Source organism: Lagopus leucura, unplaced genomic scaffold (genome assembly GCF_019238085.1).
Source record: "Lagopus leucura isolate 7727_CA_CO unplaced genomic scaffold, USGS_WTPT01 Super-Scaffold_100015, whole genome shotgun sequence".
Lineage (NCBI taxonomy): Eukaryota > Metazoa > Chordata > Aves > Galliformes > Phasianidae > Lagopus > Lagopus leucura.
Window position 1 is genome coordinate 8,588,298 of NW_024962269.1, and position 144,179 is coordinate 8,732,476.

Here is a 144,179-nt window from a genome sequence, read left to right on the forward strand (position 1 = left end):
GCAGCTGGTGGATTGCAGGGGAAGGAAGCTGTCACTGGCCAGGCAGAAAATGTGGCTAGTTACTTTTTCTCACTTCCTGATTCCCAATGAAGAAGAACTTGGCTCCTTAGGCAGCCACTCCTTTCCTCTCTGGGGAATGAAGGGAAGCTGGAAGGGAGAGACTGAAGCTGCTGATCCTACCACCACACTTGGTCTGAAACATTATCACTTAAGTTTTCTGGTGTACTCCAAAAGATCAGCGCACCGCCCTGAGCAGCACAAGAACTGCTTCCAGCTGGCTCTCATGAGAACTCCTGAAAAGCACATTTCTTCACACATTCCACATCTCCACTGCCTCCAGATCATGTTTCTTGCAGCGGCCTGCAAGGCTGCCCCTTCCTACTTACATCTTGTCATGTGGCAGCCACATGTTGATTGTTTCCCTGCTAGCCATGCCAAAGCTAATATCCTGCTCACCTATTTGTTTCTCAGAGATCTCCAGCCTGTGCTCCCTGCTTGTGACATGTTCTTCTTATGCTGCTTCTCAAGAACCACAACCTCAGTCTTTTGAATTCCTTTCCGCAAACTCCATCCTGCTCGGACACTCAGGACGACTGATTAAGTTTACCACATTTCTAATGAGGGAGGGTTAGTGTAGTGTAGTGTAAAGAGCCTGAAACTGGAATGGCATATAGGATGAGAAGAAAAGTTCATGGGTAAGAATGCTTAATGACAATTAAGATTCTAGCTTGTAATTGAGATGACTTTGCCCAGCATATCAGCAATCCCTTTGTTGTATAATGTATCCCTTTCCCCATGGTCTGACTTTGTTTTCCTCAACGCTGCCCTCTTCAAAGAAGGCACAGTTTTCTTCTTCTGAGTTTGGAAAGTTATGTGTTTATAAATAATAAATAGAATAATAATAAATCAGGGCTACTGCACTTGCTAGCAAACAGCCAATATGCACTAGGTCTCTTTGAAGTCAAAGGGGCTGTTTTTGCTGCTCTTTATGCCACTTTCTCTACTTTGGATACCATGAAGTTGCTCCTGTTTCGTATACTGAGAAATGACTTGCTAAAATGTAAAATTTCAGTAAGCTACAAACACAATAGAAATACTACTAAAAGATAAATACAAATCCTAACAGAATTACGGAGAAAATATTATCAGATAAGAAATTCACCTGTTTCTTGAGAAGTGACACTATCTCTAATTGCAACATAATGACTTGGTAAGGAAATGGCATGCTTCTGTAAACTTGTTTGTTTTCTTCTTTAGCTTTCACTTTTGTTTATGTGGATGCTATCTTATTGAACAGAAATACCAGTTCAAACCTCACCACTGCTACAGTGTTTCAGAATAAACAGAAAAATGATACCCATCTTCACTGAGTAGCAGCAAGGGGCTTAGTATATTGCTGGAAGACAAGCATAAAATATTTAGACTGGTTAGTATTAAGAAAGTCAAAGAGAATATTATGAGATGAAGCAGCCAAACAGAATTGGCAATGATAGTCTTATAATGGAAAGGTATTTATAGAGTGTTGTTCCCATTGGACAGGATGCTGCTGTCTTACTCAGGCAAATCCCCCACTGAAAATTTCAAAGGGCATATTGCCTGCCTAGAGATGAGAAGGGACTTGGGGAGCGAAAACGATACAAAAAACTTCTGTCCATTCAAGGCATGCCTGGTAATAATGCCATATTAAATGATTGTATTACATGGTGGTGCAACTACAGTTCTCTGACTTCTGGGCTCTGTGTGCTTGCCATACGGAGCAGAGCTGGCTCTACAAATGTTAAAGTCAGTCTCCGTTGCCATGTCTGTGCCCACAGAGAAGAAAAAGCTCAAACGTTGACTTTTTGATATCCAGTGATCGACAGAGAATTTCTGAAGCATGGCTAGCACTGGAAGGGCAAGAACTGGTACATCTGGTTAGGCATCAGAGTCCTTTAGTTTAAATGTGATGCCCTGACTGCCCCAGTTTAAACAGAGAGCTTAGGTCTCTGAAGGTCTAGCTCTGGACTTAAGTGACATTTTGGATCCTGATAACAGGAGAAAATCCACTGTGCTATACATTGCTGGGTCTCAGGCAGCAATGGTATGAAATGGCAGTGGGCTGTAATGTGTTTTCCCATGCAATATTCTCCTCTGCCAACTGCCAGACTTCCAGAATAGCTTTTACTTCCCACTGGTAGCTTAAGGAGCTCACCGTACATTTGACTACGGCATCCAGCATAGAAGAATTCAAATATAAAGAGATTACCTGGGTAACAGTAATGTCCATCTAACATTAACAAGAAATGGGAAGAATCGAGATTTAGGGCAGTAATACGAACCAGTAACAGCAAGTTACTCTATAATTGAAAACCATGAGCTTTTTTTTATGTCTAGTACTGGCTGTAGACTTGGTGCAAATTGCTTCAACAGTGGGATTCTCAGTGAACAGGCAAAAGATATTTCCATTTTGTGTTCAGTTCACAAAGTTAATAAAGTGACAGAAGTGACAGTTGGTACACAAATTAAAGTGAGGATTTCACTCCTCAGTAAATATGTTGTTTAGAGTAATAATCATTTAATAATAACTGGCTTTGTAACAAAGGCCACTAGGCCAAATGCTCTTGGTGTGACTTTGCTGGCAGCGATTCAAGGAACGATTCAGCCAGGGTGTACCCAGTCCTCTGTGGCAAAAGGCAACAAAAAGAGGCATACTCACACAAGCTTACCGAGTGTAGAACTGTTCTGCTCATTTACAAGCTATTAATGAAAAACTAGAGAACTACATTTCTATTAAACATTACTCAATCCATATAAAGAGATAAATAAATGTACAATGGCATTCAGAGAAATGTAAACAGATAATGCTGGTATAAACCTTCAGACATCAAGAGTGTTACATACACATTCCTTGATGCCACTGCATATGAACTCATTCTATCTCTGACACACACACATGATAATGAAGCTATTGGTTCCTACTGATCCTGAGAATCCCCGAAGGGCTGGGCAGAGGTCCAAAGAGCTGTATCATAGCAGGTCATTCTGCCACATATTTGTCTTTTTGACACTAACATTTGCCAGGAAATCCATCATTGTCCATGCAGCACCAACATGTGATATGGTAATAATAATGTTTATGTGCAGTCTCTGTCAGAGTTTTGCAAAGAAGGAAGTATTAGAGGGAACATAGGTAGTGCTGCACCCTCTTTTTTTTTTTTTTTTAACTCCCTTGCTTTTTTGGCCAAAGCTATGACACCCTTTGATCCACAGTGCCTTTCTTCTGACAGCAACCACTCTGAATACTTTCTTCCTTTTATTTTTTTCTTACTGAAGTGTCCCACAAGCTCCTTTATTTGAAGGTTGTACTTCAAGCACCTAAACATAAGGCTTAGGAAGCCTAAATGCTTGTCTCCAGATTCATGGGATGTAGTCCATTGCCAGTCACTTCAAAGGCAGCTGCCCCACTACAGAGCATGCTCAGCTCCAATCTGCCACTGAACGGGCAGGAGTAGGGAGCTGCTGCTCCAGTAAGGAGCAGAAGCCAGGTCAGGATATGTACAGTTGTTATTACTGTAATCGATTGCAATGCGGGTTATGCTATGATGCTCCTGGGGCCTGGAGCTTTATTGCAGCTATCTGTATACTGACTGAATCACTCTGATGTCCTACAAAAAAACTCCAAAACATAAATGGCTGAACAAAATTAATGTAGTAGAGACACCTCTATAATGACAAAATTCTACAGACAAACTCTTACCTGAAAGTACTAAAGATGATGTGTCTTGATGTTGTTGCCATACATCTGAATATGCCTATGCAGCATCAGAGCTGAATCTCCTCTGAATTCAGTGGCGTTTTCCCTTTCTGGGCTAACAGCTCTGCTGGGGATGGATTTGCTTTCAAAATGCTAATTTATTCCATCTTTAAAGCTGATTCATCCCAAGGCTGGGATTTTGTTTTTTGGTTAGTCGGAATTCTTCAACTAGGAGGAAGCGGCAATACGGTGACAAAGCTAGTTTCACTTCTAAACTGTTAAACCTATAGAAACCAGTTCCATATAATTGCATACGTATATAGGTGCTCCTGACACGTGGCTCCAGCTATTTAGATAGAATGCTTTTTTATCTACGTTTTGGTTTTGACTAAAGACAGGGAGGCCCAGTCGGGGGCTCCTGCACCATATGAAAGGATTCCGCAAGGCTGCTTTAGTGTGAAAGTAAAACCAGATGACACCACAGAAAAAGGGCCACTTGCTTGCCAAAACTGCCACAATTTCAAAATTAATCTACACATGTTTTTTTTTTTTTTTTTTTTTTTTTGTCATTATTTATAACATAAAAATGCTTTTAAATTGGCCTTTATAGCAGGCTTTCCAAACAACTTTTTTCTTCCCATTGGATTTCTAATCATATAATTTCTAATATGAAAGGAAAATAATGTATTTCTCTAAAATTAGCTTGTTTTCAGAAATACAGTAGGTTTCCTACTTTCCTTACAATGCAGACACTGTGCACGACAGGTACAAACACTAATCAAAACAACCCACGTTCTAAAGCATTCCACAGGTTACATTTCCCTTTTAGCTGTAACCTCGATTTTTTAATCAAATTTGAGTGCAAGTAACCTTTTGTCCAGTGCTTGATCCTCTGTAAAATAATTGAGTCAAAAAGCAGCTTCGTACATGCTGTCCTGGGCTGGCCATGTATTTCTTTATGAACATTACTTGTGCTCCTTGTTTTTATCTAAAATTGTTAAAGTTATTTCCAGTTTGCATCACTAGAGATTTTAGAATGTTGGATGTTTTAGAATGTATGATGACCCAGAAGCCAAGCACTCAAAATACACCTTACTTGAATTCACATTTCTCCTTCTACACTAAAATGGCCATCAGAGTGCTTAGATGGTGCAGATTGCTCACAGGGAAACCCAATGCAAAGCCAAGTTCATAGGCAGTGTTTGGATATACTTTGGGGGAATGTATTTCTGTTTACTCTGCAGGCCTACCACCCAGGTCAGCAGAGCCTAATCTGTGACCAGTGCCTAGCAAAAGCTATGCACGTACAGGTTATGTACATACATTACAGTCTGCACCTGGAGAAGCGAGCAGCGAATTTCACAATGTTAGTTTCATTTATGATTAGCAGTAAATAACATAATGTGTACTTGAGTAATATATTTCTCATGGCATGTCAGGGAGGCTAATCTGAATAGATATGGCTATATATTTAAAGTCATACATTCTGTATATTTTAACTATTCCAAGACCATTAATTCTATTTACCACAAAAACAATGCTTTTGTTGTAGACCAAAAAAGAGTCACACAATTTGTCAGGGAGAAGTTACCAGAGGATTCTCTGCCTCTTAAACATCACTAAAACGGGGAGGTCAGTGAGTCCTTTCCATAAGAAAGACATAATGGCTGCAAGGCTGATGGTTTCTTCAAAAAATTCTAGTGTCAAGCAGCCCAAGAATTCTTAAGACATATCTAGGATACATTGTGAAAAGTGTTCAGTTAGAGGAAAAGAGACAGGCCCAAATAAGATTATGTGGAACACAAAAATTCCCTGGGAAAGAATTTTGAACAAGCAGTTGCATATAAAGGCTGGGCTTTGGGGCTGGGTGCGGGATGAAAAAGCTTCAGGCCAAGATCATCTGATTTCTTCTTTAATCAGGGAGTCTGTGACTACGTATTCTGTCAAATAAAGAGATGTGTGAACTAAACTTGTCTTCACATCCAAGTGCGCAGCACTGGCTAACGGGGTCAACAGAAGCAACAACGTGTTTGTATGAAAATTAACTGGAAGAAACACCAGCAGACGGAGCCATAAAATGCTGCAAAACCAGGAGTTCTGAATTGCTCTTTAGTCTGAGGGTAAACCAAGGAAGTTTTGGCAAATTCTTCTAGGGAAAAAGGGAATTCCACCAGGAAGCTTATACTAAAAGTTAATAACTCATCTCCTTCAAGAAGTCTGTCGGCCTGTCAATCACAGAAACCTTTACTACCATTCCTTGTACACATGGCCACCAGCTATATTCTGCTGAACTGTAAGCAAAGAAGACTGTGGTTATGAATGGTTAGGGAAACAGCATTAAAGGGATGCCATCCAGAGGGACCTGGACATGCTTGAGAAGTGAACCCACACAAACTGAATGAGGTTCATCTAAGCCTCCTTTAAGGTATTGCTGGGGCAATGCTGGGTATGCGTGCAGACTGGGAAAAGACTTCCAGAGAACAGCTCTGCAGAGAAGGACTGGGGGTCCTGGTGGATGGAAAGCTGGACAAGAGCCAGCAGCATGTGCCTGCAGCACAGCAGGCCAACAGCGTCCCAGGCTGCATCAACTGGTGCTGGAGCACCTCTACTATGAAGAGAGGCTGAGGGAGTTGGGCTTGTTCAGCGTGGAGGACAGAAGGCTCCTGGGGAGAGCTCACTGCAGAATTCCAGTATTTGAAGAGGTCCTTTGAGCAGGAGGGGGACCAACTGCTGGAGGTTTTTTTATTTTATTATTATTATTTTTTAATTTTTTAAATTTTTTTTCATTTTATTGTCAAGAAACAAACTTGGGACTCAAAAGCACTGCCACTATTAATAAAGTAGAATATTAGTGAGGAAGATTCTGCAAGACATACTGGCATAAGGATGGTGGCTTCAACATTTCACTGGTCATTTGTTGACGTAGTTAATGACTCTGAAGCTATTTAGCACATGGCGGGTGATGCTAAGCATGGTATACTTGCCAGAACAGCTTGTTCAGCTGGGCTCTTCTCCCTGGGTGCCCTGCCTTAGCCAAACACATTCCCTGCACATTGACCCATGCCATGGACATGCTGCTGCTTGACAAGACATTGCTGGGTCAGATGGATTGCTTTTGCCCAGAGGCATTCTGAAAGTGCTGCCATTGTTGTATTGGTGCACAGATACAAGTTAGATCTTCTATTTTATTTTAAACAAGCCATTCAGCTAACACAGAAAAGACAAGAGGGAAAAGCCAGATGGAGAACATTTATGCTACCATTAATGGAGCCCTTCCCCGACCTCTGACCTTCCTCACTAGGAGGGTTTTCCACGTTTTGCTCTAATTATTAAGAGATCTGTATTTCCCTGAAGTACTGAACAGTTTCCAGCAGAGGTCTCTGCCTACTAATAATTAAAGTTTGGCTGGACTGCTTACACACAGCAGGGGTCAAAAATTGCTCTAAATCACTGTTAGGCTTTGTCCCTTTACAGGATTGAGAAACAAAACTGAGGCCTCATGCATGTGAGAGCCCACCTTCAAATCATCATCTATTTCACAGAGTGGTAATGCCTATCTGTTACATAGATGGAGATTCTCAAGAAAGCTATTCTTATGTAAGATATTTGAAATAGGTCTGCTGAGGCTTGCACAGCAGATGTAGCCTATCTATCATAACCAACGTGTTTCAAAGATTTAAGAATTAAGAGACAGAGTACATCAGAGAATTATTAAACTGTAAACATCACACTTCTTCTGGATGCAAAACAGACGAATTCAAGGGAAGAAAAGCTTTTTTTTCCTCAGAGTTATCCTGTGATCCCTAACTTGAGATCTGACTACAATCAAGAGCAACTGCTCCAAGAGATATTTAGCTTTTAGGCTATAATCTCTTTGCTTCTCATCTGTCTCTAACACAAACTTACTTTCTGGTTATGAGAAAATGATTTATTTTTATGCCTACATTTCCCTGTCTTTAATTTTATTTACTAATCTACTTCACTGAGTGGGATGCACACATAGAACACAAGGGATGAAAAATAAGGATTAAACTTTTCCACCTCTAGGTCTGTTCTCTAATTGCTCTGTGCAGGATCCTAATTTACCAAGAAACTTTAAGAAGTCCCAAACAGAGGCTCTTTTGAAGCTCAAACAGTATCACTGGGGTGGGGCAAGTTCCCATCCCTCACCTCAGGAAAGAACTTAACCCTGATCTGTGCCAAGCCATTTGCTGGTATGTACATTGTGCTATGGCAGAGAAGAGTGTGATGCGAGTGTCTCGAGGCAGAATCATCATGCTTCCCTAAGCTAGCAGTGCAATTGCAATCCTTTCCTGCATGTTAACATGACAATAATTGTGTTACAGCAACAAGACACAGCTAATGGTTGTTCACCTTGAAACCTTCTGTTCTGGTGTTGTCTTTGAACTATGTTAAAGATGTTTCTTTCCTTCATGTCCAGCTTTCCAAAAATCATGGTTCCATATTTCAGACTGAAATAAGGCCAGTGGCCAGTCCAGCACATCTATGGCATCACCAGCAGCTTTTGTAAAGAGAAGACCACTGGGCAAATGTTACTGGAGCATTCCCAAGGTCTGACCCTACCAATCTCACTAGGTTTTGTAGGGAACACACAAGGAACTACAAGCCAATTTCTTAGTAAATATCACTCATACTGCAAAATCTAGCATTGCTGCATGACAGCTCTAGATATGTATGCACATAATCTCTAACATTCACTTTGTTCCCACAAAACATATGTGCCCAGCACAAACTGGGACATTCCAGACAGTACTGGAAGCTTCACAGATAGCACTGAGAGCAACACCAAAACAAATTCAGCCCTAAAACGCAGCACTGGGGAACCTTTCCCACTATCCTGCACTTAGCTGAAAAACTGTATTGTGGTCTGATGAGAGGCAGACCTGATCCGCTCTCTAGATATCAGGGTTCAGTTAGTGCTATGCAGTTAAATGCTTTCATCCTACAAAGCTGCAAGTCTGGATGGCGTTGTATACAAAATTTCTACCTTTTCAGGTAATTGCTGAAACACTGAATATCTTAAGAAATCTTATAGCTGACTCTGGAAAAGGCTGCAATGGATGCCTGGGAACAGGACAAAGATACAATTTGGAATCATAACAATAACAAAGATTACTTCTGAAGAAACTGTTTTCCCCCTTCTCTAAAGGCAATTACAGCAGGGTTCTCTTTATCCTAAGAGTGACAAAGACTGTTTCATTCACATGTCTGACTCTTTGCACCTACCATACAAGTACCACTGTGATGTGGACCAGTAACTACAATGGTCAATCACATCCCTCCTTCTTACTGCTTTATTTTCCCCTTAATTTTCCTTAAGCATTCTACATTGTTCCAAAACGTTTCCATGAGACTACAACTGTTTAGAAAGTTTATACCAGGAAGAAATTAAGTGTATGGCAAGGTAAACCAACTTAGGGTACCAGGAATGGACCATCAGTTCAGTAGAAGTTGATGAATAATACAACCAATAGAGAAGGTTTGCGGATCTTCTTTCTTGGCATGTGTTCCTTGTAGAAAAATTCTAGTGGAACTGCTCAGAACCATCTTACTGCACATATTCCCCAACATCTTTCCTTCTACTTAATATATACTATATCAAAACATTCAAAGGTGTCCTATTGAGAGAGCTCATTTTGGCCTGGGGGGGGAAGGGGGGGAAAGGAACTTCTTTCCCCCTACATGTAGACTTCAACAGAGATGTGCATTTATTATGTGAGAGCAGAATCTAGGAATAAGAGCAGACAGAAGGAAAAGCGTATGGATTGCACAGGATTTTCACTTTTAAACTTGGAATGTGATCCAGATTTTAACACAGAATAGAGAAACAACAGAAAAAAAAGTGTCCAAAGATAGAAAAACACTGCTCAACAACTTAGAGAAAGGAACAAATCATGAAATTACAGTTCTTCAGTCACAGAGCCGTGAACATAAGCATCTTAGCAGTGTTTCGAAACTTGCTAGAGAACTCATAGGTTCATCATAATCACATCAAGAGTTCATCATAACCATGCCATAACTCGGCTGTTTTACAAAAGCAAGTGCTACTAATTCAGTTACCTGCAGGTGTGAATTCAAGGCTTTCAACAGATTAGACAATATCACTCCAATTTCTCCATGTCATTTCCATGCATAAGAAAATTCCACACCAAGTGTTAATTCATCAAAATATGCTTCTGCTGTTTGAAGTTAGCACTTTGAAATGAGTCACCTTTGCATGGCAAAAGGCCTAATAAGTTACACAAGAAAGCTATGATTTAATCATCTTTCCTTATATTACAGTCCACATATCAAGGACCTCTATTATAAAGAGGCTTTTACAACATTATGCTTGATTTTCACATTGAGAACAAACATTCACAACATTTGGAAGTATATGTATTATGTTATGGGGTGAATGGACAGAAGAATATGATGTTGAATAGCTAAGCACTTCCAGACTACACTTACTATCATTCACTAGTGGCTTTAATTTCTCTATACTTGGGTCCTTTTTCCTCACTTTTCTAATTCCAACTTAGCAATAGGTTCTATAAAAGCTGACAGGACTGAGGAAAAAAGAAGTATTTTTTTCTTACATTTCAACCAAACCCTATCTCTGCAATTTTGCTGTGGAGGAAAGAAGCCACATCAGTGCTGGGTTGGAAAAGCAGGATGAAAACATCAATCATTCTTCTATGAAAAAAAAAAAAAAAAGAACAACACCAAAAAGCACACTCAAACCAACTGTAATATTCTGAACAAGCCATGCAGTTTGCAATGAAAATAATGCTGGTTGCATGCTGTTGGATGTCTCAGGGCACTGGTCTTTAAGACATAAGAAGGCTACACACGAAGCCTTGCACTAGGTTGGATACAGGAATCAAGCACCTGGATCCAGGATCTTGGAATATCCTGCTGCTTCTATAAGGCATACACCTGTCCAAATATCCAACTTCCCCTTGTTATCCCTTCCATACACTAACCCTCTTCTGCTAATGTGGCAGTGAATAATTATTTCAGGCATGTAGAAAAATAATTAATAAAGCACTGAAATTCTACTTGTGCCCCAGCCTCAGCCCCATGACTTTAAAGAGGCTGCAAAGTTAAAACACTGGGGAGCTTTCTCTCTCCACTGTATGCTTTACTTTAAAGTATTTTCTGTACACAGAATTAAACATTTTTATCTTCATTTGAAATGCCCCAAGACTTTCCTTTGATGTTAAGTCAGGGAAGAGGTACACTCCTTGCCATTCACAGGCTTCATGTGATTTTGGATATTTTAAAAGACTACTATTTTTTTTTTACTTGCATCCATGCTTCAGTTTCTTTTCAGAAAGCAGAAATACATTTGAGAGAGAACTACAGTTTACTATAAAGCTAGAATCTGCAAATACAAAAGGAGAAACGGGAAATCTGAATAATATTCTCAAAAGCATCACTGCTTCATGAGGTAAATTTCAAGAGCAGCACGTTCAGTAGGGTATACTTCTGGTCTGCTCTGCTAAGCCACGTTCTGCAGAGATTTCTAGGACAGACTGCACTCACTTTCATTTGTGGGAATCTTCACAGTATTTATATCAGACAGCACAAAAGTTGTCGATGTAATTTCATGATGGTGGTCTTCAACAGTGACACAACATGTAACTTAAGTGATGAAAAAGATTGCTTTTCAAGGAAGCTCTGTCATGCTTTTATAGAAGGGTACACAGACTTCTTGACTTTGGAGTGCACGTCTGAATGCAAATATGCATGCTTGATTTCCCCCAAGCGTTGTATTACTGACCTGGAAATTATTCTCCTTTCCCTGTTTGACTGTCATTTTTGTCTGGGTTATATGCATCTCTGAAACCAGACGCGCACACTTGATACACTTCCATGACTTAAAATTATCATGTATATTTATTATCTCAAAGTTGTACAGTTTGAAGTAGTGACAGTTGGTTTTAGCTGCTTGTTTCATGATTGAGATCTGTTACAACGACCAACAAACTTCCTGAGACAAAATACAAAGTATTGTAAGGAATCTACATTATCTCAGGCATTGCTATGGACCTCTTGAAATAAGGGGAGAAAATTCAGATTTTAGTTTTCTAAAGCATTTACGTGTAGATTTTACAGAGGCATCATCCATCATGTGAGGGAATCAGAATCACCCCCAGCTGTTAGCAAGGACAGGGCTGAACCGGCCTGTTCTGATTCCATCCAGAAGAGAGCAGCACTACATACCCACTGAGCATCTTCTCACAAAACAATCTTAGAGAATGACCAAAACCAATCACCTATTCTCTTCAGCAACAGGCTGACATGTAAAACAGAGTAAATGCTAGTTTAATGACAAATTCATTTCTTTCAGTCACATAGAAGGTAATAGAAAGGGGATGGGAGCAGACATCAAATGTTGGTTGTTGCATTTTAGCTCTAAGACAGTAATTTACTTTCTATTGCCATTTTGCTTAAAAAAGAAAAAAAAGAAAAGACTAGTGATGTAGGAAATGATTACTTATGAGACTGATTTTTTTTTTTTTAATAAGAAATTAAGGCAGGGGGGAGAATGATATCATCCGAAAACCTTTGCAATAACTTTCCATAGGGATGCAAAACAGATTTTGTAGACCTGAGTTCTTGCATAGCCTGCAACATCACAACATGCACCCAAGACTTTAATAAGTCAGTTACATTCACAATTTTCTGGACTGAGACACATCTGCATCAAAATGCTGAAGATCAAACTTAGTTTGAGTACTGGCTGGAGTTTTCAGATCTCCTGAGCTCCAGATCAGCTCATATACCTGCAGACAGACCTTCCACCCCTCCTTGCTGTGAAGAACGCATTTCCAGAGCACAAACCATGCTCATATGGCATTTGCTCAATGGCACTGCCATGGGAACAGAGTGGGCTTTCCTCCTTTCCACCATATATTGCATGGTCAGAGCAAGGAGAAAACCCACATCTCCTTACTATAAAGAGTGTTGCAAAGATATAGATGAGAAACAGACACCATTTTCCAGCTGTCCTCCTACAAGAATTTCCTTCTACCATGACAGAATGCACTCAAGAAGGAAAGCCTCATATAGCATTCTCTGTGAATAGTGATAACACAGAGAGGTACGCAAATGGAACATCATCATTATTTTCTCTTGCACTCCTTTAGTCTGTGGAACAACCACTGTGACTGTTTTCCAAATTATAGGCCTTACTCTCATTCCCAGCTGCTGCTCTTTGTTCTTGTTTGTGCAAGATAAGGCTGAGAAAAAGCAAAAGGAGCCTGGAGATTTTTGTCAAACTGCAGGAGCGAGAGAAACCTGGGTGCCTCTCCTATGCCTGGAAAGGAAGGAGATGGAGAAATAGCTGAGGGGTAAGGATGGGCACAGCTTGAATCCTCTGTAGACAAAGGGTAAGGATATGCTCCTTTGCTAAAGCAGTGAAAACTGAATGCTGGGAAAGCAAGCTAACTAAATTTCACTCAAATGAGTTTTTCCATTATATTCCCATCAAGGCAGAGAGACTCAGTCAACAGGACTCTGGTGAAGGACAGAATCTCTGCACAGTTACTTTCTGAAGAAAGAAGTCCTCGTTCTGTAGATATTACTAACAAGAATGTTACTAGTCCGCATATGGCAGTAGTAAGTAAGTTGTTACTTTGGAGAATGCTTTATTCAAGCTGTTCACAGCCCGAGAAGCCTGCATATACCTCTCACTTGCACATGGCCTCTGTGCTCAGGAATCCAACGTAAGGTTTATATCATCCCACACAGAGGTGCAGATGTCGGCTTCCCAGGGCAGCAATAACATGTCTCCTCTCTGGTAAGTTATGTTGTTTTGCCAGTGATTCCTCTGAAGTCACTCTGGTGGCTCCCAGTGCTTCCACATCTCTACACGCCCTACACTCACACAGCTTGTTCTCTTTCAGAATTTTTGGCTGGACATATTTGAATGCGATAAGATATATCTGTCCAGATTTTGAACTTCCCAAAACTGGCAGAGCTCACTCAGAGTTAAGTGTTTTGCATCTACACAAGATCTGTTTCATGCTATTTTACCAGCAAAGGTAATGCTTCTCATAGATTTGCTGTTACATTGGTCACGTAGAAATGCAGCTCCAATACATTACAGTGGAGATAGGGGTGTAGAAATTAGTGGAACTTCTTTAGTCTATTCAAGTGTTATATTTTGAGCTACTTCAATAAGCTAATAATCACAAACCAGTACAAGCAGCTAAGAGGAGCCTACATACAAACATAACTTACAGCCCTTGTTGAGATGTGACTCTGGTATTATATGCCCCAGTCTACCGACTTCTTTGAAATTATTCCCAGCTCCTATTACCATAAATGAGACTGGAATTGGTTTTAACATGAATATGCAGTCTTAATGCATATACAATTATACAATGTATTCATGTATGTGAATAATTTACCTGTGCACAGAGTACTGACAAATACTGTCATTCTTATAAATTACCAGATTCAGATAAGACAAATATTTTTCCATGAAAGAGCTTGCATAATTACTATAATTAAAAATAATAATTTTGAAATTGAAAGCTCTTAAATCTTTTTGTCTGCTTAGCTTTACTATAGCATAGGTTTCTCATTACAGGCCTTAAAAATAATATTACTTGGAACTCATGGTTTATTTATTAATATATTGTTTTAAAGTTAGGAAGCCAATACTGACCCACTGCATTTTATCACTGTAACTGAATGGATGTTAGGACCAGCTGCTCCTGAATCTTTCATGGATAGAAAGAGGAGGTAAAAACCACCTAGAATGGTTCAGTTGATCCCTGACAATCACCTTTCTGGTAGCTGGGTTTATGGCTTTAGGTCTGAACAAGAAGGGCATGTTGGACTTCTGGACTTGAGGGAAATGCTACTCTGTGGTAAGAGATGTGCAGTGAATGACTAGGAAGTGTGTTTCACTTAAATTTGTAAAATTTAGAAGGCTGGTAAGGATAGGAACTAACAACAATGGTAATAAGAAAGCACATTACAGAAATCCCTACATTAAATGATCAGAAACCATACAAGAACATTGCAGAGATGTAAGATTTAAAAGACTGAAGCAAAGAATCAGCTCATGCTTGAGAAGACACATCTGAATTGGCAGCTAGGACTCACGGTCAGCTTTACCAGTCTTAAGACAGCAGCTACAGAAATACGAAACAAATGGCCGCAAGTGCTTCTGCGAAACTTAACTGGAGCAGAATGAGACCTGGCTTACCAGAGGGAGATTGCCACTTTGTGACACTTCCTTTTCTTATACCAGTTTATGGAACACAGGTGAAAACAGAAGGGTGCTCATGGGGAACCCAGCTTACAGGGCTACAACTTAACAGCGTGATGTTTCAACAGTACATTTGCAAGTTAGCAACTATGTGCAATCCGAGGAGCACCAAAAGGCACAGGGGCCAGGGGGTAGAGGACTGAAGGAAATTAAAAGCCAGTCTACCATCAGAAACGTGCTTCCTGAGGTTATGTGGAAACATCACTAGCCAGCAAACTCTTCAGAAAAGTTTTCCAAGTAATTCAAAGCTGAATTGATCACTCTGTACATACTTAATCTAACTTAAAGTCTTACCTTTTTATATATATTCTTGCCCTTCGCACCCCTTAAATCAGGGGAAGCGGCAGTAAATGCTGCTCTGAGCAAACCCTGCAGCCTGGCTCTCTGCAAGAACTCTTTGATCCAGCCCTCCTCCTCTCATTGCATTGTTGTCTCTTTCCCAATTCAGATTCAGACCCTCACTTCTGTTTTGAAAAAGCTGCTCACTTGCATGCTGAATGGAATCCTTATGTCCCATACCTTCAACTCCAAAAGGAACTTTAGTTTAGCTGCATTGCTTTAACTTCTGCTTGCTGATTTATCAGAAGCTGTTTGTGAACCCTTTTCAAGGATGACCTGGCATCAAATTTAAAAAGCCCTGGACTAAGTCCAGGTATTTCAGTTGTGTTTAGGCTTTCTCATTCAATGCAGGGCATCAGAAAGACATTTTCAGAACTTGTTTCTCCACTTCACTGGTTTTACAGCGTATAACGTTACTAAAGATTCACCAGAAACAACCTCTGGTTTTGCCACAGTTCTTTTCAAAGCACTTAGAAAACTGGAGGTATTAAAACCAGATCCCTTCTACTCTGTTAAAAACAGATTTCTGTAAATACTCCTGTAGGCACTATGACACTCATTCTTCCAGAGCTATAGAGACTTGCAACCAACAACTACAAAATACCTGCATTCTGAGAAATCGGGTGCTCAAAAGTACGGAGTGGCTACTCTGCAGCGTGCATCTCCGCCTTCTCCTTTCGAGTCAGAAAAAGATGACATGCTCTAGTTTTTGAGGCTCTTGTTTTCTACAAGGAAAAAAAGAAGATACAAATAAAACAAAAAGGAGCAACATACAGGCACAGTAATGGTGAGCACATCCTGGCCCACTCCAAACCTCATATTAAGATTTGATCCTCCAACTGCATGTACTCACAGCATCACAGTTGAAAACAACTCGATTTGAGCCTCAGTCAGTGGAAGTTGCCGCAGACATTCCAGAGCAACTATGAAAAGCTCAAAAAAAAAAAAAAAAAGAAAAAAAAAGAAAAAAAAGTGGTGCTACTATTCTGAAGTGAGGTTACTTCCTTCAACATCTGTGGTGAATATGTGATACAGGCTGCTATAAGCATCGCACGTATTTAAAACGAACAGGAGATGTTAAGGCTTGGTCCGGCCACGCTGCGGTCATTAGGAGGAGGGAGCTACACAAAAGCTTCATGAGATACATATGGTATTCTAGGGGCACCGAGGGCCTTGCCTGTTCTCGTAAATCTCCCATCCTGTTCAGACTTTAGAGAAATACAAAAACAAAAACACCTTTCAAAAACATAAAATATAAAATAGAGCTGAAAACATTTGCCTTAACAGTTCTCAGTACTCAGTTCTCAGATACTTAGCTTCTGTTTAGCTGGTAACATCTAAATTAATGTCTCCCCTTGCCTACTGCTTAAGGAAAAAAAAAAAAAAATCAATGAAATATCTGATAACATTTATTATATTACTTCCAATGGCTCATTACAATAACAACACTTCCTTACTACAGAATAAGTTAGTACCACTGTCAAAACAGTGTTCCCTACAGAGGAAATGTGTTTTCAAAATTATTGTTTGAACAGAAGTGAAGAATAGGTACTTATTCAATCACAAACGCCTACTTTTCTGAATCAACCAGAGGCATTAGTATTTGCTTTTATTAACACATACAAAATTGTTAGGATATACAAATGTGCTTCCTTTTCGGACACAGTTGTATTAATGGCCATTACAGCATTAGTTTACAGCACACTGTTTCAAAAAACAAACAAACAAACAAAAAAAAAACCAAAAAACAAACAAACAAAAAAAAAAAACAAGCAAACAAATGACACCATTCACAATTAAACAAATAGGTTTATATATATATATACACACACATATATATATAAAAAGAGCTCGAAATAGCTATATAACAAATAAGTGATTTACACTATCAAAAGGCTGGAAGCAGATGTGTCTCCAACAGTTGTGCCCTTAGCTTTCATCCACAATCTCCATGAATATGAGGTCTCATTTAAAACAAACAAAGAAAACCCCCACAACATTGGCCCCCACTTGCCAAAACAAAACAAACAACCAAAAGAATGGGACAGCTCTCCCCAGGCTTATAGCTCCTCTTGATGGCTTCGAGCACAAACGGGTTATTTTAAATATCACATAACCTACTGTAAATTAAAAAAATAGAAGATTACTTTACACAATGCATGGAAACCATTTCTACCGAACACAAACATTTACAACTGTCATGTTTTTTTCCTTGCATAACCCATACTCACACGCAATCCAGTTTTCAAAACAATTAATGAAATATTCAGTCCACTTTTGTTTTCTTTATACAATATGAAATGGTTACAATACCGTAGTATATTTTAGAATAAGTTAAACATCAAGACATATGGCAATAGCACTGTACTAGTCTTTCTACATACATACCAAATCCAGAAATTCAGTCCATTTTTATTTAGTCACAAAAATGAATAAAGACTAAGATCCAGTTATACTGGAAAGCTAGACTAGAAACCACAAATACTGTAAGCACTTTGGTATAATATGTACAGGTTGTGCTGCCAATATCATGCCTGCATACTACAACTGATCAGGTGATTTCACTTGGTGAATTAAAGAAGTTATTGTAAGACTTGCTTTAGTATTTCTTTTTCTGTATGGAAATCATTCAGTCAAAGAAGATGCACCACAAGAACATACACAGCTTTTGTATGATGTGACTACAAATTAAATATTAAAGTGAATTTTTAAATACAATGCAAGACCAATCTTAAGTGCATAGAACATAATGCAGAATACTGTTAATTACAGGGACAAGTACAGGGGTTTTAAACATTATAACAGATACTGAACAATGTCCTCATTAAAAGAGATATGAATTAGAGTAAGCTTTCCACCATTACATAGATCAACGTGTGTTTTACATCACCAGTAAAATGAACAGTAACTGATGTATCATGAAGGATATCTACTGCATCCATTCTCTCTCTCCCTCTCAAAGGCTTGGAGTTGCACCCTCAAACTCTCAAAGTAGATTGGATTTTCACATTGTTTCCCCCTTCCCCCCACCCCCACCCCCCCCCCTTTTTTTTTTATTTTAACAAAACGTTTTGTCTTCGTGAAAGAGAAACTCAAAGTGCATTTAAATTTATTTTCTTATTTCAATGGATGCATTTACTGTAGCTTAGAAATGTCAGCTAACAGTTTTCTTACCTCCTTGCTTACTTTCTTTTTGTCTCTACTACCTTTAAGAGCCTCCCAGTTAATTAGCAACCGTGCCAAGTTAAGTGGCCTCTCCTTTTGCAAAGTAAACAGTTTCAAATTCTAAAAAAAAAAAAAAAAAAAAACCTGAAATATTGCTATCTGTATTCAAGTGAAATTCCCACTTGAAGAGTAAGGACTGCAGGATTTCAGAAAATTTGGACTCCTTTAAATTTCAAGGTACAGTAAACTGCAAATGCCACATTCAATTAATACTGCAAGACAGCTTCAGATCCAGGTGTCAGGAATGAAATAGCCCCAAAACTCTCAAGCCAACCAGAGGAAACACCACCATTGTTACAATTTCTTATACAACACAACAACCCATTTTACATGTAAACACAAAGCTCTCATTTGAAGCCCCTATTGTTGGTAAATAATACTTCACAGATATTGGAAATATATTGGTTAATGACTCCATATCTCCTCCATTTCAAGGCTCCTTTCTCTTCCTTACAGAAGCTCTAGCTATTTCATATCAAACCAAACAATTGCACAAGAACTACAGCACCAAGCTTTGCTAAATGAAACTGCTGGAGAGCACACACACAGGAGAAAAGAATTTGACCATGGTTGTTGAGTGTACTGGAAGTCAAATGTGTTTAAATGAAGGTAACACATTCCTTAATTGAAATGATTAATTCCTGGAAGAAAAAAAAAAAAACCAACTGGATGAGCATGGTCACTGTAGGCTAGTTGGTGACCCAGCCAGACTTTTGTGTAGATTAGGGTTTTGACTGTGCCTGTTCCGACTGCGAACAGACGAAAACATAGTGTTGCAACCTGGGATTTTGCATTTGTGGAGCTGGCGGAGATGCACAGTTTTGTAGTGAGCCCTAAAAGTTCCCTTATTACTGTAAGTTTTTTGACATATGTGACAAGTTATTGGCAAACTGGAAGGTAAATTTATGAAGCTCTGATCAGCTTTCTCAATTAAATTACAGTCTTGGTAGAGTTCTTCACTGGGCATTAGGCTGGATCCTTCACAGCTTTCATCACTATCATCCAAGGGCATGGTGCACACTTCGCTTCCTCCATCAGAATCCCAAGAAGAATGAGCACTGCTCTCAGATTTAATGCTGGAAGTAGTGCTTAGATCCAGAACACCTCCATCATTCAATGGATCGTATCCGTAACTCTCAGAACAGGGTTCTCTAATTTTGCTCACTGGAAAAACCAAGCTGCCTGTTCTGTTCATTCCTTTGAAGATTACCGAAGTATGTCCAACATGCTGTTTTAAAGAGACATCTTGACAAAACTCCTTAGCCATGTCTTTCAAGAGGTATGTTGCATTGAAATGGTTGTTGAATTCCAGTGTATCTTTAGTCAGAAGCTTATGATGAAGATTTAGGTTTGAACTATGTCTAAAAGAACAAAGACAAGCTTAGCAAGAAAGTGTTTTGCCTCACTTAACAGTGGTTTCATAAGGATCATTAACAAAGAGAAAAATCAATATTTAGTAGCATGCAAGAACTGTATGCTTCTCATTTGAAGAACTGCCATAGAGGAGTGCACATGGATGATTTATACATATGACTGGCTATCTGAAATTGCTTATACTGGTATATATCAGAAATAACTCTACAGAAATCAATGTTTTCAATTCTGTCCTGCATTGTGGATAGCTGTTCACTCCACTAGATCTACTGCTGGGCCTAAAAGAGTTGGTGAACAGACTAAAGAATTCCAGGTGCCGAACTGAGCTCAGAAAATGGACTCAGGGTAAGACAAAAATGCAATCCTTCCCCAGTGGACAAAGCGGGAAAGGAGTGATACTTGAGACTGCAAAATATATTGATGATTTTAAGGACTGTAGCCATGTACCAAGAGGCAGCTACACACACCAGTACAGAGCTTTTACTTGAAAGGACTTTTTCTTGAATGAGGGGACATTGCGTTTCACACAACTTCCAGTTTTTGAATGGGCATCTCTGGATTCATTTTACAACCACCAAAACAAAATCACTACTTTTCATTGTATATATCATCAAGCGGCTCACTGGGAACTTCCAGACTCTGTTTAGAAGATTGAATTTATTTCAAGACAGGGAGAACATTCATTTTCCCTTGCCATCACCTAACTCAGCTTCATCCAAAGTATACCAAAGGACAAAGATACTTTTCACCTGCATTTACAGCGCTGTATGTTAAAAAAGAAGCTTTTGCAAAGTTGTTTCAAATAATTGCTCCTTTGCACAAAGCTTATAAATTTCCTTGTAGATTGACTTTTGTGCCCCTTTTGAAAAGTTAACTGCTTATTTACTTTATTAAGTGAATCATCTTCTAAAAAACAAAACAAAACAAAAAGCACCAACGAACAGAAATTAACTGAATATATTGGTATGGGAAGGAATTTGTGGCATGTGAATGCAAATTTTACTGCTGGCCTTCTTTCCTGTGGCCCATATCACAATTAGCGTGGAGAGGAATTCACATCTGGGAAGATGCAGGCAGCAGACCAGGGTATGAAGCCCTGCCAGCAGCAGATGGATCTGTACAGCTCACATGCAGCGGCCAGTCCTCAAAGACTGGCTCGTCCTTTCTGGACTACATCAGCTGGCTCCAGCACTCCTAGCAGATTACAGACAATCTAAACCTTGTGTCACTCTGAACTACTATCCAGGCACACTTTCTGCAGTCAAGATCTGCTATAACACTGTTATAGAAGTGTTAGAAAACTTACAAGGCTTAGTCCCACTTTAAACAGAACTGTTATCTACCACTTCTCAATTCAGATACATAACTGACAGACAACAGTAAAACTTCAGTTCTTGTTTCTCAGCCTATGGGCAAAATAGACTGAAATAAAATGACTAACAGCAACACAATACTGCAGCTAACAGTAAACTGAATGTGGCTCGTTATTGTTCAGGGTTTAGTATGCAATTTCACATTAAAGCACTACCAACACACACGAGACAGCATTACTTTGACTAGCAATGCGTAAGGTTGATTTTGCACTGACATAGAGTAATCTATCTTTTATTATAGGATTTCTCCAACGAGGTTGTTTGAAATCCTTGTGTAATGGAAGGACAAGTGTAAGTGAAGATTTCCTGAATTGATCTCATTGCTCTTTCATTTAAAAAAATACTGCATACAATTTAAAATACGCATGGAAGTACGCATTGAACATATAAGTCCACATATGCACCTACAGGAAAATAGCTGAATTCATACCCTCGTGGCTTTCCCTTTATGTTCTAAAGTATTCTCGCAACTATTGAAGACTTTATCAGCTGTGAAATTTTCATGGCTTTATTTAATACCTTGTAGTCTAGTGGAAAGGAAATGTTTCTTTCAATGGATTTTCACTTCATGAATGTTCTGATAAGTTATCGTACCTGTTATATGAGGATACACAGAAAATCTTTGCAGGCTCCATTCCTCCAACACTCATTTTAATTTCAAATTAGGCTCCATTGTGATGGTAAAATAAATACAATTTTGTTTATAATTTCTTACCTGTCTCGACTTCTACGAGAAGGGAAAGCAGCGTTACAGCCCTCAACTGTGCAAATATGCATTTCTTTGAGATGTACATTTTTAAAATGCATTTTTACACTGTAAGGGTTTTTAAAAGTCTTCTTACAGATGTCACAATGAAAGCGGCTTTCTTCCTTCTGAATCCCTAGTGCATGTTGGCTGACATGATCCATATCTTTAGAGTCTTCAAAACAAGCAATGGCAGCACCCCTGTTTGACAAAGTGCTGAAAAAGCCCCCGGTCAGCAAGTGATGTTGTAATTCAGGGCAGTCATCTTTAGAAATCCTGCGTTTTGACTGCTCTTTAACATATATGGGGGATTCAGTCATTGGTTTTATAACATCATTTTGGTGGTGTATTGGATCTTCGTATACAATCTCATGGGAAACTATTTTTAATGGTTGATTCTCTTCTGGTTTAACCTCTTTCTCACAGTGATGTAATTCATTCTCAGAGATATCCTTGATGTATTGGTTATCTGGCGCAAAGACAGATTCAAAATACTTTGGGCCCTCCACCCCAGAGACAGATTTCCATGAATTACCTGAATGGGGGTGATTTTCCACCCTGCCGGACACCTGCTTCTCTATCTTATGCTCACAGGACTCAAGCTCTCCATCGCTTACCACTTGCAGACGTGTATCATCTTCAGAACTGGCAACATCACTACTTTCATGAGGCGTTTCAACAACTTCTTTCTCTATCTTAATAGGCATGCTTGATTTACGGGATTTCTTCTTGGGTAGCACATCAAATGGCAATTCGTTTGAAATAAGCTGCTCAGGTATTGAGGAAGAAACAAGGGGCAGAGAAGGAAGAGTACCTGGAGTATTAGCCAGCTCAGCTGGTGTAACTGGACTACGATAGAAAGGAAGAACAGGCTGTACTGTTTTCAGATTTGGAAAGAGGACACCATTCTGTCCAATACTGGGAAATCCAGCCTGGCCCTTTGCATCTGTACAAGAGCTGGCATAACTGGTAATTGTTCTGCTATCCGGAGCTAGAATCGTAAATTCTGTCCTTTTACTATCTCCAGGTCCAGCAATTGTCAAACCGTTTCTTAGATCTTTGTCCCTGTTGTTTCTGTTCATCGGCATATGGAGTCTGGGGTTAGGATTCGCACTATGACGATTTCGACTACGCAAGGAGCTAAATACCATATTGCAGCCCTCGATTGTACATTTGTGCTTTATCTTCAGATGAACAGCATTATAGTGTATTTTCAAAGTACCCTTGTCATAAAACGTCTTTTCACATGCAGTGCAGAAAACACGCCCTTTTCTCGGCCCAGTGCCATTTTTTTCAACAGATTTCATTTTGGTTTCTGGAGAGAGTGATGTCATTTCAAGCTTTGCTGCTGCGTTATGTGAACTCGAATCGCTTAAAAGGGCATCATCTTCTGTTTTAGTGGTGACATCTGGACCATTTATGATCCTCTCATTTTCAACTTGAAATGGCGCAGAACTAGAAGTTAGGAAGCTGCTTTCAGTAAAAGGTAGGTGGATATCTTGTTTAGTTTCACTGCTATGGTCTTGACCCTGCTCAATCAAGTGTCTTTCTGGTGGTGAACCTATTAAAGGTGGAGGCACTGGACTGAAAAACTGGAATGGCAGCATGAAAGCCATGCTATTCACAATATTCTCAAAGGGATGAATGTTGGTGGGGCTCATTTTGTCCAAGGAAGCTGAAAAATTAGGGCTATGTTGATTGCAGCTCTCTATGAATGCCCTAATATCCAAATTAGCAGTAGGTGGTGGTATTATAATTGATTGCCCTTCTTTCTCCTGAATTGCCATTAACTCTACAATGGACTTAGTTTCTCCAAAACGAAGAAATTGCTGCAAAGTAGCCAGTTCTTCATCGTTGGTCATTATGCTCCAGTGATCCAGAACCTTTCCTGAAGCATCCTACAGCAAAACAAACAAACAAACAAATAAAAATTAATTAGTGAAATAGGAAAAAAGAAAACCCCTTCCCCCCTTCTCCCCCAATCTCCCCCCACAGACTAGAAACTCTTCAGCAAAATCATGAAATTACTCTATTTAACAAGAGATTAATAGTAATTCTGTGATATTTTCTTCAAATTTTACCACATTGGCTTTATTATTTCTTTCTGAACTAATAGTAATACTTTCCAATAAACTGCTCTTTTTCCACAAAAATTAAGACACATCATTTGAACAACAGCATTCTCAAACTATAGACAGCAGAGATGGAGCAATCAGATCAAGATTTAGCTCCTCATTTAAGTCAAGTACTCTTTAATTGCAAGTTTAATAATCTTCCAAGTAACTAAGATCAGAGAACAAATGAACCTGTATTGATCTATTGCCAGTGTTCACAGAGCACAGCTGTAATTACACTGGAGTGTTGGAGTTCTTTCAAACTCTAGCTATGCCTAACTTTTCCCAATAACTACAATAAATATTTTATCACAGAACATGTATTTGATGGCCTACTGAGATTTTTCACAGTGCATGTAAGAGTTTCTAAGATGATGAAGAACGTAACATTATAAATTTTTCATGTGGTAGAGGTTCAAGGTAATTGATTCCATATTTTTAATCCTAACACTAAAAAGCAAGATTATCAAGACCATTAAATATTGATTCGTGTCATAATGTAAGATCATCATATTACTTTACATAAAAGGTAACTTCCATAGTAGCAAGGACTAACATCAGGGTAAGCACACAGGGCCCAATTTATCCTTGATGCAGCTCCAGTAAGCTCAGGAGCACCACATCAGTGATGAAGATCGTCCCCTGTGCTTGAAATGATGGCAAGTTTATTTGTCAGTGTATTATTCTGCCATATTAAAGTAAACTTACTGGTTAAATAATATTTTGAGTAAATTTGGAAGCCTTTCCCAGTAACCTTCCCCCTCCCCCCCTTATTTATTTATTTATTTTGCTCCTTAGTTTCCTTTTATTGATAGATTTGAGCAAAGAGGAAAGATTTCAGTTAGGCTTAAGTAAGAGGAGAGCAATGACCAAAAACTAACCCCTCCTTTTCTGGTGCTACTCTTCTACAAATCTATTGCCTTTCAGATGTACTACATGGTTAGCACATTGTGAGCTAGTGAAAATATCAAGCTAGAAAATATTCTGAAACATGACTCAATTATCATAGTTACATTTAAAAAAACCCTCTTAATGCAATACCTGCAGCACATATCCACGTATATAATCCTGTAGTGTCCAATCCAGAGCATGGAGAATCTGTATCACCTCTTCCTGCTTCAGGACACTGAAAAGCCGATCTAGCAGAATTTTAAGGCGCACGGGAATAGCTTGGGTTCCATACAGCATGAGGCTACTGATATCAAAGACAACATTGGATTGAACTATTTCCACCTGGCTTGATGGATAGAGGTTGGGAATCCTTAATTTGCTCAGGGCTGTAAATAAAATCGTAAAACATAAGTAAACACAAGTAACAAGTGGTATGAAACTGAATGTAAAGACTATTGAGGAAGGCAGTACAACACGCAATAAAACAACACGTGAGGAAAGGTGTAGAATGTTTTATATAGGTTGTAAGAATAAGTATTACCATGTGCTACCCATCCATGGCGGCATTGGTCACATTGTCGCTGATTTATTTTCCCAGGTTTGAAACACTGACAACTACAGCTCACCAGAGTGCATCGGATAGCCTGCAAATCAATTGAAAGGTTGATATGTAATGGATAAGCACCATCTAGCTATACACATTACACCAAGACAAGCCTAATATATATGTAAGTTCATACAAGCTCATTCCTATTAACATGCAATATAATTAGTCCAGGCAAAACCTGCATTTAAACAGAGGTAGTATTGAAAGAAGAAAATTGGTCACCAGCTAAAGCACTGGAATGTGATGATAGTAAAGTATTTAGTGATATACCTAGCAACACTCCTGAGGATCTGCTTAGGCTGATGCACCTTTATAGCAAAAAGAAACTTTCCTGGGACATTTGTCTAAGATACGATCTTCATGTAAGCATCGCTTTTTTCATGAAAGCTTGAAAAGGACACACAGATGAGAGTTTTGCTGAATCTCTATAATTACAACAAATGAAGTGCTAATGAGCAATATTAGCTCTGCAGTGATACAACTCCTCATAGCCAGCAGTATCCACGTAGAATACGTGCATCCTGTCGTGCAGAAGTTCACTGACTTTTCCCAGTCATAGATTTCATCAAAAAGCACTCCCATCTCCTCAAAAATGATACTCTTACATTTTGCAGGGAAACGCTCGAAAGATAACAGGCAAAAGAGAACACACAAATAGCAATCAATTGCACTTCTCAATTTGTGCATCACTTTATCACCAAGATCATATATAATACAAATCAAAATAGTAGTCAAAAATTCCTAATCAACAAGGCAGCACAAGCTTGCTTCCTGGTATTTATGCTTTCTTCTGTACATGCCCATCTGCTGCAGAAGGCAGATACAACTTGGTGGTTCGTGTTAAAGCTCCATAGGCACTGCCACAGACCAAAGCATTTGTATGACTCTGTAACACTTAGATCTGAAAGGAATATTTATTGAGGGTGGAAAAGAAAAGACATTAATGTACAGAAGGTCTGAACTGGAATACAAGAAATATTAGATTACGTGATTGCAACATGCGCATGAATTTTTCTGTTCTTAAAACAAAATGGTTTCCATCTCAAAGTACAGAGAAGCAATATGAAGTAAGGCTAAGTTAAGCCTACTACTGGCTGCTGCTCAGACCTCCTTCGGTCTTATGCAAAGTGGGATCTTCCACTACTGAGTAATATCCAAGAAAATGCAAAAACAGGATTCAAAGGAAAAAAGTGACATCTTTTCCTCAGTGCTGGTATCCCCACACTAGCACTTCTGGCAAATGTACAAAGCAGCAAGTTTTTGGACAATCATGGTACAAAAGATGGAGATAGGAAATGCTTAAAATAAAGAGGGCATGGAAGAAAGGTGGTTTGAGCAGCGAGAAAATGGAGAATGAGGCTGGCTCAGGACAGAGGAGTGTACTACATAAAACAGTCTTCTATAAACAAGCATGTGCAGGAGATGGAATTCCTACTGCTTTACATGACAGCCTGGAATTTTCAAGTCTTGGTTGCTCACTTATCAAGGACTTAGCTTACAAGCACATCTTGATACCGAGACTCATCTTTATTTGAAGGATTGGAACAAGTGGCAACAGTGCTATTGAAATCTCTGAATCGTTTTGCCTTTAATCTTTTAAAGGAGTCATTGCAAAATACTGAATTCTTGAGAAAAGCTCTGTGCTCCCCATGAAGTCATAAAATACGCATCAATACCCTACACAGTGTGAATTGCTTCACTTTAATAGAGGATGCATTTTCATTTAGATGCTAAAATCCCTTAATATAACAATAAAAAGCCACAAATATCTTATGGAAAGGTCAAAAAAAGAGGCATGGTTTTCTGATGATTCATTTCTATCACAAAACACCAAACAATAACACAGTCTAATTCTTCTACTTCCGTAATACAGAATGTTCTGTGACTTGCACAAACTGAACTCCTTCCACAGCCCATCCCGCTGGGTTCAGTAAGCTGAATTCCACACATGCATCTTTTGCATTTGTAGACAGAACTACAAAAGCTCACATCCTACAACAGAAATAGATACGAGGAAAAAAGCTGTATGGTATGTGTGCTTGTCCTCCTGTCTTCCTCTATAGGTGTAAAAGATTTTACGTGTTAAAAGGGGTGCATTTTGTTTTACATGTGGGAAAGGAGCAATCAGACAGGGAGCATCATCCTCCTTATATTCAAAGTGCGGAATGAAGCCCTCCTCAAATCAATATATTAAAGCTTCTGGACGCCACTCTTCGATGTGGTTAGCTTGCATACTGTGAACATATCAGAACACCCCTAAATCAGTATCTGTTGCTGACTTAATAAAAAAAATTACTCATAAGAATCCTCAAGAGGAAATAAATGTCATTTTCAAGTTGGTATTGGTAGCATTTCCCATCATTCGTGGTTATTAGAGTCTGTTGCCTAAAACTTTTCCAGCAGCATCTGCAATAACACAGTCACAGAACAGAACACGGAAAAATTAACTTTTAAAACAATCTGCGAGTCACAACTTCAAATCTTTGCTCACTGCTCAACTTAAAAAGGCACTTCTAAAAGATGCATTTTGATTATCTCCCAAATCAACTTAGATCAGAGTTTAATGAACGAAAACATAACAAATCCATGAGATCAAAATGCTTGTCTTTTGCATGTTAATCCTGTTATCCTTAGTATGCCTAGTCTAAGGTGCTGTAATTATATCGAGTCTTTTAACGAGCTTTATTTTCCCAGCACGTGGAACATACACACAATTTCAGTCTGCAGAACAAAGGAAAAACTTTCTACACTGTAAAGCTTCAAAATCATAATTAAAGGATTGGATATGTAAAGGGAAATTAAAGTGGAAAGTTTTTTTCTGCAGCCCTTTCATTCAGGGCTATTATTTCATTTCTTTTTCCAGAAACATAGAGCAGATATTAATGTTAATAGAAATAAAAATAAAAATCTTCTGCTATCCTCAAGGATGTTGCTATTGTCTTCCAGCCCCTCTCCCTACCAGAAGGATTTCTCCAAACCCATCATTATAGTGACATTACTACTTTTCTTTTCTTGCATTGAAATTCCGATCAAATTTTCTGTGATTTTAGCAGCAAGGCTGTGAGAAGCTGAACCTTGGATTTTTAATGCAGGTGACTCTTAATTAAGAGAGATTAACCATTAAACCAGCCACCAAAAACCATCTAACTGCTCATAACCGAATAAGAAATCTTAGCCCTCCACTGCCTGAAAGTCATGACTGCTGACTTTTTCTTTTTTTTTTTTCCTTCCAGATATTGATGTAGTTTCAATTGTGCTTCAAAAGTTACCAAACATTTCTTTTCAACCCACTCTCAGCCTTCATGGCTGAAGAAAAGCACAAGATAATGGGACAAGTTCATTCTGATTCTTGCTAAAGAATCAGGCTTAATTTCAGAAAATACATCTGTGATCATCTATGCATTTTTGAAGCCCTTGTGGACATACGCTCACTTGCGATCGCAGTGTACTAACAACAGGCTGAAAACTGTGCAGTAAGAGAAGAAGGGCAAGAGGAGTGTTTGTGATTACCCAAAGATGCAGAGGAATAACTGTATCAAACCTCATTCCATGTTCAATGGAATCTAGTTTGACAGCTCTTCAGCATGGGAAACAAATTAAAGAGTAAATAATCCTGCAGATGCCGTCAGGCCTGAGCCATGGATCCCAGCCCACACTGGGACACAGGCTGGCTTTGCACACAGGAACCAAGGAATGGCAGAGCAAATCCCAGCTCCTCTGAGTACCACCCCACACCAGCGGTGCACAGGTCAGCACCCTGCCTTGCTCCTGTCACTCAGGGAAACCTCTTCTTCTCTTTGTATAAAAGCGATCGCTTGCTTTAGAAATGGCTTCTCAGATTGCTGCTGTCCCATGAAAAGCAGCAGAGCTTCACAGCTGCACGCTGCAGATGAACTATGAAATGGTGCCCCCAGTGCTGCCTCACGGACATTTCTTGCAACTAGGAATTAGAAATTCTTAGTTTAAAGTGCAAGTTTGGAGAAAAAGGGTATAATTACATGAACACAAATGTGTGAGAGCAGCTTTCCTTATGTGGGATGTAACACTAAGAATTTTTCATGTCATCATGGAGGGTTTCTAGCAACAGGCAGCATCTCTTACAACCACCTCACCTAATTGTCCCAGATGAATTTATCCCACTGTCCATTCCTTTGCCAGACAGCTTTAGCCACTTCCCTGGATATCTACTGCACAGATAAGTCCGTCTGTAAGTTCTGTCATGATTTAAAGCAAGTTTTCAATCTACATTTTGTCCATTTTACAAGCCTCCCTGCAGCACATCAATAGTTTTTCATTTCACCTGTCCCACAGATACTCGCAACCTTCAGCCTGCCTACTCTGCAGTATGTGTTTAGTCCTCATGGCTCTCCATGACAGACTTTGGTTTCTGCTCCTTTGTTGAGCTCCCTGCAGTTGGTTCAAATTATATGTTCCATCACAATCACAAAAGTTGGTGTGGTGCTCTAGATGGTGTAAAATCATAAATCAGTTATTGCAGGCTTAGCCCAACCCCTAAACCTAATAGTTCTGCATACTGATGTTAGAGCTTAGCATAAGCATCTTTTGTTCCTTGAAGATTCTAAGGCACTCCAACTTGAGGCAGGCCACAGCTCCCAGCTGCCCAGGGGGAGGCACAAAGGGCCATGCAGCACCTTAGGCTGTAGCCACTTCTCCTGACATGCTCACCTCAAAGAGGTGCCTGGATGGAAGCCCTTCCCTGCAAGAAAGCAGAGTGGGAAGGATACACACAGAATGGTGTTCACTGAGTGGTAACGCACATACGCAGGTCCAACAGTGAGGACAAGCTGAGGGCTACCTGCCCCGTGCCACAACCTGCACATGTTCAGCTCATTTCTGTGTGTTCAGTTTCATGCTATTGTGTGCTTAAGGCTATCAGGTATGGCTGAGGACAAAGCTGTACTGGTAAATCACGCACTGATTAACCAACACACCACTGATATTATTCATCACTGCCATCTTTGAAAGCCTTACACTTTGAAACAGGAGATTTTCCATTCACAGCACATTTATGCCAACTGCAAGTACTTCTGGTTGTTGCAAGTTCTGCTGTCTCTTTACTCAAGCTTAAAAATACTTGAGACTAAAATAAATGAACCTATGAAGTTATTAAAATGAGGGAGAGGTGCCTAGAGGATGTCTGATTGTATCGGACTGAATGCCGCGCAAACTATTTCCACATTCTTATCTCACAAGAGATATTCCTTATAATGTAACAGTGCTGTTAATATTGTGTTTTATAAAATAACTCTAAGCAGCAACAAACATTTCTCACGAGAAGAAAACAGGCCTTACTGTTTGCTGCACTCAGAGAGCATCTGATATTTTGCATATTTGGAACTTTCAATTAACTAGAGAAAAATTTGATGTGGATGTGACAGAGTAAACAGCACTGACCAAATAGCTCCAACCTTCTCCACTAACAAGCACACTCTATGCCAGCCCCAGATGATTCATTTGGCAAACTGCTTATTAGTAAAATAATTTAACAAAATTCTTGTCTCCTGCGTAAGAGACTAACTGGGTAGAGATGGGAAAGACAGAGATGGGCCACAACTTGCCTCTCCCAGCTCCACTGCACATGAAGTCACACTCGTAATGGAGCGCCTAAATTAGTGATGGCCCCTCAGTAAGCAGGCTGGGTGCTTCTGCTAGGTACGAGAGCCTCCAAATACCTGGACAAACCCCTTTTGTTTCACAGGCCCAGCACAGACTGCGGAGTCAAACTTAACACCTTATTGTGCTGAATGCTTTGCCTGGTGCTGATACCACCGCGCTCCCACTTACACTTTTTCGGTGGGGAGACTCCATTAGGATTTTTTCTCCTGAAGGAACACAAAGGCCACAAGTTTGAACATATTTTCTAGACAAGACCACAGAATACATCCCATTAATTATCAGGATCCTTATGTATATACCCATAATGTTTATTTGGGGTCAGATGCCAAAACCTGACCTCCTTTTAAACAGCCCCAGCCTAAGCATACAAGGAAGCAGAGTGCAAGCCAGGTTCTGCAGCAAGTTGTATTGCCACCTCTCTTTGTGGAGCTCAAGAAGCAATTTTTGGCTAGAATGGGACCAAACTTCCCTCTTGCAGGTATTGTCTAGCACCCTGAATTGAAAACATGCAATTGTCCTTGACACGACAGACAAAAAATAATCTTCAGAACTGGCCAAAAGGTGGTGGGGCAGAGAGAAACAGCTTGGTGAGACGGCATTGAAATTAGCTGATACTTTTGTGAAATGGCAGCACTCTTAAATCAAGCATGTTTTGGATTTAACAGAGTTTTAGCCGGTTACTGAATTATGGGCTGCTTGCCTGTGCATCACCGCTTTGTTAAAAACCATTGGGCGAATAGCTGTGATGAGAGACTGAAACAAATAAAGACTTCCAATCCCCAAGCAGACCTGGCTGAGCAGCAGCTGTGGTGCTAACAGAGAGGCGCCCTGGACAGACTGGGCAATGCAGTGAGGTGAGTAAGCAGAACGGAGATGTGTTTGAGAAAGGAGCACATTGCAAGGCCAAACTTCAATCACAGCATAACTTGCGGGATGAAAATCACTCCTCATGCATGTCACTTACCCTAAAGGGCCCCTTAGGGCACCTCTCATTAACGGTACTGTCAAAATAATTATAAGAAGAGAATGCACGTATGTGTGCGTGCACATGAACTGCTACTCTTTAAACAAAGAGCACTGGACAGCAGAGCTCCATTTTGCTGTTGAACAAGGTGCTTGTAGATACACCAGCTTACACTGCAATTAATCTCACTTGTTAACAACAGGTGTGTTGAAAGACAGCTTGGTCAAACTGGGAAATACATTTAGCTCTCCTTTTCTTTTGCTGTTCAATTAGGAAAACATAACGAGACATACAAATTGCAGAACCAAACATGTCACACCATCATTATCTTACAGTTGTGATTTACATTTGGATCTGAAATAAACTACAGTGCTACGCTTCCTGCAGTGCACCTGCCAAGACTGTGTAGATCACAAACCCTTACGTTTTGCTGACTATTAAACAGTATTTATCAATAGAATCCCAACTTTCTTTTCGATAAACTTACAGAAAAATCATTCATGTCAGTGTATTTCAGAAATGAACAACAGATTGCTGCAGATTGATGAGAAATTCTGCATATGTTTTAGGGGTAAGGATGGATCCCCAAATAGAAATGGTGTGAAAGCTGTTATAAAACACTACATGTTATTTAACCTAGCAAGTATCTCACGCACATACTTCTTACTCATATCAACATGCCATGCAACCCATGTTAAATGCTGAACCTACAGATGCGTCCAGGAACTGAAGCTTAATGAAATATTTAATACCAAGCCTCACATTAACAAGAAGCATTACAAAGATATATGCACAAGTATTGGAGAAATTGAGAGTATCTGTGAAAATGAACTGTAAGTAAACCCTTTAAAATATGCCTTTATCTGTTAAGAGAATTTAGAATGTCGTGCAGATGCAATGTGGGTGAATTAATGTTTCAAAGACCATCCCAATGTGTACAGCTCGTCACAGTGCTGCTCAAGCCTTAGAGCCATAAAGTAACACGCTCAAAGTCTTCCCTTCTGTGTTACAGACAGAAGAGACAGGTTAGAGAATAAAAGTAACAGCACTGCACGATATTTGTTGTAATGCAATTTCATTTTGTGCAGTTTCATAAATTTTAAACTCAGTGTTTGTACTCACAGGCTTGGCTCTGTCTGTAGTCCTACAGTTACACAATATTTTACACAACAGCACAGTTCCACTGGTAATTTCACAATTTAAAACTTCATATTCCTTTGTACGGAATGCAGGTGTGAAAAATTAAAATGGCTTTCTGACACTGACATTAACTTCAATAGGTAACAAAAAATTTCTGACTTCAGATTTGACCTACAGCCCATTATGAGCGAGGAACAGTTATTCTCCTCCCTCAAAATAATTGACTTTGAGCTTGATGATTGAAGTTTCAGCCCCAGTAATATATACTTATGTATTTAGATATTGATTGGCAAAAAGTAACTAGAACTCAGGGATGTAGTTTTTCAAACTTGAGCTGTACCATCTGCTTGGGACAAAACCGCTGGCAGCGCGGTGCATACAGCTGGCACTTACTGCACTACCGAAGCCATGAAGGGCAGGAGATGACCCAAAGGGCCAAACCCAACAGCTTTTGTCGACTGCATTTTGTGGGGGTTTTGCTGGAATAACGAATTCAGGATCAGTACCTGACTTTCAGCTCAAATCTGCATAGAAATACTTAACCCTGACACAAAACATGAAAGGTGCTTTGAGAACATGAACGCGTAGCAAGAAGTGTAATCTGAGGAACAGAAATGTTCTTTAATTTGTTTATCAGAAATATATTTACTTCTGGACTCCGCATTACTGAAAGCAAAACTAAATGACTGACTTGCCTGATTGGAAATAGAATGCCATGCTCAATACTGCAGGAACTGTATTTCAACGCTAACATGAACAGTAAAGAAGCTGAAGTTGACATATTTGGTATAAAAAGCCCAACTTTTGCTGCAGCCTAAGAGTGCACAATTTGATATCAGCTACAGAGAGCCCATGAAATGGCCCAAAATTTGGAATAATTTTTCCTGTTCACGACAACGTCGCTCTCCTGCAGGTCTGGATATGTTTGCAGATACCATTCTCTTTATGGTTCTAAATAGGCTGAAGATGGTTCAGCAGTTCAAAGACTTAGCAGAACAATTTTTAAAATCAATCAAGCAAAACTCTTACAGTAGATGTGACCTAAGAGAATCTTCCATAACATGAGATACCTTTTGCTTGGTCACTTCTGTTAAAATAAGCTTTGTCCAAATAAGCTGCTGAAAACTCCAAATTTGGATTCAAACAGAAATGCAGAATTATATTGATATTAAAAAAGATGAAAATCCAAATTTATTACTATTACATAGGTAATTGTAAGAACGTATCACATAATATTGCATCCTGGAAAGCCAATATTTTCCCGATTTCAGTAAAAGAAGAAATGAGAAAGGAATTCTTCAGTGTATTTTGTTCTAACGGCCAGAACAAAGGAAAGCAACGCACGTTGTAAGCAGTTAAAAACAACGCAATCCTACTTTGCGGCACAACCTGCAGCGAGGCTGCCCACCTCACATTCCCCGAGCAGAGAATGAGCCACAATTTCAGCGTTTTAAAACCAAAGACAAGAGGCTCTGTTTCTCTGCTAACATATTTTCCAGCAAACTGCAGTAAACACAACTGTATTTTCAAAAAGAAGGTTAAAAATAGAAACCTATGATCTTTTCCCACCTAGAATCATATCCTTACAATTAAAGACTATTAGCTGGCATCCCTTTTAACCGTCAAACTCAGACAGTGGCAGTTCTATAGCCACAAAGAGAAGCAGTAAATGAGAAGAACATGTTACTACACTGCATTTGAGAAAGTTTGGCTCCAAGCTATGCACTGATTAATATCAGATCTCCTTCTTTACTTGCCTCTTGACAATCTTGTCACATCTGGCTGACAAATCCTTACAAGCTTATCCAAACCAAGGCAGCCCAGATCATGCTCCGGGAGTAGCTTGGAGGAAGCAGCAACACCAGCCATGCACTGATGTGCCATCATGAAACTAATGAAGCTGACTTCACTTGCAGACTGCAGGAACACGAAGAAACACAACATGCCTCGAGGTTTTTGCAACATAGCACAGAGTTAGCTCACCAAAGATAAGACAAACAACCAGCTCGCAAGGTTCAAGAAGCCAAGTAGTTATGTGAATTGCAGAAATTTATACATAAATTGCTCGAACAACAATCTCAACTAAATGAGCACACCAAAGTCCAGCTTCCGATCGGATGTGAAAATTGATTGCTGACTGCCCTTATAGTAATGATTTGAATTGAAACAAAACCAGTTCATTTCATTTTCTCTCCCCCACTTCCACAAAATCCCAAAGTTGCCTGGTTCTCCAGATTATTCAAAAAACAAATATAGATTTATGTTAAAAAAAAAAAAAAAAAAAAAAAAAAGGAAAAGAAAAAAGGGGAAAAAAAGAAAAGGGCCACTTTTATGCTCAGGATTTTACAGAAGGACAAACCACAGTCTGTATACATCAGCAGACTTCCCTTGGGTTAGTGATCTGCCCTCTCCTCGTTTTTAAACCAAGGATTACACGGAGGACTTGAAGTATTCGGGCAATTAATAAACCAGAAAATAAAATGCTGTACCTTAAACACAGCTAACAAAACCTCACTATGTCCAAGATGACAATTAAACCATCTTTTTTTTTTTTTTTTTTTACATGATGGAAAAAAATTAAAAATAAATTAAATAAGCATCCTTTATTCTGATGCATTTAACCTCTGAATGAGCTCAATATGTATAAGAAAGAAAACAACGTAACAGAAGACACCCTCACATACACATACACACACTCATACACTCTCCCTTTCTCCCCCCTTCTGGCTCCCCCTGAATACGAACAGGCTGATCTAAGAACAGAATTACCGGCCTTATTTTCTGGATGCTAAATAGTCAGCAATAAATTGTATACAAAGGGCATACATTAGGTTCCACTTTAGTGGTAATTTCTAAAGAACTTCTTACTGAAATTATATTGTTGCCTGCTCTCCAGTGCATTTATACGTCATAATAATGATAATGTATCTGCTTAAAGCACTTGAGTCAGAACACATCTGAGCCACAAATCACAGATTTTACTGCTATTAATGTATATTGAGGACTTGTACAATTAAACATCGTCAAGTATTTATGATTTACATGCTACTACTTCAATTGGAAAACAATTACACAAGTGATGGCTCTGCTCATTATAAGCAGCTTGCAATTCAGCATTACTTACTGTAGGATAGAAAAGTCATACAGTTGCTTACAGAGCACAGCAGAAAGAAAAACAGAATTTTTTAATATATTTTCCTACTTTCACGATATCTCTTAGTAATTAAAGAAATGCAGAGTGCAGCTCACTACAGCTTTCACCTCCATTGTTCATAACCCAAAACAACACCATCGCAAGAATTTTTATATCTCCACAGTGCATAACCACAAGTAAAAGTTGCACAGTAAAAACACACATTCATATATAACTGCAAAGAACTTTCCTTACCTCAGACATTCTTACTGTGCTTATGTTTCCAGAGCTATAAAACAGTTTCCCATTCCCTCAGTGAGTTGTACAAAGAAGTACTGGAAACACTCCTGTCTGTACAAGTACTAAGGCAGAACCATCACACGCCTCTTTACTCTTGTCTGACTCTGAGCACCTCAAGGTCTGATGTATGCTCGGGCTGTGCACAGGGGAGTGAAATAGGATCCTCCCCCTTGGTGTTCTCCAGACCTACAGTACGAAGTTGTGTCTGCCTCTCACCTCTGCAGCCGGCTCTCACCTCGCTGCCCCGCGGTGCCGCGCTCCGCGTGCTCCTCCAGTCGCAGGGCAGTCCCCTCACAGCTGGCTCGGAGAGGGCATGACACTCATCTTTCACAGAGATTTGATCAAAAGGAGTCACGGAGGCTTGAGGCACTCCTAATGCAGTGCGAGGAGATTCTACCTCTGCTCTGGCAGCCTAAGTAATGCATTAAATCAATGCAGCTGACCTAAGGCCTATTACAATTTTTTTTCCCCTCTCCAGGAGTGCACAACTATCTGCAAATAAGCTACGAGGTGCTCACAATTAAAAATACTTCTAGTATTAGAAGGTTGTTTTGCAAATTGCTGCGGCTGATTATTTTTCCCTTCTTTTAAGCATTTGCAGATCTTAAGGGTTCGTTGAGTGGGGTGTGTATTTTTTTGTTTGTTAAAACATTTCCCCCTTATCAACTTACTTCTGAGAATTTTGTTTCTTTTTATGAAGTTGAAGCTTCCTATTAACAGGAACGCAGGCCATAAAGACAGGAGAATTACTTTCCAGTAATTGGGCCAAAATCTGTTTTCAGTTATTCAGGTGTTGGGTTGCATTCATGGGTTAGAACAGGATTTTTGTCATAGTCATCCCTCACCTATTTAAGAAGGCAAAACAAAACTGATGAAAACACTTCTACTCTTCTCGCTCCTCTACCTTTGCCTCTCATATATTATTTCTTGGCACTCTCCTAACCCAGGAGGAGCTCACCATGCTACGCCCAGAAATACAGATGAATCAGTCACATTGGACCCAGCGGGAACCCTTTAGGAACATACCGATAGGTCTGTTTTAGGACAGTACCTGATCAGATGAATACCTGCAGTCCTGTAGGAATGGCAGCAGGAAATAAGATGGCTGTAGGGAAAAGGGAGCTAACGTAATGAATAATTGTTGGGTAATTTGTCTTCTAATCCTATTTATTATTTGGTAGATATATGCACAACGCTTGACAAGATAACCTAATTTACATTTGATTATATACTGAAGTAAAGACAACAGAGTAACTAGAATGAGGCCACATAAAGCCAACGTGACCCCAGAATCTGGTCCCACAGAGCTCGACACAAAGCCCACACTTTCCCTGAATCCCTATGTTTCTCCATCCTGCACCTTACCTCTTCCACAGAGCTATTTAACAAGATTTGGGGGAAAAAAAAGTTAAAAAAAAAAAAATATATATATATATATAAAAAAAAGGGAGGGATTTAGTTTCACAGTACAGTCTGCCAGATTCTTCTGCCAAAACACATCGAAGTGTGAGAGGAGCGAACCACCGCCGGCAGCTCAGTGCTCGCAGGCACAGCTCAGGCATGGGCTGCAGGGCCACCCTGTCAAGACACCAGTGCAGCTATATACATGTCACTGGGGGGAGGGGGGGAGTTGTCAACAGCAGGACAAAGTACTGGAAATGATGGCCAGCATGGTACTGTCGTGTTGAACGTTTTAAGTCGTGTATGTTGTAGAGATGACAAAACTCACTGTCCTCTCATGATGGTAACTCAAAGCCAAAGGCACACCTCGTTACTAAAATCCTATTTCCTTCCTAATGAAACAAACAGCAGAGTAACCAAGGATTCCACTTAACTGAGACTTCTGCAACAAAACTGCAACAGGACAAAGCGTGGCTTAGGATTACCTGAGCTGCCAAAAAGTCTGACTTGACTTCTGAATGATATCCAGTTCTCAGGAAGGCCCTATGTATTAGCTACCTGCCATTTGCCTAGAAGATGATAATTCTTATTAAATTAGCTAACTCTCCATAGCAAACAATTTAAGACCAATTCACTTTTTTTCTTCCCCTTAATTAATTATCTTCTAACCATCTTTTAAGCATAATTTTCATTGTTCAAGCTTTTTCAATGAATATTTTATGGGAGCATATTCCACTATTGCTCTTTTTAAACTATTTGCTATCACTAATAAGCACTTTTTCAGCTTTTTACCATCTGTGTTCCTTTCAGTAAAATCCAACACTCTCTAGCATAATGTGACACATTCAAGACAACCTGTATGTACTGGTAAAAGAGGAATTAGTGCACTAACAGTATTCTCAGTATTTTCAGCTGATTCATAGTCCAAGCTTGCTTGTATAGAACAAATTATCAAGACATGTCTTGAAGAATGACCAAAATAGAAGTCAGAGACTCTTATAATTCCTCTTCCAGTAGTAAAACCTAATGGAGAAACAGTTTCTTGTGGGAAAAAATAAACCTCAGGACAGAGCCTTAGGCTTGAGCCAAAAGCCCTGGGTTCAATCTGAGGCTCTGTCATCGAGTCATCGTTTGATACTCTTGGGGAAGTTATTTCAATTCTTTTTTTTTTTTTTTTTTTTGTTTTGTTTTTGTTTAAATGCATTTAAGTTATATGCTCCTTGAGGAAACGATGGCATCTGTATTCTCAGGGACATTGCCAAAGGCAAAGGAAAAGTTCCCCAGGCCTGAAATCCGTGACATCCAAATGTAAACACCAAAATCACAGCATAGCAATGTAGCTCAGAGAGAGCTGCATTTTCGTTCTATGTGCCCCAGCCTGTTTCTCCTTTGCCATGTCTCAGCCTGCGTTCAGAGAGGCAGGAACGTGAGAGGATGTAGGGCAGCTTCCGAGGCGCTAAAACTGCTTCACCAAATTCCACAGTACTCATAGTTTTCAGAGGAGCTCCCACACATGGAACTGATTACAGACAAAATGCTGCTGCTCTTACCTGATTTTATTATCTTGCATTCTTTAAGAAGTGGTATTAATCATAGGGAGTCACTGCAACCAAGAGAGTGTGGCATAGCATAAAAGCACAAATATCATCCTTGGGAACCTTTTTCCCTACCATGATTTGGTGGCTGATTCAAGAAAGAAAAAAAGAGTCATATTACTAAGACCATCATAAAAGAGATCAAGCTACACATTAAGAGTAAGTTTGCTCTTCACCACTGCTTCTTCCTTCTCTATGCTAGGCAGGCATGGAACTTGCCCAAGCACATGTTGTCTGTGTCAATTCCTTCTACCAGAGTTAGCTGCAAAATGGCATTAAGCTCTGTATGCTGCCTGCTTAGCCTAAATTCCAAACATGTAATACATGGTGACCCTTTTCCTTAAGTCAGTGCTGGCAAACACCTCAGTGCTAATTTAATGGTCTGCTCACTGAGCACCTTGGAGCGACGTGTGGATTAAGCATTTCACCCCACCAAGACATGAGCTCGTGGTCAGCCCTATGACCAGATGCCCACAGAGATGGGCAGCAGATCACCTTTCTGTGAGAAAAGCCAAGGGGATCAGGGGCTATACACTTGTCCAGAACAGAAGGGACCTCAGGGTTTGGGGAGCTTGGAGGGGAAACAGTAAACAGATCTGAGGCCGTGCCAACAGGACACGAACATGGCTGTGGGTCTGAGTTTCAAATGACTTATAAGTCCAGTAGTTCTAAAAGTTAATGAACTTTTGCATAGGAAGATGAAAATAGTTTTAAACTTTGCGCACGAGGGCACGGGTTATAAGCACCAGTACAACTGCAAGTAGCAGCTTAAGCCACGAAGCACTTAATCTTTCTCAAGAGGTGTGAAAGGTTCAGATGCGGCAGCGCAGCTCTCATGTAAGCAACAGAGAAACCCAGGCTGACTTTGTAATGTGGCCCAAGCAGATAACTCTGAGTTACAGTATCCAAAACTATTTTCCAATAACAGTATGATCCCAGTTTATTGATCCCTATCTAGCTATTTACATCCCCTTTGCTGTAATTAGACAAAAAGAGCCTAATGAAAATAGGAAGTTGATTTAATACTTCCTACATTTGCACCATAGCTTCAGAAGAAATTTTCTTTTAACTGTTCACCGAATTACTTCATCAGCTCAGGATAGCTTAAAACAGTATCTGAAGTAGTGGTCCTGCGGGTGACCTTCCTAACAAAGCTTTCCCCTGCTTCCAACAACTAGGCATTTTCATTCTCCTATTTCTAATTTTTGCACACTTCTTTTTTTCTTGTTGCTGTCATAAGATCACCAGAAGGGATACGCTGTCCCACTTGACTTTTTGACAGTTCTAAACATACTTAAAATATCAGACTATTCCACCCTTTTGCTTTCTATCATTTTAGTTTCCTCCATTTAATGCAGCTTTATAGTGAGCAATAGAGACAGAATCAGCACACGCTTGATGACAAACAGATAAATACTGCATTTTCTCTCTCCTAATAAAAGCAACAGAGTTAATTCATTGCTTGTATATACCATTCAGATGAGTTCATCCAATTTTCTGATAACTGGGGTTTTCTGTTGAATGCTTACAATATCATTCCAGGCCTTGACAGCATTTATGAAACCTCCAGATTATTTCTTTCCAGCATGCTCTACTTTGCATTTTTTCAACAGCTTTATCTGCTCTTCAGGTAGGTTTATTAGCTCCTTTTGGAGAGATTTAGAATTTGGAGTCTTAATGAGTCCAAACCATGTATCCTCTCTGTTCGCAGCATTCCTTCTGTACTCTCTCCAATCTCCCCAGATATTTAATAAACACCATCGGATCCAACGTGAAGCCTGGAGCACCCACTTAACTACCAGCCATTTGCAAACTCACCGACTGTTCCTATTTTCTCGTTCCGTGTCTTTTTGCCAGTTTGCAGCATTAAACTAAATACGCTACCTTTCACCTGCTTACATAGGAGGTGCTTTCTAAGCTTGGATTCCAATACAATCAAAGAGAAAAAGAAAAGAAATTATGAAGAGCTTTAACAGTGAAACTAGTTTCTTTGAGATGTTTTGTGAAGCAACGGCCGCAAAATTCTAACTTCAAGGAGGAAAAAAAACACAGAAACACAACTGCTTTACATAGAGCATATAAAGACTGGAAAAACTGTTACAGAAACATGAATTGCAACACGTTGCAAGTATGTCAGGCAGATCAGTTAAAATATGCTTGCTTTGTACAGCAGACATTTTTCTTCTCTCCCCCTGTTCTCCTTACCTCATGGCTGTTACAGAGAAAACTGGATTTCCACTGTTTTTTTCTTTCTTAATTTCTAAATTTCTTCGAACAATGAAGCGTGCAACTTCTATCTAAAAACATGGCAAAACGCCATATCATTTTGTCATAAGTGAATGTACTGTACTGATATGTATTCACACGTGGCACGTCTGCCCAGAGATACCACTCTGAAGAATGAGACGGGCATGATGCAGTATGGATGAGATACCCAAGGCACCTCTGCCCATCTTCTGCACGGTCAGTCTGGCTTGGGCTGGGTTAGCACAAAGGTACTGGCAGAGGATATGAACCTGCAAACTTTCAGCCTAGATAAGAAAAGTGTCATCAAGTGAAATGCGATTTTCAAATCTTATCTAGCAGCCAAACATTAATGGGAGCTGAAGTCTTTTGGTGTCAGGAATTAAGGTGGGAGCTGTACAGGCTATGCACTTTTATTTCTGCACAATTTTACCAATTGCCCTCTCATCTTGTAAGCCTTGTGAGGAGTTTAAGACATTTAATTGCCAACTCTATTATTAAGGAATCTGCTTTGTCAAACTGCAGCCCCTAACAACATTAAGTCTCTTAAAGCAAATCAGTTTTGATACTGGTGGTTCTCAGATGTGCAGCATTTAATCCTCAAATTACAGCACAAGTTTGAACAGGCCGATTCTGTCTGTCACCGAGATCTAGTAATTAACAAAAAAATATTCAGCCCCCCTTCCTAACACAAACAGTTTATCAAAAGAACGCCAGTAATTTCAGCTAAGATATAGCGATGATCCAGGCAGAAGCACAATGGGGAGAAAGACTTGTTTATGCTATCTGATTTAAAGTGCCTAGACAGAATTCCAGAGACTTTGTGTTGTCATGAAAGGAGTAGTCAGTAACCATGTTTGTGCCCCTGGGCCAAAGGGTGTGACACTGGGCCAAAGGTGTGTCAAAGTCAGCATACAACTGCCATAAAACCAGGCTCAACTCATTCACGAGGCTAAAGAAAAGGAGAGTTGGCACTGTAATACTTGAAACATTAATGGCATTTTGTGTTCCCAACCCCCCCCCCCCCCCCCCCCAATAAAGATGATAGAGTCTACCAATGCAGGAGATACTTCAACTAAAGCACTGAGCTTTGCATTTATTTTCACAGCCTCCAGCACTTTCCTTCCCCCTTTTATTCCCCCCTTGTTCTTTAATACCAGGTAGTGGTTTTCAACTGTTTAAACCATGGCATATAATAACTGATGAGTAACATAGCAGTAATACCAGTGGTGGCAATTTTACTTTGTTTCATGGGAGTGTCAGAGTATTATAGAGATGACTAGGACATGTCTCAGTGGCAGGCTGATAAAAATGAGGCGAATTTTTCCCTGCCTGCAAGTTTTGCCAACTTTTAATCATAAACAACATACATTTTTCCAGGCAATAAAATAAAAAGCAAGCATTTCTAAAAGAAGAATGATTGCAAAAAAAGAAAAAAAATCTACAGCTTATCTATATATTTTTTTCCCCCCAAGCTTATGACCTACACATTTTTGAGCAGTACTTGAGGTCAACAACCAGACGTGAAGTTACTACTAAGACAACCAGTATTCGTTATGGGCACTTATTCACCAGCTTTCCCAATCTGCAAGATGTATCTTACAACTTCACACTATGGCCAAATTTTGATTTTTCCTCATATCATTTTTCCTCATATCTTTTTGCATTTAAATCCCTATCTAATTGAATAGGAAGAAGAAATTTTAGTTTCTATTTTACATTGATATTTCAAGAAGACTCCTTGAAAACGGCCCCCCATCTTCCATCTAGATGATTTCTTTAAGGCTACCTACTCTATTAGCCTACTCCAAACACACATCTACTCTTATGTTACTCTTATGTCCAAAATACACATCAAACTCCTGAAGTTTACCCAGTCGTAAAAGCAGAAGGTACAGCAATGTCCTGCAGTAGCATCCGACTACCTTTCAGCAGGATGCCGCATCGATACCACCATAGTTTCCAGCGAGCTGTTTTTAATGGACAGCTCCCAGGTGACATCAGACACCGCTGCTGCAGCTGCCGCAATATCATACATCCCTGATTGAACTTTGATTAATTTTCCAGACTTTCAGAGCCTGTGGCAAAAAGGATCCGCAGCGGTAGCTGCAGCCATTAACTCCATCTTTTGCGATTTCTCCTTCTTCATTATGTTTGGGTCTTGATTGAACTTTGTTCCAAGTTAGTAGCTTTTGGCTATGGACGAGGGATGTAAGGTTTTAAAAACAGGAGTGCATGAGGATAGTATGTGAAAAGCTGTCAGAGAAAGCTGTCCAGTTATTTGGTGCAGTCTTGGATATCCCTCGATGATGTGAGCAGCATTTACAAAAAATATTGGAATTCCAGCTATAACCAGCCCGAACAACACAAGCAGCCACATTATGCAGCCACAGTCCAAGTATCTTCAACATCTGAATGTGCATAGTGGATATTATTGAATTATGCTGGGCAGATTCAAAGTCACTACATTGACATAAAGCATGAAACAACCATTCCTGGGCAAAGTCAGAACTTTACAGAACTTGTTTAAAATCCACAAATATTCCCAATGGCTTCAAAAGATTATTTGCAGAGCATGCAGCTAAATAGTGCAAGCAGCTCTCCCACTGTTTGTCTGCTCAATATGACAATGCCACACTGTATGGACAGCTTACAGTGTGTTATAGCATCCCTCCCAAAACGGGGCTTATGATCAGCAAGGACAGATCTTACACTCAGCCTGACAATACTGAAAATGTTACCGGACTTTTCCAAGTGATCCCTCGGTATTTTTATGACCTTGTTCTCTCTCTCATTCCTAGTCACAGGAAAAGAAAAAAAAAAAAAAAAAAAAAAAAAAGCACAACAAAACCCAACATCTGAATGGCTTATTATTTTGCTGGTAATGTGACATTACCATACCAAGATTAACTCACAAAAATGTCAGGTTTTCCTTCTACCCTACTCTTTTTTTCTGTTACTGTCTGAATCCACCACTGTGATACATTCTCAGAATCACTTATATCTACTTTTATTGCCAGCTGTTGATATTTGCCAATGGTCGTATATAGAAACGGTATGCAGAAGTGGCTGTAGTGATCTGCAGAAATTTCTGCCAGAACCCACAACTGCTGTAAAAGCCCCTTTCAGAGCTTGAAACCTGAAATTAACAGATGGGAAAAAAATATTAAACTATTACGAGTAATTCAAAATCCACTATGAATCAAAGATATACATGATGTTTCCACAAGATCTGACACAATGGAGCTTTGTCCCTACATGAGGCCTCTGGGCATTTCTGTGATATAAGCAATAATAGATTTGTCTCTGTGAAGCTATGAGTTATTGTGGCACTCCAGCATACGCAACCTTTGAAATAATTGAAAACTTGGAAATAAAAGCAACCTTTTAAAAATAAAACACATGCATACATATCCGTATGCACACACACATCTATAAATAAATATAACTTTTCCTTGCTCTAACCTTTTTATTCGCTGCCAAGAATAGCTGGCTCAGGCATCGGCATCTGCCAGGAGCTCTCATTTATTTTCCAGTGCTGCCTTGCCCCATTGCCCAGGCCGTCTCTGCAGCTTCCCTCCTCTCACCCCTCACCACTTTGCCTTCCTCTGAACCTGAGGACACAGAGCAGCTGCCCAGCCTGAGCTCCTGCCTCGCAGACACCCGGGCTCTGCTTACAGACACCCAACCCCTTGCCTCCTCCTGCCAACCCCTCCCTTGCTGAGCGTTCTGACAAGAGGCTGCTCACACAAAGCCAGAATCTCTCAGCTACCAGATATTTTATACACAGCACTACTAACAGTGTTTCACTTTGGAAATTATTAGCTTAAACACGTTCAGATTGGAACTGAGTTCCCTGTCAGTTCCGGCTGTGTGCATCTCGGTGATCCGCCAACAGACTCTGTCTATCAGATAGGATGCCAGGTTAGACTGCTTGCATGCTTGGAAACAGAAGTGCTTGTGGGAACCTCCGAATGCTGCGACAGGTAGGAGCAGCTCAAGAACCCAGGTTGCTATGAATAAGCGTGGTGTTAGCAACAGAGTCCCTTACATTTTAGCTTCCAGGCTCCTTGAACAAGCACAAGCCTATTATAAGGTGAGATTGGAGCTGCCCTGTTAACAGCTTGGAGGTGCTGGGCAGGTTACCAGGGCTTTCCTCCACCAATATACCAGTTCAAAATAATAGGGGAGTATGCATAGCTTGAAAAGAGGGAAAGAAGAAAGATGATTTGAGACCAACCACTTTTTACGAGATGCCTGGGGATTGCTTGGAGGAGTGCCAGGCCCAGAACAAGGTGTGAAATCGTACAATTAAAGGGACCATGGCAGGTGTAAAACAGAAGGCTCTTATGAAGCTGGGGCTTTAGGTCTTATACCTGCAGGAAGCCGACTGCCAGACCCACACAGAAGGGACTGAAGAAGTGGGCCTGGCAGGATTAGCACAAGGAAGTAACAAGCCTTCGGGTGTATTAAACACACACACGGCTTGTGTGATTTTTCACAAACCTCTTTCTCTTTTACATTGTCCTGCTGCTAAAAATGAACCATACAGTGGTGAGAAGGTGTTTCATCACTTATCAACAGCGGCCTCGAGCTCTCAAGAAGAGCCGAGTGGCCACAGTCCTGTGAGACATAAGGGCCACCACACCGCAGTGGGCTGCACTGAGGCCACATGGGAGCTGAGATTACTCTGAATGTGTTTTTCAGAGCATCTGGCAGGTGTCCCTGCTGCTGAGACCTCCACAAGCTGAAGGTCCTGTTCCTGCTGCTGCACAGCCAGTGTCACCTGTGTTCTTTGCTTCCAGGGAAGCTGGATCAAGCTCTCCTCAGCAACCATGAGACACTTTTATTAGTCCAACCACATACCTCATTCCAAAGCCTCAGCCTTACCATACATTTTTTGCACTAAACTCTCCATCCCTGTACGGCTCCATCTCAGTTTACCCAACAGATGAAGGGAATATTCTTTTTGAGCTGTAGTCTACAGCTCAAAGAATAGCATCCAGCTCACATAGCTGCATATTTGGTGTGATCTTTTCTCTAGAGTAGAAGGGACTATCAAGAGGGAAATGCCTTTTTGGACTCTGATCATATTCATATCCTCACCAGTATAAGTCAGTTTTGCTCCAAGAAAGACATTTTATGCCAGATCTGTAATAAATTCCATATCTCTGTGAAGCCATTCTTTTCAAGTAAACTCAAATCATTTTTATTAAAAAGCACCAACAGCTATTATACTTAGCATCATCTCACTTTTACAAGGTGGTAGACTTGTGTTGTACCTGAAGTTATATAATAAAACTGTGACAATCAGCCTGTCACACAGAAAGTTCTGTGGCTCTGTCCTACTGAGAGGAACATTTTCTTCTGACCACCATTTTAGCAAGCAACAGTTGTTGTGAAAGCTGGGATTGTACCTCTATAAACAGCACTTCCTCTATAGACTTAGAAAGAGACATCTTTTGTTCAGAATCATCATATTATACTGGCCAGTAAAGAGAAATAGCACAGCCTTTGCAATACAGCTGTTAAAAGAATTAGCTTCTTTAGAAAGCTCTGAAAACTCATTTACAGCCTTAGAAATTGTGCATTTTGTTTATCAAGATATTTTCTCTGAACTCCAAACCACATTATCTGGATGGCATTCATCTTGAAGCATCAGTCTCACAGAACATGAAATAGATGTTTATGGGGGAGGAGGGATGCAAGCTACTTTTATACACAGAATGTATGGTGTAAATTGGCTGTTGAAAAGTCTGTTTGACAAAATAGCAGTTCTTGGTGCTGCTTTACCCTGATTAGTAATTGCTCTGCGCAGCCCAGCCATTGGCAGTAGAACACTCTACTTGTTTTACTTACCAATTGAAGTGTTACATCATGCCTAGCCAGTCGCCATTAGAAAAACAGGTACAGTGAGCATAGGTAAACTGTTGTGATCAAGAGTATGCACCAGATATGTGCTTTGTTACCTCACTAGGAAATGAGCACAGTATAAAATGAGCAGTATTTAACTAAGACTGCACTTTGCAGACTTCAAGATGACTAACAGCTCTATTCAGAACTTGCCATTGCCAGCTGGGATCTTATAATCTACAACAAGCTCTGAGCACTCGTTTCCTTTGCAAGTGGCTGAAAAAGAAACAAGTTGATAAAATAACAGCAACCTGGAATAAAGACAGGCATTCATAGAAAAAAAGCCATCGCTCATCCTCTCTGAAATGGTGTGATTCTTGACCAGGAGGTTCCACATCTCTAAAGCTCACTGAGGAACACAGAGGGGTTTGGCATCCTGCAGGGATGCTGTAAGTGGAAATGGTGTGGCTGTACATCTTCTTGTGTAGCCATGGCTCCAGGGCAGCACAGTGCTTGTGCTGATCTTTATATCTAGATTACTTAGAAATAGATGATTCTTTTCCCTTAATTTTTTGTATTTTAAAAAATAACATTGAACAGAAGTTCAGCAGTCAAGACCATCAAGTTACTTTCCAAGTGCCACCACCCTACAAATAAAACTGCAGAAATGATCCAGATGTTTAATGGCACTGAACCTACAACTGAAATACAAATGAACAAACCTCAACCCTATGAAAGAAAGATTTTGCCTTATTGTAGCAAGATTTCATTTCTAGCTCCTCATACAGCAAAATCCACAAGTTTCACAGAAGAGCAAGCAGACAATTATGTCCCATTTCAGCTTTTGAGAAAGGACATCAAAAGGACATCTGAGGGATCTGCAGAGATGCCCTGTGAGTGCAGTGTTCCCACTCAGTACTCAAATCCTGCTCTGGAGAGACTGACGCCAGAGAAACATGTTCTCATTTCACAGCTGGTTCAAATCCTTGCTATTCCTGATCCTGCTGAATATGATCAAATATGATCTCATACACAAAAGTAAAAAAATAAAAATAAAAAAAATAAAAAAAGAATCCAAGAGGAAAAAGATGGCAATGTCAGTGATGTGCACACCTTTCCACATGAGAACTAAACTAAACCCATATGGGAACCAAACTGAGATCTATCAACTTTCACTTCTACATGGAGGAACAGTTTCCAGTTATTATTGAGGTTAAAGCAAGAAATAGTAATCCATTCCATTTTAAAGTTTTCTTAGTATGCTTTGTGAAATTCACTCTGCTTGTGCAATGATCTCACGTAGAAGAGTGATGAGCCACAGGTTAAGTTTTAAATGCCAACATTTTGTCTCTGTGATGTTTTTGATTTGCAAAAGATGTACTTCACCTCTACATACAGCAACACCAAAATGCTATTGGAGCAGATGTCACACGTTTCTCTGCCCACTTCCCTAGTGGTGCAAATGATTTCAGGCACTTCTTCCAACTGCCCCTGGATCACCAATGATCTATTAAGAACAGCCGAGAACAACACAAGGGTGAACTTGAAAGTGAAGCGAGACAGGATTTGGTGAACCATTAAATACACTTGTACCTATGGCCTCTTACTTAACCATCTGTAAAAGAAGCCAAGGACCTCTATCCACTGTAATCACTGCATTTCATGCTCCCATCAGCAATAAGGCCAGAACACCACAGTTTTAAAGTTCTGAAACAACAATAACCAGCAGTGAGTACAAAAGCACACTAGAAAAGGGACACAAAGTACTGAAAAAAACTGCATATGAAGGGAACTACACCAGTCATGTGTCTGACTTGCAGGTTTGCTTTACTTATTTGGATTTCATTTTTGGAAGTTCACTTCCTGAACTGTATGCCTTTCAGCCAAAGTTCTCTTTGTGTTTATGTGCTAGAACACATACACACGCTTCCATCTTCAAAGGAATGGATCTGCTCCGCAGCAGACCCCGGGGCAACTGCTTGTTCCCCAGAAGTCTACTGCTTCTGTCCTCATTGCCACATGCCAAGATGCAAGGTACGGGCACACGTTTTGATCTGAAGTGTCACATTAACAGGCAGATAACATTCATCTCCACAGATCTAATCCTCAGCGCCTGAGGGACACTGAGGGCCTTGACAGCACTGGCAAAAGCAACAGTGGGTCACCTCTGCCAGTGCAGATTTTTCTTAATGAGTACAGCATGCAGGCTTTTGTTTATTAGTGGTGAAAGTACAAAGCCAATGGTGGTGATCGTGTTGAAAAAAAAAAAAAAAAAAAAAAAATCATTTTGTAGATGAGAACTTGCTCTATCAAATTTATTGTGCTCTTTGTATCTGTGGTAATTTCCATCGAAATAAACAGGAGGCATTACTTTCGGAGCAATCTATATATAACGCTGTTCATCCAGAGACCAGCTTGCTTACACCCGAGATAGAGACTACCAGATTCAGCTTGCTTTGGTCACCTCTCTATGAGATGAATGCAGTGCATTCCCCTTAGCTGGGCTGGAAGCAGAGCAGGTGCAAAGCACACCTGCTTTCCCCCCGAGCACACAGCCCGTGTGCACACCTACCTGCACTCAGGCCCTGCACTGCTTTGTTACCTCCGGTGCCGTCCACTGCACTGGAAAGTTTCTGCAAAGTCCCTGGGAGTTCTAGGTTCAATTGTAAGCGATATCCTCTCCCTGAAAGCACTGTCACAGCCATTAGGGCTGCCAGGAAGCTCTTGCTGTAAGACTGAGGTAAGATCCCTTGGGACCAGCAGGCTCTCAACTAATAGTTTCAGCCTCTGAAATCCATTCCCTCTGGCAGATTCCCAAAGCCAGATGTTAATGACCTTAGGCATAATGCAAGATGTTTTTACTGGCGCAATTTTTGGTGCTTTTTCTGCCCCCAGCCCCCAGTTCAAAAGATAGCAATAATGTCAGAAACTTCTTATCCTTGGACAAAGTGTCCACTTCGGCACTGCAAGCAGCCACACAGCTGTTACAGCAGCACGGTGACTCACTCTTATGAGAAAAGGTCATTCTTTCAGTTGTACCCCAATGAGTATTTGAATGGTTCTCCACAGAGCGATGCAAAGCCTCCCAATGCACGTTTAAGCTCAAATACCTTTGGGCTTATGTGTTTACGACCGAGCACTGGTCCTACACCACTCCCATGCTGCCTGGAGGAGTGACACAGCAAAGGTTGGTGTGCTCCTGCCAGGGCCCTTCTTTCCCTAAGAGCTACTGCCACAGGACTCTGCAGGATTCTGGTTAGTCACACCACTTCTGCAGTTCAGTTGTGCGCAGAGTATTTCTAATGATCTATTATTAATTGCCAAGAATTACATTCTAGTCTTGCTTAAATTCAGAAGGGAGAGAAAACGCTCTGCTCTCAGCTGTCAAGGCAGTAATTCACTACTTAAATGAAATGAGTTAGAAGTTGTAAGAGGACTGATTTATACTAATCTGTACGACGTAGTTCATAAAGGTGGAATCTGTAAATAATGAAAGAAAACCAGAGAAAGTGCAGTTGATTAAGCTGGTATTGCTAAACCAGCAAATGAGAGAATCAACGAAATAAGGCCGTGCTGGTTTTGGTATTTCATTGAGAAGCGCAGTCTACGAGCCCACTGCAAACTGGGAAGAAAATTCATTTGGAAGAGGTCAAATAAAGGGAAGACTCAAATTTTCAAGTCATGTCCTTTACATTCCAAGCTGTATAACAACCACTGAGGTCAGTCAGACCGTGCCATTTCCCACTGACCTGGGGCTGTGTCCCCTCTTTATGCAAAAGAGAATGACAACATCAACTGGTTTGCAAAATAAAGACCTGGTGGATCTGCAGAAGAGATCCACTGCACTGCTCAGTTAGGGCATGCATTCCAGGGCTGGATAAAGGAAGGAAGGGAGGGGGAAGGAAAAAAAAAGAAAAAAAGAAAAAAGTAAAAGAAAAAGAGGACTGGAAACTCCACCTGGATGCTATCAGTCTTGCCCAAGTAAACAGTACTGACATTAGTGCTAGCCTGCTGAGTGGTACAGGTTAGGAAGGGTCACAGAGGCAAAATGGTGACCAAGCTTGCCTTGAGGTAGAGATGCTCTGGAATCTGTCACAAAGCGAGAGGGCTGAAAGCTCATTTTATCTAGAAGTCATTTCATTTTAGAGTTCAAAACAATTAAAGACATTGAAAGAATTGTACAAACATGGATTATAGAGAGACAGAAACAATCTCCTTTTTTGTATAAACATGCACTCAGCTACATGCATAGAGTGCAATGTGCATTGCTCATGAGATAACAGTGCAACATACCCACAAAGTGACAAGGCAATTTATGAGATAGCAAACCAAAAAAAAAACAAAAAAAAAAAAAAACAAAAAAAAAAACCCAAAACAAAAAAAACCCAGGAAGTTTTCCACATTTTACTAAACAAAAATTCCAATATGACTAAGAACTTTTGTTTAAGAAAAAGTCCTTCAAAGGCAAATTAATATCGCAAGAGCTAAAAGAAGTTTTTGCAGAAGCCCCTTGTAATAAGGTTTCTCTTGATGTTCCTCTCACTCAGTTGCACCCAATCTGCAAACCAGAGAAATACCTATTTGCATGCATTCATTACTGTGCTGTGACGGCTATTTCCAAATTCCAAAGAGGAATTCTTCGACATGCCTCTAAACTCCCTTGAAACTCTTATTAGGGAAAATAAGCTACAGTACCAATGCACTTGAATTTTCCAGTATGGGTTTTCCTTATCTTCCGTTTGCAAAAGCACCCCTAAAGATATAGCCAGAAAACCCAAGTCCTGAAAATAGTTTTCCCAGTAATGCCTTTTTTGTAAGAAAAGCCACATGGATCAAAACTTTTTCTTAGTATCACTTCCAATTCCCTCCCAATGCTTTCCTCCATACCAAGGAAACAGAACAAGAGATGAACGATACTTCCAGATGACATTCAGTAACAAGACTCAGACTGTTCACAGATTTTGACGTTTGTCCAAACGTACAACCATGGTGGGAGGCTATGACTGCATCGGAAATGAAATGGTTAATAAATCTTAAAAACTGATCCTTTTCCAGGCATGTTCAAATAACACAGTAAAAAAGCCTCAACTGTAAAGTGAAGCTCTGAACTAATTTTACTTCTCATAGAGCATGCCAGGAAGTGTATTACATGCCATTGGCGAGATACCAAACCGGTGACTCTAGGGGGATGACTGAAGGAATCCTCACAATTCTACATCTTGGAAATAAATTCTGTGCTAGAAGGAAAAGCTCTGTAACACATGCCATCTGGTACCCTTTGCCTTCTTTTTATGAACAGGGAGAAAAGCGAGGAGAGGAAGAGCCCGTTTCCTCTGACACAGGCCAAACACAGTACCAGCAAAAGGAGTGGAGCAGCTCTGATGGAGCTTTCCTCTTCCAGCTGCACCGCTGCAGCACAGGCACTTCCACAAGTCTCAGTATCAATCTGAGCTTTCAGATTTATATCAGGAAGCCTATTATAATCAGTGGAGCGTCATCTGGCCCATTCATTGAGGAGAATGGTGTCTAATTGCACTGCAAATGGAATGGGTTACGCTGAAGCCTCTGCACTGCATCGAACTCTGCTTTCAGCTGCTGCATCACTTCTCCTTTGAAAGGGAATTTGTAATGTCTTAGGTAAAATTGAAACCATGCCTATGTAGCCTTAGAACAATTAAATAAAATCCTAATCTGAATCCATACTATAACACAAATTCCAGATGAGAAACAGCTGCTACTTCAGGATTACCGAAAGGGTGTTGCAGTAATTCCTTGAGAAATGCTCACTTTAAAGCCGATGAGAAAAATTCAAACAGAAATAAAACGCTTCTCCAGACACATGAAGAGCTGTCTCCCATTCATCCCCACGGCCCCAGTGAGCTGTCCCACCTCTGCTTTATCCTGCTATGAACTAAAGTGGAAATGGCTACGAGCCAGAGAGAGTTAGCCCCAAGGAAATTCCTGCAGAGTAGCAGGAGGCACGCTGGGGATGTGGCCTGAGCGGCTCTGCATTCCAGCTCTCTTCTGTGCTGCAAGGACCCAGTGGGGCCATCCGCAGCCACCTCAGCCTGGGCAACAGCCTGCCTGCTCTAACCCCGGGTGCAGCCCCAAGCACCTCAGGCAGCTGAGGATATGGACACTGAAGTGACATAAAACCCTTCCTCGCATATGAAGTAGCGCACTTAGCAGTGATTTATTTGGGTCATTCGTTAAACTGCTAAAGGACTTGGCCGATATAAGTTAATAATATTCTTGTTCAAATCTCATGAGACAAAGAACACCTCATTTTACTTGTGTAAAGATAGGAAATCTCTAATATAATAAAAATCAACTAGGGTAATGGTTTGTTCCATATTAAGGCAGTAAAAGATACTTTAAAAGTGGTGTTTATTTATATTATATAATATAATCATTGCTTCTATCATGACTGGGGTCTATTTTCCTCTCAGTGCAAATATTTAACTCCCATTAATGTTAACAAGAGGTTACCTAGCATTTACTTTGGCAAAAGAATAAAACCTGTATTTTCACATTAATCTTCAGCAAACCTCCTACTTGAAAGAATCTCAAGAGAACCTCATATTAGCATTATCTTAATTGCTCCAAAATCTGGATTTTGTATGAAGCATATACACAGATAAAAACAACATGTTAACTTTCAGTTGCACATTTTAGGATAATGGGAAATAACTGTGTGTCACCTCTCTATAAACTGCATAGCTTGCTCTGCAAAGGCACTTAAAGATGATGACAAAATCTTTGAAGATTACTTTTCTAAGAATGTCCTCTGCTCTTGCTTCAGATATTCTCACAATCAGAAGCAGAAATATTACTTGACACCAGCTCTCACTATTAAAACAGTGGATGAAATTCATAGCGTATTTGCAAAAGAAACAACTGTAGGGCAGCCTGTATTCACAGTTTGGGGAATCTCCTCATTCACATCAGCATTCTCACAGGACAGTAAGGTAGCACAGATGTACAGTGCAGGTAGAAGTTGGCCCTTTTCATTTTGTGAGACTGCTTTGATCATTTCTCTCTCAAGACATTACTTTAAAACTAGAATGCAATTGACCAGTATTGCACCATATGTTCCCTATGTGTGAACTCAGTCTTGTTCATTAATTTTTATGCCACTACCGTTGGAATTCAGCCAGTGTAACGTGGAGGCAATTAGCAATGTCAGAGTGTTCATGCCAGCATATAATGAGAGAGAAAAAGAGAGAGAGAAACGAGGAGATTATACTTCCTGCTATAGGCAAGGGTCCTCCTCAGAGAGATTTTTTTTTTTTTTAAATGTTACTTGAAAACTGGAAGATGTGATAAAACCAGACAGGTGGTAAGAAATAAAAGTCTTGTTCTACAAGTCAGATTTACTTTCTTCTAAAAACGCTGATGTAGCTCTACAATACGTTCCCCCATTTTCAGAGGGCGAACTGAAGACACTTTGTGTCCTGATGACCTCATCTCTTCATCTTACAGATGCTTCGTTCTGCTTTTAGGTCTGTGTGCTCAGTTTTAGGCTACAAAGCACACACTAGAATATAAACATACATTAAATAATGCATAATCCAATTACATAGAATTTACTGACCAAACCTGTGATTTGTTTTCATAAGGAAAAAAGAACTGCTGCCAATCTTTGCCTTTTGAGGTCTAAGGTATTTGCCATTCTTGTTGCTGTTTGTGTGCTTTGAATTTTCAAGCTAAGAAAGTAAGACATATGCCTGAGGTTCCAAGCAGTACTAGAGACCTCAGTAAAGCATCCACCTCTTCCCATTTTAAGTGTAAGTGCACATGCATCTGCTCACCCCTTCCCCTCCTGTGAGCAACAAGGCCAGCTTCAGAATATAATTTCTGCCTTATCTCAGGAAAAGAATGCACCTAGCATAAAGGCTACAGAGAATCCACAGTATTAGAAAACCTGTGCTTGTGAATCCAAAAGCGCAGCTCCACAAGAATTACATCACACAGCATTTTCCTTTCCAACTGATTATTCTTCCATGAGATAGAAAGTTAAACCAAAGCCTTATATATACAGAAACAGCTTCACGTTCCAAAACAATAGTAAAGGTCTATATGGAACAGCTGTATATATGTTTACAAGGTAGATAACTCAAAAACCAGCCGATAGGAAAATGGCTCAGACCACAAAATCCAAGGCCACACTCTACTGTGCCCCTTTCTACTTCGGATTGTAAATGATTCAGACCCAAGCTTGGGTTTCTCAGTCCATTATGGAGATAGAGAACTTTGAATTTCACTAGGGACACAATTTTCAGTTCTATAGCATTTAATGGTTTAATTATCTATTTGCCTGAAAAGTCATTAAGCAACTCTGCACTAGTAACACAGTAAGTTATTAACAGTCATTGAAGTACAAGTTACAGTAGTGTGGTGCTGCTTGTGGTAAGGGGCTTGTGGGTTAGTGGCAGACCTTCACCTTTGAAAGCTTGGCACATACACAAAGGAAGTTTGGCTAATCCATCCTAATTCCTAATGGATATTTACTTTCTTCATTAAAAAAATAAAAAAATATATCAGGATTTGGCTCAGAGAAGCATCAACAGATTTCTAAACTAGCATAACTATAGTGAAACTTCATCAAAACTGAATGCTTTGGTTGTATGACATTAAAAAGAAGTTTCACTGAAAAGGAATCACATAGCTTGAATCAAATAATGAATTCAATATTTTGCTTTGAGAGTAAATGCCCTTTATGTCTTTTGTCTAATTCATTTGGGTTCTTGTAACACAAATTTAATACAGAGAAATAAAGGTGGAAGACAGTGGAAACCTCCAACAAGGACTGCTGTACTTTAGCAGCTTCTGTGTGGATGTGTCTTCTGCAGTTGAGTAGTAAGAGATTCAAATGTAATTCAATCAAAAGCAAATCTCTCCTTGTAGCAGAGACAAAAATTAAAAAAAAAAAAAAAAAAAAAAAAAAAAATTAAAAAAAGAAACAGCAGCTGGTCATTACGGAACATTTACTTAATCTACCAGTAAGGGGAGAAGTTATGTACAGGCATAAATCTAATAAAGTCAACTAAATTATCAAAGCAACACAGTTTAACTGATAGGAACTAGCAAAGCACTGAAATTTGCAAAGCTTGTGCTTCACTTGCTTTCATGTGCTTGCCATACCAGTACAGGGGAGTCCCACTTTAAGCACACGTTAAGAATAGAAGAGAAAGGAGAGCAGTGGGGAGATGATTAGTTTAAGAAACAGAACTCAGCAATACCACATAGCAGGGTAACTCTTCAGTCAAGTGTTAGTAGAAACATTTGCCTCTCCCCTACTGACTAATCCATTTATTTCAGTTCCATCTGTTCATTTAAACAAAACAAAAAAGAATAAAAAAAATAAAAAAAAAAAAATCACATTTTCATGTTGCACGTGAGACCAAAAAACACATATTGTCACAGATATCCCCCTTCAGCAGCTCTATGGTGCCCCACTGCAGCAGGGATGTGCTGCCCTTCACCCCTGCAGATTGCAGGAGAACAGCTGCCAGAGCCCTGTGCAGCCGCCGGCCCCGTGGCTCCCTGCCTCGGTGCTCACTTCTCCCTGTGATGCTCCTAATGTGTTCAGACACCAGGGACACAGGGAGAGGCCGTGCACTCAGCACGAGGCATGACAGAAATGCCAGTTATAATCATAAACGTGCCCCAACCAATTCTGCTTCCGATATAAATTGCATCAGGCACAGAGTTGGCAGGAAACAGTTTTGTGGGCAAATGGCAAGAAGGGCAGCATCATTCTATTTCTGAGGCAAAACATCTACCTTGTTTCCTTCTGGCCTTGCCTAGAGCCTTCTCCGAGGCCAAGGCATTTACACAGCATGAAAGACAGAGCTCAGGTTTTCTACCTCAAAATCTGAAGGAATGTGCTGAACACTGCAGAACTGCATGTGAGCAGAAGTGGTATGAGGATCCCCAGCCTCCTTAAAGACCTGGGCAGAGATTGCATTTGCCTGATGAAAAGACAACTCCTGCCATGTAACAAGTAAGGCTGCTACATGCCACAACATGCATACGATGCGACCCTGTCTCCTACTCAGGGCAGCACACATCTCCTTCACTTTCAACTCCTGTATGTTTGAGGCTTTACTAAAGGTTCCCTTCTAGTTGCAGATCTGGGGACAGGGCTTTCCTTTTCCTTGGGTGTCACAGCCAACACATACCCTCGTTAATTCCACATGCCAGCCAGGCAGGCTGGCTGAGCTCCGACCACCCCTTCCCACTACAGAACCTGGCACAGCAGGGTCGCAGCACACCAGAAGTAGCACTCTGAGCAGTGGAGGTACATTCCCAGAGCTATACTGCCCAGGCAGCCCTGTTAAGCAGCCTACAGGACCTTCCAAGGCCATCTCTAGCCATACTTTCAAGCTTCCTACTCCCTACAAGAGCGAAAGGCAGAAAGCCACAATTCAGAATTTCACCTTGTATTTTGAAGTAATCAGTTTCAAAATACATCCAAGACAAAAACTGATGTCACCACATCTTAACGTGATCCACAGCAGTTGACAGCAGAAATCTTGGCCAGAGGCCATTTTTCTGCCTAACACATTTGGAGGAAGGAATCATGATATTCCTGTCCTTAGTTCTGTAGTGGATCTGCCACATACCATTGAGCACATCACCTACAATTTCTGCATGCTCCTTTTCTCGCCACAACCCATCAGTTGGCCTACAGGTGAGGCTGAGCTCAGAAAGGACTTGAGATCCTCTAGGATAAGGCCCTGTATAGGTGAAATCGATAATTCCTCCATTCCTGTCGTAAATCCAAAACATCCCAGCAGTGAAGCTCTTCCACTGAACATGAAAATAGTTCTTACAAATAAATTGAAGTTAAAAAAAAATAATTAAATATTGAACATCCAGGAGAATTAAATAAGAGACCAGCTTGTAGTTTTCATGTGCAGTCATCTGAGTCAGCTCTCCAAGGAGTGCCAAGGGCTAAATTCATCCTTGAGCTATGCTGGCTCTTGCCAATGTAAACCAGGACACGCGGCCTCTGCCAGCAGAGCAGGGAGAGGCTGCAACAGTAGAAAGCATTCCCAGCTTCCCTCTGCAGTGAGCTGGGAAGTCTCACAGCTGCAGCAGCCCAGGGTGCCATGGTATCATGCATAGAGCCCATGGAAGCTGCTGAGATTCAAGCAGATTTTAAAGCTGTTTTTGGCAGAGCCTACTGCAACAAGAGATACTGGTGATCAAACCCTCAGCAAAACCAGCTTGCAAGGTAATGAGGTGTCACCAGCACCAAGACAAGGCACATCCATCTCTTAAAGTTTTGCCCACTGTAAGATTTTTCTTTGCAGCTTGTATCATTAGCCAAGTTTGTCAGTCTGTGTTGCATAATACCTCTTGATGTACAGTCAGATTGAGCTGAGGATCCTACAGGGAACAGCCGTGTGACTCAGATGTTTTCAGGGGAGGGCAGAATGCTGTGTACAGAAAGCTGGCCTCATTCCCCTATGAACAAAGAGTGGCAAAAACACAGGCACCTCCACCATGCCAGCTGTGTTGCTGTACTGTAGCAGTCCTCAGTTGGCATGATATGAAAAAGGAGATTAGCAAGTATAATAACATTTTATTGTGCTCTTTAGAGCAAAAAATCATTTGTATATAACCACTGCTGAACATTCAAAACCACAATGCTGAACCCAAACCCCTTCAGATTTCAAGGGAATTTGGGTTTGAACCTTCACCCAAACCCCACCCTCTGAGTTCAGTTCCACATGAGATCCAGGACTGGAAGGTACCTATTTTCTATCTTCTGGGAGGCGGACATTTTCCAAGGCCACATAAAACTCATGCATTTCACAGCTGAAAAATCCTGGGAGGAGAATCTGAATTTTTATTGCAACAAACCAGACTCTCCAACCCAACAGCAAACCCCAAAACTAAGCCTAAACCAGAAGCAAACACAGCTCTCCCAGGGCAGAGCTCTGCCAACAGAAGAGGCCAGAAGCCACCCAGGTTAGGCTCCATTACATTATGAGGATGGCTCCAGGTTTAATCCTCAGGAATACACAAAGATTTGGCTCTATGTAAAGGCTAAGCTGTGACTGAGTGTCTCATCTCGGTCCCCGTTGGAGCAGATCCTAAAACCACCACACACTTTGGCACTGTTTGTTATACTTGGCAATCTCTGCTCAAGCTAGGTGGGTGCATTGGCAGGACTTGTGAGGAACCCCTCCTCTTTAATTGGTGGGAATGTACCTGTAAGGCTGAGCTGTGTTTGGTAAGGCTAAGTGTTCCCGCAAGGGAAAACGACTTGAGACAATGCAGTTGGTGTTTAGAGTAACAAGACAGAAAATGACTGAGGCACTCTTTCATGTTCCCTGGAGGGCCCTGTTAGGCTCTTACTGCTTGCTGTTTCATTGTGTCCCTTGCTTTATTTCAAGGGAAAGCTGTTGAAACAGTGAGACAGCCACAAAGTTTTTCTCCTGCAACTGAGCAGGAGCCAGACCACCTCTAGCTCCTGCCACTATTATATTCCATGACAGAAGTTAAAAAGCAATACCATTTCTTTCTTTTTGCCACAAATTGTCTAACAAAAAGAAACATTAAGCTACAACCATTGCTTTTTTCTCTCCCTCAAATAACTTATTACAGAAAGGAAGATTAATTGAAAACTCAACTTTTACTTTGTAGGGTGTGTGTGTGTGTGTGTGTGTGTGTGTGTGTGTGAGAGAGAGAGAGAGAGAGAGAGAGAGAGAGAGAGAGAAGAGTCAGTACAATTATATCTTTCCTAAAGCTAAGAATATATTTCACTCATTGACTTGAGACCTATTAAATCTGCAAGTGGAGAACATAAGGGGCTTCAGCTGTGTTTAACACTGGCAGGAGTGCTTTCTTCAAGCACTGTGCCATTGCACTGGTTGACAGAATGCTGTATATTACTTCCTGTACAAAATTAAAGATGTTCAGAGATATGTGACCTCTGCTGTCTGAGCTAATGGAGTCTCAAATACCTTAAGACTGGAATTATTACAAATAGGTATCTGAAATATCATATCTCATATTCTATTCAGAGGGCAGTGGTAGATAAAAGCCACACCTATTAACCTACATTTAAAGTTCCACCTCCAAACTGGCTGCTGTCACAAATCTGAAGGTAGCAAGCCCATCGGACAGGCAGAAACAACAATGATAGATCTGGTGCTTTTGGTCACATTCCTCTGCTTGCTTTCTCTCACCTCCCCTCTTCCCCCATCCTATTCCCTTCTCCCTCCCCCCTCCTCCCTCCCCAGTGGCTGCTACAATCAAGGCTAAATGCCTTCTGCAAGGTGTTCTCCCCGAAAAGCCAGCAGGAAATAAAAATGCTCAGAACCTTGTGGGATCAAGTTCTTAATGGCTTTAAATGAAAGTAAAGCAAACACATGCACATGTGCATGCATGCATACCCACACCCAGCACCTATTTGTCAGCCCTTTTTTTTTTTTTTTTTTTTTTTTAAACCAGAGAACACAAGCTGGAGGACTGGTGCCTTGTGGCAAGGGCACTTGGGGTTGGGGGGAGGAAGAAGCACTTTCAGTTCAGTCCCTGAGCTTAGCAGATCAAATGAATCCGTTCATTATACACTGCTGTAAGTACAACCAAGCAAGCATGAAGAAAACAGCAAAAATGTTAGAGTGCTCCATCAGCTCACACACTGAAAGTAACAATCAGATACGCAGTATTGCTTCACAAACATCAATTTCTGAAGCAAAGACAACTGAGAAAAAAGAAACTGTTAGTATATAGTTTGCAAAGTTTTACACACGTGAATGTATGTGCACAACTATACATGCTCTAACTTTTCCTGTCCTAGAATGCACTATCTTAGCAATCATTAAGCACACGTGAGAAGAAGGAAAACTACTGAGCACCGGAGAGATTTCAAATAAGAGAATAAGACCAAAAGAAAAGTGGACAGGAGCAGTGGAAAGAGGAACTGTAAGTAAACTGCTACTGTATTTGTTTTCAGGGAAAATAGCAAAAGAACCAAACACCCACCAAAAAACCAAGCCCAACTGGCAACCTCATTTCTTTCATCAGAGAAAAGGGATAATTCCATCACAACATAATGAGACAGAAAACTCCTTTCTACAATTATCTTCAGATAGAATTACTGTTGCATGTGAGTAGCATGGAGCATGTACCAGGTGCCTAATGGTGAATGGCAAGAAATGCTTGCCATTCCTGCACCTTAGCAGATGGGGAGAAGAAAAAAAAAAAAAGGCAGCGATGTCTCCTAAAGATGTAAAGTTACCATCAAGGTTACTAAGGACAGTTCTGTAGAACAGTCCAGGTATGGAAGCCCTGTACCAGTCAGACTGAGGGCTGCAACCCAGCGAAGCTGAGTCCCAGTACTCAGACCTCAAGTCTTTATGCTTCACATTCATTTTGTCAACAGTCTTCCCAGAGACCAATCTGCAACTGTCAAGGCTTTGCAGTTGTTGAACGACACTTCCTATCAGCAGCTACTTAATGAAAGGGGCCTGCCAACAGAAGGATCAAGTGTCAGCCTACTTTGCTCGCTTCCTTCTCTTCTGCAAAACTGGGTAGGTCCAAATGAGAACAGCTATCGAGCTGCCATCCCACAGGCCGTTCCCGCAGCTCTTCAAACGCGGCACGTGTTCTGTCTGCTGCTCGAGCCAGGTGAGAAACAGCAGCGGGATGCCTGGGCCAGCCACAGCCCAGTGCTGCACCCAGCCCTGCTCCCCACAGCCTCAGCTGCTGCCATGCTGAGCCCAACAGGCTTCTGAATCAGGAAATACGGCTGAGAAACATCCCAACTGTGTAATAGGTCCTCTCTCTCTCTTTTTCCTCTTTTTTTAAATGCAGCTCATGCTTCATTGTCTGAGCAGTGAAGTATGGTTTATTCTGCTTTCATTTGAAGTATTATTTTGAAGTATTAATTTGAAGTATTGTATTGAGCTAAATTTAGCTGAAGAACTGTATTCGCATTGAGCAAAAAACATTTACTATGCTGAATGATGTATTTTATATTATGGTTGGACTAACTTTTCCAATCTTGATTTTATAATTCTATTCTGCTTACATATTTTTGTCAGCTATATACATTCATATACTACTCTATTTATCTCCAATAGACTTAAAGTTAAAAAACGAACAGACCCAGTGACTCTACATATGCTGGTGCTGAAGTGGGCTGAACAAAGACAGCAGCAGAAAGAGATAAAAAGGCACAAATGCAGAGCTGAACAGGTAGAATTAAATGTTTGGTCCTTGCTAAGGTTCAGCTGCTAGCCAGAGCCCCAGAGAAGTTTCTTGTTAGCAGGCTGGCAACATTTGAGGTACTGTTTCCTGATGAAGCTGATAGCTGGTATTCCTTGTGCTCACTTGAGGCTATCTGAGCACCCTGAGCAATGTAACTCCTCCATGCACTACCTGGAAGGAAGCCTTCCAGGCCACCCAGCATTGACTCAGCTGCTTTGCTGTGAGAGCAAGAAGCTCAAAGTCCTGCGCTTACAGAACACCAAACCTGGGTAAATACAGAAACAGCTCACTCAGCAACTATTCTGTTGCTGCCTGGTCTCTCTGGGAAAAGCCCTGCAAGTCTCTCAAGGGCACTGCTTAGAAAAAGCTCTGCTTGGATTTCCTCCTACATGATACATGGGAACCCACTGCTTTCTCAGAGAACCGTGCCTTGCAATCTTCGCCTTCGTACATCCAGCCGTCGGGGTGAGGCTTGGCAGTGGTCAGCATGCAAAGTGCTCCCACACACCTCTAACCTCAGAGGGAAAATTCACGGAGAATCCACCCCCGTGTAGACTGCATGGGCAGCACACAACTGTCTGCAGATCTCCAAATGGCTCAGCCTTGGTCATCTTGATCTTTTTAATGACCCCACGTATCAGAGAATAGAGGCATCTGTTCAAAAGAACCTAGCAGCTCCTGACAGAGCAGAGCACACATCAAAGCAGAGTAGGTCAGATGCTGCCCCCACTACATGCATTAGTTCAGAATAACTGAAATCAACAGAATTATCCTTCATTAACACTATGCTAACCAAGAGCAACATTCGCACTGCTTTTCATTCCAACTTCTGCAGATGCACTTCTTAATGCTTCAGATTACCTATGCTTTATGGCCTATTCTTTGTTTTCCTGTGACAAAATCAAGCATAGATTATAAAGAAAGCAGGAGACTGAATACATTTCTGCCAAATTTCTGTCACTGGCGTTACCGAAACGCACATGCAACAGATCTGCAACACATCTTGGGGTGCAAAGAGTTAATCTCCTTCCTTGCAGATCATCTGTATCAGTCCAGATGTTTGGTTGGGATGAAATATAACCCAAGTGCCTGGCCTAGTGCAGCAGACTAAAGAATAAAAATACTTTTTATGTACTGTGCTTATAAAATATTCTATTTGCTGTGCGGTACAAGTTATGTTTAGAGCCTTCCTTCAAGGATTTTCTTTTCATACTGGGAAAAATAGATCCATATACTTCTTGAAAAAAAAAAAAAAAAAGCCAAAAAAAAACCCCCCCCCCAAAAAAAAACCAACTCACCCCTGCCTAAATGTCTGACCTCCTTTGTAAAAACTGATCTTCTGCTGCCAGTCTGCATCCTTATTGTGCCTTCAAACTTATGCGTCAAAATAAGACCAAAACAATGGAAATCAAAGTGAAATGACACTTAATACAAAGTTTATAATTCTTTGTAGTCCATTCCTCTATTATGCTGATGACAAGTTAATTTGGGTGATAAAATGGAAACAAAAAGCAAGGAAGTAATCCTGTTTTACAGAATATTATTCAAACAATAAGTGTTATGCAAAGGAAGCTATTATTTCATTCCATCATTACTACTATTATTACTACTATCTTCAGCTATGACAGATTGTGAAGGGTCAAAGATAATTTTTATCAATCAGCCTCCCTTTGTCTTTGGCAGGTTTAATCATGTCACTTGGAATGTAGCATGAGGGGCCTGATGAAATTGGAAAAGCATGTGAAGATAAAAATCACTCTCAGATGAATTCAGACACTTCCTGCCACTCTGCAGATGCCACAGTGCTGCAAGCCACCCTCCCAGGAGAGATGATTCACCTGGAAGGAGGGCCAGGCTCTGCCAGATGTGTAGGAGGCTGCCTGAGACCCACATGCTAACACTGTCTCAATTGTATGAAGCATATGCTTTCAGTCAAGGGTGAAAAATGCAGGCACCAGCACATGCCAAAAGTCTTTCAAGCATGGCCCACCAGTCAGCCTGAAGCTTAATGCACTGATCCATCGAGTCAGCAGATGTGTGTCACCACGGTGCAAGTTGAAGCTGGTTAAAGCTATAAAAGAGTGAAGTGACCTAATCCAGACATTCAGATCTCACAAAGAAAGCCGTACTGTTGTCACTTTGGGGGGCTTAGTGAGGGACTTCAAGCACAAACACTGAAAAAGCCTTCTTGGAGTCAAAAGATACGCTGCTGTGAAAGCACAAATCCTGACCCTGAGCTACCCCTGTACTGATTTCAAGTTGATCTGATAAAAGCATAACGTGGCTTTCCTTTTTAGTACTGCACATGCAAAAAAGAACATCTGCACAGTTTTACTGCTAGAGCCATAAATGCTCCTTATCCACTTGGCTTGAGGCAGACGTCCAAAAATACCTGGATATAAAGTTTATTTGCAGAGTACCACTATGTACTTGGTGGAGGCAGTGCGTTATACAACATATTCTTTCACTCCTGGCAGAGGGCTGGCAGTGGCAGCTCAGAGGCCAGCGGCAGAAGCTGTCTCTGCAGCGCCTGGGAACTCCTCCCACCCATCCATTTAGCAATCGCTTAGTGGGTTCGGTACTTCCTGACACACTCTAAGTCAAAGCACACTTTACAGCAAAAATATTCATCTTGTCCACATAGAGAACGATTTGTTTACAGAAAACGGGTCTCCTTAGCACTCCAAGATCAGACCAACACCAGGCATGTGCAAACCCACTTGGCCGTTGACAGGAGCTGTTTCAAACAGCTTGTTCAGGCATCAGTGATAAGATGTAGTTCTCACCAGGCAAACACAATTAAGCAGATGCAAAGCTTTTTTTTTTTCTCTTCTCTTTTTTTCTTCAAGGCTTTTCTGTCTATCACCTGGAATCCAGTTCACAGAGCTTTCTTCAGTATTCCTGCCTGCAATAGCCAGGACTCTGAAAGAATCCTGATGTTTCACAATGATTTCATTGTGCTTTGACATTGCTTTCCCAAGCTGTGGCCTGTGGCAAACACACCTGTTCCATTTATACCCAAGAGGCCAAAAAAGTTACTTCAAATATTATTCATGTTCAAACAACAAACAGAAGTCCTCTGCCTGAAGAGGAGTCCATCCACTTGGGTGGGGGGGAGGGGAAGAGATCCTTGGTCATTTACCTGGTAACTTCTATCAACAGAGATGAGATTTAAGAAAACTTGTGCCGGCTTAGGGAGGTGAAATACCCACTGTGCATCTGAAATTCACCTCCTTGGCCTCAGTTTCTCAAGTTAAAAGCCCCACATGTTGCCATTGCTCCACTACTAAGGCCTGTTATGCCAAACGGCTTTCCCGTGTCAGGTATACAATGTTTGCATCATCCATGGCTTCCATTAGCACATTTCGCTTCCACCTCAATAGAACCCATCTGCCATTTCCACAGCTTCAGAGGCTTTTTCTCTGCTACAGGTGGTTTCAGAGCAAATTCTTTGATACTGCTGCTAGAGCATTAATGTAAGAAGAAAATAGAGCAGGAAAGCATTTTACAAAAGGAAATTAATAAGAAATAAGTAAAGCCCCACAACTATGATTTTTCCAGATTCTGAAAGAATTGCTGAGCACTGCCTTCTGCACCGAAAAATCTTTTGTTCCTCTTGCTGATAAAGAATGTACTGTGACTCCAGTGGAGTACAATTGGGGAACAGCAGAGGAATAAGACATTCCCTGTGGTTCTTGAGGGCTGCATCTCCGACTGTTGTGGCACAACTGCATTCAGGAGGTGAAACAAAATCATTAACATTTGTGCAAGGTGTCACATGTGTCAGCTGACACGGGAAGGAAAAGATAGCACAAAACAGTACTGAAGATTACCAGTAGGTATGATTTCTTTTTTTTTTTTTTAAACACTAAGTCAAAACAAGGCATTGCACTATCGAAACACCATCAAAATGTCACATGGTGGCATTTGTTTTCCAGGGCTGGTTTATGCTGCCTTAGTACTAGCAAGGGTAAAGTTAAATTAGTCTTCATTTATAGATATCCACCAATTTGCTGTACCACATGCTGTAAGAGCATTCTTTGTTCCTTTCTGTTTTGGGACTAACACACAGAGAACATTTCCCCCCATGTGTGTGCATGGACAGCTGGGCACAATCACAGCCCTGACACAGTGCTGCTAGTTCATGTTCCTGAGGAATTAGGGGAAGTAAGAAATTCTGCAGAATAACAAACATTATGTGATCGAGGTGTTTATGCTTTTTTGCAAAAATAAACTGTTATTAAAGAGTTAAGCCACCGTATGTGTGGGCGAACTGCTTTCTGTAATTGCTATCTATACACAGATCTTAGGAGAGATGTTGATCTTCTGAAATGAAGGGTGCAGACGCAACTCTTTTTAAACCAATAAAAATACTGACATTTAAGTGTTTGGATTTTTTTTTTTTTTTTTTTTTTTTTTTCCCCCCCTGTAGAGATCCTTTGTATGCAAATCACTGAAGTCAGATAGAAAAGTAAAGGCTTTTCTTTGGACAAAACATTGACATTTTGATTACTGGAAATATACAGCTGCCTATAGAAACCAGACCCATACTTGTCAGTGTTCTACTTCCTCATCACAGAGTCCGACTATGATGTATTGGAATTTACACATATCCATATTAAAACAAAATAATCAGCCATGACTTTCCTTTTCCTGATTCTCTGGAGTAAATGTAGTGCTACAGAATGGCCACACACACCACCAAAATCCTCTGGCTTTGCACTCAGACAAATCTCTCTCCAAATTACTAGGATAAAAATACAACTGAAATTTGGTCCCCTTCCACCTCAATCATAACACGTTAATATGTGTACACAGGCTGAGATTATTTATGATGGCTCTGAAATACCCTAAATAAATACTTTTAGGAGTCTGTCCCACAGACGCATATCAAGCAGTACTTCTCTTTCGCAGTGAAATAATTGTGTAGGAGTTTAAAGACAGAAAATGAAATCAGCCTATGATGAGAACTTGGTGATTAGATCTTGGGTTTTTTGCTCAGTTCTCCAGATTTTTCTTTTTATAGTATCTTTTTCAATGCAACTTTAACATAATACACATATACAATATATCCTGCATGCAATTCCATTGCATATTTTCCTTTCTTTGGCCTTGGCCCTGCAAAACCTTTTCATCTGTAAGTAACATTGTCTCACACAAGGTATATCAGGGAGGTCTGTACTCAAGTAAAAAACGCTACTACTGAAAGCGGTGTTACAGCTCGAGTGCCAGGCAGCTGGTGGGTTTACCCAGCCTGCAAAACACCGCCCGGCCCGTGGACTCCCACGAGTGCTGGATCACATCTAAACTGCATAGCAGCGCATGGGGCAGAGTGCTGACTCACCCCCTAAGATTTCTTGAAGCTCTGCAGACCTGTCTGGAGGTACCAGTTCAAGCCTGGAAGCCATACACTCACATTTGCATTGAACCTTCCTGGTAGGGGTTTTAGCTTGGAAGAATCACTACGCACGGGTAGCTATGCCACTTCCCCAAGCCAATTAGCCCCAAAGTGGTTCAGACAGTGCCAGCTATCAGGAGCAGCATATTGGTATTCAAATTTAGATTTTATCTGCACATTACTATGCTGAATCTAGTAACTTTGCTGTAAGTGGTCCTTCTCCACGCCAAAATATGAAACAGATTTGGCATCCTTGGATTCTATACCAGTGCCTACAGTATGCAATCCTGGGATTTACTTTGAAGCCTCAGCTTTTTTCCTTGCAGCAATTTGACAGTGGTCATGATTCAGCACATCCAACATGCTGGGATCCAGGCTCTTTTTTGTTTAACTGAAGGAAAGCTGTAAGAATTTCTAACACTGACAGACCAGTTGGGGTTTATTGCCCCCATTTCCTTTAGAGGACACAAACCAACTCCTCTTCTTTGCCCCCCGAACTGACTCCTCCAACAGATTCTTTCTAGTGCATTTCTAGTAGCAGTTCTCATGGGGTGCAAAGAAGAGGAGTTGGTTTGTGTCCTCTAAAGGAAATGGGGGCAGGTAATGGTTCTGTGGGTTTTACAGTTTTCTTAGGAATCAGAGTTTCAGTTTAAGACTTGTATTTCAGTTGAGCTTTTGCAATGTCCTTCATGATCCAACTGTTAACTGAGACCTTGCAGCTATGCTGATCCAGCAGCCAAGCAAGCTATCCCACTCTTAATACAAAGGTCATTTTCCCCTCCTCCTATAACATACTGAAGTACAGATTTTGAAGTATTATTAGTGAGATGCCAAAATTGACTTCATTCACTGCTGAATGTCAACCCTTCAGGTATGTTCAACAACCGCTATAACTAAACACAAATGGCCATAGCTGGCATGTCCTGATACTGCATTTGTTCAAACAGATATTCCACATAGACTGATGCCAGAACACATGCAAGTTCCAACAGCAAAGGCTGTGAAACATCAGGTTGTGACAGCTGGCTTTAAAATAAAAAAACTGTCCAATGAAATATATGAAAACATAAACAAGGAGAACTCTTGTTAGTTGAGGAGAAACTCAGTCATTTTCTCAGTGCTAGTTTTAATTTTGTGATGTTTACCAAATATATACCTTTAATGCATATGTGGCTCTATTTATAAAGTGAACATCTGAGTACAAGAATCATTTCTGTGCAAGAAAAAAAAACGTCACTCAGCTTCTTCATTACTTCAATCACTGTAACTTGCACAAATTGGGGAAAGGGGGCATCAGAATACTGTGTCAGTGCTTCATGTTCATGCCATAAATCCTGAATCAATTTCTTCAGTGTCAGAATAATTGATTTATTGCTGCTTTTCCTCACTGATACTCACTAGCAGAAACCAGATATAGTACAAGACACTTAGTAAACCACAGCTTTAGAGCTACAAGATAGCAACGAATTTCATGAAGGGCACTAGTTTGCAGAAACAATTCACCTGCAGAAAACAGAGCACAGCCACTCATCCAACATGCAAGGATCTACAGGTCCAGTCGCTTTCACACCAGAGATCTTCCATCTTACTGATCAGGAAGAGGCAACACTGCTTGAAATCTGCTGCCAGCGAGCTGATCATGATCACGGCTAGGAAGCCCATGGCATCCTGCAAGTCCCTGCACGGAGGCAGCTTAGAGCCGTTCCCTAGTTTTCCAAAGATCTCATGATTCCAAAAATCTAATGATTAGCCTGGGATACAAACCAAGTTCTTCCAGGGAATACCTTCATACCACTTCTGTCTTCTCAACTCCTCCCCCCCCCCCCCCATCTTCCTTGTCAATTCCACTTAATAGTGCAGTGTCACTTTGAAAATAATGCTCTAATTTCTATTAAATGCCAGAACTACCTTTACATTTTCCTCTTCGACTTAATCTGGTGCTAAATAAATAAATAAAATCCAAGAAAGCTCTTCCCCAAGGTTGTAAAAGACCAAAGGGGAAAAAAAAATAAAGCCCAACAAAATAGCTGTTATATATCCTTACCTCTTAGAATGAATAATTATGGCATAAGGACACTCTTAGGCTTATGAAGAACAGTAGTTTCAAAGGATAAAATTATATAAATTACAGTCTTTTCGTGATCATTTTGTCTAAAGGTGGAGCTCCTCTAGAAAAGAGGGTGGTTATTAAAGGTAGAATTGAGACAACTCTGCATAATTATTTCTCCTGTCCTATAGGCCCCTTTGTTACTCATCTTTCCAGTCACAAAACATCTATTTGATCATTTTTTTTCACGTGACATGTGAGAATGCTTTTTCTTGCCTTACAGCACCATCCTAAATGAACCACCCAGCACTTTTTGATTCTTTCTTCAACTTAAAAAAAAGAAATGTATGCATCTTAGCTTTCTTCACCCCACAGAAATCCTCATTAGACTGAAAACTGCAAAACATGAGCCAAGAAATCAGCAGAAGTCATTATTTCCTGTCTTGGATCTCCTCTGTCTCATTCAGGCTGTCCCCATTTCCTGCTGTCATCTGCACTTACATTCTGAAAAGATGTAGATGTCCACTTTTGAGAGTTATTAAGGTATCTACAGCAAGTAGAAGGGAATCTTGAATCTTTTCCATAAAGTGTTCACATTCCCTGCTATAACAACTTTCCTACTTCTAAGTATTGTTCTGTACGAACGAAAGCACAGATGGGAATTATACCAGCATCCTGTAGGTAGCACAATTTCTAAAGGCACAGTAGCAGGAGTGGCTGGAGCACTGCTCCTCAGAGCCAGGGCCACAGAAAGCCCGTGTGAAGCTGCCAGGTGGTGAGCAAACATCTACAGAGTCCTCCTTCCTGTACACAAAGTATACAGCCCATGTTCAAAAAGCCTTTGCTGCAAAAGGAGCATGGGAGACTTTCAAGGCGAGGCTGGATCAGGCACTGGGCAACCTAATTTAGCTGGGCCTGTCCCTGCTCCTTGCAGGGGAGCTGGGCTAGATGACCTCTAAAAGATGCCTTCCAACTCTAAGGACTCCATGAAAATTGTGACATGACAGCTCTCACTTCTTTGATGTGAACATACAGCTGTGATGACCATGGAGACACCTTGGCTTCAAAATTGAGCAGTTTAACAGAAATGGTAAGATAGACTGTGCACGGCCTATGCTGTACAGGTTTTATGCATTCACTAAACATCACGTTTATAAAACCTATTTCCAACAGCAATTTTTCAAACTTCAAAGCATTACCAATCATGCTTTAAAGGCACACGATGAAGTGAATGCTAGGGAAGTCTGTCGCTACTGACTTATTTTTACTTACTCTATTTTTCCTTCTGTACAAAATATGACACACAGTGTTATTTTCCCTTTTATACAATTTGCTATTGTGTATTTTTTAATTATCAATAGAATTCATATAAATACTTTAAGTTGGACATCAAGATGGTCCATAAGTGTTATGCTTTGAACTGCACAACCGCAGCATGGTTTTGTCATTGTTAAAGAAGACAGAGCCTGGTATTTCAGATCAAACACAGTATGTCCTCCAGATGTGTTAGCTGTCACCCTGAGTAAACACTTCTGATGGACAGTGTGTTAGCAACAGATTGCTATGCATGATGTTGCCTGATGGTTGCAAAAAGCTCTCCAACATGTCAGAGATAACACCAGTGAGAACGGCTGGTGGAAGCGATGCAGCCTAGTGTGCTTCGAGCAATTCCTTCCCCACTCTCATTTTACTCTTCAAGGAAGATTCATTTGCTATTTGATCTGAGGGGCAGGATTCCCACTGAAGCAATAGCTATCAAGGAATGTTAAGCAACGTTAAATTTATAACTGTGCTATTAAACTATTAACTACATGCAGGCTTGACTCAAGTGCTCTAAGCATATTAATACAGACTGCCATTTATGTGCATTTTCAGGAGAATACCTCTGAGGTAGCCCAGATTACCAGCCATTAAATGACAAAATGGTTATCGATCCACACACCCAAGGCAGGACAAGCAATAGTTCCAGTGTCTCTTTGCACAGGCTGACCTCAACCTCAATCCTCAAGTCAGGACAATCATTTATCTGCCAGCAGCACTCAGCCTTCATTTCCCAGTCATAAAGGACACTCTGCTAGTAAGTTGTTGCTTAATCTCTTCCTGTGTATCTATCAGGTACGAGTGGGGGACAGCCACAACATGCAGATCACTAAAGGCCCATCAGCCCTGATGAGACACAGCTCCCAGGGCTGATGGTGGCCACAGGCAGGGCCAAGCTCAGATGCCTGCAGCCGGTGCCTCACACTGGGAGCAGTGGCTGCATAAGCATTGGAGAAGGCCCACAGCAAGAGACAGAAGCAAACATTAGCAGCCCCCCCAGGTGCAAATGTCTGCCAATTCCTCTAGCCCAGCTGGGCTCCCAGCTAACTGGGAGCTGTTAGCAGGGATTCTCCAAAGCAGAGCTGCCCCCAAAGCTGTGCCTTCTGGCTGCTCCACTGAACGCCATTTCAAAGCCCTTCGCTTTTCTCTTGTTGTGGTCTTGTCAGTTCTGACAATTGATACAAACAAGGACTATACAATATGCTATTATGTTCCTGTCGAAGGCCCAGAGTCCAAGGCCAGATGTTACAGCACAAAGAATCACAGGTGTTGGTATGAAGAGCTGAATGTTTGTAATGCTGGTAAATATAAGATGCGCCTGAGAAGAAAGATTACGCTGGTCATTCTTCTTTCCCATATCTGTTACTACGTGGCATGAAATTCTGCTGGCAGGATGCTGCGCCCTGGGGATCACCCAGCAGCTCAGGGTACTTAGCTCTGATGGAAGATCATGACCCAAATTCTTAAAGAGCAGTTTTACTTTTGTTGAATTCAACAACTCACAGAAAAGTTAGTGGGGTTAAGGAAACTGCCTCAGTTTGTTTATTAAAGGAGATGCTTCCCGCTACAAAGAAAGCAGCTCCTCGTACTCCCAGAGCAGAGCTGTTTCAGTTAAACTCTCTAAACTAGACTTGGAAACCTCAGCTGCTTTCAGTATTTTCGTATGCAGCAATTTAATCAGATATACCCACCTACTCTGAGAAAACACAAACTCCCTTCACGTTACAAACTTACACTTTTAAAATTTATTATGCTGCTATCACTTCAGGCTAATCTGCACAACATCACTGCCTGCAGTGGAATCACACTGATTTATGCCAACTGCAGACACAGTCCAGCCTCAGCACTGCAAATTGTACCATTTTCAGATTTTTACAAAAAACACCAAATTTAGCAAAACAGCAGGAAGCATAAAGTCCATCGCTCAGCATACTAAGGATTAACGTTATTCTTTAAAAATGCTGCAATGTATGCTTCTGGTTATGAAGGTGTGCCAGTAGTGCTACAATTAGGGCTGTGCTGTCATTTCAATTATAAATCCAATTTTTTGAGGGTTTACTAAAACTCCAACTTGAAAAGAAAAGCTTGCTGCAGGCTGAAATGTTTTGTACAAGCTCTCAGCCAGGGGATGCCTTGCTTCCAACATCCTGAAAGAAAACTGAATTGGGTGTTTCAAACATCAGAATTTAAATGTGCTTATAGAAACAAAACATTAAAAAAGAATATTTAGTTGTAAATTCTGAATGCAAAACAAGTTGCTTCCTGGTTGGCATTACAAATAATATGGATAAGCACAACTGCAGACTATGCGAGTGCAGAGTGGAAATCAGGAAAATAAAATATTGCTTATTTTTGACAAGCATGAGGCAATTTTAGGGAGAGAGGAACAGAAGACTTATTTTAGAGTGAGAAGTAGGACAAAGACCATGCAGACAATGCAGGTGTCCCTCACCTGCACCAGGGACGTGCCAGAGGTGGCAGTTCTACACCCGCATGCTGGAGCCAATGCTTTCAGCAGCCAACATGCCTCTGTTTGCATTGAAACCAAAAATAATGCAACAAGCACAAAGCTCAGTGCTGGGCGCAAGATCCAAGTGAGCAGGCACTCTGATGATTCTCTGACTGTGAGCTCTTTGCTGAAAACACAGTATGTGAATAAGGGAGCTCTTTAAAACCATCCCAGTTAAATTTGCTTTCACACTCTTGACTACAGTGTGGGCATACCGTCCATGCCTGAAGTCAAACAGGAATGCTGCTGCACATTGCGTACTGGTGGTTTCTTCATGCAGTCTTTGCCACTTCTGCAAACACTATTCTTACAGAGGAGGGGATATCTTTTGCCCTGAAAATTTATTCCTTGATCTCTCTTGTTGGCAGGCTGGTGACACTGACACCTCTTTGCTATTGAGGAGACTATAACACATAGCCTTGCAATACAAACAGACCCTTGTTTCTGCATCTCTTTCAGCTTAGAGTGTTCCAGGTCCCACACATTCGTTTTGCCAAATTGGCAGTTGCTAGGAAGCAAATGAAAAATGCTGGCAATGATTCTGTGGAGCTGGGGAACATGTAGCAGTTTTCCTGTAGTGCGGGAAACACATAGGAATTTTCAAATGACTTTCCAGGCTTAGCGGTGTCTACTAAAAAGGAAATAAACTAACTGCAAGGGGATGAGGGGAATGGGCTAAACAACCACACAGCTTTTGTAGCTACTTCACACTGGTTGCCTCAATTTGCTTACCTACTCCTGACAAAGCTTCTATGGGGCAAAGAAATTCAACAGCTGCTAGCGTGCGCAATGTAGACAAGTTTTTAAAAGGAGAAAATCTACCTGAGATGAATTAAAAAGAGAAAGACAGCAACTGGTAATGCCAATTACACGCTCCCTTGATGCATGAGAAATAGTCCAGGAACTGATCAGAAAGAAGGCCAACACTGCAACTATGCCACAGCTGAGCAGCAGCTTCTCTTCTCCCTCATAGGAAAATAGCATCAAGCAGAAGGATTGCTGGAAATCTGCAAGGTTAAATACACACTAAGAAGCAGAAGGGTCAGAAGCCTCTTCATAGAGCGCACCAAGCCTGGTCATTTATGACTGTGGGAGAGAGGTGCTGTAGAAAGAAACAAAAAACCCCACGCAACAAAAGCCTCCACTGCGAAGACTGAAGTGTATCTAGACTGCAGGTTCCTCAAATATCCTTTTCATACAACAATGGGGAAAAAAAACAACCACACAACTGCATTTGTTATCAAATGAAGTACAACTGGAATCTGGCTATTGAAGCCAGAGGCAACACACTGCAGTGATGATTTCTTGCCATTTAAAATATATGATTTAAACAAAAATCTGGATTTATATTACATATATTGTACACAGTGCACTTGGATCTCTGATAGCACTGTGCAGCAAGTGCCTGTACCCCGTGGCCTGCTGTCAGGAGCCATCCTCATTCCAACTGCCCCATTGCTTGCAAGCAGCTCTGTGGGACTCTGCAAGGCAAGCATAGCTTTCACTCTCGTCCACAGCAGTTTGCTCAGGGTGCTTAAGGAGCTGCAGGATTTCCCTCCCTCCAATTCTTTCTACTTCCTCCACAGTGCTCATTTATAGTAAAATAGGGAAAATGTTTTTTGGCAAGAATATATAGGAATGATTTCCTTCTCTTGCTGCTTTGATGATTCCCCTTGGGGGACACAGAACAAAGACAGTCCTCTCCGGAGGCAGCAGGGAAGATCCCCAAAGTCTCTTTTAGGGCAAAGGACGCAGGTTGGGTAACAGCTCCCTTATTCTGGATCTGTTCAACACAATTCCACTGTAAACTCTCCAAACCTGACTGCACTTTTTTTTTTTTTTTTTAAATGCTCCTACAGGGCCCAATTCTTTATGCAAGACCTTTACTTTTGATAGACAACACAAAGTAGAAATAACTTTGTCTCCTCACACGCATGCAGTTGCTAAATTGCTTCCTTCAAGAGACACCAATGCAGTCCAAAATCACTGAGAACAGCTGCTGTAGTGAAACTCAAAAATATAGGTACGTTTGCAAAAAGCAGCAAACAGCTGAAGAACACACTGCTTTTGGTTGGTTCTCAACCAGACAACATTCATTAACTAATATATAACACATGGCAAGCAAACTCATGGAAGCAGGGTTGTTCTTCTGTCTTAAGGAGCTCTGCACTTGTACAGCTTCAGGAAAAATGAAGCCCAGAAGTTCAGCAGGCTGTACTTTCAGCTTTGGGGCCATTCATGCAGGACTACTGTAGCACATCTGACATCTAAAAAAAAAAAAAATCTATAATCATTTATTAGACACACTGTACGGCAACAAATGCCTTCCAAAAAACACGTATTGAGACATATTTAGGACATGTCAGCTTTTTAACACACAATACATCACCACCACACTCTTCTCAGCAACTTGCAGCAGGAAAGCACAGGCTGGGGTGTAACATGTTGCACACTTCCTGATGCTTCTCAATGGAAGCCGCTGGTGTAATTTAAAGCAAGTCTTGAAAAGATCATTACTGGATAGATTATTTCCTATATTTCCAGAAGTAAGGGTATTTGAACCAAGACACTACTTGCAAGATAAACCCAAGCTAACTTACGGTTGACTGGAACCCACGTGAGGGGATAGAACTCACAGTGGTACCAATGCAGAGTGAATAAATCAAATTGCAAACTCATCCCTTCATGTCTCTGTGTGTGCACATACACACGAGGGTGCTCACACACTCTGAAGGCAAGTCCAAGACACAGGGCTACTGGGAAAACAAAGCAATGCTCATGTTTTGGCAAAATACTGTTTTGCTTTTACTGGCATGTGAGGCCAGGCTACACAGGCATATTTTAGCAATAATGATCAAAGTAGAGGCTTTCCCTGAAGATTAATGACTGGCTAAGAGGATAGTTTGAGGTCTGTTTACCCCAGCTGGTCCTTAATTCCCAGGAAAAGCATCTGCAAAGCTTATTATTGCTATAAACCTAAGATGGAGGGAAGGTCTTATGCTGTTTCAAATGATATGTACAGTGACTTTTTAGACTTAACGTCTTGTGTATTAGCCAGAATGTTTAAACCATCTCTAAAAGAAAACTCATCTTGAAAGTAAATAATTTCATACCTCCATAAGCAGCATGCTCCGTGCAAGTGCTGCAAACTTCTTTACAACCAAGTTGTTAAATTCTCCCTTCTCTGCCCACATGGCAAGTGAGGAAAGAGATTCACGAGGATCATTTCACTCTTTGTTGAAATACTGCTCTATCTGGGTGGAGAATGAAATCTATTTAACAGCAGACAGAACTCCTATGTAATATTCAGGGCAGAAAGCAAAGAATGTCACATTCGCCTTAAGCTGCAGATTTAGCTACACAGAAAGCAACTGCTTAACCAAATAGAAGCTAAGGTGTAACACTATTGGAAAGTATGCATGTGGTTTTACGGACAGATTGTGAACCTCTTACCCACGCTCCTGAAAAGCTACTCCAAGGACTAATATCACTGATTTAATGGAGGAATACTTCAGTTTGAGTAAGTGATTTCCAACCTGAATCTTATTTATCACAGCGCTGAAGAATGTAATGGCTCAACAGAAGTTCCCAAAACCCTGTGCTCCAGTCAGAAGTGTTATTCCTTGAAAATATATGAGTCCTCAGTTATGATGAATTTGAATCTTACGTTTAAAAAAGACAGCAAGGATATTATACTAAGCTTAATTGCACATCAGAATCTGGATTATTAATAGCAATTGTCCCTAGGAAGGGGCTACAGATTTTAAGTTACTGTAATGTGGCAACTGACAGGCTAGATTGAAATCTTGAAGGTGCCTCATTTCGTTGTATATACGTTAGCGATCATGTTGAGACTTGAAGTAGGCTATATACTATACTTTCCTGTGTATTTTCCCACAGACAAAATCTAAACAACAACAAAAGTTGTTTTTAGCATCGTTATGAAAAAAATAATAAATGGATGATCCAAATTAGGTGTGTGATTGAAACACTCATTATAAAGGATGAACAAACTACACTGGACTAACGTATTAAGACTCAAACGATCGAAGATTTAACAAAAACATTCACAGCCCTGCATGGGATTTGCGTAAGACAAACTCACATTCCAAAATAACATTTACCTGTTCTTGCACAAATAAAACTGCTTTGCTGTATAAAACAAAATTCAGAAACACATGCAATACCTTTGCCACAGAACACCTCTTTTCTGCTTGCATTCTACTGAATTTTCTGCACATTTTATTTTTAAGATAATTACAAGTAAAACTCCTCTTGAAGTGTAAAAATAAATGAATTCATCCTCAACAAAGGTCTCTTTATTATCTGTTTGTGAGGTAGAGAAAAAAGCAGTCTGTTAAAATGGTATAAAAAAGTATTTCTAACTATTTACCCATGTGAAACACAGCTCTTCAAAGTCATGCTACATTTCCTCAAATGCTGCTCAGACTTTCCTGCAAGTATTCTTTGCAGTTCAGTTTGATGCTTAGCTATAATGTACCATTAATGCCATCAAATCATCATTGATGATTCTGGAGGATTACAAAAAGCCTTGATGATATCAAGTTCCAGAACTGTTCTGCAACCATATGGACACCAACACGTATCAGGAGATTGAGGAAGAAGAGCCTTGTTGGAAACATAACTTCAATTTCAACTGTTGTTATGCTTACTGCCAAATCTTTCAATTCACCAAATTTTATACTGAAGCCAAAACCCTAGTTATACCAGTATATATTAAGAGAAAGAAACCAATGATGTCCTATTTCCATTAGTGTAAATCAATCACTGTGGGCTCCAGCCCCCAGCTTTGTTTCCCTGCGTTCTTAACCTTAAGGGAAAGAACAGGTTAGGTGAAGCAGAAGATTGCTTCTGATACCACAGGCTCTCTTTTTTTTTTTTTAAACATACTGCCTACACCAACACTGACCCACGCTGCAGGCTGAATGCTACTGATGTTATTATTCCTAGCCAACACTTCACATCTCCTAATTTGTCACTGAGAACAAATCAAAACTCTGTCCATGAAAAATGACAGTGGCCAAAGCAGAAAGATTACCGGTGCTCTTTCATTGATTTTTGAACATTGCTGTGTTTTATCAGATGAGGAGCCTCTCACAGAATGCCTTTCCTGCACTGCACAGCTTCTGTCTGAAGGCCCAGTTTCATGATTTCCTCTCTATGAAATGGGAGAGACAAGATTTTTGGAAAGCCAACCTTCAACTCAGGTCCTTTACTGTAATTAAAAAAGCCTTTCAACCCATAAACCCATGAGCTTTCTGCAGCTTGTAGGGATGATTCTTCCGCACCATGACAACTTATGGCTTGTTCCAACATATCTCCTAAATGAAGGCATCCATAAATGGAAGAGCTGATCTCATTTTTGCAGGCAGGTGAAGCAGGACAGCAGGGCAGCCTGTGTGTTCACCGTCCATACCAGCACTTACTGGGAAAACACACTTTAGAGATGTAACAGGGCCTCTGACCATGACAAGATCAGATCTAACATCATTTGTAGGCATTTGTAGGCATTTCTAGTCACACACACAGCTGTGAAGGTAGCAAAGCAGCAGAACCCTGCTGCTAGAAGCCTTCTCAAACCTCTCATTCTCACACACGCAGCAGAGCAGCAGGACATCAAAAGCAAAGATTCACTTGCCAAGAAGCGTTGATTTCATATTTTTAAAAAGCAGTGCTTTACAAAAGATGCTGCGTGTGCTGGCATTATTTAGTAGCACATTGTGGTATGAACTTACACTTCATCAGCTCACTCGTTTCCTCTTTTATACACATATTTAAAGTTATATACTTTATATTTTTCTCTTTTTATTTGGTGCTAACATACAGAGCCATTTTCTCTGGGTTCAGGCTCTCTCCAGATATCCTGGCAAATCTGAATCTACATAATTTTGAAGTGAGATACCTATGAAATTGTGATTTTAAACAAAACAAGACTTGAAAACTACTGAGATACTGTTCTAATAAACTCTTGTTGGCTCCATGTTCCACTACACCAGACTACTCCAGACAATTGCGGTGCATGAGCTCAGATGGTACCATATGAGAACACAAAAGGATGATAAGATTAGGCACAGATCCCAACAAATATAACTGAAATCAAATGACCAAGTGATTCAAACAAGATTCAGACTGCAACGATGATCAGAAAGATAATCCACTGAGTCACACATATTTGATACCCAAGCCTTCATTGCTTTTCAGCTTCTATTGCATCAAATATACGACCTACAACAGTCCAAGTTAATATAAAGAGATACTTAAGAACGACTTGGGTGTACAGAGAAAGGTATCAGAAAAGCAGCTCCTTTGCCACTTCACAGCAGGCTGAAGTGCAGTTCCACCATAATTCCAAATACAGAACATCTTAGAAAGCACAATAATGCCAGCAGTGCTTCAAAACACAATCCTACCCTAAGTGTCACAAACCATTGTAAATTTCTAAACACTTTTGACAACATCCCTATGAATACTGGCTTCACAGACGCTGCCATGTATATAAACGGATGGGCAGCATTTTCAGCCCCACATCCTAATGCATGAGATGAGAACTGCTCAGCTGGCAGTGTAAATTACTGTGGCTAGAAAATTTTAGAATACCTCAAAACATATTAAAAAAATACCTCACACATTATTATTTTTGTTTTAATAACTGCAAACTAAAACTGGATTAAAAAAATTAAATATATTTTGAAGCCTTACTTAATTTTCTAAATAAGGATTTTCCACAGCTGCTGCTCCACAGTCAGTTTTACCATAAGTGTAAGAAAACCAGGGCTGGTTCCTCAGGTCCCTTTCCTGCACCTGCCCTAACAAAGGCCAAGAAGCCAGCATCCCCGATTTCAGCCTAGCCCTTCATGCCCAGAAATGTACTTTGTACCCAGCTCCAGTAGAATTCTTGGCTTGGAATTGCTTATGGAACAGAATCCAATTCCACACCAAGTGGATAAGTTAGAGCTTATTCAAGATTAAAAGTAATACTGAATTCTAAGCATATTTATGAAACAAGCAATGTTTTAGAAAGCTGGAGTTTAGACAGAATTAATTTACTTTGAATATACATGCTGAAAACACCATCAAAACAAATATATAAAAAGATGTCCAAAATGACAGGTCTTAACCCGTATCACTTTATAAACATCATGCTATGTAAAGAAGTTTCAGATACCATATATGATATTGAAACTTCAGCAGTAATGGCTTCAGTAACTACACCTGTGTTCTACAGTCATGAAGGAACAACTGTATTTACCCTTTCGCTATAAGATTAGGAAGCAGGAAAATCAATCTATGCTATAGATGTGAACGCTGCTATTTTTATTGCATTTCTGCCACATTGAGGGTTGTGTCTCAATTTCAGTTAAGAACACCAGGAAAACCAACAACATTTGGTGTGTTGCTTCCAGTACGAATAAAGACAAGTATATCACTTCAAGAGGCAGAAATCATTCACCCCATCAGAAAAACAATCATCTCATTCCACTTAGCTACCAGGTCACTTATTTAGAGAATGGGGACATTTGGACAAAAACCCACGACTCTCATTTAGTTCCAGCTGTTGTTGCTATTGGGTGTTTCACTGTATCAGGACAGAAGAAAACTAAAGGATAAAGGAAGCTGTATTATAAAAACATACAAGTGAGTCTATGCTAGAATTTAACTTTCTATACATTTCAGGTACAAAAAGATGTCTGATAATGAAATAATATGCTTACACTGACCATTGTTAAAGTATCATCAACTACCCAACATTTTGTAAATAAAGTTAATTCTCCACTTTCTTCATCCCTCTGTTATAATTATTTGCAAATGAAGGACCAGAAAGTACATTTATTTAACTATCTACAAGCAGTGCCGATGTGCTCTAACATGATATATCACCAGCACAGCCTTTGATTCCATCGTTGCTGCCATTCATTTTTGTGCACTAACATATGTAGAAGTTCCAAACGCCAAAATATTCCTGTCTCCTTTTCCCCCCGTGCTACATACCAGATTTGTAACCTGTGTCAAGCTACCTCCAGTGCTTACAGCTTGTGAACAGAGGCCAGCAGCGAGCCTCCCCAGACACTAAATCATAATCTTCATGTTTTTCGTATTTCACATTCTAGCCGCAGTTTCAACATCCATACCCGTGACATTAGGGAAGGATAAATCAGCAGCATGACAGCTCCCTTGTAGAGACTGGTACGGCCCTGGGATCTGCCACGCCCGACACCCACAGCTTCTGCCAGATGTCTCCAGTTCTGCAGCCTTAACCCCTTCGGGACAAGCCTGGGCTTTGTGCTGCGCCCGGCCACGGAGCTGCCTTTGCTATTTGTGCGTTAGAAAGAAGGGAAAATGCCTTGATCCAGCTTAATACAGCTTGGATAACTAAGAGACAGAGAGGCAGCTAGCAGCGATAAGCAGTCCATCAGCACTCGTATTTCCTTAAAGTCGAGAATTAGAAGTGAAGAGTTAGCATTACACAACATTCCTTCTTTCGTACCATACTGCGATCCAATACGTTTATCAAAAAATGAAACTGCTCTCCAACTTCTGCTCGCTGTGCTCCCTTTTTCATACCAAGCACACTGCTTAACCTTGGAATCAAAATGCCCATTAATCGCCCTTCAGCCAAACAGACTCTTCGGGCCTTAAATCAACAGGATTTCTAATCCAAAAGCCGTACCATAAACTCTACAACTGTTTCCCTGGGTTTGATCTGGTCCCAGGGACATAAATTTGCATGCAACTTCTGAGTCTGTGAACAGTCCCTCGGCGTAAAGTTGCACATGTGCTTAAGTACTTTGTTCACTTAGGGTCTAAAACAGCTACTTACAAATGAAAACAGAAGCCACGTAAAAAATAACACTGTTAAAAACAATTTGCCTTCTGAAATACTGCTCTAAAGAAAAAAGTATAACAAGATACACATAGTGGTTCTTAAAAGTACCCAGTGACTGAACAGTAGGAAAGCTGTCGCTAAAAGCCCATCAGCATGAATGCAAACCCCTTTCAAATGGAAAGGCAGAACCAATTTTATGTCCATATAAACAGACTTGAACTGTGTTCAAGGTTCATGATGTAGCACTGTGGATAACAGGACCTGTGACTACAAACAGCAAGCAGGAGGCCACAGCTCCAAGAATAAGAGCGACCCCAGTCCTCACTGCATCTATTGCATGGCTTTACAAACAGCTATCTAGGCCATTTCAAAGGCTGCCCTGAACACAGCATGCACATCTCACAGTTTGTGTGTGGCTTTTTCATACAAGAAACAGGTGCTGGTAGAAAACACTGCAAAGGTAACACACTACTGACCACCAACCAAGCATTTCACTTCCTAGCATAACTATTCATTTGCTTTCCAAGAAGATTCAGGTTGACTATCAGCTTTTCTTTACACAATTAGAAACAAAAGACTTCAGTTCTATGTCATTTTAGAAGAAAGTACACCAAAAGTATTATTTCTGTGCATACTGTTGGAAAGCAACATAATATTCAGTGCCGAACTTTGATCATAAAAGCCAAACATGACAAGTCTTTTTAACTTAGGAAACATGTTACTGATAACGTTACAACTCTTAAGGCAACAAGAGTGCACAGGAAAGTAACTCAGAGTTGTTAATCATTTAAACTGCTTGTCTATACAGATGCTGATGGGCTGCACACTCGTTCTAATTTGCTGACATTTCTGGATGCAGAATTAATATCTGCTTGTGTGGTTCACATGAGTATCCTGAGAACAATTTTTTCCCAAGTTTATTCTATATACATGTGCAATACAAGTTAAAGGGTTAAGTAACCATTATATTCTAAAGAGCAAACTGTTTGCCTTAAGGCCATCTCCTCCTTACTCCTGACAAACTGCCTGACACTTCATGTATCATACATTACTTTTAGCTAGGAAGTAACATTTGGTTCCAGTCACGCTGTAAGAGCTGACTTTGGAAGTATGAAGCAATATGGGATAGACCCCAAAAAATAAAATAAACAAGACATCATCTGCTAAGTAGTCTGTACATTTGTAATAATGTAGTGATATGCAGGTCTGCACTTAAAGAAATGAAAAAGTTACAGAAGTGTCTGAAGCAAAATCCTCTACCTACTAAGATGAAAAGAAGTACAACTGTGTGAATCAATACCCAGAATGATGAGAGACTTTTCAGGATGAAATAGATGTAAATGTTACTGAGGGCCCAGCACTAGAAGTATTTTAGAAACACTTCAGAAATTTTTGGAAACAACGCTTAAGTGTTATTTACAAACAAAATTAAGATAGGAATGGCCCAGCCATTCTCCAGCAGAAACTGACCTGCATTCAATATAAAGGTGCAGCATTGATTTTTTTCCCAGTGTATTCTGCAAAGGAAAGAAAGTACAGCACCTGCTTGTAACAACAGCAGGAAAACAAAAGCAAAAGATAGAAGCATCAGCTTCTAATGAAAACCTTTTCCCATCAAAAAATACTACACGCATTTGAAATACCTAAAATACAGTCCTGGATGTGTCGTCACCTGTGGGTGTCAAAATTTGCTGACAAGTACAAAAGAAAACAAATAAGATCTAATTGCCAGGGCTCTATTCTTTCAGGCTTTTCAAATGCCAGACTCAAACTTCTGAAAAAACATCCATAAAATCATACCATCCAGATGTATTAACTTTGTTAACTGAAATATTTAGATATGGCAGAGCAGTTTTCAAAGCCTTTCAAATAACGTGAGACAGCATGCCAATCTTGTACTATCAAGAAAGGTTTAAAGGCTTTATTAGACAGAGATTTAACTTCAAGTGTTAGTATTAGTTTTCTCTTAATTTTAAAATAATCTTCTTGTTTTCTTCCTTCCTAGTAAAACAATGCCTTATGGATATGACTGATATAATCTGCAACACATTGCTTACTGTTCAACGTGTGTTTATCAGGATGTAAGCGTTCCCCCTGTAAAACACTTCAAGCTACAAAGACTAAGTTCAAGGTGAACAGGCCTGGAACTCTTGCTTCTCCTTTGTGGAGGGCAGCTCCTTTCATTAACTATGCATCTGATGCTTCTACAATGGAGTACTAAAGAAGGAAAGTGATGAAAAATTCAGAAAACAAGGTCTGGCCACTGAGGAAGGAGGAATAGGTGGGGAAAGCACAGCTCTGGGGAGCAAGTTTTGCTCCTTAGGCAAACTGGTGATAAGACACCAGGGGCTTCACGTGGAATTTCCACTGCTTTGCCATTGCTATGTACCTCTGCATCAATCAGCACACCTTCCTTCCTCTCTCGGGTATGGGAAAATGAATGCTTCTTTACCACAGAGCTACTGCAAGGGTTAATTCATGAATGATTGAGACTGCACAGGAAGAAGGGACTGAACATGAATTTTAATCAAAATACCTCTAGTAGATGAAGGAAGTGGCCAGTATAACAACAAGTACCAGAACAGAGGGAAGATACCATTCCAAAAGGCATCATGTTCAGAAAATCCCAACAGCATAGAGGAATTAAGAAAAAAAAAAAAAATTTAGAAACTGCTCCTACTGTGGAGAACACAGGACAAAAAGCACACTTAAGTGACAGATCGTAGGGAATACAGGAGGGATAGGAATAGCTGGGCCCACACAGAATGGTACTGAATTTAGGAACACAGGTTTTCAGAAAACTGCGGTCACCAAGCATCTCTGAAATCCACCCAGAGAACAGAACCCTGGTCTCTCTTGCATTAGCTTATCTAACAGCCTGTTCATTCTTGCCAGTAAGCCTACTGAGGTAAAGACCTGATACACGAAGTTCCTTCTACAGGCCAGCAAGCTCAGCTCTATGGACCAAGTTGCCAGGTTTTATTCATATATTCAGTTCAACAGAACATTGAAGTACATATTTGGAAAAAAAAAACCAACAACAAAAAAACAACAAAGATAACAGGCTACAAAGCTGAAACTCCCCCAGTTAAGAAACACCAATTTTTTGCCCACATGTACATGCCACAGTTTGATTTTATGTCTTATAATATGATAATCTAATTATTCCCTTAAAAGGGACAAAAGATATACCAAAGATCTCCAGCAAGTCAACAGTATTTTTTGTACAGTGTGAGCACTATCTGCTAGTTGACACAATGATAAACAATGAAATGAGCACCATAACACAGAAGGGGGTTGAATTAAGACTGCCCAGACATGATCCCTAAATCAGAAATCTGGCTTGCAACCTCACCTTTTCTCTTCTGCTTCCTCAAGCACAGATTTCTGCATTAGCAAGGTGGCGACACATTTGTAATCAGTGGTCATAAATGGTCAAAACTTACAAGCAGTCTGCTTTCCCATCTAAGGATTAACTTCATTGAAGACTTCCAAAGCTGCCTTTGGCATCTGACTTTGAGCAGCAGTGCTTTGTGATTTACCTGTCATAGGTTCCTGTCCCTGGGCATTCACACATACAGCTGACAGACTGCTGTTACACGAGTATTAAAACCTGCACATTTGTTGCTTCAACCAAAATGCCTGCAATTTTTTCTAGTAGCAATGACTTAAAATAAAGGAGAGGGCAGAAAAAGTTAGAATTATTATTGTTTTTTTTTAATAGAGGCATAATTGAAAGAGTAGAATACCATGAGTTGATAATTCAGAACTGTTTTTCAAAGCAGTTATAAAGAAAGCAAAGCAGTGACCAACTGAAGCTATCAAAGTCCTGTAATTAAGACAGCCTGTTTCACACCTGCGAGGCTCCACCTTTTGAAGGCAATACGTGCTGATTTGGCTACAACATGAGTTGCAGGATTCCAAGAGAAAAATGCATCAGGATGTAAAGCGGGAAAAAATAAAGGAAACGTTAACCCATGGCACAGAGCTTTCACTTAACTCATTACAACCTCAGTGCCAAAAGCTAAATCTGAGCTTTTAGCCTTAAATAATAGAAGCAATAACACCAAAGCAGAGGGCCACCCAGCATTTTCCTCCAACACTGCAGACCATCAGTACCTTCCTACCACCACAGAGCCTCCTCCTTACTGCCATCAGCACCTTTACAAGGTAGCAATCAGCCAGCAGCTACACGCATAATGCTAACGGACAAAAATAGCATCCTCTAGAAGTTAAAATAAATAGCCAAAAAAACCAAGACCAAAAGCAAACTTTCATGCTTTGAGTTGCAGAAACCAGAACCAACCTCTCAGGCCCGGCTCTCCACTCCTTCGGGTCAGTGAGGCAAGGCACAAAGGAATGCAGCACGGCACCCCGCAGCCCTCGGCCGAGTGAGGCACCGCCACGAATCCCGCCCCACGGCGCTGCCCCTTCCCTCAGCACGAAGCCCATTCAGCCCGCAGCGCGGTACTTACGGTCTCCATGTCCGACGGGGTGCGAGGTACCCACCTCGGGGGCCACTCCAGAGGCAATGTAAGCCAGCAGCAGCACCCGCGTGCTCCCCTAGGAGGGCAGCTCAATCCGTTGTGATTTAACGCCCGCTCCCCGGGCCACGTGCCGGTGACAGGTGCTTGTGCCCTGCGCGGCCGTTACCCCCCGCCGTGCCGGCCCGCTCCACCCCACGCACCTGGCAGCGGGGCGCTTCCCGCCTAAACGGCCGCCAGCAGCGGGCAGTCCCCGCGGCTTCCGGAGCGGAGCGAGGCGCTTTCTAGAACGCTCGATGGGGGGGGGAAGGCGGTGAGGAGCCTTCGAGGTGAGATGGCTCGTCCTGTCAGTCGGTGTGTCTCCACAGAACCTGCCTCAGGATGTGAACTTACAGCAGTGTAACGCTTGGGCGAGTGAAAAGAGAATGAATCGTTATCTCCTCTTCTTTCAGAGGTTTCTGCGGCTCTGAGGGCTCTTCATACAGTGAGGAGCTGAAGGAAGAACCCTTGTCCCTTCCTGTTCACCTTCCTAAGATGCCTTCTGCTTGTGTAGAAACGTTGTGTCCAAGGTATGGATCGCTGTATGTGTGAAAAGGGCTATTACAGCCTCATTCTGTTCTGCACAAATTGCATGTGTGGGCTCCATAGAGGAACATTTAGTGAATGCAACTAGTGGCTTTGCAACGTCAGAAGCTCTGGGTCAGTTTACTTAGAAATAGTTATGCATTTACAATTTTATTGTTTGTTAAGGAAGGTGTACTTTAAAACTATCACTATATATTATCTCATGTAGCATCTGATGTATATAGCTGTATGCTCACACACTGTGTAAAACTGGAGCCTGTTAATCACTTCACGCCCTTTGCAGCATCATTGAGTATCAGTGAACCTGGTGACTAGATACAGCAAATGCACGTAGTTAATCACAGGAGAAAACATTTCCATATTCAACATAATAATGAGGCAAAAATGTGCTTTGAAGTGTATTACAGCATGCAAATTGAGGAGATAGAATGGTTTAGTATCAGGTTTAGAATTTTTTTTTTTTTTTTAAATCAAAACGATATATATAGTACCCACACTGAAATTCTTGAATTCCCTGTGTTGTTTCAGATTCAGAAAACAAACAGTTTGGGGGAAAAAGTCATATTGATTTAATCTTGCAAGTGAAGCTACTACTACTCTTTATTAATATTTAGTATTGTGCTAGAAATGTGGGAATTACACAACAGAGAAGATTTCCTTAATATTAATCTTTTATAAGTGCTTATCCAACGGTCACTGAAATAGCAACTTTTGATAAGCCCTGATGTTCTCTGAGTAAACTGGTCCTTTCAAAATGCATGTGAATAATAGAGATATTGTGGACAACTCATTCTAGTCCAAATGAAATGTACAGTTCTCCTGTTTTATCTCATAATCATCATGAAACTGATAATCCAGTGAGCTCTAGGAAGAGATTATTTTATACTTGGGATAAGTGTGTACAGTTTTTGATCCATTTAGTAAAAGAGCTGGAATGTGAATTAGTGTTTCCTTCACGGTACAGTGTTGTGTTAAACCATGGAATAAAGAGCTAGCCACCAGAATTGAGAGACCAGCTACAAATATTCCATGAAAAGTAAATCAAAACCAAATCTTTGAGATGCTTACTTGCAGTTTTTGCCCATTTTAGTATTTGTTGAATACTGGTTTCTGCTACTTTGATATAAACATAAATATTTGGGAATGCAAATATAATGAGCACTTCTGCTTACTTCAAAACATGCATTTATTAAAATGGAGAGGTGTGTGCTAGCAAGCACAGTCTCCTCACTGGAGAGCTTGGAGTCAGAGTCAGAGTTGTAAACCCCAAGTCTGTTCTTTCTACTTTTCAAAGGATGCATGAGCAATGAGACATAGTGAAGGCCGGGCAGATAGATCTGCTCCCTAGGCTAGCTAGCAGAAAGTTACAGAGAAGGTTTAGAGTTGACAATTTTTGGAAACTGTGTTTTTAAACACTTTCAGGAAAGTTGTCTTGTCTTTTGTGTTCCTGCTGCTCATTGTTGACCACTCAGAGTGGGAATGCCCAAGGAATGGGACACTGACATATCTTCAGCACCCTATCTAGGGCAGCTGGAAAAGAAAGCAAATATTTCTGGCTCAAAGGAGTTCAGGCTAGGCTACTGAGCAGGGAGAACAAAGCTGACGGAGAGATGTTTTGCCTAAGAAAAATTGTAAGTAAGTTGTGTTCCTGAAATATTAGTTCCTAGCTATTGTTCTTGTCCTACATCATTTACTGCTGACCATCATGAATAGTGAGAATGTACAGAAGAAGAACGATCAGAAGGAGCAACAGTACCATGAGAGTTATTCTTTTATGCTATGTATCATGTGAGATTGCTTCTTCAGTAAGAATTATGCTGATATGAATGATTTCATCTCAAATTTTTGTGACAAGAAGAGCCATCAACTCACCCATTCTGTCTGTGAAAGTCTCTGTGGGCAACAGTTAGAGCTGAATGACATGACAGATTCCTACATCAATAGGCTTTCAAATATGTATCTAATACTTGTGGTTAATTTTTCTGTTTGGCAGAGGAAGGAATGTGAGGAACCACACATCTGTGAGGCCCTATCAAGTATCGTTTGAAACACTTTTTTCAATCATGTAGAAATTTGTACTATGCAACGCTAAATAGAAACTCAAATATTCATTTTTTTAATCTTTCTCTTTGAATTTAAATCATGACTAAATACATCTTTGAAGTGAAAATACATGGACTTAGAAAACTTAAGTCTTCATTAGAGCATACAATCTAACTTCTTGAAACAAGAAATCACTATGTTTTATTCTCATTTTTGTTGTTCATTCATTAACACACTGTCATTGTAGACCCCAGCATGCAAGGAGACATCAGACTATCTTTTGTCTCCTTTCACCCTCTAGTTATTTTCTGTCCTGAACTCTGACAACTTTGCTCAGTCCTACCCACTCAGATGCTATTGCAGACTACAGAGGCTACATTTACCCAAACTTTGTTTAGAATACATTAAAAGAAAATATTTGTTCTTATCAGGGTACAGTAGTAGCTATGAGTCAGCCTTGTCACACAGTAATAATTACTGTATTTTAACTACATAATAAACACTCTTGATAGCATTTGATAAACAAACATGGTAAGTTGAAATCACTGTAAAATGCATCTAAGAGTAATCACTGTTCTAACCACCAGGAAAAAAAAATCGTGTAATTTATGCCAGCTGCACATTTTTGTTAAGCCACTGTAATTATAAAGATTCTTGCATGAAGCTTTGGTAGAGGAATATTTAAAAATTTTATGTATACATAAAGCAGCAAGTAAATTCAATAGAATGAACAAGTGTCTTAAAATCATAGAATCACAGAATCATAGAATGGCTTGGATTGGAAGAAACCATAAAGATCATTTAGTTCCAATCCCTGTGCAATGGACATGGTTACATGTTTTCCTCTCACCAGCTCAGGCTGCCAAGGGCCCCATCCAACCTGGCTTTGAATGCCTGCGGGGATGGGGCATCCACAACTTATCTGGGCAGCCTGTACCAGGGCCTCCCTGCCCTCTGAGTAAAGAATTTCCTGCTAACTTCTAATCTAAATCTCTCCTCTTCAGTTTAAAACCATTCCTCCTACTCCTATCACTATCAGACCATGGAAAAAGTCTGTCTCTATCTTTTTTATAAGGTCCCTTTAAATACTGAAAAGCTGCAATGAGGTCTCCCCTAAGTAGAAAATTTAACTAATGCCAAGGTGACCTCATACAATTTTGCATTTCTGGCATTTTGGCTCACTCACCACAGCTTGCAGATAAGATGGATGTGTGACCAACTGTAAAGAAATAAACAGGCTAAACACAGAGCTGTAAGTGATACCATGCTGTTTAACTTCTGGTTCATCTTGTTTCCTTTTGTACCTTCACTGCAGATGAATGCACGAAGTTATGTTGTCATTCACCTAGACAATGGGTTAATAATGCAATCCCAGCTACAGAGTCTTTTGTCATAAGCCAGCAGAGAGGTTCTGCAGTCCGTAAATATGGCTGGCAATGGTGAAACTGGGAACTTCAAGAAATAACAAGTTATTGGCTTATTCTGTGGCTGGCAATAGCGTTATTACTTTGTACAATTGTCCTTATAGGAGATGGAAAAAAGGTGTTGTGACAAAGTATTAATGAATGCTACCTTTCATTGAGGTGTATGAATATATGCATATTCTTTTCAAGGACGTCATCTTTGGGGGATAATGTCAAGCTCTTTCAATCCAGAGAATGTAGCAAGAATTTCATGTCTGCTGCTGGATCTATGCCAGGTCTATGGCTCTTTTCCTTTCCAGTGACAATGTCTGTAACTAAATTAGCAAGAGAAGAGCAGTTTGGAATGTTGCTTTCTTCAGGCTATACGAATTATGAATGAGACTCCTTGTGTGCTCCTCTACCTCCATGCAGAGAAATTCCAGGCAGTAAGAGGACCCCCTCCAAGCCAATCAGTGGTCAGCATAATTCCAGTGTTTAGAAAGAAGAAAGTTTGAGTCATTGTGACATAGTGATTCAGGCAACACACTCTGAGGCAAACCAAGATTTTTCTAGCTCTACTACAGCTATGCTAGCTGTGTATGTCAAGCCCTCACAAATTATATGCTCTTCTGTATCATTATTTTCTTTAACTTTGAACTTCGTGTAGTAAATGTTTTAGCACATGGAGTTACAGACTAGTTAGGTTAAATTCATTTGTAGGGAAGATGTTTGAAAGAATTCTAACAGATTAGGAGAAGGAGTATCTAGTAAAAGCATCCTTCAGTTTGATTAGTTGTACACACATGGTTTAGGAAAAAAGAAGGCATGCTTCACTAGTCTTCTGAAGCTCTTTGAAGATAACACAGCCAAGATAGGGCATACAGTGGACATTACGGTTTTAGATTTTCAGGAGTCATTTGACAGTGCTTTACCCCAGAGATTAATGCTTAAAGAGAGGGGAGTGAAGGGGCAGGAGAATTGTTTGCTCATTAAATTGAAAAGTAGTTCTAAGCAACAATGATTAGGAGCTAAAATATCATTTTTATGGACCAGTAGAAACAGAATTTCTAAGGCTGCAGCACTTTTGTATATCAGGATTACTAGTTTGCATAAGTGGTTTGTATGGACCTACTCTTCTGAGAAAGTAATAGGCTCATTAGCGTTCATTTTTAGTACTAAGAAGTCCTAACAGGATTTGTAGTCAGTGTGCAAAGTACTGTGTATGTTAGGAATATGGAATACAAGTGGATGGGAAGTATTGTTTTCCTCATTATGTAGAGGAGGTTCTGAGGTCTGGGCAAACTGAGCAACAGTAGAATCAATAGATCAGATGAACAAACACGTTTTCTTAGGCATTAGACCAGCTTTCTGAATTAGAGATGATACTTCACAGGAAACAGTAAATTGCAAACAGTGAAATCATGCACCGTAAAGCAAATATTGCCGACAAATGTGGAATGTGTTTCCGAATAAATACACGTTCTATCCAAAATAGAGATGTAAAGTTTATTGTACAAGTGCATATTGCAGCATAAATTTGATATGCAGTTGTAAGAGTAAGTTGTAATTTGATATGTAGAATATGTTTAGAACAGTTAGTGCTCTGTGATATAAAAAGATCTTGCAAAAAATGGTGCAGCATTCCTAATTGAAACTTGCTGGGTTCAAATGTGACTTTCTAAGCTACAACCACATCTGAAGTGTTTCTAAATTACCATAAGAGAACCAAGTGGCAAAGAGTGCTTTTTTTTTGGACCTATAACATATAGATAACGGTACAGCAGTGATAAATTGAGTGTGAGAATCACTATGTGTACAACCTGGGTTTGAAATACTAAACTTTGCAAGATGTGAGCATGACCACACACATCAAAAGGATGTTCCAAGATGCTGGCTGACTCATTCTGTACATGTACTTCCCAGCATTAAAAGTTTAAAATCTTAAGTGGTAGGTAAAATTTTCCAAGGCACTGCCTAAAACTGTTCAAAAAATAAACAAACAAACAAACAAAAAAGCAACAAAAAAAGATTACTTTTAGACTAGAGATCCATTTTACATTCCTAAATGCCTTTTACTTTGTAGAAGCTTTCCTATCCTTTTGCTTTATTTCTGAGTGCCTAAGAATCCTGCCTGACTACACTTCTTATGCAGGATCTGAAATGACTCCGGCAAAGGAGACTTCCTAAGACTTCTGCATGGATAATCCTAGTTAACTTTTCAGTGTTCCTCTCTGCCTGATTGTAGTCTGCTGACTTTGTGCATGTAGACCCATAACTGGCACGTAGATGTGGGTACAAATACCTGTGAGGGTGTTGAACTTGTAGTATTTGAACTGTGTGATTTAAGTTCACACGCTCTTCCATCTTGGTAAACATCATGTAATTTTAGATAGCTTGCTGCTCAATGAAAAGGAGATAAGAAAAGCCGTACCCAAAGTGAATAGTGAGCATGGATTAGTTTACACACTGTAAGTTCATGCCTTTCCTTACCTCACAGTGAGTGCCTGGAAATAAATTGTTCTCGTTGCTATGCCTAACGTGTTGAATGACTGAGTGACTGCAGGAACTGATCCACTCATTACCTAAAAGAGCTCTTCTTCACTTAAGCTGTGCAGGATAGAGATGTTGATCTTGAAGACAGCAGCTCTAATCCTAGTTCTTCATCAACGTGATTAATGCAATTAAGTGTGAGACCGTCGCTTTCTTCCTGCAAGATGACTGTGGTAGGGTCTTACAATATGACTGATATAGACATTAGCCAGACTTAGGTTTGAAGTGCCACACCTCTTGTATGGTATAAATAGGTATCGAAGTTAGAAAAGCTGCTCAGTGTGCTGTTATTGCTTGTGTTATGTCCTAAAGGAACATGAGTCAATCAATAATTAAGCCACAAAGTATTGCCTGTTGACATGGCAACATGTTCACAGATGTGACGTGAACTTAATGTCCTTTCATGTCTCCTGTGCAAGTAAACGTCTCCGAAGCTCAGTAACAAAGAAAAGTAGCTGGCATTGCCAGGGAAAGATGGAGTAAACATAAAAAACTAAATCATGTCTCTTATAAAAATTGATTATTTTGAACCTTTTCTCTCTCTAATCTGCTGTGTAGATGCTTTCTGATTATTATTATTATTATTATTATTTTTAGAACCGTTTCCTAATCAGAAAATCCCCGATCGCTTATTGCCAAGTCTTTTTCAGAAGCATGAAACAAACTTCCTTATGGATCATTTTCATGATTGCCTCTTTCCCATGTACTTCACCCCACCCACATTTTTTAATGGAGCTGGATTTTTTAGGTCACTGCTCCTTTAAGCAAGACTGTCCAGCTCCAAGAATAACATTAGCTGTTGCACTACAGATTAGGGGTTGGCATGTAGGTCCGAATGTGAAGTTGTCACCATTGTTCTGGAGATGAAGAAGCAAAGTTTGTGAGACATCAGCATCTGTACATTGGGATCAGTTTTACTGTCCGCTTCTGCAGTTTCTCTGCACGTGCTCCCACTCTCACATTCTCTCTGTTTGCCAGTTACCCTATTCTCCTCTTGGCTTGCATGTGTTTCTTCCAGGCTTTCTGCAGCAGATGTTAATAGGCCTCGCCAGCAGCCAACATGTTTTGTTTGCCACATGTGTTGCTACCTGTGTCACAATGGGTGAGGTTCTTTTTTCTTTTTTTTCCAGGGCATCTTTTTACTTCTGCCTCACTTGGTCTCTTGATCTTTCACACATTAAAAGTTTACTGCACGTTTTTTTCCTTTGGGAGCTCGGTGTCCTCAGTGCAGAGGACATGTCCAGTCCAGCAAACTGCGCTTTTATAAGATTGCTTCAACAATGTTTGTGCAACCACTTTGCAGAACTTTGTTATTCATGATTTTATCTTGCCACTTGATATGCATAATAGCTTGAAGGTGCCGTTGATTAAATTTTTCCAATGCTTTGATGTACCAGTACCAGCATTTCCATGTTTCTCAGCTCTGGAGTAAGGCAAGAAGTAGTACGCTATTGAAAAGTTACAGATTGGTCTTATGTCTAATAGTTTGCTATTTCCAGATTTATTGGATTAAATTCTCTATCTCAGCCCATCTAAATGTACAAAAACTAGTTGAGGTAAGAAAGCCTATTATTTTGTAGTTAGGGATAAACATTAGATACAGAACTTAAACTTCAGAATTCATGTAAAATTTTTGATAGATTCTATCTTATAAAATGACGCAGCTACAGGCTGCTGCTCAGCTGGGCAGTCTGAATGCTTAGTGGGCAATATACCTTTCAGCTGGTATTAACCCTAACCTTCCAGACAAAAGGTATGTGGAAAACTAATAAACATCTCAGTGATAAAGAGACAGACAAGACTGCTAAAAGAGCAGGATGACCTCACTCTTCTTTTCTCCTCTGCCTTTTATATATGTTTTCTTCAATGTCCTGTGCAATTTCACATCTGTGGGCAGATGAACTTTGTGGGGTTTTTTTTTGTTGTTGTTGTTTTGTTTTTTTGTTTTTAAGACAAAGAAACCTCTTCTGCTTCTACCACTTGCCAAGTCAACTTCAGCAACAGAACTACTCCAGCAGTATAGTTTGAGTAAGGTCTGGAGCAATTCAAGAAAACTTGAGGTCCTTAATAGCATTCTTTGGGATTTGTGCCTGAGCCAAATGTGCAGCTGAATGACCTGTCTCCTGTGCCCTTAATAAATAAATTGCTCACTGGCTGTGTTGCTTGCAAACTGACAGCCTTCAGGCAATGCTCTCTTGTCCTTTGTTTGAAAGGCAGGTTTGTCTGAGCTGGAGAAAAGGGCCAAAATCTCCATTTTAAGTAACTGAAATGGCAGCTATCTTTGTTACTTTTATTTACTGAAAAATAATATTGTCATGCCTTAGCTTTTTATTCAGAATTCTTCCATGAATTTTTAACACACAAATCAGTTCATAAGCTTTACAATGCATATAATTTACAAACAGAAGCTAGGCATTTAATGGAATATCTGCAGGCACATTCTAATTATACCTGAACAATAGTCAACAGGGAAGGGAGTGATGGCAGCACCATTAGGAAATGAGAGGCAGGACTGCTATCTATGCAAGACTTAACTTGATGGGAACTCAGCTATTCTCATGGCAATTCCAAACACTGAAATTATACTGATTTAGTACTGAGTGTTCAATCACAATAACATTAGCTATTCTTTCTTTCTTTCTTTCTTTCTTTCTTTTTTTTCATAGGAGATTTTAGTTTTAAAGTATGACACTGACATAAATGAGACTAATTGTCTGGGAGAGATTTATTCCAGACAATACAATTGGAAAGACAAGCATCTCACAAGAAGAAATGAATATGTTCCTTTAGTTCACTCTCCACCACATGCATGTTGGTTTTAAAAAATACAATAGATTGTTGTATTTTTAAATGCACCCAAATCTCTTCTAAGCTGCAAAGCAAACTTCTTTCATTTGCTATTCGAGCCTTTCATTTGTTTTTCAGATTACACTCTTTCTCTCCTTCATGCATGTGACCTTACTAGCCCCATCTACTGGCTAAGCACCAGATAAGAGAATTAGCACACACCTCTGGAGGCCTGTGCTCTAACTGGGCTTCCACAAAATTGCTCCTGAAAGAGTAGTGCTTTTTCTGACACAAAAGAAAAAAAAAATAAATAGAAAACTACACCTAATAGGCAAATCTCATGAAGTCCATTGTTTCTGCCAGTGTTGGTCCATTTTGTTAATGATGAATAGCATCCTTTGTTGTTATAGGATCTTAATTTCCTAAAATATTTTACGACTTGCTAAAGGAAGAAGGCATTAAAACTGGAATAAAGCATCAGGTTGAACGTAAAGGGCAATACTCACTGCAAGAGGAACTAAGCAAGGATTTGCTTTCAGACGCTTTGTATCAGCAGTGCCAAGAGTACTGTGTTCTGCAGAATTTGCCTTACTGCTACTCTTCTCTAGGTATCCACTTGTGTTGAGGATATGATACTGGGCAGGAGAGACTTTTGTGTCACTCAATGGGATCATTTTTCTGTTCTAATGCCCTTTCAGAAAGAACTCCTGATGTTATGTTGTGCAGCTGTGGTACCACGTGTTCAGCGTGGGTATAGAGGAGATCCAAGAAGTATGAAAGTATGAAGTATGGAACTTCAAAACCACGATGAATTTCGTATTGCACTGGCACATATTCAGAAGTTCTTGCAAGTAATCTGTGACTTATCCATGTATTAATACCGAAATACATGAATAGTTGAAAAAGATCAGATATATGAAGTCCTGTCCAGTGGTCTGGAAAGGGAAAGGAAGAGGAAACCTGGAAAAAAACGTTGGGAGATGTTTGTTGATGCTCCAAGATGCAAACATCTGATCCAAGTCACTCTGAAGAAAGAGTTGAGACAAGAGAAAAGGATTAATGCATGTAACCTTTGCTACAGTCAGTAACGGAGCCCTAAACTGCATTATAATTTCTGATGCTGTCCGTTGCAATAAAGATCACCTTAATTCTTTTGCCATATACAGCAAGATAAAGAAGTTTACTCCAGTGACTCAATTCAGAGAGAATAATTCAATAGCTTAACAAAGAACTAACAGAAAAATAACTTACTGCTACCATCCTACTAATCCATGAATCCTGGTCTAAGAACCTGGACATTTGGGGGAGTTATGAATCCTACAAAAGGAGGACAAGTTAGAAGTCACTTATGATATGATGAGCTCACCTGTATAGCAATCTACATTTTCTTATGGCTATGAAGAGATTTGATCTTTGCAAGGAAATACCACCATTGCTCTGTTGATAAATCAACGTTTACAAAGCCTTGTGAACTCAGGTCAGTAAGGAAATGTTATCCTTGCTTATAGACTGGTCTAAAGATACAGTAGGAGTGTGTATCAAAAGGAACAATCTTTTCAAAAAGATGAACTACAGGATTGTAACATGCTCTTTCAAAAGCTTTCAAAACTCAGTTGCTAAAATTTTCTAAGTAGCTGAATGTTTTAGGTGAGTTTTAGTAAAGTCAAAAGGACTTGTGGTCTGCATTCACATACTTGCTTGTGAAAATACCATCTCTGATCCATGTTCTATAATAAATAGCACATGATTTACAGGACCAAAGAATAGCTTCCTGGTGAAGATCATGCACAAGCAGTGCATTCCATGGAAAATTCTCTGCTGATGTCAGTGCAGAAGATACAACACAGAATTCCCTTAACTGCATTAAAACAACACAGATGATTTTAAAAGGAAACCTGGGAAATGCGCTAATCATATGTTCAAGGTCAGAACTGCCCGTTAGTAAGAGTGTTCATGTGATGTCTTTCTTAGTGTTGAAGAAGCTGCTCTTTATTCTTCCAGATGCACTTAGCATAGTTACCTCAGCAAATCCACCCTGGTGCAGCCTTACCATCTGCTGCACTATTTCCCTCTTGCAGAGGTGTTCTTTAGTGAACGTGTGTTCTGTGGTCACAGCTAGTCCACTTTATGCACGACTGCATTTCTTTACAGACTCTAAACCCCAAAGCCTCAAGGCACAAGTGCCATGTGTATACTGGATGGAAGCCTGATCCTTCAATGGATAGCTCAAGTGATTATGAGTTACTCACTTGTGAAATCCTGAAATAGTATAACCTAAAAAATCAGCTGATCATAAAAACGTCGATTTCTCTTTTAAAAACAATTTAGTCATGGAGTTTTAATGTTGACTGAAAGATGTTCAATTTTTTTCTATACCTTGGGAAACAAATCCATGTATAAAGATTTTCCTTAAGAATTCTGACCTCTTAAATATCACATAAAGACATATAGAAGGAAACCATTAAGAACAGCGGGCCTTTGACTTTGTTTTAGTATGACTGGCAGCCAACACTGCAAAGATCTGGATATGTCTTTTCCCAAGACTAACTAATCCTTGCTTCTTCTTCAAGAACAGTATTCACATCTTTCTGCATTCAGTTGAAAAACAGGTGGCTCAGATCAGCCAAATCTTAATCCTAGTAGGCCTTGAACTTACTGAACTGCTCTTCCAGTGGCTTAGAAGTTTTCTTTTCCTGCCTCTACTATAATTAGTAATGATCTGACACGCAGACGTAGATACACTCACATGTGCACTAATAAACACAAATAGAAAACATAATAAGCTAAGATGTTAAAACCAGAAATCAATCAGAAATGCAGAAAACAGTGTTTTTTTAATGTGGTAAGGCAAAAAATGGTATTTCTACCGAACAAAGGCAGAGTCAGTATTTTGGTTAGCCTTACGAGTCTGAAACGAATGCTCCTCATTATCCATTGATTAAAGAGAAGACAATTTCCTAATCTCCATTCATTTACTGAACAGCTGGACAAATCCCAATAATTTAAAAAAATTATTACCAAATGTTTAGAAATATACCGTGCTCTGCCTGTTCTGAGTCTTCTATCTGCATACTCTACAATTGGATTACCTGAGATAACCAGCTTGTACTCAAAGCAGCACACTTATTTTGATTATCCAAACTTAGTTCCTATTTCTAAAATCTGAAACTGCCCACCACGAGTTTTGAGTACTGAGACCACTTAAGACAGTTTTCCAAATTACAACTCATTAAGCCTTCTTTTCATGAAACTCTGCTTAACTGTGCATGTGCTGATTGTTTTCTTTGTCATCTGACTTTCAGACTGGTTACTGATCTCCTTTGATATACTGTACATGACATCCTAACAAAATCAAGTCTTTAATCAAAATGATGAGGATTCAAATGTGTGCCACTGTCAGACAGCAGGGTAAGGCTAACATGCAGCAGATGTGTACTTGCAGGTCAGATGGAATGAATGGATTTAAGACATACAGTTGGTACAATCTTTAGTTTAACCCTAGATCTGATTTTAAAACCCAGGCAGAACATTTTCACAGTGAGCCGTGTTGTTTTTAACTGTCAGCTGGCAAAAGACCCACACAAATATTTTATCCATGTGATAGATTTGACAAGCCTTGAAAGTGACAATCAAGAAAGCAACAGGTATTTGTTTCAGGGAAAGGAAAAAATGGCTTGGGAACTGAATTTTACTATTTTGCTTTATGACAAAACCACCTGCATAAGTAGTTTTGTGAAAATATCTTCCATTTCATGTTACTAAGCTATAAGATGTGGAAAAGCAGAAAATACAGCCATAGGTTTGGATAAAGAAGAGCATTCTGTTATTTTTTTTTCCCTTATTTCATGAGTAATCGTTTTACAGAAGTTTTGTATCAGGAGATGTAACTACTGAAAATGTTGCCCCACCTTTGTGATCCCAGCACATTTTCATGACACACTGAACACCTGAAAGTCACAGTGACAATATGCACCACTATGGGAGAGTAACGCATAACATGAAAATGTACGGTGCTGTGGTGAATAAGGGTGTGAAGTTCAGTTTGTATAATATATATCATTATAGATATTCACGTATTGATGAAGAGTTTGTAAGTCCTATAGTATTTAAACATCACAGAGCATAGTTGCATGTCACACAGCAGTCCCTATTCTATTCTGTTAGCATATGCTGATATGTCAAACACCATAACTTCAAGCATCTGCACATTCTAGAAGGCAATCTATGCCATTTGTATGTATATGATTTTCACCAACAGTGAATGCCAGTGAAAACTCACCAAATTGCAAAATATTCTGGACCCAAACTATGTTCTTGAGGCCATGCATGCAATGGTGCACTTTGTAGGGTTGATGTGCTATGGTCAGTGCAGAGTTTGAAGTGCACTGGAAAATTTCTAATTTAAGCTATACATATTTTTTTGCAATGAGGAATATTATCTTAGCACTCTCTCTTATCGTCTTTGGTTTCCACAACTGAGTATATGAACTTCAGGCTGAGGATCTAACCCAGGTATCAGACTCACAAAGATAGATTCAAAAAAGAAAGAATCGCGCATTATTGATAACCATCAACTACAAGCTAGCCTGTGACAAAGAATGTTCTCATAACACTCAACACCTACTCTTCTGCCTTGTAATCTTATGTCTCTGTGTGGCTCTACAGTAGTGATATTAGCTCCCTCCTCTCACACACCTTATGATTCTTCCATCCAGTACCTCAAATCTTCCATCTGTGCCTTCTTGTCCTCTCTCATTGCCCACAGCATCCTGAGGTCTCTTTGCTATCCCTAATTACTAGCTGGGCAAGAGGCAACACATCCTGTGGCTGCTTATGAGATGTGTGTGTGTTGATTGTCCGGCTGGCAAGCCAGACAAAACAGAACTTTTGAGTTCATGTTGCAGTTTTTCCCTTAATGAGCCAGTCATCTATCTAGTCATCAGTTTTCATGTAGCTGGATATAATTTAATATCTTTGAGGTCACTACTCTTTTATCAAATTTTTGGGATTGGTCAACAGATTCAGAAGGCAGTGGGAAAGACAGACAACAGAGTTGCATAAGCTTGGGATGATCAGGATAGAAAAACAGTAATGCTTTCAGAATACTAGACTAAGCTAGTGTGCCACTTAGGTGTGTACTCACTAGACTAAACTAGACAAACAGATTCAGAGATCAGATAGGTTCCTGAACACTGTAAATAATGCTACCCCAGGAGTGGTTCCAAGGAGACTTGCCCATGTCAGCACACTCTCATTGCCTTTCCTTCCACATTCTGTATCACAGAAATAACTTGGAAACTAGGACAGTCTCTAAAGCCCATAATGCTAACACCTAGGGAAAAGTTTTGGTGCTGTAGAAGTGTGCAACAGAAACCTCACGGGATGCATTTGGGAAATAAATTTTGAAGAAGCAGTAGTAAAACCAGTTGTTGCATTTAGTTCTTTGCTGCATGAGAACTAGTCATAGAGTTCTGGTCACACAACTGGTACGTATTTATTCTTCTAGGCTGAATATGTAGGCTTCAAGTAGGTTGAATTTTATTTGGTGTTCAGGAGCTCCTGCTACTTGCTCCATGAAAGATCAACATCTTGGGATGACCTCTGGTATACCGAAGGTACAGGCCTGTCCATTGGAACAAAGTGCTATAAATGAATTATTGATGTTAATTCACTGAAACCATGGACTTAAGAGTGGTTACAAATTTAATCCGCAGGATTTTTTTGTCATAGTCACATTTTAAACTCTTATTTTGAAAAGACTTACTAAACTTTTCTTCCCTATCAACACAGTAACACAACATACTATGTTTGAATTTTCCTTATGTAAGTAAATTCAAACAAAGATTCTAAAAACAAATGTTTAGTGCACTGCTTCACCAGTGTAAGAATTACCAGTTGGGATCACAGGATTTTTCAGATCTTTCTTTTTATTTTTTTTCATTTCTGATGCTCAGGTTTCCAAACTGCTGTGGTTAGGTAAGAATTTCAGCTTTCATTTAAAAGTTAAGTCTCAGAAGCTATAAGGTAAATTAAAAGAAAAACAGATAGATATTAATCTTGTGATGTTCGATCCAATTTTGTGTTTTGGGGAACTGTCTTCTGGTTTTTGAACACCTGGGTTTGGCAAGGCTACTATCAAGCCTAGCATAACACAGCCAAAGATTTTTCTCACTGTTCCCCTCCCATCCCCTTTCAGGCATACAAACTGATCTGGACACAACATTTCAACACATTTTTTTTTGTATGGAAGATGGCTAGTGACTTAGTGAAAGGGGAAATAAAATCCCTAAGAGTCCAAATAAGTAGCTGAATGAAGTACTCTCCACAAACAGAATGATTCTAACTATAAAAAATACGTTAAAACAAATAAACTAAAATATATTTTTTTATGTGTAAAATATTTAAGATTAATTCCTCTACTTACTCGCCCAAGTCCATGTTTAGGATTCAGTATTTCAACAGACCTGATGATGGCATAACTGCTATTTTAGGAACTATCACTTCTCCTACTTTGATAAGTGCTTTGACAGCTTTAGGATTATTTACATTAGAAAGGTTTTACGTATTAGTACAGACAATATAGGAAAGAACTTCCAGGTTGGGATTCTGTACTGTTAATCAGCAAAGGAGGGCAAAAAGATGAGCGTATACTTTTAGTTAGATTAGTTTGGCTGTTAAGTTCCTATATTCCGAGACCCTTTAGGACTGAATCCAAAAAATGCAATGTGTTCTGGCAATCAGTAGTTTAAATGAAGCAGACCACACATTTTCAGTTTTTTGCTAAATAAATTCAACATTGGAGTTATTTTCCAGCTCTGAGTCCTTTATATCTAAATATCCTGAAGCAGTGCAACACTTATTTTTAATCCCAAAAGAGAAAACAGAAGTACTGCAGAAGACCTTGAAATGAGGGAAGATTAAAAATGCTGTTTTAAAATTATGAGATGCCACTTTGACATTTGCAAGCACAGTTTACTGATGACTTGGGATTATTAAAAGTTTAATTTTGATAAACAGTTTAACTTGATATGAATTAAGGAACATTTCAAAATATCTACTTTTGTTATAACGCTCTCTGTGGGTTTCTGTGAATCTTACTATGTACTGAACACACCAAAGTGACAGAGGAAAAGCTAAGGACTATCAAATAAAAAAGTATTTAGGGATTTCTATAAATGTCTGTTCTTTCAACAGTTTCTGCATCATACTAAATACCTTGAGACCTCTGTCCGTAGGTTAGGCAGCTGTTTTACGTAAAAAGATATTTGTATGCTGTGAATTCATTATCAGATTATGAAAGGAAAGATTTCATGTGCGCTGAATGGCTTTTATTGTGGCAAGATACAATGCATGCTTTTCAGTTTCCCGAGTTTAGTTTCCTGAATTTTCATTTTGTGACTTAAAGTTTTCCTTAAAGACCAAAATGCAGTGAATGGTAGAACTAGAGAGCTCAGAATGTTGGTAATGAGATATGGAGCCCTTTCCTTCTAGGTCACTGGCATGAATTTGACCCTGGTTAGTAATAATGGAGAGTCATTATCAGCTGGTGACTGTTTGGTGGCCTACGACACACCAGCTGGTGGTTTCACTTTGTGTAATGACCCATGGCTTCATACACATACACACAGCCTTCAGTGAAAACATGTGCAAATAGCTTGGAAAATACCATACATCTCATGACTGAGCTTCAAAACTCAGGCTGAAAGGTCATCTGTGGTGGCAATTAAGAGAAACAGAGAGCAAGGTATGCACCAGTGCTCGCACAGGGCATTGGCTTCTGTGTGGACAGTGGTAAGCACACATCTGAGGCAAAATAATGGGTAAGTGCTAAACAGAGAAGGTTAACAGAAGGCTGAAGAAGGCTAAACAGAAGGTTTAGAGAAGGTTGGGAAGGCTTTTGGAGCAAACACATGTTGGGTCAGGATTTTCCGCTAGCTGGTTCACCCATCTCTGCAGTTACTGTTAAATATCTGTGACGTATGTGAGTTGATTCAATGAAGAAAGGCTTAAAGATCAGCCCTGGATGACATTTTTGTTGTAAGGCTCAATATCATGAAAACATTCGAAGTGTAAGGAGCTGTAGAACTGGCTAGTTTCACTTGTCATACTGATGCTGTGTGGCTTTGTAAAAGAACTGATACACTTTGACGCTCTAGGCCTGAAGCAAATACAAAGCATAGGACTTCTGAGCATGGTAAGAGACCGTGAAGCAGCAGCACAGAGCACCAGGTAAGATGAAATTCCTGGCTGTCTTCCACTTCCCTGTCACACTGTGTATGCTTAATGCACTGTTTTTACAGTAGTGATAGGATGTGACTGCCACCTGCATGCTGTGTAATACGTATGCTCTGTGCAGTAAGAACATTTAGCAGCTGCAAGATACAACTAGTTAAGCCTAGAATGTCTGAATGTTCTTAGGTGAGCTTGCTACTTTCTAAGCTGTAAAAATGCTTAATCCCTGTGTCACTTTCGATTACTTTGTAGGTAATAATGTCACTGGGTTGGCAAAAGCATATAACCAGAGGCAGAATATGGCAGAATGTAATACTTGCTAGGACATATTTTCTCAGCTAGAGGCACTGCAACCTAGTAGGGGCAGATATCTACTTTGTTTTCACATTTGCAGTGTGGAAGGGTAGAACTTGTCTTGCAGAGCTGTCTGGCACACGCTTTATACATAGTAACTCATGGATGCAAACGCTGAGAGCTTAACCATATACTCTTGTCTGACTGATGCCCTTGACTGACACTTAGATGGAAAGTTCTTTGGAGCAGAAAATCATCTTTTATTTGATGATTACATGAGACTCTAAAAATACTTATTTTATTTCACTTTAATTTATTTATTCTTTTTTAAATATACTTCAAACACCTCAAGTACTTTATACTAGGTTTTGAGGTTTACTAATACTTCTGATACAAGTGCACTTTCCTACTTCAATTCTTTTCTGCCTTTCCATTTTGGGTTTGCAGTCACTTTAAGCTTCAGTTATATTACCTCATTTACTTCATCTTGCTCTGCAGAAGCAGTATGTTCTGCTGTGCTCAAAGGCAAATCCTTATGCTGTAGTTAACAGGGTAGTGTTTGCATGTAGCCCTTCACTTCCTGCTCGTTGTGTCTTTTGGTATTTCTCACAATAAGCTTGGCAAAACTAAATCTTATCATATAGCAACTATATTTTTATCTTTTATGGTCCTCCATTGCTAAGCAAGAAAATTGAGCTACTATCACAAATAGAGTGAGCATCTTGCTGCTTTCCAATAGGTAACCACAGATACTTCATACGTAACCATTGATTTTCTATCCAGGGATATGTAGGAAATCTTACAAAGAGCATGAGTAAGGACGCATCTAATAACATGTCAGAATTTTCCTGTTTCCACACTTGAATGCTCAGTCCAGAATACTGATCCCTGCACTAGAGAACAACCGCAGTTTACAAAGTCAATATATACTGTATGAAGTAGCCGTATAGTTATGATAGTTACCACAGGGAATGAAACCTAAAATTTTTAGATGCAAGCAGAGGGCATAGGCAGGATCTGACTTTTCTCTGAAGTAGGCTCAGCTAGAGGAAAAATATTGATTTTCACCACAGCCATCCTTCCTTCAAAAGTTATTTCATGTTTGAAAGGAATGCATGAGGCTAGAGAGGAAAAGAAAAAGAGTGATATTTTATCTTAATTTATGATTTTATTTCATTTGCAGGATTTGGTTATTTTAAATCTGTTCTTTCTTGAAGGCAGATTGAACAGAAGATATTCTTCATCTGCAAATTTTGATGCATATTGCGTTGGAAGTTAGTAATTAGTGCCAGTGGTCAGCCATGGCAGATGTGCTTTCTTCAAAATACACTTTGCAGGCATCAAACAAGCAAAAATTGACATTAAACTCAATTTGAAAGGTTTGGTTCTGTTTGCACACAGATCTTAATAAAGTTCTCTGCTGTAGCCCCGAATTCTTAAATACAAAATGTCTGAAACAAACTATTCTAAGCCTACGTGCAAACTGCCAGCTTCAGTTCATGAGGTCTTCACAGGCTGAAATCAATTGCATGCTTTCAGTCAATACTGGCTTTGATTAGACAAAAGGCTGCTGGGCTTGGTGGGCTGCTGGTCAGTGCAGAGAAGGTTGCTATTGGGTCTGGATGATTTCTGACAGAACACATTTATGCAGAAGTGCAGGTGCTCTCCTTTTAGATGGGGCAAGGGAAAAGTAGAGGAGATGGGAAATAGAGATGCACATGACATTCTCTAAGCCCCTAGAAAAACTGATTTTGGCTGCATTCCTGCACATGTAATGGGAGCAATAGACAGCTTGATATTCATGAGCATTATGAAAAAACTGAAATAAGAATCCCATCAAAAAGTGTGTGATGTAACTCTTATGTGATAGAATTTACTTTAGAAAATTAACCTGCTAAAGGTGCAGCTACAGCCATTGTGTAATAGAAGTAAAATCAGATGCTGTACCCAAATGAAAATACATATTGCTATACATTTTGTTCGTATGAATTGTAGCATTATTCCTGTCCCTTGTGAGGAAAAATGTAACCTTTTTAAAAAGAATTTAAACCATTCCTCTTGGTGTTCTCTTTGCTCATTCTTCTAAGGAACTTCTGCTTGAAGCATGGCTACATTACACCCAGTACAACACACCCAGGTATCAGCATTCTCCAAACACACCGAGCACTGCTGAGGGAGTAGCTGACAGTGCATTTTTTGATAGGTGAGACGTTAATACTCACGACTAAAAATACCTCAGTACGTACTTATGCCCTGTTCTGCAAGCCTTCCTTCGCTAGGAAGCTGCCCTCAAATCCTCTGCAAATCCTGAACTCAGAAGGATTGCGAATCCCGCTTTTGGGGGGAAAACAAAAGTAAACACAACAACGAACAGTGAATGAACTGTGAGAAAAATATCCCTTTAGGAAGCAAAAAACCTTCAGAACCAAAAAAATTATTTGAAGTACTGACGATGGCAGCACAGCTCTGCATTTCTGAGAGATTCGTTCCTTATGCAGGAAATACCTGTGTAATTAGTGTTTGCTAAAGCAAAGCCCAATCCTGCATGCTTTGTCCATTCCAAACTGCCACTAATTTCATACAAGCGCTCTAAAAATGTCCATTTTTTTCTCATGAAAATGAATGTATAGTTTGCAATAATATAAGAAGAAACCTTACTGGTAAAACAACCACATAAAATTACTGTTGTGTTAACATGGGTAGTATGAAATATTCAAGAACAGGTTGTGAATGTTTACAGAAATCACATGATTTCAGTGTTGGACTTTGGTCGATTCTGCTAAAGGAAAGTGGCTGCACACCCACTGTGTTCAGCAGAAGGTATCAGACAAACTAAATGCAAGGTTATTCATTCCTCACTTGGGTCTCAAGTACAATTCTGCATGAACAGAATATAGCACTGATACTTAAGGCACTTAGTTCTTCATATTTAGGATATAAAATATCAAATATTGTTAAGTGGGTGAATGGTTTTCTGCATATTCAGCTGTTAATCATAATTACTGATCCTTAGAAACAACCATGGAAAACACAACAGTGCAGGAATATTTATGCTGAGGTTGCCTTCCAGCACGCTGTCACAGCAGGAGTGCACAAGTACTGATTCAGTACTCCAGGAGTGCTTAGAGGTGTGCGGGGATTGTTAAGCCTAAAATAAAATAAAACTGAATGGATCAGTAAGGAGTAAATCTAGGCACTGAATTGTCTCACAAAATGAAATGCTTTGGGTTACTCTTCATAAAATGGCCATGTTTACATGAGGTGGCTTTATGTGTAGTTCATCTATAGTTACCGTAGACCAGCAACAAGAAGAGAGGTTTTTAAAAGAACCGTTGCAATCTCATTCATATGACTGAGGAAGCATACATTGGTTGTAAGGCATGATAGGCAGCGTGAGATGTTGTGTGTTGTACCTCACACAGCTGCCAATTAAAGCACTAAACTAACTTATGGAAGAAATGAATTGTTACAGTACAGAGTTAAAAATGGTCCAGAAGTTTTAGGGCTTTGTTGTTTTTTTCTTAAAACTCTTGAGAATGATTAAATTAGTGAGATGAAAAAATGGCAGGGGAATGAGCCTTCAGGTTGAACTTTTTGTCCTCAGAAAAGTTTATCTCTGGAAGTTCTATTTATGCGTATTGCTCCAAAAGTTCCTATTTGTTTTCATGGAAACTACTACAGCTATAAAGAGCACCTCAGCACCACTTGATAGAGCGAGTTGAGTTCTCAGCTACAAAGCACTATCTTTCAACATAGTCACTACCATGAGCTGTGCATTTTTGCCAGTGCATGGCATCACATCGAAGAACTTCTCTATAGAGGCATAGAACTGAAACAGGAGAGAAAACCAACGCTTTCATCATTAAAAGAATTGGGGGTAAGATCTAGCCCTAAAACACTATTTCAATTCCAACAAAAATTGTAAAAACCCACTGTTCTCCTTCATATGACAAGCAACATTTTGTTCAGTTGTAGGGGAGGTTTCAGAGCTGTGGAGTAATTTCAATGCCACAAAGAATATGAACTATTAAGCAAGTCGTAGAACCTGGCTAATTCACATCAGTGGTTCAAAGCGCTAATTCTATTACTAACATTTGTAAATTAGTAAGTTATCAAGCAGCATGGCCCATTCCTACAGTTTTCCCATGAGCCTTAATGACATTTGATGTTCTCTTAGTCTGCCCCTGTAGGCTAGTAAGTAGATGCAAACTTCAGCTTCCATTAAAAAAAAAAAAATTGTTAGAAGAAAAACATGAAAACATGAGCCAATGGAACCCAAGAGTTTCAAAAATCAGAAGGCAAATAAGCAGAACCCCAAATTTATTTATTTACTTTTAAGAGATCTGGCAAGAATCAAACTCGTCTTTTGATATTTGATGGACCACTTTATGCTTTTTAAACACCTGTAGGTAGCAATATTGAACTGGCACAGTATGAAACAGAAGAGCATTTCAAGTATCATTGTACCAGATCCTGATTTTGCATGTTGATAAACACCATCCAGTGGGAGCTTAGGGCACTGTGCAAGTTTGAACCTTTATTTAATAGATGCAGTTTAATATTAATTATTTATTAAAATATAGTATAAAATATTCCTCTTTTCTTTGCCTGTATAAAATTAAAGTAGACCTTGAAATATGAAACCTGAGCATAACTCTCCAATTCAGTGCCGCACACAATTACAGTTGAGCACGTGTGAAGGTGCTGAATCAGCCATTTTTCCTCTGTGTGCGCTGAGAAAGCGGGAGGAATCTTCTGATTACTTAAATTTTCATTTTATTCTTCATTTAAGAGCAAAACGTGGCCAAGAAAAAGGCAATGAGGTCTGGAAGCGCTGGAAGAACTCATCTTCAAAGCCTTTGACTGGTTTAATTCAATGTGAGAGATCTTCAAAGTCCCCAGAATGAATCCGTGAGCACATTTATGAAATAAATTTGTGTGTCTAGATTTCAAATTCTGCAAATGATGAAGTTACTATTTTGCAAATAGATTTGGGTTACCGGGTCTTCATGACCCAGCAGAATAGAGCTCATTTTCCTCCGTGATCACTGCAGATAGCTCAGCTAAAACCTTAATGTCTGCCAGCATACAGGATTAGACAAATTGGCAGGTAGTAATGGATTCAGAAGTTAAAAGGAAACAAACCGAGCAGCGGGATAAAATCAGGGCAAAGTAATTAACATTCTGTTTACATTTTCAAAGAAGAAAAAATAGGAAAGTAACAGATGCTGCCTCAGATTTGGGGACACTCCCAGGAATTTTTTGCTTTAGGTAAAACAGTACAAACTGCCCAGAAGCTGTGGGGCTCAACTGGCTACTCTGGTGAGAGAGCTCCCATGACACAAAATGCAAGAGGAATAGAAGAGTGCCTTTACTACACATGGTGGCTTCCTGCACAAAACCATTTGTCAGCTCCAGATGTACTTGTGGAAAAAAAAAGTCACCAGGGAGCAATCAGAATTTAGAAATTATAATATAAATTAAAAGTGATATCAGAGCTATTGGGAGTTTGTTTAATAAGGCAGATTTTAGTCTGGCATTATACCTTAACACACCCGAAGATATTTAGTCAGCCCGAGAGCTACAGGGAAGTGCAGAACAATCGTGCAGCAGTCATTTTTTTAAAGACCACATGGGGCATATGGCAGAGAACTGCGATTTTCCTGCCTGAACTACATGCTGCCAACACTGCTCTTCTAGGGAAGGAGTCAGTCTGATGAGCAGAGGATTGGATTGATATCAAAATATGTAAGATTAACGTTATGGGGACCTTAAAAAAGGAGAGATAAACCAGATCGAAAGTGCCAGCTCTTGCAAAATTCCCAGCTGTCCCAGATGAACCAGTTAATTAGTGATTATGCACCCCTGCAGCATTACTGAAGCCACCTAAGGCTCAATTTCATCCCAGGCTTGATCTGGTGACTACTGAAAACTCTTTTTCCCTCCCCCTCAATTACATAGTGAACTTTAAACACAGCCCCATTTGGTATCCAGCCTCCATGTGCAGCGAGCACAGGAACTGCCCATGCTTCTGCTTGTCACTTCTACAAAATTCCTATTTTAATTTATTATTGCTATATGGTGCTCTTGGAGAATCATGCATTTTGCATGCTATTTTCTTTCAACTGTGTTGGTACATGGGGAGAAAAAGTGGGACACAGAAGATGGATTTTGTTTTTGAAAGTTATTGACATAATTTGTCATCTCCCCTTTATACTGTATTTAAACTGCTAATACTTAATATCTTCCCCCATTGTTTATTTGGTTAAGAATTTCATCAGCTTGTTTGTATCTGCAGTGTGCATAAGTTTAGTTTATTGTAAATAGCAAAACATATATTTTGTTGAAATCAAGTCTCATTATTGGCTGCTACACTAGGCAGTCATTTCGCTTTCACTAACTCCAAACTTTCTAACTGAATGACCCAGATTCCAGTGAGATTCCCTGGGTTCAGAAGCTTGTTGCAGAGCACTCTGCACATTTGTGCTAGCTCTTTCTTTCTCATTTTCCTTAAGGAAGATATTTCCATCTGGTTACATATTCCTTCTATTTTTTTTTTTTAATTAAAAAATAAAATCTCAGAGTAACATCCCCGAGTGTAAGAAATAGTTTTAAAGGATATTTATCCAACTTACATAGGCAGAAGATATTTAAATCTGTAAATTGGAAGGATATCAGTGAAAGCTAATTGATTTATAAAATGAATTATTATAATGATTATAAATAATTTATGAGCAGGTAAACAAGATCTTATAAATAATTCCCTTATCCCTCTGGAAAGCTCCAACAGGCTAATCTAGGAATCTGTGTCAACAAGAGCAAAGATACTTCAGCATGACACTGATAGAGATTGTCTGATATTGTTGCCACTTACAAACGTTATTTAATTTACGGAAAGTAATTTTCAGCACAGACAGGACTGCTCTTCACATAGTGACAAAATGCCTGATGTGCCAAACAAGGTACGTTCAGACATCCAGGAAAACTGCAGTTAGTCTCCCTCTCACTGGGTGCCAGAAACCTGAAGCTCATGGAAGTACTGCAAGGCAGTCTGTATTGAGTGAACCTTTTAAGAAAAGTTGAAACAGTGGGTGTCAGGGGGATTTGAAGAGTTTTGTAAAATCATATTGTATTCTATTTGTTTGCTGAACAAATTTTCACCAGTTTATCTGAAATTCAGCATATTGATTTAAGTCATGCTTCAGTAAGTGTTCAACATGACTTCGATGGATGAGTGAGTTTACATTTATGGTTGCTCAGTTTAGTCCAGGCAGTGTTTCTAATCCCTGTGGAGTTGCTATTAGCCATTAGCTGACCTGAAATTCACATGAGTTGGCTTTAGTTCAGAGCTTGGTCTGCTCTTCATGGTTTGGTGGATTGTTTGATTTTTTTCTTTTTTTTTGTTGTTTAAATTTTGACCAGTGGTTTAAGCCAGTTTTTCTCAGGCTCAGAAAAGTAAAAGTGAGATTATCTATATTTAAAATGCGAAGAGATTGCTTTATGATGAATGAGCTCTTGTATAAATGATGTTAAAGGAAGCTTTTCTGAAGCAAATAATAAAAATAATTTTCTGATGCTTTTGCCTTCAGACTTATCATTGTCTCAGTGGTATTAAACTCGTTTTGGAATTCTGTGTTTAACAAATAAATACATTTCATCCACCTGTATAACAATGGGAATATTTAACCCTTTTAATCCACTTTTATAAAAATGGAAATCCCGAAAATGGTGTCCAACTGCAGCGCTATTTCTCTCTCACTGTCTTTTGCCATTGGTCTGTAGGGAGAGAAGTCAAGACTTCAGAAGCAACACTTCTCTACCTTACTGGTCTATGTTGACTGGATCTATCCTCTGAGTATTCTCCTCTTCAGAACATACAGAATTTCTCTTGGAGCAGTTATCCTAGCTCAAAGTTTGCTAACCAGGAAAGTAACAATGATTTTGACAGGAGTTATTTTTCTAAAATAGAGTTTGCTTCTTGTTGAGACCTTCTTAGCTTAATTACAAGCAAATCTCATATCTTCTAAAATCCTCCTTTTTTTTTTTCTTTTTTTTTTTCCCAACACCTGCAGTCAGTCTGTCTCTGTATCTGGACAGCAATTCATTTTTTCGCCTATAGACATCCCTTACACCTTGTGGATTGGCTGAGCCACATGTACAGGTGCATCTCCTCCACTGGTTTTCAGGAGCAACAACACATTCAAACCCTTTGCAAGAAGGGAATGTTATGATCTGCTCCTCTGCCTGTGAGACTGATTGCTGATGATCTACAGACCCTTTAATCATGATTAATAGGTGTCTAAAAACATTTATCTGTTTAGCTGAGACATGACTTGTTGCAAACCATGACATATAATTTTGTTTCAGGCCTCTGTAAGCCATGTTTTCCTAAAATTCTTCCGTCTCAAAAAAGTTTAAGTAATATAAATAAAAACTGGAATTATGTACCAGCAGTAGAGCCTGATTTTACAATTAAATAACTAAGACAAAATGACTGACAAGAGTGCTGCTGCACTGCTAATGCTACAAAGCCCTCTCCAACCAAATGGGAATGACAGGAGAGCTGGGAGCTCACTGCAGGCTGGATAACCTTTAGAACTGAGTTGAGATCATTGGAATGAGAGATGCAGAACTTCTAGCCTTGCACTGTCTCCCCATACACCAGGCTGGAGGAGAGGCAGGGCATTTTTTGCTGTTCCTGGCCTTCCACCAGGCAGAATTCCTTTCCAGTCTTTACCAGATGTCCATACTTCCAGCCTGGCCTGCAATGCACTCTTCTGCTCTTGCTAACCATGGCAGTACTGACACTGCCTGCTCATTGTTTAGCAGGGCTCCCCAGCAGCCCTTAGATACTCTTGGTATTTCTTGTGCTCATTGCCCTTAATCTTTGGCCAGGCAGGGCAAGGGACAGCAAGAGGGTGAGCAGAGAGGGGAGCAAGGGCATGCTTGTGTGGCCTCCAACATCAGCATTTATTGTTCCTATTCTGTGAGGAACACAGAGTGTGCAGGCAGTGTAATTAACTTCCAAAGTTACTGGAACCATGAAAATATAATGTGACCTTTTTTGGTGACTTTTGATGACTGACAGTCTAACTTTTGAATAGAATGTAGAGGAGTTACATTTTATTTTAGAAAAACGTATGTCTGTATGTGGCTTGTGGAAAAGTAGCTGGAATCTGTATGCAGTCCTCTCAGTTTCATATGCTATGTTTAACAAGCAAGTAAATTTCATGCACTTTTATAACAGTGGTAATATTGCTGTTAAATTAACAGTCTGATTCATTTTCTGGAAGAAGGATCATTCACCATGAGTTTCATTGCAGATCTCTTTCTATTTATTCTATTACTGGCTACTAGGTGATAGGACAAAACTCTGATTTGCAAAACCTTTTAGTGTTAGAAGACCCTTGTCTGTATTCCCCATGTGTGAAAATCTCCCTGGCTGGCACTACAAGGGAAGAATCTTAATGCACTTCTTTGGGTTTCTTCTGTAGAGCATTGGTTTGATGTGGCCTTTGCCTTTTTACTAGCTAATAGAGGCCCACAGGGACTGAAGATGGGTAAGTAGTTATTCCACTTAGCTTGTACATGTCCATAGACAAAGATACATAGTTACTTACCACAGAGATGGACAGGAAATAACAGCGAGGGAAAAAATCTTTACCTCATTAGTAATATTACGTTCCTATAGTGCATACTTTTCATATATTAAAAGTTAATAAGACAGTTTTAGATTACAAGACTTAAAAAGAGATGTGATCATAGCAAGTGCATCTAGAGGATTGGAATATATTATGAAAATATTTTAAAGCTTATTCAAAACTCTTACCTTCGTATTCTTTGTTTTTCTTACAACAGCATTTTTCAGCTCTTTCTTCGAAGCCTTAAAGGCTGCAGCTACTGTAAGAAAATTACTGTTTCATATCGTGTTGGTGATGGCAGTTGTAGCTTGAGGCCCCAGTCTTGATAGGGGCTTGGTGGCTGCAGGTGTGATGCAATGCATTTAGCAAGATACCACCTGCTCAGATACATCTGCACGAGACTCACAGAAGACCTGATGCATCAGTTTTATAGATAAGGAATTGATAGAGTAAGTTATGCAGTAAGTTATTAACTGACATACAGAGTTGAATAAAATATTCCTTGGGGAAGATTCTGTTTATCATTCCTGTAGGCATTATGTATGTTTTGCAGTGGGCACGCTGTCAACCAAAGCTAAGTTTAACGTGCACATTAAAGGTACTTCATTGGCATCTTTTCCTAGCCATTATATCAATAGTCCTGTAACTCAGCTGCCATGGTTTCGTATCGCTCCTTCCATGTATGAACAAAGTACTGCTCGTAAGAACAGATAAGAGCCGAGCATACATTTGGCACTATTTAATTGATGCTTCATCTTTCATCGTCTTTTAAATGACCCTTCTGTATTCTTCTCTCTGGTGTTCTCTCAGTTTACTCACATACCTGCACAGGGTTCTGTTTGACGCACCTGTTTTCTCCAATGTTCAGAGAAAATATATGGAGAAGAGAACTTAAGTGACTGCATATAATCCAAGAATTGCTTTGGAGGGAGCTTTGAAACTTACTCTTGTAAGACACTTCCATGTACTTACATATCCAAACATATGAAGCAAAAATAGACAACACTGATGTTGAGAAATAAGATAGAGAGTGAAAATGTAAGGAAAGCCCAATAATGTAAATAAATGTCATTATATCATGTCTAGCCATGTGTGGTAGGCTTACAGCATTAAGAAAAATTCATTTGAGCTGCAGCCTTCCAAATTTTCTCTGATTCAAATACAGATTTTTTTTGGAATTTTTGGAGGAAAATCCATTAAAGAGCAATGCTCTTTGTGTTATATTCACTGTCAGATCAGCTGATGCTATTTCTTTGTTAGCTCCTAGCTTTAAACACTCTTCTTGTATCCAGCAGGACTGCTCTCCTTGCATGGCATCTGACCGTCCAGCACTGGCTGTAACTGGGTGGAGCAGTTGCCAGTATTGCTCTAATTGTTTCACTTGTGCACAGTGATGAGTAGGGACTAAGCTGTACTTATAGTGTTGGAAGTTATGATTTTGGGTATTTGGGCATAGGCACAACAGAGATAACTTCTGCAAAGCTTCAGCATACAGATGAAGTCCTCAGATCAGATATCTGGAGAGATTTAGGACATTTGTTGTAGCCTGTAGTGATGCATCTCCACAGCAGAACAAGAAGCTTTTTATTAGACTGCAATGTTTTTAATACTGAACAGACAACAGCTAAACTGATCCACTAAAAAAACCTTTCCTAGGCAATATCAATCAAGGCAGTGACAGGACTGTAATATAACCTTTTCTGCTCAGTGTAGAAATTGTATCTTGCCTTACTTTTACACATTTCAGTGCAAGTTACGCTTGCAGCAGAATGCAGACTCTTTCTGTCTGCCAATTCTGAAACCTTTCCGCAAGGCTAAGCAGTTTGAGCCCTGAGAGAGGGAGACACTGGCTTGCTACCAGGGTAGTTTTATACAAATACAATTGCTGCGTTCAGTTGCCTTATTGTTTGTGTGTGTGACAACTTCATTTGGTCTGAATTAAAGTTCAGAGTAGTTGAAATGTTTGTTTTATCACTAGGTTTGTATAAAAATATCTGCTATAAACCAAACTTGTTTTTAGGGTAAAGAGCACTATGATTAGCTGCATATTTGCTTACACCACAGTTTTCTTAGGAAAGAGAACTATTCTGTATTCTGCTTTCTGTCTTCTTCCTCATTTATTTTACTTTTAAGGAAAATCAGGTATCTGTCTACATGAGGGTTGTTTTAAAGTCAGTGCATACGTCCATAGAAAATGCGTATCTAGTTAGCAGGAATTATCCACTGGGGCCAGACTGCATAGATAGCTCTAATAATGTATTTGAAATAGGATTTTCTTACTACACTGAAAAAAATTCCTCAGATTCAAAGATAAATCAAAGGCAAGTGGCACCCTGGTGGACCAGACAGCCCGTTGGCAGCCCAGTCACATGAGAGCTCCAAGGTCACCACCCCAGCACCAGCAGAGCTGTTTGCAGAGCTCGCTGTGCAGTTCCACATCATGGCTGAATTGGAATAGCTAATAGTCTGGCACTCCAGTTGCACACTGCCAACCTCAGTCCTTGTGTGAGCCTTCTGTCTGCTGCTTGGGAAGCTATCTCTGAATTGTAAAACCTGGGTGCATGTCCCTACGTTTAGCAAGCCTGAAAACTTTCTGTAGAACCAACATTAAAATATTGTTCTAACTGTGTTGATGTTACAGATAAGTGACTTTTATTGCAGAAAATGTACTTTCCTTACAACAGCCACTCTCAAACAAAGAGGAAGGATTAGCCATAATGCAATCCTTATTAGCTATGTGTTCTTTCTTCCCCATTATGATACAACCAGACCAATCCAGAATTTTCCTCAGAAGTCAGCATTTTCGGATCCTTAACTGTTTTTGAGTGAAGTATCTGCTTAATGCACATAGGATTAATTATATATATTTTAGGATGCTTTTTTTTTCTCGTAGAGGGATGAAAATGTATGTCAGATACTCGAACCCCTTCCCCACAGATTTCATTTTCTACCTATCCGTAATTTGGATGAAAAGTCACAATGGGGCTTTCCGAAGTTTTTGAGTTGGTGCCTGTCCCTGTTCCGCTGTAAGGAGTCTCTCTGGGCAGTCTGCATCTCCAAGAAGCCACTGAGGCCAAAAAAATGGAGCTATGCCCTGTCCTTACTAGGAAAGGAGACTTTGGTGCATTGCATGAGATGTAGCTTGACAAGAATCTTCAATCTATAGAGAAAATCAGGAGCCAAGAAATACTTGAATAAAGCTCCCACGACTAAACAGGGCTCTGAGCACCTCAGTTAATCTGCTTTGTGACCACTCCCCATCTGTAAGCTGACATACTTCCTTGTTTCACAAAGGCTTCATGGGGATAAAAATCTGTGAAAGTTATGAGATTCTCAGATACTGCGATAAGTCCCAGGATAAACAAATGTTGAATGCAAAACAGCAGCTTACATGGTACATATTCAAGGACATGTAGAATGAATTAGCAAGATGAAGAGACAGAGCAGAAGAAAGGGAATGGGAAGGAGCAGGAGGGAGAAAAGACAGTAACAGTGCAGGCAGCGTGACTGGGAGCTATGGGACAGCTATGGAATGTCTTAGCAACCCTGAGTTCATGCTGCAGATAAACTTACATCTAAGGAAAAGTGAGCCAACAGCTTACTTACTAAACTATTTTTTTCCCATAAATCTCTCTTTAGCTTCTTCACAGTGGCCAATAGCTCTCAAGAAGGGACCTCACTCTGTGTATCTAGAGCATGAGTAGGTGTGACAAACCTTAGTTTTATTTAATATTCCACTACAGTCTTATACATGGGGGGCAATATGACAGGATTTAAAAATTAAATTTTCTGTACTGTGCCCTATTTTCTCTGCCTGTACCAGAAAGAATAGCATACCTGGCTGCATACACAGGCTCATGTGTAAATAAACAGGGAAAAAAGCTATACAGGCTTCCTTAACTAGCTTTTCCCATTCTTTTTTTAGGGGTGAGAGTGCCTATTATGAAATAAGTACCATGTAGTAGGAATAGATCAATGGATTAGTTTCTGACAATGCAATAGAAAGAATTGAACAATCACTCATTAAAAAGTAAATCCTTTTTTTATAACTGCAGGTTAAGTGTGATCTAAAAGGAGAAGGAAATCTATTTAGCATGATAGAAAAAGTAATGAAGTGTAGAGGAGAAAAGATATGTTGCTGTAGAGAAAGCTCCTAAGATGGTGATGCTTGGTGGCCAATAATTACTAGAATTGGTGAGCATCCAACTCGTGCAAAAGGAAGTAAGCCTCAGCTAAGCTTTCCAAAAAAGACTTAAGTGATGCATTAAAAGTTGTCAAAATTGCCACTGCTGGTATCAGTGACAAGACTCCATTCAACTGCAGTGAAACGAAAGTGACTGCAAAGCAGGCGTGCTGGTACTGCAAAAAGTCTCTTCTGCAGCAAGTAACCAAATGGTATAATGTTAAATGGAGGACTTGACACAGATCATTCTCATGATTTGCTGAGGAATGTCTCAACTTGGAGTCACTGCGAGCTATCCAATGCTCCTGCCATTAAAGGAACCCAGGCTGCCTCACAAGCAGAGAAATAGTTTTCTACTTCTGCTCTTTGCAGTTGTACATTTTCTACTGCAGCCTATGGGTGTTGAGTTACTAACTGGATTAGGGACTTCTCTACAATTCATTTTGCAAACTCATTCACTGTGGGCTCTTCCCCACAAAACCCCAAATCTCACTGATAGTTAAGATCTCCAGAAAAACATACAATAAAATAAATGCTATTTAAAAGATGCTGTTTGCAGTCCTTCTGAACATCTCACTAGTGTGTCTAGGAATCTTTTAAAACCTGATGATAAAAGCCTATGTGACACAAACTGTGTAGTTTTTGCAGTCAGGTCTTCATGAAAAGGTGTATTTTAAAGTCCCATAGACAGAATCTTTTAATTAAGAAGAAAAGAGCAAAACCCACAACTGAAAACATGCATGAAAGGGAAAGATTAGAATTTATGTTTTACTTTGAGAGTTCTCTCCAACAGCCATCAAGCAAGGTAGGTTTTGGGAGGCGAGGTTCCACGTCCACTGAAAAACACCATCTGATTTCAGCAGACATCACACCCCATGGCAAAGCATTCTGCAACAGCCTTCCTTACACCTTTTATTGGAAGGAAAGTGAAAACTAATGTGAGTGTCAGGGAAAAGCAGCTGAAAGTTCCCCAGATGGCACAGACCTGCTGAGCAACTGGTGAGGGAGGTGGCTGAGTACATAGAGGGGTTTGGGAGGAAAAATCCAGGTACTATTTGAATAAACAGCTTAAAATAATGAAATGTGTCAAACGTATGTACAAAGTCCAGAATGCCAATGCTGGGATTTGATCACAGATAAATTCCATAAGATGGGATTCTGGAATTTGTCATCAAAATCCTTCAGTACAGAAATACACAGATCAAAAGTGGCATGAAGCATTTTCTCATTACATGGAGGAAATAAGTGATATACTTCCTAATATTCTTTAAGCAGCTCTTAGTGTAAAAAGGAGATGGTTTTACAGCATGAAGCTAACCTCTAATTTTCCCCACGGCTGCTTTGCATAGCGGTATTAAGGATTTCTCCTTCCCTCCTGCAGCAGGTCGTGGGAGATCACTGCCATCTACAGATTGGAGATAGTATCACTGGCATTGGATGGCTGAACGATTTCTACCTCCTTCTTTTCTCTTTGCCTTGCCCACTTCTCAGTCCCTCCCTATATTAAAAACAAACGAACAAACCCTACACACACAAAACAAGAACAACCCAACACACCCGACTGCCTCTGTGGCACGCGGATCCTAATGACCCGTATCAAAGGAAAATTGCCATGCTTTGGGAATGTTGGAAACTGCAAATGTATCAGCCAAATTATTTCTGAGCATGCTGGTTCCCAAGTACATAGGTGTTGTTACTTTTTGATCTGTTCTGATGTACATTGTGTCACTGAGTCCTTGAGAAGACTTTGCATCTGACATTAGCATGCATTAGAACATTAGGCAAATTAAAACTTGTCTACTGTGTGCATTAAGTGATTTGTCTGTTTGCATGCAATTTCTACTGTGTTATGCTGGACAAAGTAAGCTAATCATTAGAGAGCAAAAAAGAACCTAACAGGAGATGACTGATTGCCCACCAGTGTACCAGTGTATCTGTGTGCAGGAAATTACTATTAACTATGACTTGAGAATTCAGGTCTGGAAGAGATCACATGGCTGGAACAGCTAGGCAATAAAAGCCAAGTGTGAGTTAAATGCAGTAGTTATAACACAATCTGATGCTGCAGGGGATCTCAGCTACTGTCTGCCCAAATTTTCATCTTCATGCACTGTAGAAATGCTTCTTATTTGCTTCCCGAGATGAGAGAAATTCCCTGGCTTGTTTCCCCTGCTGTCTGTATATCCTCCTAGCAGCCAGAGAAGAGGTTTGCTTTGATTTGGGAGTCCATTACACCATGATAACAAGACTGCTTCAAGGAACATGTTCTGGTACGTACAACATGCTTTTACCTGTACTAGCAGCACTAACAGCAGTGAGCATACTGCTGGCGAAGTTCAAGCAATGAAAGCAGCAGCTATTCTTGTCTGAGCACAGGGAACAAGTGGTCTCTGGCTGAAAAATTTACCACCCTGAAGTACAGTTCGTGGTTATGTGGGTCCAGACCTTCTTAGGGTCCTCTTTAGCATCCTGTTCCCACTGAATTTGCAAGAGAATACACATGCCCAACATTGTTAAAATCTGCCAATAACTCCAATGCTGACACACAAGGGCAGCTTTCATAAAGCATGGGCTGGAATTTTGGGCCCCATTGAAATCAGTGGCAGAAGTCCTGTTGGCTTCATTGAGGTCAGGATTTCATTCGTGGTATTGATTCAGCTGCTCCCTTTAAATACAACAGTTTCCAGGTTGTTTCTACAGAAAGTCAATGTCAAGTGTGTTTATTTTTTTAAATGACGCAATTTTTTTTACAAAAGTAAATATCAGAGTGCCTTTAAAATTCCACAAGCCATCTAGGAAGTCTGTCAGCAGTCATGTCTGTGTTTCACATATTTTTAACATCTATTCAATGGTTATCTACTGCGTGAAAGCTGGGCTAGGGCTATTTTCCCTATTCCCGTACGTGGCCAGGAGGTGGCATTCATGGCTAACAGTTACAGCAACCAGAATACTCTCCGCATACAAGGGGAGAAAAAAGGGTATCTTAGTATGGCTGCTCAAGTTTCTCAATTAACCACAATGCTTAAATTAACGCAATAAATTTGATTTATGCATTCATTGTTTTATTAGGAGTGGTGGAGTTATCCAGTAGTAGCCATTAATCTTTGGGATGAAACGACAGGGACCTGACAAGCTGCATTCATCTTCTTGTGAAGTATTTGATAGTCAAGGTCCTTGTCTTCAGCTCTATCATTTTGTTCTTCAAAATAAACCAGTTTCCAATAATTGTTTCACCACTGTAACACCCACCATCATCAGAACAGTTAGGAAATTTAAGAAAAAAGTTGAATTTTATCTAGTCAATGAATCTTAATGAGATTTTTCAAAGTCTGATCATTCTGGCTTGTGATTGTCAGCCTGTGGAGTACTGCCATATTTAACATCTGTGACACATCATGCCTTTCCTGTTGCCTCATTTATCGACAACATGTGATGATTCCCAGATGTTCAAACATGGCAGATCCCAAAAGACCTATGAAATTACACTGAAAACAAAACAACATCCTTGCTATAAAAGTTTTGTTAAAACTGGGTATGTCGGAATATTCACAAGCTTGCTACAAGGTACTTACTGATCGATATTCAAATTGCTGTTAACCGTTGGTCACATTGTTTGAAATGCCCACGCTGTGTTAAGGACTCACTGTAACAAGAGTGGATACAACTTTCTGCTCTGTCATACCAAGTTAAAATGGAATTGGCATGTATTTATACAAGAAGTTAAGCCACCAGATTTATTTACCATTTGTTTCCCTTTTTTATATACAATACAGATGTGTGTTTTTTAGATTTTTACTCATCTTTCCTGCTGATTATGTTTCTACCTGCTGAAGCTAAATAAATCATTATGAAAGAAGCTAGCATACCGCATCCTGTAAGCAATGCAAGGTAGCACATGTTGTTCTTCAGTGCATCCTTTTTCCACTGGACAGTTTTGTTTTCTCCATTGTGAAGACCAGAACTTTCAAAGGTGATATTTAAAGTTCTGTCCTGTAACGGTAGAGCAGTGACATGAAATTCTGAATTGGGTTTCAAAGAGTACATGTGATCCAGTTCACGCCACAGTGCTATAGTGTTCTGCTTCTAAGGACTCATCAGCAGATACAGTACAGTACCAACAAAGATGAGAATCCTTGACACATCCAGAAGCTGGCATTAGTCTCCCTGTGACTCTGCAGTTTCAGATTTCTCCCTGGCTGTGGCATTGTCAACAATGAGAATTTCAGTATTTTCAGCTGAACAGAGGCAGCTCTGTGCAAAACTGGGTAGCTGTATTTTGACACATGAAATAGCAGCACAGAACTCAGGAGCAATTTTCTGAAGGTAGAGCAGCATTTCTGCCCATTATCACATCAATTCATTTTAAGTTTCAGGGTTTTTTGCCTCATTCTTCTTTAGGAAGAGACAACTGCATTAGAAAGGCTCGTAAAAAAGTGGAATCTGTTTGGGCATTCATGTCTTTATTCTAAATTACACAGATAACTCATTTCTGTTAAACAGTGTAGAGCTGTCTGTGAACACTGACTTCCTGGATGTATATTAATAGTAACAATTATTATTTTTACTGCTATCAGAAGCAATATAGACACCTAAAAGTCACAAGACCTCCAACCAGGACCTGTTCAGGTATCCATATCGTATACTCTGCAACATCAGCATTGCAGATTTTTTTACAAGCTGCAGCATAACTGAACAGCACACACAGAAGAAAAGGCTGTTGTGTTCTCTTCAAAATTAGAATGCCTATTTATAATACACAAATATGTAACTTTAAAAATATCTGTCTAGATTTTAAGTTGTTTGTTTATATGCCTTTTAGAAAGAGACATGTAATTGAACCGTATTTATTATCTAATGGCATAAAACCTAGCATGCTTTCTTCTTTTGTTGACACTTGCAGAACATGGAATTTAAAAATGAAGGTAGAAAGTATCCACAGAATCATGGAGATGCGTGTAGAGAACAAATACAGGAAGGGGATGAGGCAAAAAGGAAAGATGTGGATAATGGTAAGGCAATACGTGGAAATTCTGCTTGAGAAGAACAAACACAAATGCCAAAAACAATGCACTAGCTACATTTAGTTGGAAGATCTGGAGAGCAAACATAAGCATCCAAAACAAATGAAGCAGGTTAGCCAGAGTGTCTACCGGCCCCAGGGTCACACAGTCCTGCTCCAACTGCCAGCAGTGTCCATATGGAACAGGAAGCTTTCCAAATTCTGGCTGTATAGAAAAGACTATTGGCTTTTTTTCCATTTGCTGTGCAATGTACATTGCAGTGCAAAGCCACATCAGGAACACCTGAATCAGTGTATCTGCACTGCAAGTGCTATGGTACGCAGAATAACTTATGGTCTAGAAGCAAAACCCTACTGCTAGTCTGCTCCTCCTACCTATACACACACACGTTTTCTTAACTCCTTTTAGTTGTTGTTTTGTTTTAAACATATCTAATACCAGACCAGGCTGCCCACGATCAATTTCCTTAAGTGTTGTAGTCCTTTGGATTTCACTCTAGAACACTGTGCTATGTATTACTTCATTTAATTGCCAGTACTCTGCAGAAAGGTCAGTTCAGTTCAAGATTATCCTCTTTCTAAAGCTGTGGAACCAAATGAAGTTCTCACATGTTCAGAATAGGACACAATCTTATATTCAAGCCAAATTAATTTTCAAAGCCTTCTGCGAGTCCCCTCTAGCAGTTTGTTCTTTCAAGTATCAAGTTCCACTTGGTCCATTGCCTTTAGGTATTTCATACAAAAGGTTGCATGTAGTCTCTGTCACACCCAAGTTCAGGGAGCATAGTGTTCACTTTATGCTCCCCTTGCTTTTCCTTCATGGGAACACTAGCTTGGTGCTACTTAGCTTGGTGCTGATTCCAATTGCCATATTTACCTTCTATCTTCTTCCTTCTTATCAGATGCTAGCCAACAAATAATTTTGATACTGTAACGGAGTTACCAAGATAGATTGACTCAAAAAATTCTCCTACATGTTCTACTGGATCTTACAACTTGGTGAAAAATGGTACACTTCAGATGTACCATTCCATGAAAATCAGACTTGCCCAACCATTCCAGTGAGCTCCACTAATGCCATACCTGCTACCTGGGGTAATCCATCTTTGCAATACAAACTGTTTTTTTTTTTTAAATACATATATTTATTTTGCTTTCCTTCTCCATTGCCAGTATTTTGAAGATAAAGAATGGGAAATTAGACTTCTTCAACATGAAGATAATTCATAAATAATTCTCATTTATTTTTCTGTTATAAATTCAGAAATTAGGGTTGCTAATTTCTAATTAAATTACAAACGAAGCCCCATTTGTGGGTTTCTCGCAGGCTTCTCTCACCGACCCTGGTTTTGGTAAGCAGTAACATGGTTACTCAATAGGCTGTTTTCCCCTGGAGCTATTCTTGTCCTGTATCAGACGAGCACATCCAAAGTCTCCTTCCAATGCCACATGTAAAAAAATATTGCCAGGTAAGTGAATGCACAGTAGCTTGTTTTGAATATTTATGTCTTACGGAATAAGTGTTTTACCTTTAGTCAGTGTGGCCTGGAATCAAATCTCACGGAACTTCAGCACAAACTCATTGTTCTCTCCTTTTTGATGTTTTCCTTGGTGGCAGTAAATATCAGATTTCTCATATTTTTTAAGAGACATTCAAGTAAACATGGATGTGATTGGCTTCAGGTTGCAAGTAATATCAACTGCCAAGCTGTCTCTAGATCTTTTTTTAACACTACCAGTACTTATTTTACTCAAAACCCAATACTTCACATGGCTACTATTGCAGTTTCAACTCTTAAAACTTCTTCATTGGAAACCAAATGCCCATAAGGTTGTTTGCTTTTACCAGAATCATTTTCAGGAGGAATTTCTGCAGGCTGGGTTTCTTACAAAGTAATAGCCACACTGAAATCCAATGACTTATGAATGCATCCACTTATCCAGATACCTATGTTGCTTGAATTTCACGGGACCAATTTCCAAGCCCAATTCTACCACATAAGCAGCCAGCACATATTTTCCAGTTACCACTGTGATTCAAATCCAGTTAGGAGTTCTTGGTTTGTACAAAGTTCACCATCCCTATTAAAACAACAGTGTGTTGGAGCATCATCTGTAGTTGTCGAGTGCTTTGAAATTTCTGGAACAGGATTGCAGCTGTTTAAATACCTGCATATCTAGAACTCTTCCACCAAAGGCCCCCTGTTTCCCAGGCTCTGCAAAGTATTCTTTCACCATGCCATGTAGTGGCCTGCCTTTGGCTTATAGCAGTTCTCTTTAACAGAAGTTTCTTTTCTACCATGTCAGCATTTAGCTGTACCACTTCCTGGAGTTTTTATTTTATTTCTGATTTCCCTCATTTTACAGATCGGATTAGCAACTTTCCCCAAAACGTAAAGAATGTTATCCAGCAAATCACAGCCCCTTTTCCCATGATGTACAGCCATAGTGGTTACAAGGCTGAGATACTGCTTACCCAGTCTGTATTACTGGCTACAAGCTACCGCTGCTGCTTATATCTGAACTGAACACCAGCCTTTTTCAGAATGTCTCTACCGAATTGTTAACACCTGGGCCACTCAAGTTGGATTTTAATTAATTTTTCACCTTGTCTGTGTTATCATGCAATTAGCCTACGAACTTGGATTTCCACAGGGCACTTGCAGATTCTTGTACCACTTCAGCAGAAACAGCACGCCTCCTACCCTAGTGTAACGCTGGATGAAAAGAGGGAGCTGTAGACACATTGCCTTACTCAAGTTTTTATCTAACCCAGTTTTACAGCTAACAGCTGCAGTGACTATAATCCATTGATTCTCCTGCACGGTCTCTTCTTTTAAGTTCCTTCCTTCCTTCCTTCTGGTCTCCCCTTTCTTCCAGCCAAAGATTAGCCAGAGCTTTCTCCTGATTCCATGGTATGCTCAGAGTTTGCTTTAATACAATGTACAAGACTCCAATTTCTCAGTTCAGGCCTTTTTTTTCTCTCTCTTCTCAGCACCTCCGGCTCTCTCAAAACAGCTCATTTCATTTCTGCCAGCTGTGGCCTCTCTGAATGCCTCACTAATTCACGCCGTACCTGATATGGCCGGGGCAGTGAGCACCGTGCTGCGGTTTGATTAGGAAGAAAGCTTGGTGCTGAAATCAGGTGCCTGTGGTGTAATCGTGTTACCGTGGAACGAGGCTGAAAGCGCTCCTTCCCTCCCCACTAAGTGCCGTCAGGCAGCACCATGACTGCAGACTTCTTTCAAGTATTATTTGGTCCAAAAACCTGAGAGGATTTTTCCTTACAATTTGTCTTCCACAGGGGGTTAACTGGTTATCCTCATCGCTTTCTCTTTTGTTGCTTTTGCCTCTCGGATACAAAGTCTCTTTTGTAAAATAGCAGCCAGTTGGAGCTCCTTAATTCAGAGACAAGTCTCTTGATATCAGGGATACGTAACTGTTGCAGGTAGGACAGCAATTCCTTACTCTTAATTTATAATAGGACAATTACCTTGTTTTTTTTTTTCTTTTTTTCTTTTTTTTTTTCTTCTTTATTATCATTTCCTTGTCCTCATTGCTATTATGAGGAGATCCCTGGAGGTTTTCAAGGAAAGAGTAGATGTGGCACTGAGGCACGGCTTAGTGGGCATGGCGTGACGGGCTGACGGTTGGACTAGATGACCTTAGCGGTCTTTTCCAACCTTAACAATTCTATGAGTCTGTGAGCTAATTGTAACGTGCTCTGCAAACGTCTCGCTCACCCAGGCCAATGAAACCTGCAGGCTGCCAGTGAGAGCTCTGTGGTCCTGCAAGCACCCAGGGTTCTCTCTCAGCACTTCCCAGCTCCATCACTGCCAAGTGACCTCACAGCCCAGTGCCAGCTCTTTGCTGGGGGGGAAGACCATCCCTACCTATGGGTACATTGCTGACCCACAACCAGACATATGCGTGCAATCGCTTCATCCTGCAGCAACCAAGCACACAGCTGAGCCACCCATCTGCGCAGCTCTCCTGGCCTTCCTGCTGCTCCTTTAAAAATAATAATAATAATTAAAAAACAGCCACAGAGTGGGCTTATTCTGCTGCACAGCCCCAGGCAGTCATGCTCTGGACTGCTGCGATAGCTTTCATGCGCTAAGAGCATCCATTTAATTAAGATGTCGTGTAGCAGTGAGACCTACAAAGAGGAAAGCAGGCCCAGCCGGACAGCTGGATAGCCAGATAGCTGGACAGCACGCAGCCGGGCAGCCGGACCCCGCGCCGCTCAGCCCCGCAGCGCCGCCACCCCCGCGCCGCTCAGCGCTGCGCCCCCCGGCAGCGCAGTGCGGGCCGAGCCCGCCGGCTCTGCGGTCTTCACACAACACCGTAGCGTAGACGTCTTCGGGCGCTCAATTTGCATAGTCCCCCGCGCGCGTCCAATGGGCGGGCGACTCCGGCTGTGTCATTTGCATGGGCACGAACGGCGGCCAATAGGGTGGCACCGCCGAGCCCGTTCGGAACGCGATGTTTCCACCCGCGCGGGGCTCCGGGGCCGGCGGTGCGGGTGACACAGCGAGAGGCCGCGGATCGCTGCCCGGAGCCGCCGCACGCCGGCAGCCGCCTCGGGGTACGGGCTCCGCGGGGAGCCGCCCGCGGCGGGAGGATGTCCGTGGCGGGGCTCAAGAAGCAGTTTCACAAAGCCAGCCAGGTAAGGGAGCGGCGGCGGCGGGCTGGACTCGGAGGAGCGGCTCCCTGGGGTTCTCCCTCTGAGCGGGTTCTGGCATCGCCGCCCCGGGACGCGTCCTTCGGTTGCGGGGCGGCGGCTGCACCGCCGGCCCCATCTCGCTGGGTGCCCCGCGGCCGGCCGAGGAGAGCGTGCGAGGCGGGCCGCCCCTGCCCTCCCATCTCCTGGGGCCCGGCTCTTCGCTTCCAGTTATTGCTTTTGTTACTGGCATTTCTTTTGCGCTGGTTCTGGTTTGTGCCCCGTGGCCTCAGTTGAAGACGGGGGCTGTGAGGTACCGGCCGTCCCCACAGAGTTCGTTGTTGTCCTCGCTGAACGACTCCTGCTGTTTCCCTACCTGGCATACCACGCATCTGTCCTATAGGGGGTACTCTGCGTTTCTAGAGTTTTCCCTCCTTCTCTGGATGCTGTACTCAAATCTTTTCCTGAGCCTTCACATTCTCTCCCGCTGCAGCTTTCCCACTTTCCCTTCCCGCAGTGCTGCACGGTGGGGTTCTCCAGTGGAGGAGTTTGTGAGTTCCGCGGAGATCGGTCCTCCTGCCGCCTCTCCTTAATGATGATGGCAGTACTAACATGAGTTCTGTAACCTGTTTGTCCAAGCTGACAGCTGCTCCTGCTTGGAGCACGGGAAATAAAGGCTCAGAGCCGCTGAGCTGCCTTTCTGCAGGTCCTGCAGTAGGTAGCTGGGGTCTCTCCAGCCCAAACATGGCTTTGGTCAGATACTGACAGGCTGAGTAATTGTATCTAGCATTTATTGTCAGTAGTGTTATTTCTTCTGTGCTCTGTATCAGTCTCAAGGAATGCCACACACCTAGATATTTAGTCAACTTTCACTGCCTCTTTGCAAAAATGAGGGCTCTCTGGGTAAACAAACCCAAGGACAGCTTAGCAAAGGCTTTGGTTTGTTCTGCAGCCACCGTACTGTAAATGGTGCAGCCTTTGCTGTGCCGAGTTGGTAACACAGATGGTATTTTAGTATGGAAGTTAAAGAGGTAACCACAACAAATGCTTCCAGTCTGACGGCTGCCAACAGTGTGGCAGGTTGCTTAATCTGGGCACGTACACATAGCGAAGAACTAAATAACCGAGGGGGAAGCTGGAGAAGGTATCATTGGTGGCAGAATGGAACAGAAGGATATATTGAACTTGCCCGGGTATTTCCTGAAATGCTGTGGTACGTCCTCCAGTGTTCGTTACAGTAGGAAACTGGGATGCATAAGTCTAATATTTGATAACGTTCTTCATCTTTGGCCAAATGCGAAGTTTCCTTTCACTGTCAAATGAAGAAGTGAGTTGCATTTTAAAGGAAGCGGATCTGAACAGCATCTTCTTCAAGAAGGAAATGTTCCTTAGTAGAAAATGCTCGTGCAGGAAAAAAGCCGAGATTGGAACTGGATTTCTTTGGTGCTTAAGAGAACACGATTTACTTCTTAGGAGTTCCTTCTGGAAGACTTCAGATCAGACATTGAGCAAAATGATATAAAAATATATAAGTACATAGAGAACAATTGTGGAAAGTAGCAGAAAATGGGATGGTGAGGGCACACACAATAGAAATATCGGTACTCCATCTTTCAGCTTAATTCTTTTGCACGATGCTAAAACAAGCAAGTGCAGATATCTCTCAGCAGGACGTTTTATGAATCTCTTAAGTACTGTGGGAGCACTTAAGGAGGTGTATCATTTGTGTATTGAAAGGCTGAGAGATGCCAAGGGTAACTACTAACAGCAGACACAGGCACGGCTCGGGGAGAGAATGAAATTAATTCCTTGCTTTAATGTTCCCAAAGGAGAATGGGGGCAGATGACAAAACTGGCAAATTTCCCAGAGGACGCTGAGGAATACTGAGAGGAATGAGAATTGTGCCAGGACATGTGATTGAAGGAGAATATTTGAAGGTTGGCAGAACCTAGAGACAAAAAAAAGTCTGAAGGATGAAGCAAGTGAGTTAAGACAGTCTGTATTTAATAAGTTGATTTTAAAATGCGAGTAAATATCACAGAAGTGACAAGATCTCTGTATTTTCAGAAGATAATAGTTCCATGTTACAACAGATGTCTATTTAACTGAAATAACCCGCAGTTCCGACTGATCTATAGACTGATGTAGATCTAGGGTTATAGACCACACAGTTATAGAAGAAATCCAAATACATCATTTAGTGTAGCATTTCTAACAGCTACTCACTTATTGCAGAACTGTTTGGTTTTCTTCATTGCTTTTTTTTTTTTTTTTCCAGGGGAAATACATTTTCTGTATGTCTTGCTTTAGACTCCGAGGTAAAAAAAGGAACCAATACTTTTGATTGTATGTGTGCAGTAGAGGCTTATTGGCTTATTCCTTCTGGGATGTTTGTCTGATGCATGCCAACGTGGTTTATCTGAAGTTACTGCTGAGTAAATAGGTGTTCACTTTAAGAAAAAGGTCAGCAGTCACCTTTGTATGGCTCCTAAAGCCCTCCCCCAAGCTCAGATGTAACATGCTGTAACATGCTAAAAAGTCCCCGTATCTCCATGTTTGCAATCCATACACTCACAATAGGAGTTCTTTATGGTGTGAGTGTGTAGATTTTCACCTGTTCAGGGGCAAGGGTTGGAAGGCAGCTCTGAGTCATGGGCGTTTGTTTGCACTGCTGCAGTAACGTTTGGGCTGTTTGTGCGTTGCAATACCTAATTGCACTCCAGCCTCTCTACCCTGCCAATTGCTTCATCAGGGATGCAGAAGTGATAGACCCAAACCAAGCTGTGTGTCTGTGGCGTAATAGATGATAGCTTTTAGGAGTGCTAGAAATAGCTTTACTGTGCTTATTATGTGGACTGTAATTTTGAATTGAAACATTCAAGTCGATGTGTTTTCAAATAGATTAATTTTTTTAATTAGCCCCAGGGAGTTCTGTTCTCAATGGAAAATTTGCCTCCTGTCACTTTCAGATGCTGACATATCTGTTTTCCTGTTGTCGAGTGCAGCCTTTGATGCAGGTGGGTGGATCTCTGTGCGGCTGCGCACGTGGCGCGGCACAGGCAGTGGGAGGGCTGTGCCTTCTGATGCTCACCAGGAGTATTTTTAGAGAGCTGTTCTGTTTAGAAAAACTGTAAGTACAGAGCGTGGATAGGATGGCCTTCCTTTTCAGCAGGTGCTGCTGTAGCTTCTGCTGTGTTCTATCAGCCCAGCCAGGCTGGCATCTCAGTGCTGTGATGTTGGTCCCTTTCAAAGCAGGAGGCTGGGTGTTGGGAGCCTCCCTTCCCTTAGTTGTTCTGAGTGCTCAGCCATGACACTGCTGTAAGACCTTAAATTCATGTTTTTTGTCTTTTGTTAATTAGTTGTGTTAGAAGTACGTCTATGGCAGCAGTCTCAGTATCAACAGATTATTTGCAGTGTATTTCTTAGGCTTGACTACTCAGAGGCTGTAGAAATCAATACTTTTTTTTTTTTTTTTTTTTGTGAAACACAGGCCTGCAATTATTGTGAAAATCTTATTTGCAATGTAAGCATGAGCAATGATTGTCAGTGAATGCAGATTGACTTCTTAAACCCTTTCTAACTGTTAGTGAAGAAAAAAAGGGCAGAGCTATTCAGGTGTTGCTTCTGCCTGTAGATAAATGTGAACAGGTTTTCTAAGCAGAGTTAGTACAATATTTTTTACTTCTGAAAGTGGTTTACTTATATGCTCTGGGCACTTCTCTTGTATTGTCCTGAATGGCATTTGTCTTTTCAAGTAGTGCATCTGTCATCTGTTTGTAGCAATGTTTTTGAAGGCCTTTTTCTATCGTGTGTGCTTGGCTTTTGTTCCTTGGCTTTTGGCTCTCACCAGCAGTTACAAGGATGCTTGTTCTCCCCCAGATTTCTGCTGTTACTCTGTTGATTTATGTGGCACGTTGATCCAATCTGCTGGATTGAAAACCAGATCAGAATGGAGACCTTATTACCCACACAGAATAAATCTTGTTAGTTGGGTTTTGTTTGCTTTGCTTTCCTGACAAAATAAAGCTTAAAAAAAAGAAAAAAAGAAAAAAAAAAAAAAGTGCTGAGTCACAGCTTGAAGCAGTGATGGAGCACCTGGTGGGAAGGCAGGGCCAACCCACGGGAGGTGTATCTCGCTGGAGGTCCCTGCATACTTGAAAGGCCTGAGGCCTTTCAAGGGTGAGCAAATATTCTTCCTTCATTTTTGTGTCCTCAGCTGCTGTGTTTGGGCTTGTCCTTATTTTGCAGCAGCCTGGGACTTTGCCACTCACCCCACAAAGTGAGGTTACACAAGTAGGCAAAAAACACAAGTTGCAAACAAACTTTAAATGCTTTGGTAAACTGAGGGAAAGACAGACTTTGCACGAAGAAAACCTGACCTTGCCTTTGAGACACCAAAAGGCAGCCTTTACTAACTACTGAGTGGTACATGCAGATCTATTTCTGTCCTGCAACTAGAAGCTGTTACCATCCAGCTGTGAGAGATACTGTTCCTTCACATCTAACCTGAATTGGGCACAATGAATCCAGGACCTCAGCAGGGACACCTTCTATCCTGTTCCTAGACTTTATTACATAATCTGAGGTATTCATTTGCAAATCTGTTAGAATAATAGGAGCATGATAGTGGAAAAAAGACATTGAGTTTATTGTTGGAGATGTTTTGAAGTGGATAATTCTAATTCCTCTACATGGCTCATAAAGCAGAATAAATCCTCAACCAATGGCAGGGACAACAAAATGACATTCCTCTGTCTTCTGTGTACATGAAGATATCACACTGGTCACTGCTGCTCATCTTTACCTGTGTTGTGGCTGGAGACTCCTGTTATGCAATCAGGTAACTACAAAACTGTACTGCAGCTGATGATGCACTGCTCATCTTGTATTCCTGAAACGATGAGAGGAGAGGATTTGTGTAAGTTTCTGAGGTCTTGTTTGAGGATGGAGTTCTTGCTGGGTGTTCTTTTGTTGTTGATTGGTTTTCCAGGACCGGAGTATGAGGCCAATAGGTACAAAATATAAAGATAGTTGTTTGTTGCACTAAGCTGGTTTTCCATATTAAAAACACAAGTCTGATAGAGTTGGGAGGAGTGGGAAGCTAGCTGTGAAGATTTAAATTTATAAGTATATTCACAATTATATTAACAATTATATTTGTAACTTGCTAAGCAGGCTAGCAGAAAGGCATAACTGTAGGAAAAAGAAATGCTGAGTATTTCAGCCAGCATACAAGTTAGCAAACACAACATTTGTGTGCCTCTACAACCTCTAGCAATGCAGCTCTCAAAGCCTGCAGGAGTTGGATCATCTGTGCTGCAAGCTGGGAATCCAGCAGTGATGCAGCTCTCATTTGGAGATGTATGTACATGTACCATATGTATATGTAAAAATCTGAATAGCATTGCAACAGAAAATAGTACAGCATGATGGAACGGAAGCTGAACTGTGTCTTCTTGAACACATCTCCTTTTATAGATTCTTGGCTTTGCTGAAGGGTGCTACACAGGCATCCTGCAAGCTGGAGCTGGAGCCTGGCTCGTGCTGTTATTGCCTGAGTCATTGCAGCACATGCTGGGTAATGCATTGCAGTGCAGGCACTTGAGAGTCCTGCAGTGCTGCAAAGCAAATAGATAAGGGAAGTGCAGCAACGCAGTTGTGTTCAGATTTTCTTTAGTGCCATTTGCTAGGAGTTACTCCAAGTTGCTTAAATATCCTAAGCAGATGCATTTCTACAATGAATTGTACTCCCCTGTGGAATTTGAGACAGACTCTGAAATGCACGTACAGCAGGATGATTTCTGCTTAATTATGCTGATAGAAATCTGGGCTGACTCAGTGCAGTGTCTTCTACATAGGCAAAAGCAGCATAACAGTGTGACAGCAAAACCTCAGCCCAAACCCTTGTTTCCTATTGGTGTAAGAAAACTGTATAGATTCAGTGGTGTGATATAGCTGCAGTTCCAGAGCAAAGAATTGCTGAAGAATGGAAGTATTTTTAGTACAATATTTTGTCTGTTGTGCCACACCAGCACCTTCTATTAACACTGATGTAGTTCAAGTAATAAAATATGTCCCTTCTTTATACTTTCTGCAGCAAGCCTATAGCACAAAGTTTTGGCTTACAGTGATGTTATTAAGATCAATCTGCTTCTATTTATATAATGCCACTTCCACCTCGGTGTATTGTGCTCATCTCATTCTGTGCTGTGTTCCCACTGGTCAGCTCTTTTCTGTCCAGGGAAGGAAGACACTGCTGCAATTCTATGACAGTTGAGAGCCGAAGATGTAGGTTGTAGCAGTGCTTTTAACAAGTCCAGTTAGGAAAGGGCTCATCAAATGTTAGGTTACACTTCAAATTCTGTTTGATAGGCTTCTAGTGTCCTATCACTGTACAGTGTTTCTATTACTAACGTTATTAAGTGATACATATTAATGGCAGAATATACCCTTTAACTTCTTGCAGCATCTCAGATAGCAGCAGCTGCGTATGTGAAACATGACAGCAACTCAGCCTTGCATGTTTTCTACTCAGAGGACAATACCAAGCCTCTGCTCCATGTTAGTTCTGGTTCGAATTAAACTACGTTTTTTGTGTTGTCCCTGGGTGTAATGAGCTGCAGTGGTTGCAGGGACATTAGCCTGGTTGGGAACTGTGCACAATTATAAGAATCAAAAGCTTATAAATTTCTCTGATTGTCAGATTTTCTGGCCTTGTGCATTCAGGTTATAGATAAAAGGTGAAAAATCTTTTTTTTTTCCTTGAAAGAAACAATAGAAAAGACAGTATAAACAGCCTTAGATAGGAGCGCCCCTTATCCCTTTGCAGAGGCAGGTAGATCTCATTGTTCCCACTGTTTTCTCAAGCAGGTGCAGGTAAATAAGGTACTTGAAGGTGACGTGACTTTGGAGGTAAGGAGAAAGCCAGTGAGAGAACCAAAGTCAGATTCTGTGTTTCCAGGCTACAGAAATGGTGTCATTCCATTGACTCAGAGAAAGGTCAGCAGAGCTGAAGGTTAGTAATTTCACCTGACATTTCTGGTTTTAATATCCCTCTGCAACTGCAAAGGTTTAGAAACTCAGATTTTCAGATAACCCAGCAGAGAACAAGTGGGAAGACAATATTAGTGCAGCAAGTGTGTGATTGGAGGTGAGAAACTCATTGTTTTGATTCAGAAGTGTGAACTTGCCTTTCTCAGTCCTACTGAGACAGCTGGGAAGTGAGAGATCCATCGCCTGTGCTGTCTCTAAGACCAGAGAATTCACAGCCATAGGAGCACTTTCTCTTTCCTGTGGAGAATGCAGCACCTGTTGGCCTGGCTTCTGGTAGGTGTGTGCATGGTGGGGGGATGAAGCCCCATGAAAGTGAATTATTAATCAAAGCCGCTGACTTTTCATCAGATCAGAACCAGCAGTTCCAGTTCTGCTCTCTAGAAATTCCTTCCAAAGAAAATATGATAAGGTTTCTTTAGTCAGCAGATGGAATTCTGCTCTTGGTGTAAGCTGCTTGGGTGTCTGCCTGGAGGCACTGGAACACAGCAAGCGCTGCTCACCTTGAAGGTTAGCTGTTCATCATTTGGTGGCTTTAACATCTGAACACTCCCTACCTGTTTTTCCCATGTAAATTGTAATAAACTTAAATTACATTCTTTGATGTTGAATGTGGGCTTTTTTCCCCCTTTCTCTGGAGGTGGGAGGATGAGCAGCAAACCAGACCTCTTCCCTTCCCTGATCTCTCCTGCAGCTCTCCACATGCTCAAAGACTGTTTACACTGTTTCTCAGTGGAAGAAACTTTTTCTCCCTCACTTCTCCTTTTTTCAAGGTGTTTTTGTTAATGTATTGAGAGTAAAACCTTGAAACACATTGAAATCTGGAAATCCCTGAAGCTTATGGGTGTGAACTGGCTTACCTCTCTGTTTCTGAAAGCTCCAAGCCCCAGTTTTATAATGGATAAATGGAAATTGATGACAGCACTTCCATTACTTTGTACAACTGTGTTGTATTTATAACCTTTACGTCCTCCTCCTCTGTCTTTAAGCCTTTGGATAGGAGCGCTCCCCACAGATAGCCTCTGCCCAAAATATATCTGCTAGACATTACTTAGAAGGTAAACAGTTTGCCCTTCGGTCTCCAGAGGAATATTTCCGAGCCAGCTCTACTTAGAGAAGATCTGAAATTCACTGTGTGGAATGACACTGGCCCTGAGCAGTGCAGCTCTGTGGCTGACTTTCTGCCAAAGGTCTAGGCTGAGCTGCCGCATGCTTGCTCTATCAGAAATATTCATTGCTTCTAACGTTGCTTTTTTGACACTGACTACGTGGAAACTGCCTTTCAAGCCCCCATGTTAGTTATTGTCATTCTGCTGAGTTCAGTTAGGTTAGTGCAGGGTTGCAGAAATAAAGGCTTGCGAGTGGGTTGCACTGCAGAGGAGGAAGAGCAAGTTCAGCTCCAGCAGCCTTGTGCTAAGGAAGGCTTGCATAACAGATTTGTGACTTTGCACTTAGCACCTCTTTGTCTGTCTGCATGGTTGGGAAGCAGCCAAAGGACTAGTACAGATCTCTTATCTGATGAACAAAAAGTTTGTTGATAGTAGAGAAAAAGGTGCACGTAAATATAGTTGATCTTAAGCAAAAGCAGCACTGCTTCTGGGAAGTGCTTTTTTTTTTTGATTACGTGAAAATGGCATTAAGAAAATGAGGGAATGATTTTGCAAAAAATGGTGAAGTTCTGTGAATTTGTGTTGCCAAGTTTTGGGTGGCTTTTTGTTGTTGTTGTTCTTGTTTTTTATTCAAATTTATAAAAAATAGGCACCAGTGAAGGCATTCATTTGCTCTTTAGGTTCTACATGGCATATCTTAAAGGGATGGGAAAACAGCAAATCTTCCTTTTCTTTGCATTTACTTCTTCAAGCAGAAACTTCACATTTTGGAATACTGTCCATGATTCTGTACACTAAGCAATTTAGATTTGTATTATTAATATTTAGCACATTTCACTGTATATATTCTTAATTATCACATAATTTTAATCAAGATTGAAAAGGCCATTTATGCTGCTTTGCTTGGCAAGAAGAATGCAAGAGTTTTGACTTGTGAGTTTGTAAATGATTGAGATCTGCCCATCAGTGATATTATAAGCTGTGGTTAAAGGTTCCTTTTCCCTGGAGTTTAACATGTTTTGGCACCAATGGGTTTGTAGCAGAAAACCCCTTTAAAAAAAAAAAAAGAAGCAGCAGCCATGTGGCAGCATAGAGGAGGACAGTGCCTTTTGACCTCCTTTGCAGCAGTGCTTCAGAGCTTCTTGGGGATCTCTGTAAGGGTCTGTGTTGTTCTCCATAGATGATACTGGAAATCTTTTTCCAGCTTTCCATGTTTTCTGTTTAAAGATGTCATTTTATAAAGTTTGATAACAATGGAATACAGGTAATTCTGTGTATGAAAACAAGGTAATTCTGTGTATGATGAGGGAAGTTCTTCTCTGTCCCATGGATGAAATCCAGAGTGCGTTTCTGCAGGGTTCCTGTTCCATCAGAAGGAATTGCGCCTCGTGGACATTCAGGACAATTCATGTCTTTGTTAGACCTGTGGGCTGTGAAACCCAGTGGTCCCTAATTGCATTTTAGTTTGTGGTATTGTGTGTAACAAAGTGCTGCTGCCTGAAACCACCAGGGTGTTTTGAAATTGAGTTGTGAAAATGGGGCAAAAACATATGGTGGCTTCATCTCTAGACCCATCTTGGAGATGAAAAGATGATGTGTGCGTGTTTGTGTGTATATATATTTATTTAAACTCTGATATCAGAGTTTTTCTAATATGTGAAAGAATGGAGTATGGATTATTAAAAACTTGTAGCTGCACAAAAGTGTCGGAGATTTGTCTGTTCCATTTAGATTTTGCAACTCATCCTGAGCACAGGTTACATCAACCAAGAGAACAAGATAGCCCAAGTCCTTTCGTTCCTCCCTTGGTTATTGCTGCTAGCAGCCTTGAATGAAGTCAAAAGCTCTGCAAGGCAGCTGGGAGTGTATTTTGGGATTTTTTCATAGTATTTGGGTGATGAAACAGTAACCTCACTAAAAAGTCGTGTGTCCTTGCAGAGGACCCAGGACCAGGAAGCATGTTGTTTACAGTATTCTAATGCTGAATGTGAATTTCAAGGCCTGTGGAAACCACTGACCAAAATGGCTATAAAAACAAGCTAACAAAAACCCCTCAAGCTGAGCAAAGGTCTTGCTGAGTCAAAGGGAAGGTATGCAATCTCCATGCAGCAGGAACAGGTAGGAAGTAACAGCAATTGACTGCATGGCAGAATGGTTTGTGTGTTTCACCATCTACTGAAAGCTACTAAAAGTGTACACTATGGGACTGGCTGCTCCAAAGGTAGAAATGGTGGCACTTAAATCAAAATGACGTGCAGTAAAAAGCAAGGGTAGGTGATGAAATTATCAATCAATTTTATAGCAACTGAATAAAATCCACAGGGTTAGCGTATGGGCTAAGAATGTAAGCAGTAGTTTAATAACATTGTAGGGCAAATCATAAGTTGATTATGTGGGAATGGAATTCAATAAGAATTACTGCCCGATGGTGAGAAAAGTAGCTCCTGAAAGAGCAATAAATAGATCTGGTTTGTCACTTTTCATGCACGTAATGTATACTTGCAAATAAGCATTGTTCTGCAGCAGTGATGAGCAATATATGGTAATGTGAGAAGTTAATTCCAAACTAGAGAAAAAAATGTATATATTTATATATATGTATTGATTTTGGTCATCGGTGTATCTGGCCATAAAACTTCTGTTGGCAGTCCTGTTGCTCTCCTTCCTCTACAGCCCACAAGGGAGCTCAGCAGTGGATGATGACTGTGTTATTTACTGATAACGGCTTTGCTAAAACTGTCACTTTAAACGATGGCGCTGTCAAGGAAACTTCAAGCTTTACCTAAACACACAGTTGTTCAGTAACTTTAAAATGCAGATTGGCAGTCCTAACTGTTTGCAGTGTAGCAGTTCTTAAGGTCAGATTTAAGAATACTTTCCCAAATACTTTGAGCTGTAAATCATTACTAAAAGTGCCCGCGTATTGTCTGTGTTACTTCTCCTGTGACTGACATCAGCAAAAGAACTGTCCTGGTGGTAAAAATGCTTGCCAATTTATTTCTGAGACTCAAATTTACTGTTTGTGGTGTTGAGTATATAATGATACTGTGGAATTTAGTGAAGGTGATGTAAGTATATTATGACTTTACAAAAGCAGAATTAGGTCAGCCCCAAAGCTGAGTGCAAATTCACCTTCCCCAAGCCCTTACTTGGGCAGGGCTCCCTGAAATCAGCTGAGTGATTTGGCTCACATGTGGGTGTTGAGGGTGTGCTTAAGGTATGGTCCTAGGGAGAGGTGGTCAATGCTCCGCATCTTGGTAATGAAGCCCTCTCTACTGAGCCTTGAAATAAATACCAATCTCTTTTTTTTATTATTATTTCCATGAGTTTTCAATAGTTTGTCGACAGTTTTTCAACTGTCTAAAAAGCAGAAATCTTTGGTCATGGGAAATGCAGCAGGGCATTTGGATATTTGAGTTATGCAATGTAGTTAAGTGTTTTCAAGAATAAACAGCAATTTAAATGATTTAAGTATTTTAATTGCCTATTATGCTCATGCAAGCTGTGATTTTTGTGTTGACTGATCTTTCTCCTTTTGAAACAGCGGGGTTTTCAGCACAGGCTGGCTGTGGGCTGCTTGTGTACTGAAAGCTGGGTGGGCCTTTCTTGAGTGCAGGCTGTACTATCATCAGTGCAGCATTTAATGCTAGCTTTCACGAGAGCCGGTGGGAGCCATTTTACATGAGCAAGCTGGGGTAGTTTAGCCTGAGAAAAGAATGAAGGATCCATTTTCTGGGGTTATTTCCAGGGCATTGTGCTGGAACTGTTCAGATGATGTTCTGGGAACACTGAGTGCAATAACCTTCTTTAAGGAGCTATGAATCAGAGCAGTGCACTCTTGCAGAATGTGACTGACAGTGTGCCAGCATGTTCTGGAATAAAATGAAATATAGATTTTCACTAGAATGAGTGATAATTGCTAGGTATCATGTGGTGAGTACAGAGGTATTGCATCAACAAGGTAATGCAAAGCTTATTTTGTGTGGGACCAGGAGGTTATTAAGAATACCTGACTGCTAAGTGGATGGTTGGATTGCTTTTGGTATGCACATCCCTCTCTACTGCGTGGGCAAGTCCTGTGTTCCTGGAAGCAGCTCCAACCATGGGATTCCATCTGGGGATTGCACAGCTGCATGGCAGTTTGCAGCAGCCTTAATCTGGGCCTTCAGGTGGGTCACCTGCTGGAGCAGCTCACTTTGGCCACACTGCAGCTGGTGGCAGGGCAAGGGTCTCACTGGGGTGCAGGAGGAGTTAGAGAGCTTAAAGCAGCTTTGAAAAGCCACTTGAAAGAATATTTGAATGTTTTGTTCACTTTCAGAGTAGAGTATGCTTATTTCAACTGAGAGTACCAGAGGAAGGAGTTCTGCTCAATTAGGTAAGGGCTAGCACGGCAAATGAGGCAAAACAGATGGGAGAGTTGGGCTGAGGTTGTAAAGTGACTCTGTGGCAGCAAGAGGCAATCTGATCAGAGAAAAATAGGTGTGGTATAACTCTTCATGTTCTTCCAGTGCTCTTTGTGTAAAATAGTGTCATAAGGGACCACTTTGACAATTACTTGTTAGCATCTGTAAAAGCAATCTTTACATGCAGTCATGAGAGACATCTAATGTAGAAACATCTCAAATGGAGCAGGGCTTGGAGTAATGGCAATGGTAACATGAGGGGTCCTTATGTTATTTGGAGAGGGAGCACACAGTGGAGCTGTTTACATCTCCAGCTTTCAGAGTTAGGTATTCCGTTTTATAGTGCAATCACCTTTTCTCATCTTCTCTGTGGGCACATAGGGGTCTGTCAGAAGGAAGCCACACCTTAGCTACGGGCACAGAGAATATCTTTAGAAAGAGGGATTCTTTCAAGTCCAAATCGGGATCGCTTTTTTACCAAGTGAAGTTTTGAAGGGAGAAAGAAGTGTTAATGTGCTAACACCCAGAGGAACTCTCTCTGGAACAGCTTGTTGTTCGTTGCTCCAGCTGCTCTGCGTGAAATTCCTTTCATCCTTTCATCCAAGGGATGAAATCTTGTTCTATGTGGAACAGTGCGCCCAAAGGGGGCAGGAAGTGGTGCAGCTTCACACCCACCTCTGGGTTCCTCTGCTCAGCCTTTGTCACCCAGCAGGAGGGCTGTTCCTGTGCTGCTGCTCTGTGTTCTGGTGGGATAAGTGAGCACAAAGCAGGTCATGGTTTGGAATCCAAAGTGACAAATTTGACTTTACAAGAAAACTCATTTTTTTATTTTTAATAGAGGTTTGGAATTGAGCAAGAAACAGTTAAATTGGGAAGGGAGGAAGGATAACCGTTAAGGACTTCTTGTCAACCCTTTGACATGCTCCTTCAGCAGATATGCTCAGCTCCATACACAGCAAGATTTTAAGCAGATTAAGGAACGCTATTTTAGATTTCCAGAATAAAATACTGAAGTAAAAGTATGTTTCTGTCTGTGTGGAGCATTATGGTTTCGTGTACATCATTGTTGTTGCCCATGTGAAGTCTTAGATCAATGAATCAGAATTTTTGTCAGAGGATTCATGAAATGCATTTGTATCTCATCTTTTGAAAAGCTGACAGTCTCAAGTCTCACACTTTATTATCACTCCACAGTCTTAAGAAGGCACTGATATGGAGAAATGTCCCTAAAAATTCAGGTAGGTTGGCTTGTGGCGGTGTATGTGAATTCTCACGGAGATGTTTTCCTTTTGAGATGTTACAGCATCATTTTCAATTGGCTGATTTATAAATGCATGTGCCAGCAGCAGCGTTGAGTTCTTTGGGAAGCACAGTGGAGATTTGTCAGGGAAGTGTTCAAGGTTGGGGAACACAAAGTAGTTTTTGTTGTAGAGCGCATGTGCCAAAGAATAGCTTTAGCAGACAAGTTTTAGTCAGACACCCAGTAATGCCGTGACGTGTCAGTGCCTGGTGCAAAGTGACTCACTCTCTATAGAAATGTAAAATCGCATTATAGAGTCCAGAGTCTTGCACTTTATTTGTATATGGACAAGAATTTCCTTTGTCCACAACACTGTGCTTTTCTTCAATATCTCTGTGCGTTTAATTCATTCCCACTGATACCACGCTGGGTCCTGGTGTGTGCATCATCTCACGCACATCAGATGTTTAATTGTTAAAGTTTTCCTCTGTTTTCTGGAGGTTCAGCATTTTGCTGTCCTTTTCCACTTTCTTTCAGTGACTGGATGAGAGGTAGGGTTGTCAAACTGAAATGGCCTTTTTGTAATATGTAAAAAATACCGCCTCAGAGCTGCGTTAATTTGGGCTTGTCCAGTGTTATTTCTTGTTCTGTGAGCTGTAAGGAGTGGGAAAGGTTATCAGATGCTGCTTTGAAGAACCATAGTGAGAAGTCATCAAAAGACCACATGTGTGCAGGCAGCCTTTCTGTGCAGAGCTTCGTGCCTGTGACACAGGTGAAGGCTTTAATTAGGAAAAGGATATTGCTCTCTAGAATGGGTGTATATTTTAGTACACATAAGTTGGACTTACCAGCAGGAAGGAGTAGGAGGCACAGAAATCTGAAAACTCTGGGTTTGCAACAGGAAGAACTCAGTTTTTGGAATGTACTTCTCAGTGGTTTTGCTGCCCCCAAAGTTCAGTAGCCCCTGAGGGCACTGAAGGGAAAAGCACAGTGGTTTAAAAACTCGTACATGAAGCCTGTGTTGCTTTCTCGTCACACTGATGTACTCAAAGTTAAAGTTACAGAGCTGGTGGGGGCCCTGAGCACACCTCCCCTGCATAGGTGCCTGGGAAGGATATTGAGGCTCATACAGATGCCAGGTTTGAGGCACTTGGAATGATAGTTCACCACATCTGAAGGAAAG

At 40.4% G+C, this 144,179-nt stretch overlaps 2 protein-coding genes across 3 annotated transcripts in view; one reads left to right on the forward strand and one right to left on the reverse strand.

The window, feature by feature from the left end:
• Positions 1 to 18,687: 18,687 nt before the first annotated feature.
• Positions 18,688 to 87,840, reverse strand: BNC1 (basonuclin 1). The gene is made up of 5 exons (XM_042876044.1): positions 87,784 to 87,840; positions 25,626 to 25,728; positions 25,235 to 25,470; positions 22,050 to 23,977; positions 18,688 to 19,948 (listed from the first exon to the last, which is right to left on the reverse strand). Exons 1-5 carry the CDS (start codon positions 87,790 to 87,792, stop codon positions 19,267 to 19,269), a joined length of 2,958 nt encoding a protein of 985 aa, XP_042731978.1. The 5' UTR covers positions 87,793 to 87,840; the 3' UTR covers positions 18,688 to 19,266.
• Positions 87,841 to 129,100: 41,260 nt separating this feature from the next.
• The window catches only part of SH3GL3 (SH3 domain containing GRB2 like 3, endophilin A3), a 44,908-nt gene continuing 29,829 nt past the window's right edge, over positions 129,101 to 144,179 (forward strand). The window contains exon 1 of one of the 2 annotated variants that reach the window (XM_042876254.1): positions 129,101 to 129,199. In XM_042876254.1, the coding sequence (XP_042732188.1) occupies positions 129,155 to 129,199 (45 nt within the window). In that variant the 5' untranslated portion in view covers positions 129,101 to 129,154. Of the gene's footprint in view, positions 129,200 to 132,163; positions 132,212 to 144,179 lie in introns of those variants that run through there. The other variant, XM_042876253.1, reaches the window with a different exon arrangement.

Excerpts from the sequence above, each read along its gene's own strand:
- BNC1 (XM_042876044.1), bottom strand. Across the intron at positions 23,978-25,234 it reads TACGTGGATATGTGCTGCAG|GATGCTTCAGGAAAGGTTCT; the intron begins GTATTGCATTAA and ends GTTTTGCTGTAG. Across the intron at positions 19,949-22,049 it reads TCTCGTAGAAGTCGAGACAG|ACATAGTTCAAACCTAAATC; the intron begins GTAAGAAATTAT and ends TTGTTCTTTTAG.